The sequence below is a fragment of the Castanea sativa genome, chromosome 8, assembly GCF_040712315.1.
Source record: "Castanea sativa cultivar Marrone di Chiusa Pesio chromosome 8, ASM4071231v1".
NCBI classification, from domain to species: Eukaryota; Viridiplantae; Streptophyta; class Magnoliopsida; order Fagales; family Fagaceae; genus Castanea; species Castanea sativa.
The window spans coordinates 51,040,613-51,184,791 of NC_134020.1; the positions used below are offsets into that span (position 1 = coordinate 51,040,613).

Here is a 144,179-nt window from a genome sequence, read left to right on the forward strand (position 1 = left end):
CTATTAACACAGTACCTGAGTCCGTGAAACTCGAGTATCAATCTGTGTTGGCCTGAATTTGTTGAGTTATCATGCAGATTAATACTCGAGTTTCATGGACTCGAGTATCAATCTATGTTGGCCTCAATTTCTGGAGTGTTTGAATCATGCACCTCGAATCTTTACGTCCATTTGCATGAAGTTCTAGCTTATTACACACTCTTAAAATCCATTTGATTTTTAGTGAACATTTTTTAGTGCTCTTTATTTAGGAAAGAGTTAATGAGGTGTTGCCATCTCCAGGCTCCCAAGTTTGTATGGGAAGACATCACATAATGGAGAGTGGAGAAGTGTAGGGGAAAATCTCTCCAAGCTGTGGTGTGTAAGCTAGCTTTAGGATCAATCTACGATATTTGGCATCAGAGAAATGCAATTATCCTTGGAAAGGGCATTTTGAAATATGAAGGCTCTCTCTCGAACAGAGTCATTGCAATACTTGGAGTTTTAACTGGAAGATTTTGCAGTGCATTTCTTAAATGGGGTTTGTTTAGATTTTGGTTGCTAGTAGGGTGGTTTTACAAAGGCTACCTCTTCCTTATGTGTGTTTTTTGTCCTTTACTGTGACATGCAATTGTATAGCTACTCTTTACTAGGACTAGGAGTTCTTTTGGTCTGTGAGTTGAGATAGTAACTGTACATTGCTTTTTAGTTTTTAGTAGTTTATAAAAATATTTCTCATTCATCTTAAAAAAAAAAAAAAGCATTGAAAGGAACATCTAGAATGCAAAAAGCGATTTCAAAGATAAAACTAACATATGCATGGCTGATCCACATCAAGATTATCACATGTCTTGCAATCTTCTTTGCCACACAATTCCTTTTGCCTAAAATGATGTGAATATAAAAATCCATGTAAGAAAAATCACCTGTCATGGAAGATAATTGAAATAAGAAGTGAAATGATTCTGTTGTTTTTTAATGACCAAAACAAGGAGAATGAATAAAAATTGGTTCTTGTACAAGTCAGCTATCTTCTTGGTATGCTGAACAAAAGATTATACAAATATTACTAGAATACATTTTGGATACTCTATTTTGTGATAATAATATGGTTCTTATACAAGTCAACTATCTTCTTGGTCTGTAGAGAAGTTAGGCTCTTCTGGCTTAAACAATTTGGGCATTTGCAAGGTGGTGGCATCAGCTTTTTGTTGAATCCCTCTTCTGGTGTTTGCTGCAAACTTTGAGGCCAATATTTTAGCTCCCATTTGCTGTGCTTTGTCCACTAATAATCTGCCAGCACCTTCATCCTTATAATTAGCGTTTGATCCATCCCAATAGTTGAATTCTTGGTCCCAAACGTGTCCATGGTAGTTGTCCTCTTGTCTAGCCAACTCCATTTGCTTCTTTCTTCTCATGTACCGTCTCCGTGTAACTTGTAGAAAGCAAGCTCCCCAACTTCTCCACTAGTGGGAGTAGTACCTGAAAGCATGATGGAGTTTCTTGCTGTGGAGGCGCTTAAATTGACTAGCAACAAACTTGAGGTCTTATGGTCTTCAGCTCTGAGTGCAAATGCCTCAACTTCAGTTAGGGACTTGACTGTTCAAGTTGAGGATGGAAGGTTGAGGCTAGAGGTGGGCATTAGAGCCCATGTCAGTAACTCTTCACCACAAAAGTCACCAGGCCTGGGGGTAATCAAGTTGAAGAATCCTGACCTTCCACCATTGGTTGTGGAGCTCTCTAGTTGGCCTCTAATGATGAATAGCATCTCATTCACTGGATCACCCTCCTAAACTATGTATGTTTCTTTAGTATTCAAGGATGAGATAAGGCGTTCACATATGGCATCAAGATCAAAGACACAAAATTTCCATTTTTTAAGTTAATTACTATTGGGAGGGAAAATATCTTTCCTTTGGATAAAGCAGGCTCCCAATTGGACCCACAGTCAACAACAATCTACAAGAAACTACCCAAAATTAAAATTAGAGGTTTTCAATTCATCCAAAATGAATCTGCATGTCTATATCTCAAAGAACTTTAATAAAAGAAGATAGACATAGTAAATAATTGGAAACTTCTCAATCTACCTGTAAGGAAGAATTGTAATCTTCTGATCCATTTGCCATCTTAACAGGCATTTTGTATTCTTCCTCAATATGAAATTGCTTGCGAAGTGAAACATTGCCAGGAACAGAATTTGGATCAACAATTGACTCTGACAAAGATTTTCTTCCAGAACCATGTTGTTCAATGGCCGATGCTAGATTTTGTCGAGCAACAAAATCAACAAAACGTTGGGAAGAATCATTACTAAGGTGAGCAACCAACCCTGTGGACGATAAGTATTTCTCAAATAGCAAAGCTCTTGTGCTTTTCCGGTGGTAGATCTTTGTCCCTTGGATGATTCACTCTTTTCCATTAGCAGGACCTCAACCTAAAACAAAACAACAAATGGTTAGAAAATAAAGGAAGTCAATGATCGAATGCAAGTCAACGAATGTACAAATACATGATTTCTATATCCAACCTGATTTGACGGCTCCTTTTTGGATCCCCCAAAGGCAACAAGAAAATCATTTTCCTTGTGTTGTACAAGAACTAGGCTGAAACCCTGAGAATACAACAATCTTTAGCCAAAAAATTTCATCTTGCCAAGAAGAATGCTACTAACACTACACACATCATCTAAAAATGATATCAGATAACAAATATCATAGCAATTATGGACTAATTACATCGGCTCAGGCAACCCATAAGCTCAAATGTCATCTTTATGCAGTATTCCCATAAGCTCAATAGCGAAAGTGAAAGCCATACAAAGGCTATGCACAATTTGAGATGGCATCAATATGGACTTCCCAACGTAAAGCTTAACAGCTAAAATGGATGATAAGTTTTGACTAATTTGAGAAAGTAATCAAAGAACTAACAGATAAATCCAAGCCTTCTAGGATAAAATAGAAAGCTCATGGATTTACGGCCATTAAAAAGTGTATTACTTTTATAGAGATATCAAAAAATTAAATTGATGCATAATTTTGGCACATCATATGGCATGAGGCTAGCATTAAAAAGATTGCGATACTTGATAATGGAAAGAACAGAATCTATATGACTCACCTTATTGGTGGTGATGGAAGATGGCAGTGATGCAACAGCCACAGACCACTCAACCTTTAAAACATCAAAGACCAAAGTCTCAAAATGTCCTGGAATAATTAGGAATAAAAAGTTCATAAATGAATGTTTAAAAAATATTAGTGAAACTAGAGAAAAATTTCTCAAAGCTGCACTGCATTTGATCCACATCAAAACTCAACTCCCAGGCTAGTGAGATATTGAAGATCTTAACATGAGGATAGAGCACTTAGTTATGAAGGTGAAAAAAACATCAATAGTAGCTAGACAGGGTCTGAATGTACCCAAATTTTACAAATATAAACTTCTTCAAATCATGGGAATCAAAGGAGTTGAAAGCCAGCCCTTTTTTTTTTTTTTTTTCAATCTTCCTCTCTTCTCTTTCTTTTCTCCTAAGTCATCGAATGCTTTCTCAGAACCAAAATTAGGTTGATTTGGATAGCCTTCCTACATTATAGTATAGGTGGCAACTTATATGGTTGAAATCATCACCATGCTCCAGAGTTTAGAACCATTGCGACTCTGTGTGTATTAAACAAGCCAAGAAAAGAATAAGAAACACTGAAACATATGGCAGGAACATCCTAAAGTAGATAGGTCTGGATTGTCTATCCAAGATTGAATGATGTGAAAGTAAGAATATCAGAGGCATGAAGACCCTTGAAGATCTATTAGGGGGAAACAAAAGGAGGAGCAAAAGCTACTTCTTGCATCAAACCTAACATAATACTGTAATGAGCAGCAAGTTCAATCAATTCGTGGTTGCAACATGAGAGAAAGGTCCACATGCTTTTTAAGTGACCGAATGAGAGAAAAGGGTCAAAATATTCTAACAATGCTTCTAAGCTCGTAAGGCATACGTTTTTTCCTGCTTCCACCCCCCGCTATATACCATTTAGTTCCACACAAGACTCCACAGGAACCAGCTCTTGGCGATGGATGGAAACCACGTACCTTTATTCTTGACCATACCATCTGAGAAAGAAGATCTAATTATCAAAATGTCAAATCTAAAGAATTTTTAGCTTGCTTCTATGAGAGATGAAATTACTCGCTCACATAATCCATTAAAAAAAAAAAATAGATGAGAAGATGTTCCACATACCATTTCAAAGTCAAAAGAGTACATGTCATTCAAAGTCTTGGACTTCGATGCTCCTCCAAATAAAAAAAGAGTTTTATCATCATAAAGAGTTGCCACATGGTTAGATCTTGGAGATGGCCCTGTTCCTCTGTACGTACAATTGAAAAGAATAAGAAAGACCCTTCGCTCCTAAATCAAGGGATATGACAACAAGAAGTTCAACCAGAATTCTCCATGACAAAGGTGACAAGTACTAAACTTTAAGTATAAGGAACAAAATAGTATCAACAAATTTCACAAAGTACACTAGAACCTACTCACGTGTAATGAAGAGGAAGCCATGTCAAAGATTTCTCAAAAGTAAGCCATTTTAGATAAAAGATGCATGTACATTTACAGTAGTCAATAAATGTTTGTACTCTCCACATTCAAGAATTAGAAGGATGCCACGGTTCAAACTTAGCATACCAAATCCGCGAGACCACCACTCGTCGGGGCCTCGTTCCGCTTAGGGCATGTTCTTCTGTTATGCCCCTCTTGGTCACACAACCCGCATTGCACCTTCCTCCCCCCCTCCTTCCATGGTGTGGTCCTAGGCCGTTTCCCGTCCTCGTCCATCTCATTCCTAATTCGTGTTAAGACAGGGCGACCTTTCTCTCAGATCAATCGGGGGTTAGGGAGGACCCTTCGAGTTTCTTTAGGGAGGACCCTTCAAATTTCATAGTACATTTGCAGATCATGATTGATAAAAGTAATTTGAAGAACTTTTACTATTTCTATTGAAACATATAAGGAAATGGGAATCAGGTAACTATACAACATAAGGGCAGTCAAGAAGTGCAAAATTGCTGCTGCTGCTGCTCTCTCTGGATCATAGTATACTGTAGTGTCATCTGGTCTAAGGTACCATCTTGTCATACTTCCATCTTCCAGGTCCTCACTAGTTGAAATCCCAAAAAAAATTGACCCAATAAAATACATCAACACTAGGATAAAAAACAAAAAGTAGACAATCTTATCCATCCTTTTCTCAATTTTGCTTCTCTTGGACCGAGGAGCAGTAGAATTTTGCATAACCTTTGTATCATGACCAGTAAAGATTACTGCCCCATAAATAAAACCCATAGGTTCGAAGTTTTGAACCCCTAAGCAGTAGCTGCTGAGGTGAAAGAGGGTACTGCTGTTCCTCAAGCTCTAAACCACCTACAAAAGAGTACAAATTTGCATTGGGGTCTTCACATTTTATTATAGCCTTGAAATTTTGGGAGCTTGAGTCTTCATGCAAGTTTGAAGTAGCATCCAATGCTTGTTTCAGTTTCAAATTGGTTTCTCCATCTAGGTTCATGATCTCAACGTAGCAAATTGCTTCCTCATAACTTGAAGAAGGTAAGATGAGATCAGCAGGAAAAAATTCATCCTTTTCCACCTTCACTATATCTCCAACTTTCAAATCCGTCCAATTAGCATTATCGAATACACCATCACTATGATGCACTTTAACCTGTCTGTTGTTCACCTCAATATCCTGACAACATTATTGTAGACCAGATTATGAACCATGTAAGGAAATATCATAAAATAGCGTAGAAAAATCAGAATATCAGAAATTAAAAGAAGCAAAAGAATGAAACGGATTTCTAACACCAACTTCTATTTTTGAAATGAAAACAAAATACTAATCTTATAATTTATTGGAAAAAGAAAATTTAATAAAGATCTGATTTGGCACTGCAGGTATCAATTTTCCATAGCAAGTAGAGACAAACAAGAATAAATCCACTGGTTCCAAAAACCCATTTTGTTGAAGTAAAGTTACCAAAATAAACAGTCACAAAGCAATGAATTTTCCATCAAGAAAAAAGTTGTACAGCCAAATAATCCAAATCCCGAGTCTGACTATGGATCTTCTTTCAAGATATATCCTTTAAAAGAACAAATATAACATTCCCAACAACTTCTTTTCAACTTTTCAGGACCAAATATTTAAAACTTTTCCAAAAATAAGTTAATGAATCAGGTTGTGAGATAGTAAATTAAACCAATGAGGTCTGTCACCTCATTGGTTTAATTTACACCTCTCCGACCAATGAGGTCTGCCATCTTTCCACTTATTAATCCACCCATTACTCCTCCAATAGTCAATATTGAACCAAAAACTGAATACTGCACGAGTCAGAAACAATTTAAATAGATAAAGAATTGATTGGCAATGAAAAAATCTCTACGCAAACAGATAAATGTAACAATGAAGTGGAATAACCAGGGTTGCGTTCAAAATTTTAGCAACAGCAACTGCATCACATATCTTCAAAGAAACAAGGTAAACACTGAAGTTAAATAGAATATACTATACACGCAAACTGTTAGCTACTATATAAATTGTGTCCTATTCTCTCCCTAATGCATTTTCAACCTTCCATATTCTTGGTCACTTACCCCCATCTTATGCTGTTCTGCTGTTGAACTGACTGAAACAACAACAACAACAACAAGAGAAATCTTAGAGGGAACAATAAATTTAAAAATAAAATAAATAAAAAAAGTTTAGACACAATTTTTCATAACCACAGTCCACCATTGAGATAATAATGTAACAGTATGGCTCACGGATTATGAAATAGAAGATTCAAGCAGATCATAAACAACAATATTCAAGGTTAGATTCTAAGACCTTTGACTGGTCTCACCTTTTGGTTTCACCAATGCGAATTGACCATCGAAAATCATCCCCGTTTTCTTCTCCTCACTGGTTCCTTCACGGGTCTCACCTTGCCTGAAAAGAACAGAAGAAAATACTAATATTCAAATCGTTTAACCATAAAGAGATGCATATGTAATCGGTATAAGAGGGGGAGTACCATGTCCAGTCCCACAATCAGGAGAATGTGTCCGTGTCCGTTGCGGCCTTCGCAGCCGATCCTCACTGTGTGACGCCTCTGGTGGGGGGGTGGGTATCTCTACCTGGATGGCACCAGGGGTAGGCATGAATCTCATCTCATCTCTACCACACACATCTGTGGGAATAGTGCCGAAAGTCGGTGGGGGAGAGGATGTGGGTGGGCAGGTATCATCGGGAACCATGGATGGGAACCGACATGTCTCACCATGGGCAAACGTATGGGATGGACCCGCATCATCATGTGCCATAGAGCCCATGTCATAACCAGTGTCCAAACACATCTCATCTGATTTCTGACTTACCTCCTCCATGGTGTGGTCATGCACGGGTGTGTGACGCCCACCCGATGTGTGACGACGACCAGTTGTGGGACGCTGACTAGATTGACGACCTCCATGCCCTTGACGTCCACCTGCTTGCCAACCACACCCTACAGCTGGTTCACTTGTGTTGCCCACAGTGCATGCATCGTCCAAGGTCAATCAACTGATCTCGTCAACAGATTGAAAGGCATTAATACAATCGATGCAAATCTCAGACCCTGGTTCAAACTTCGCCATGATCCTCAACTGTGATTCAACCTGTCATAAGTATACAAGAATAGTGTTAGGATTTGGAACTAAACTATGCAAAGTGAGGTACATTTATAACATAACAATCTTTGTAAACTTACCAAAGTGTCCCAGTATGAGGTCTCTTTTGTAATATGCCGAACAGTGATGGGACAATACCACACCATATACTCGTCATTGTAGCTCATTACCCCATGAAAGGGCGGTGCTTCAGCAATTGTGGCGTGCACAACCCATCTAGCAATATGAGTGGCATGTTCATCAACCCAGTTTTTTTCGTGCTTGCCCTAGAGTGTTATCTTGTGAAGTTCAATTGAAGTATCAACATTGTCCAGTACGCCTTGCTTCATCCCAAACTGTCAGAGAATACGGTCGGGGTGATGGCCTTCAACCACCCAAAAATGTATGAGCGGCACAATGGACCTCCATATGTGTTGGCCTACTGCACAATATGCGGGCAGGGAACTCAAATAATCTCTATATGGCTCCTAGACAATCTACAATGATCCAACAAATGCAAACAACCATATTACCAATATAATTAGAAAAAAATGTGTAACGAATGTGACCAATACATGCCAAAGTGGTTCCCACTTGTAAGGCACGATACCTGATTTGGCCGGAGCGAAGCAAGCGACACACAATAGGCGCGTAGGACGTGCATTGGATGGTCAGTTGTTATCTTAGCCCCTTTCCATCTACCAAAAAACACTGACAAAACCTTCATATTAGTTACTTACATGATTCCCGTGCGAAAAAAATTAATGCAGAAATGTAAAACGATAACTAAAATGAAGATCCTACATATCTGATAGCAAGTGGACCTGGGGGCAGTGCCTGGTATAGATGCCTCATCACAGGACATATGTGTGGAAACCTCGCCCACGCCCACGCCCACGCCCACAACTGCACTAATAGCAGTGCACCGCCAATTTGCTTGGCTGTCTTCTCTGATGCCTTACAAATGTGTCTATATAGCCAACTTAGTGCTGCACTACCCCAACTATAATTCTTTCTATTACTGATTGGATTGAAAAATTGTAGATACATGATTGAGAGCCGTTCGCCAGACTTGTCCATAAACAGTATACTACCCAACATTTGGAGTATGTAAAACCGAGCATACTGCTGCACACACACCTCAGTGGCGTCAGTAGGGAGAGGGTTGCGAAACTACTCCTCCAGCCATTTGGCTTTTATCCTCGACCCTTCCAACACTGCAGTGTTCTTTTTCGTACCAACTGGTCTGTCCGGTGGAGGGGGGTACCTCACAATTCGATGCAAAAGTCACGCCACTTGTCTATATGGGTAAATCCCACCACCGGCAAGCCATGTACAGGTAACCCCATTATGACCTCTATGTCTTGTAGAGTGATGGTCATCTCACCGTGGGGCAAGTGGAATGAGTGCGTCTCTGGCCGCCATCTCTCCACTAAGGCCGTGATTAGTGCATGGTTAAGGTCCATATGTGGGACCCAAAGTAGCCCATCTAACCCCGCGTCTGTGATATAAGTGGCAATCCATGGATCTAACCCACCTTCAAATAGACCTTTCTCTCGGTGACGACAAGTCAGTACACCTGGCACTTCCTGCAAACAGAGCAGCTTAATACTAATAATAGCATTCACTAACCACGTAATAATTACACTTCAAACTTAAATGCCAAAAATCTTTCTACTACATATATTGACTACGATTTTGGACTTGTGCATACCTCGCCTGCCAAAGGAGCATCCCAAAGCAAACTTGAACGATGCATAGGTTGCCTCATCAAGACAGTCCCTATAGAGGATCCCGCTCGATGTGGGTCCATATCTGGCATAAACTAAAGGTGATTAATGGCCCATTAGCATATTCATAAAATACCCATAAGCATTCAGTTTAATACATACACACACATATATATATATATATACACACAAAGAAAGGAGACACATTTTATGGCCTCAGAAGAAAATCAAATATTTACTCATTCCTAAGCCACTTGCATTAGATATTAAAATGAACGAATACAAATATATTTTCTTTTCTCAAGTAATTAGTCCCTCAAAACCAGTAAAGCCAATATAAGTAGAGCTAACCTCCCTTGATCAATCCCAATTCGCAATATATATATGGAAAGAGTATTTACTGAAGATTTATGCGTTTAACTCAAGACTGCAGCTTACTTGTGTCAAAGTTAGTGAAATTACTAAGATATAATGGCATCTAAATTACAAAGATAATTAATTTTATTGCAATTTTTTTTTTTTTTTTTTGGTTGGAGGTGGTTCAAAACAAAATCAAATTTTTGTAACAAAATATCAATAAATGAACAAATATTAGATTACCCATGGAAAGGAGTGTTTTCTTGCATAAGTGACAGCATTCACACAATGCACGGTACCAATTACTTAAGGCATATACATAATCCCAAGCAATTATAGCCTACCGACCATAAGAACAATTTAACATGGTACGCAGAAAATTTGAATAACCAAGATTAGGGATCTACAACAACAATATTAACAACCAAGTCTTGGTCCCAAAATTTTTTAGGTCTGTTATGAATTTTCAATGGACTAACCAAGATCAACCACATTTACACCATTCCATCCAATATGAAGTCATCCTATGCAGCATTGCTAGTAGGGGATGCCCCAACATGTATCTTTAGTGGATTTAATCACAATAAAGTGATTAAATTTTACACTAGCAAAATCAAAATCAAGGTGCAATAAAGAAAATTTACCCCTCTTATTTCAACTCAAAATGTGAGAAACCACAACATGCAAGCCTCTTGCTACTAGAAAGAACACAACAATTAGTACCTAAAATTAACCATTCACCCACTTTCAAGGTGTGGAATGAAAATAAATGACCTTACAATATAGACCATGTATAGTTAATTAGCCATACGGCATCACAAAACTTTAAAATTCATACTACCCAAACAGTGGAAGAGCAGCCCATTGCAACTAAATTATTAAACAGTGGCTAGTCAATGAGTGACAGTGTATAGCTAGCAATAGTTATAGCATCATAAAAGCTATGACGCACAGACACGGACACGGACACGGATACGGTAATACGGCAATTTTTGAAAAACTCGGGCACGACACAACATGGACACGGCAATCAAATAATTAATTAAATTTTATATTTATGCATATTTTTAAATATTTTTAGACATAAAATACGTTTATATCTTGAATTTAAATTATGTACAAACTACAAATAAGTAAACTAAGACCCAAAGTAGTACAATAATACACATAAAATGTTTAGAGTACAAACCAAAAGTTTAAATAGGCTAAATTCAATATCAAACAAAAAACATAAAAGGAAATAAGCAGGACACACAAAAACAAGCTTTAGTAAAATCACCTACAATATTTAACTTTAATAAATAAATAAAACTATAACAAAACACACACAAAAAAATCACTAAATTCATAATTAACATTATAATTTATAAGGCAAGGTTGAGTAAAGAAGAAAAAAAATAAAAATATATATACACAGTAAAGTATAACACAGTGAGTGGGATTAAAAAAATAAAATAAAAAGCTTTGGGTGTTATAAATATAACACGCCACAATACACCAAACCAAAAGTCCTAAGCAATCAGCAAATAAAAGAAAGAAAAAAGAAAAAAAAAGAAATCACGAAACAAAAAGAGAGAAGAGAAGAAGCTCGGACCTGTCCACGCCGAGAGAGAGAGAGATCGGAAGGAACAGAGGGACAGAGGGAGCTCGCCGACTCACCGATCGGCTCGATGTAGCTCCGGCGAGGGACAAGGGGCAGCAGGCAGAGGGAAATCAAAGGTTGGGCTGTGTGGGTTTCTGATATTTCACTTCTCACTTATGGGCTGTGTGGGTTTCTGTTTTGTTTTGTTTTTTTTCCATTGCTAGCGTGTCCACCGCATTGGCGCCATGTCGGCGCCGCGTCGGTGCCGTGTCGAAGAAGCAAAAAAAAAAAGACACCGCTCGGACACCGGTGTTCGGCGAGTCTTACCGGTACTGGTGTCTGACACGTGTCGGACACCAGTACGTTGGCAAAAATGCTGTGTCGGTGCAACCTAGCATAAAAGTTCCCAACATATAGAGAAAGCACAGGCATCAAACGTTACAATCTTTGACCACCCAAAAAATGAGCAAAATTTTTTCTGTATTTCTATTAGGGGTAATCGGAGTGGATGATTTTGGCGAACGAAAATCCCAATTCCGGGACACCGAAAGCTTGAATTTTTTAATGTTGTTTAGATAATCGGTGCGGTGGGCAAACAAAGAATGAAAAGACAGAGAGTAGTACAAGTACAAGTATAAATGAGTGTAAGTTTGGAAAACAAAGAAACAAAGGTTTGGGTTGAATGTAAGATTTAGTAGTCTTGAAGAAGTGTAATTTAAAAAATCATGGAAGTGTAAACCAAAAAGGGAAAAAAAATTACCAAAATGTTAATCTTTGAGTGTGAGGTCACCGACGAGAGGAGAGTTCTTGTTTTCTGCCGCCGATGAGATGCGCTTGTCTCCAGTGGAGTGAGTGCAACGTCGTCGATGAGAGGAGACTCCTTGATTTCTGCCGATGATGAGATGGGCTTGTATCCGGTGGAGTGAGGGTTTGGGGTTTGTAATTTTGGATGTGAAGGAGAGTAAGAGTGTGTGTTCAAGATGTGAGTGGTGAGGTTGAGAGTGAAATAAAATTTGAATATTTTGTGGTTTTAGTGAGTGATACTCGAGTTTAAGGGACTCGGGTACAGCTAAGACAGTACTCGAGTCCACTACACACGAGTATTAATCTGTCAAATTTGGTCGTCATACCCGAGACATACTCGAGTTTAGGGAACTCGGGTACTTCACTAACACAGTACTCAAGCATCTTAAACTCGAGTATCAAATGGCATGATACACTGAACAAATCGCGGCCAACCTAGATTGGTACCCGAGTTTAGTGGACTCAGGTACCATGGTACTCGAGCCCAGGAAACTCGAGTACTATGCACATTTTTTAAATTCGAAATGCCACACTGGCATGCCACGCTGGAACTATGAAATCTAGTACTCAAGCTCACCAAGCTCGAGTACTGGAAAAAGTGGTAGATCCCCATTTATTTCTGAAACAGTGTTTTTTGGCTAAAATTTTTGAAAAAATGTGGTATTCGACCATTTTGGCCCTATTTCTTTGTCTTTTGAAATATCTCTTTTTCTCTGCTCTGACGTAGACTTAGGCTTTCCTCTAGTTCTCTTTTGGCTAAATTGGCTTTTTGTGTAAGTGTATATATGTAAATATGTAATTGTGTATTTGTGTTAACTATTGATTCGCCATTGTCTCTTGAGTGGGGGAATGGGGGTGGGGTCGTGGCATTGGATTGAGGTAGTGGTCCTGGTCCACTTAAAAGCAACACCCAAAACAACACATTCTTAAAAAACAAAAAAAAAAACTGTGATAGGCAATCGGTTGAGTCAGGTAGATGATGCAATGTATTTGTATTCTTTACCTTGTGCAAAACAAACTAAACAGTGGGGTGTGTGCTAGATTGCTAAAGAAAAATAATGAAACAACTGAAAAAAAATAATTAATAATTTTATTAGTATTTCAAATGAATTTATAATTTATTATTTATTCTTTTGCTTGTTATTATTGACAAATATTTCATAAGGAAACCACGTACCTAAAATTCATTTCCTGTGCAAGATTCATCTTCATTTTCTAAACGAATTCATGTAAACTTTAACTTAGAAAATCTTCATTTAGATATGAATTTGCGTGTTTTTTGGTTGTTGTTGGCGTAAATATATGAATTTCTCTTTTTATTAGACTGTGTAATTTATTCTTCTTAAGGATCACCTTGGAAAAAATTACTGGAGCTACCGCTGCTTACTTGTATGGGTCGATTGTGTGATGCACTTACTATATTTGATACATACAAACAAATCTAATGGGACATCCCATAACCACGTAAAAAGGTTATGCCCTATATCCACAACTAATATGTATCAGATTAGTTCTTATCTGCATAATTGGGGTCAGAACCAAGTTTTATTTTCTCTCCAATTTTTTCCCATGCTTTTCTTTTTAATTCCAGACCATCTAGTTTAATTTTACAGCCTAGGTTTCAAAACCCTGCACTCTTGGGCCATAGCACAGAAAACTCGCAGACAAAAGAAGAATACACATTCCTCAGATTCTCACTAAAGAATGAAAACTGCTATCAGCATGCATACCCTCCACCCCTATCTTTCAGCTCCAACAAACTCTTATGGAAAACAACCGAAACTGAAGAATTGGATACCTCCAAAAATACAGAAGAAAAAACAAAGAAATACATTGAATTGAAATTAGAACTAACCTTTCCCTGGAGTACTGATTCCTACAGTGAAATTTTGATCAAATTCACATTCAGATTTTGCTTAGGCTTGTATTCAGATGTTGTAAACTATAACAAAATCTAGCTTTATTGTTTGGCAAAACATTAAGTAGTATGTAGAGAGAAGAAATTATTTTAAACAAATATAAGTATATACTCAATTGTATCAAGCAGTAACTAGATGAGTACAGTACTTATCAATAATATCAAGCCTATGCAAAAGCTCCACACTAGGCTAATTCTATTGTTCTAAAATTGAACAGGTACACTACCACAGCTTCCAAAGATGACCAACATGATAAGAACAAAGGAACGGAAACTGATTTAGAAAAGAAAAAGAATGAAACAATCCACTGTTCTATTTTCTTCTATACAGCTATCTTGTAATACCCCAAGTTGTACAAGCTACTACATGGGTAAAATAGAAGACAGATTAGCTTAAACTAAAAGTTACTATCTTTCAAGCTTCAACATCTGAGGTATTAGACAGTTACCAAAGAATTCTATGAGGATTAATCACTCGAAGCCACCTTTAAAAATGGTCCTGGCAGGTTTTGCACGTGCAACCTTCAAACATGTGACAATGCTGGAACATGATGTTGCTTCAAGAACGAATGCTGCTTTCATTTTCAATTTCTAAAGGCAGCATATATTTGTATGTAGGTTTCTAGCATTTACAAATTTTCACGGAAGGAAAAGAGCATTCACAGTGAAGTCACCGTATAAACAATTAAACATGCGCATTTACCACATGAGAAACAAAACGAAAAATCACGCATCTTACTGTAATAACCACTTACCCAATATTGCATATCATAACCACTAAGAACGTTGAAGATGAAATATTATTTTCTTTTTTCTACATTAAAAGACAAATATCAAATCAAGTGAATATTGCCAGTCTATCATCTGAGCCACCACATGTAAAATCAATGTATTGTAAATACTCTAATGTACACACTAGTTATATATTTTGTACGTGCATGCCTATCTATTAGTGTTAGATTGCATAGGATTTTACTCTAAGATCAAGTGTGCTCCAATCATGTTAAATAATTCAGAACAAATCTGTCCATAGCCTAAATAAACCTCCATTTTCCTTAGTCAAAACTCAAAACAGATACTTGCCAAGTGAGAGAAACAGTAAAGCAAGTTGCAGTGCAGGAACGGACTTGGTAATGATTCATTACTCTAGCAATAAAGAGCTATAAAATCATGTGTTGTTAAACACCCAGATTTTGTCACTGATACCAAATATATCCCCTTCAATAAAGTGAATAAGAGATAAAAAGGTGAAATCCCCAAGCTGAAAACTAGTTAATGAAAGTAAAAATAATTTTTTTTTTTTGATAAGTAATGATCTTTTAATTAATGCAAAAACTTCCAAGTGTACAGATAAAGCACCAACATCAGCCTCTCAAAATACAATGCTCTAACAAATCTGAAAAAGAATCTCAAGAGAAAAAAATGTATAGCTCTAGCCCAATCCGGCATGGAATGAAAAAGACTTTAAGCTCAATGCTACACTGCTCACAACAACCCTCAAAACTAAGAATGCAAGACTCAGCCATTGTCTAGAAGAGAATGGTGATTAGAAGGTGCTTCACTGAGTCAGCCTATTCACAAGCTCCTTGAGAGAGAGAGAGAGAGAGAGAAGAACCCTAAATTCCACTACACTACCAACCCAACTTCAATCAGCCATAACATACTCATTTTAAATCCAAATTATACAAAAATTTATGTTAAAGTTGAAGGTCAGGACGTACACTTTCCAACGATATAAAACGTCACTAAATATTATTTGTGTGTCAAAAGTTATTGTAGAGAGGGAAAATTCCCGACCTATCACAAGCTGACACATCATACTACCAAAGTCCACAAAATACAACCAATTACAAAGCGCCACGTACTGCTGCTAGGTTTTGCCATCGCTATTCAGAAACCAATAGAAATTTGCCAAGTGTCATTGAAATAAAGGCATGAAACTGCATCAGCAGGTGTAAGCAATGACACAAGCAGCTCCGCACATGTAAGCGATGACACAGGCAGCCTCGCACGTGTAAGCAGTGACACAAGCACTCAGCACATGTAAGCGATGACACAGGCAGCCTCGCACGTGTAAGCAGTGACACAAGCACTCAGCACGTGTAAGCGATGACATAAGCGGACCAATCAAACTCCGCCACGTGTCGCTCACCTACCCCTAAACTCCTATAAATAGAAGCCTTCCTAAAACATTTAGGAGGAGACAGGACTGAGACAGAAGGAAGAAGATATCTTGAGTTCAGAAATCCAGAAGCTCTGCCGGAATCAAACCCCGAAGCCTCCAAGAACTTCAAGAACTTCAACCTCGAATGCAAACAACATTCGAAGCAAAATCATCCAAACTACTCGTCCAGATCTCAAAGTCCACCGGAATCAAGCTCAAAAGCCTCCTGAAACCTCAACAAACTACAAATTGGTGAAGCTCTACGGATCCAAGCCTTCAAAGCCCCGAAGAACTTCCACCACAAACCTTCAAATACGAAGAACAATCAAAGAGGAATCATCCAAATCATATTCCTAAATCTCAAAGTTCACTGGAATCAAGCTCAAAAGCCTCTAGAAACCTCAACAAACCATAAATCAACGAAGCTCTACGGAATCAAGCCTCTAAAGCACCGAAGAATTTCCACCACAAACCTTCACACACGAAGAACACACGAAGAACACGAAGAACATACGAAGAACACGAAGAACACGAAGAACAAAGGATTTCTAACAAGCTCATAGCCAGAGATTCATTGTAATCCCGTTTCAAAGATCTTCGATCCATTCCTCAGCCAAATTGAAGAATATCTTATGTTCAAATCAAAATCTCATTACCACAATTACAATCAATAAATCTTTCAAGGAGATCGAATCAGAGGATCACTCTTTTGTAATTACAGAGAATTGTACCACACATTTATCAATACAAATTCGTATTTGCGAAACTATTTTACTTGTTTGATTTATTTCGAACTAAGAAATTTAGTCGTCTACAAATTCTGGCACGCCCGGTGGGACCTCTCTGCCTCTCATCTCTTTCTCCTTCAAAAGAAAAGAAATTCGATCTGCTACTAGCTTCGATGGCTTCTAACAAGAATGCTCAAAAATCGGTGATGGATGCTTCCATTGCGGATGATTATATCGGCCCAATCACTCGTAGTCGATCCAAAGCTCTTGATCAACCGCAACCCCAATCAACCAAAGAAAGCAAGCTTCATAACATCATCTCTCTGGACTTTCTTGCAAAAAGGAAAGCCACGGCTAAGGATTCATCTGTCTCGAAGGATCTTGAGATCAATGATGAATCATCCTCGACAGACCTTTTCTATCAACTCTTCACCCGTGATGAGAAGCCTAAGGAACAAAATGCCTTTGACTCATCCCGTCTCATCGTTTTCTCCATCATATCTAGAGGTCATGCCAGTAATGATGACCAACACCTCTACTGTGGAAGAAAAGATGGCTGAAATGGAACAAAGGGTCACCCTTCTCACAAAAGCACTTGAAGATAAGGACGTCCAAATTGCAACTCTGATGAACAAACTAGAAGTCCAAAATTCGGGTGAAACAAATCCGGACCTTGAGCACCCTCCCCGGCTTTACCTTGAAGGGAGAAAACGCTAAGGGTGATAAGGGAAAAGGAGGTGAAGGCACTTCTCAACAAGGACATTCCACCTCAATGGCCTCGATATCTGTCCAACAACTGCAGGACATGATAACAAACACCATACGAGCACAATATGGAGGTTCTTCCACACATTCTCTCATGTATTCAAAACCATATACGAAGCGCATTGACAATATGAGAATGCCAAATGGGTATCAACCCCCCAAGTTCTTGCAATTCGATGGCAAGGGAAACCCTAAGCAACACATTGCTCACTTTGTAGAAACATGTGAGAACGCAGGAACTCAAGGAGGCCTCTTTGTAAAGCAGCTTTGTTCGTTCACCGAAAGGGAATGCCTTTGATTGGTATACGGACTTGGAACTCCGAGTCAATTGATAGTTGGGATCAGTTGGAAAGGGAGTTCCTTAACCGGTTTTACAGCACGCGCCGCACGGTAAGCATGATGGAGCTTACCAATACTAAGCAAAGTGGAAAGACGAACCCGTTGTTGACTACATCGGTCGGTGGCGTTCTTTGAGTTTAGATTGTAAGGATAGACCGTCCGAAATATCTGTCGTAGAAATGTGCATCCAAGGCATGCATTGGGGACTTCGTACATCCTACAAGGGGTAAAACCCCGAACATTCGAAGAATTGGCAACTCGTGCGCACGACATGGAATTGAGTATCTCTTGCCATGAAAATGTGAAACCTCCCGTACCTGAAGAAAAGAAAGAAAGGCGAGAAATAAGGAGGAATGACAGGAATACAAAAAGTAATGTCAAACACTCTATGAATGTTAACCCTGCCCCAGTCAAAATTTCGACAGGAAATGAAAAGGCTAACGAGAAGAGACCCGAGGGGGGTCAACGGCGTGAGACGCGTCGCTCATCACTCAAGGAATGGGAACAAAAGGTGTATCCTTTCCTTGACGCTGATATACCCGAAATGCTAGAACAACTGCTCAACTTGAAATTAATTGAATTGCCAGAATGCAAACGACCGGAAGAAGCAGGAAAGGTTGATGACCCGAACTATTGTAAGTATCATCGCATCATAAGTCATCCGATCCAAAAATGCTTTGTTCTTAAAGAACTCATCATGAAGCTAGCCAAGGAAAGGAAAATCGACTTAGATGTTGGTGATGTTGCTCACCAAACCTTGTAACATTTGCTTGCGAGTCGCCTAGTTGCATGTCTCTAACTACTAAGCGAGAGGGTGAATACCACGTTCATCCGATTTGGTTCTTTGGAACCCGTTCAAGTTCAACTCTCACAAAAAGCCTCGGATTATAATTCAAATGATGACAAAAAGTCAACAATGGATGAGGAAGAGGGTTGGACGTTGGTTACTCGTAAGAGATGGAAGAAGAGACGAGTATTCCCTCTTCATTTGATCACCCAAGAGTCCAGAAAAACACAAAACCAAATTCAGCCGCAGTCAAGAAGAAAGAATGATAAAAGGAAAGAAAGACTAAGAACGGAAATGTGCGATGATTCGGCCCAAACCCAAAAATTTCGAAGTCTTGTCACATTGGAAGAATTTTTCCCCATAAAATTCTTTCAAAACAAGTCAGCGGAGGCTGTTCACACGGTCTCTCGTTGTGAGATTGATGAAAAACAGGAAGGTGTTGACCATGGTAGTTCAAATGAGACTTTGTCGCCTTTAGAACAACTCAAAACTCAGGTTGATAAAGTGGAACCCTCACAATCCTCCACCTCACCGAAAGAAGGGATCACCCAAGCTCTTGAAAAGCCAAAGATTTACACTCCTTGTGCCAATACACTTCAACAAACACAGGAATGTTTCGCGTGCTCCCCAGACTTGACTTTCACTGACGAAGATCTATTGTTAGGCCCTAAGCCTCACAATCGTCCACTTTATGTCTCTGGTTATGTTCGTGAACAAAAAATTGATCGCATTCTCATTGATGGAGGCTCAGCTATTAATATACTGCCGAAAATGACAATGAGACGACTTGGTCTTGCTATGGAGGAATTATCACACAGTCGCTTGGTCATACAAGGTTTTAACCAAGGAGGACAACGCGCCATCGGCATGATACACTTGGAGTTAATCATTGGAGAATTGACAAGTAATATTTTGTTCCATGTCATTGATGCCAAGACAACCTACAACATGTTGTTAGGACGTCCATGGATTCATGGGAACGGAATAGTGCCGTCAACTTTGCATCAATGTTTCAAGTATCTTCAAGGTGGAATAAAGAAAGTAGATGCCGACTTGAAGCCTTTTTCTGAAACTGAAGCTCACTTTGCTGACGCGAAGTTTTATGTAGAAGATGATATCCCTAAAGAAGTTCTCCCAGTTGAAGTCCCGTCCATGAAAAGCAAGCAGGGTGAAAAGAAGCATGTTAAATTCATCACTAGAAAGGATGTTCCTTCCTCAAAGGAAGATCCACGACATGGGAATAACCAGTCTAGTGAGTCTACCAGCAATTCAGAGAAAGCAGATGAAAGCTCTACGCCTTCCAATAACCCTCCATTCCTCCGTTATGTACCACTGTCACGCCGCAAAAACGGACAATCACCATTCACGGAATGCCTTCAATCTACAATAGATATGCGAAGACCTCCTACAAAGCTCACGATGAAGGATGTAGCCATGTTGAAAGAAAATCATGTAATGCCTTTAACCTCATCCACAAATCCTTTGCCCTCAAGGCCACTAAATGGATTCGTGAAGTCTTCACAAAGTCCGACAGAGCATGGTATTCTACCAAGTGAGCGGACGAAAGAATGGTTTGACCCAAAGGCATATAGGCTATTAGCCAAAGCAGGCTATGATTTCTCAAAACAAAGCGGCCTAGGGAAACTAATTCCAGAAGCCACTGGAGAAAAGATGCACGGCCTTAGTAAAACGCAAGGAAAAATGCGACTTGAAGGGCATGAAATTCCTATCCCAAAGACCGGAATAGGTTATACTCCAGAACCACCAGCTCAAATATGGATCAATAAAAGAAACAATGCTTCAAGTTCCCAATACATAACAGCAGAGGTTGATGAAAGTCCGAATCAGAGAAAAGATCACTCTTCATCACGCATCTCAGTATTCGATCGCATTAAGGCTTCATCGTCACGAGTTACAGTGTTCGACAGGTTGAATACGGCTTGTTTAACGCAAAGTCGGGACACTTTTGCGTGTGGATCAGTCTTTAATCGATTGGGGGCAACAAAAAGGCCCATTGATACTTGCTCTGAAAGTTTAATAAACTTTGAGGACCAAAAGGAGGAGAAAACTAATGATGAGATACGTAGTAGTATTCCTTCACGCATGAAGCGTAACTTTATCTTGGATATCAGCACTGAAGGAGCTCTCAAAATCAAAAGGCGAACGATTGTACACACAAGTCAGTCATTCGTCCACAATGAGCAAAATGAAGAAGTATCATCCTCGTTTCACATTACAGTAGAAGAAGATATACTGTCAGATGATGAAGCCGCAAAGAATGAGGTCGATGAAGCTCCCCTAGCCTTGGAAGATGGAGTACAGGCTACGCTGATGAACTTAAAGAGATCAATTTAGGAACTACCGAAGAACCTCGACCAACTTTCATCGAGTGCCCTTCTCACGCCCAGAGAAGAAGAAAGATACCTCCAGCTCCCGGTAGAATATAAAGATGTGTTTGCTTGGACTTACAAAGAAATGCCCGGGCTCAATCCAAGTATTGCTTTACACCATTTGGCGTAAAGAAAGGCGTGCACCCAAGAAACAAGCTCAAAGACGCTTTCGGCCGGAGCTTATCCCTCAAATAGAAACCGAGGTCAATAAGCTAATTGAGGCAGGCTTCATCCGTGAAGTACAAGATCCGAGTGGATCGCTAATATCGTCCCCGTCAAAAAGAAGAATGGACAAATCCGGGTGTGCGTTGACTTCCGTGATCTGAACAATGCATGTCCCAAGGATGATTTTCCGTTGCCTATCACTGAGATCATGGTTGACGCCACTACCGGTCATAAAGCCTTATCTTTCATGGATGGCTCTTCTGGTTACAACCAAATTCGAATGAATCCTACGGATGAAGAGTTCACAGCTTTTCGTACCCCTAAAGGTATTTACTGTTACAAAGTGATGCCTTTTGGATTAAAGAACGCTGGTGCTACTTATCAACGAGCCATGCAAAAGATCTTTGATAATGTACTTCATAAGTACGTGGAGTGTTATGTCGATGATCTGGTGGTTAAATCAAAAAGGAGGGAAGACCATCTGGTAGATTTGCGATCCGTGTTCAACCGCTTAAGAAAGTATCAGCTTAAAATGAACCCTCGCAAATGCGCTTTCGGTGTAACATCCGGGAAATTTCTTGGTTTCGTTGTTAGGCACCGCGGTATTGAAATTGACCAGTCCAAAATTGAAGCCATCCAGAAAATGCCAGAGCCTAAGAACCTGCGAGAACTTAGAGGCTTGCAAGGAAAACTAGCTTACATACGACGATTCATTTCAAACTTGGCAGGTCGATGTCAACCTTTCAATAGATTAATGAAAAAGGATGCACACTTTCAATGGGATGAGGCTTGCAGCAATGCTTTTGCGCGCATCAAAAGATACTTGCTTAATCCTCCAGCTTTTAGGTGCTCCTATCCCGGAAAGCCTTTGGTGTTGTACATCGCGGCACAAGAAAGGTCTCTAGGTGCTCTTATGGCACAAGAAAATAAAGAAGGGAAAGAAAGAGCCCTTTATTATTTGAGTCGGACTCTCAATGGAGCTGAATTAAATTATTCTCCTATTGAAAAGATGTGCCTCGCTCTTTTCTTTGCCGTAGACAAACTGGAACATTACATGCAAGCACATACGGTCCGTTTGATAGCAAAAGTGGATCCGGTTAAATATGTCCTCTCCAGTGCCGGTGGTTTCGGGTCGCATAGCTCGATGGGCAGTCCCCGCCGCAACAATACGACCTTACATATGTTCCGCAAAAAGCCATCAAAGGACAAGTATTGGCGCATTTCTTAGCTGATCACCCAGTTCCATCTGATTGGGAGTTCTCTGATGATTTTCCAGACGAGGATGTGTTTTACATTGAAGTAATGCCACCATGGATGATGTTTTTCGATGGGGCTGCACGTCAAGAAGGAGCGGGGGCAGGTGTAGTGTTTGTTTCTCCACAACGACAAATACTTCTATATTCGTTCTCATTAAGTGAACTTTGCTCCAACAATGTAGCCGAATATCAAGCATTGATCATTGGTCTACAAATGGCCATTGAAATTGGCATATCGCATCTCGAAGTCTTTGGGGATTCCAAATTAATTATCAACCAAACCTTGGAGCAGTATGATGTCAAGAAAGAGAACCTTGTCCCTTATTGCAAATATGCGAAGAAGTTGCTCGCAAATTTTGAGGCAATTACATTGGAGCATATACCGAGGAAGGAGAATAGACAGGCCGATGCTTTAGCCAATTTGGCTACCACCTTAGCATTATCTCAAGAAGAGACAGCCAAAGTTGCTGTTTCCCAAAGGTGGGTGGTGCCTTCCGTGATTGAAGAAGAAAAAGAAGAAAAGCAAGCCAACGTCATCTCTCGTATGCCTCGTCGAAAATGAAGATTGGCGACAAACAATCATTGAGTACCTTCAACATGGAAGACTCCCGCATGATGTACGCCACAAGACCGAAGTTCGGCGAAGGCTGCTCGATTTATTTACTATAAAGAAACTCTCTTCCGCCGTTCATTCGATGGTTTGTTTCTCCGTTGCTTAGGAGAGGAAGAGGCTAAACAAGCCTTAGAAGAAGCTCATTCTGGAATATGTGGTGCACACCAATCAGGTCCTAAGTTACACTACAGGATCAAGCGAATGGGTTACTATTGGCCTACGATGGTGCAAGATTCCATGGAGTATGCTAAGAAGTGCGAAGCTTGTCAATATCATGCAAACTTCATCCATCAACCACCAGAACCTCTACACCCAACCGTAGCTTCTTGGCCTTTTGATGCATGGGGACTTGACGCAATAGGACCATTACCAAAATCATCCGGCGGCCATTTGTACATCTTGGCCGCAACCGATTACTTCTCGAAATGGGCGTAAGCCGTGCCTCTTAGGGAAGTAAAGAAAGAGACGGTGGTCAATTTTATCCGAACTCACTTGATCTATCGGTATGGTGTCCCTCGATATATCATAACCGATAATGGCAAACCGTTTCGAATAGGTTGATGACAGAGTTGTGCGAGAAATTTGCATTCAAACAAGACAATTCTTCTATGTACAATGCCCCAAAGCAAATGGATTAGCCGAAGCCTTTAACAAAACTCTTGGCAGTTTGTTAAAGAAAGTGGTATCCAAAACTAAGCGAGACCGGCATGAAAGAATTGGAGAAGCATTATGGGCATATCGAACAACATTTCGAACGCCTACTCAAGCAACCCCGTATTCTCTCGTTTATGGAGTAGAAGCTATCCTTCCCTTAGAACGCCGCATCCCATCACTACGGATCGCCATTCAAGAAGGATTAACCGAAGAGGAAAATGCCAAGCTTAGGTTGCAAGAGTTGGAGGCACCGGATGAGAAAAGGCTCGAGGCCCAACAACACCTTAAGTGCTATCAAGCTCGTTTGTCAAGTGCATTCAATAAAAGAGTTAAACCACGATCATTCCAAGTTGGTGACTTAGTCCTCGCCGTTCGAAGACCTATCATCATGACTCATCGTACAGGCGGTAAGTTCACATTAAAATGGGATGGACCTTATCTTGTACAAGAAGTCTACACTAATGGAGCTTACAAGTTGATTGATCAGGAGGGTGTAAGGATCGGCCCCATCAATGGGAAGTTCCTCAAACGCTTCTATGCTTGAAAATCAAGAATTGCTCCTCGGTAAGAGCTTAAACTACCCACTGCAGCACTACAAGAGTACATGATGTTTTTCCATTACCTTTGAAAGTGCACCAATAAGGAGAAATTAATCCCACTTTATGTCACCATTTGTGAGTGTGGCGTAGTGGTTGGATGTCCATGTCACCCTTGAGGCCAAGGTCTCGGGTTCGATTAGAGATGATACCCACTATTGCACAATTGGTACCCATGAAATGCCGTGGGGTGTAGGGCAAGGATTACACACGTGAGCCCTCCCTTTTTGTAAAAAAAAAACAAAAAAAGAAACAAAAAAAAAAAAAAAAAAAAAAAAAAAAAAAAAAAAACAAAAGAAAAAAAAAAAAGCAAAAGAAAAAAAAAAAAAAAAAAAAAAAAAAAAAGTGAAAATTTTAATAATAATAACAAATAAATAAATGAATTAAAAAAAAAATAATAATAATAATAATAAAATAAAATCTCTACACTTTTATTCAGAAGATTACACTTTGAATAAATGTATGCATGCCCGTAGGGCTTTATATAGAAAATTTCTGGGATAAACAGACAAGAAAAAAAGGAGGAGAAGTAACAAAGTTCAACAATCAAAGCTTCCCTTCCAGAATTTTCAAATCTCCTGTCAGAGCAGCCACCATAATGTCTTCATCCTGTCAGGGCAGCCACCATAATGTCCTCATCCTGTCAGGGAGGCCACCAGAATTCCTGCATCCTGTCAGGGCGGCCACCACAAAATAAGACCAGAGAAGAAGAAAGCTGTAAGTCCAACAAAGACCCACGACTTTCTCGTCCAAGTTGGTGAAAATCCAGACCTTATTTCACAAATCTGACACCACAGGAGTCTTCTACAGCCTTCGATCCGCCAAACCTGAAAGTTACAGACCCAGATACCCGGCCACGCACCACCACGCGCCGCCACAAATTCTCAGTGACCCGCGGGTTTCTCATTCAAAACTGAGCAAATCTATGCACAATTTCACAAAACTGACCATATAGCAGTCTTCTACGGCCTTGTAACTGCAACATTTGAAAATTTCAAGCCCAAACGATGAGCCACGCGCCTCCACGCGCCGCCAGAAGGTCCGGCAAGCCCAGCGTCAGTTGCACGCGCTCCCACGCGCCGCTAGATGAGTCCACGCGATCCCACGCGCCGGCAGACTCTCACGCGCTTGCACGCGCCACGCGTGACACGCGCCCCAGGTCGCTGACGTCATGGATGACATCATCATACCGACCCGGTTCAAGCCGGACCGACGAAACCCGAACCGGACCGGACCGCCTGAAAAAAAAAAAAAAAAAAAAAAAAAAAAAAAAAAACAAAAAAAAAAAATTTGACAAATTAAGACTTTAACCCAAAAAAAAAAAAAGTCAAAATTTTCAAAATGGACCTGTCCCACTCAATTTTTCACGTACTTTCCAATTTTGGGGTCCGTTTCTTCAACCGAGACTCGAAAATTGCACAACAGTCCAGTTTCTAAAAAATTGACTTTTGCATAAATTTTGACCAAAAGTCAAAATTTTTAAGATTGACCTGTCTTGTTCAATTTTTCATGTACTTTCCAATTTTTGGGTCTATTTATTCATTTGAGAATCCAAAATTGCTCAAATACTGTGATTCTACAGCTATTGGCTTTGATGTAAACTTTGACCAAAGATCAAGATGTTCAAGCAAAACTTGTCCTATCAGGTTTTCGCAAAGATTTTGATTTTGAAATCTAGGTATTTGTTTTGGACTCAAAAACTACATCCGCTTCTCCAAAGTACTAGCGGTGTCCAAAATTTAAGCTCTCAAGATCATAATTTGAGACCCATCCATTTGGTCTGGATTCCCTCAAAATTATCCTCCAGACTTGATCAAGGCTCCCCTTTCAAAAGCAGACGAACTCTCACAAGTATGTCTCAAAATTGAAATTACATTGGGTCACTACTTCAGCCTATTATTTTCGTCGGTGCCTACCGGTCTTCAACCTAACGTTCCCATTCGGCGTCTACCATTCTCATCCACCGTTCCCACCGAAAAGTCTCATCCGCCACCCAGCTACCATTCTTCATCTCTTCACTATAAATAGGAGGGCTGGATCCGTTAAATCCATCAAGGAAAAAAAAAAAAAAAAACAACACATACACTGAGTCATGAAATGAAGATTTGCTTCTTTCAAATTTTCAAATCCTCCTTCTCACAGCCAGTTCTCACTATGGTCTCGTCATTCTCAATACCGAGCAACCAAGATCACTTCATGATCAGTTTGAAATCAACCCCTTCATGGTTCAGTAGTAACCCTTCTCACAACATCATCACTGTTTTAGGATTCAAACAAATTTTGTTTCCTCACATAATGACCACGTTTGTTCATAGAGTTACTCATAACAAGGTCGGCATCGTTGTTCCATGCTTTCCTGGATTTGGTTCACCAGGAAATCCAAGTCCAGCAGAGACACCCGTTCCTAAGACCAGGGCTTCCGTAGTCTCTCTTCAACTGTTTGGTCTCCCATCAGAAGCAGTGGTTCGGAACAAACAGCAACTTGGCTGGTTTCTAAAACCAGGATCACAAGTTAGCTCCATCTTTCATTTGTTATGCTTTCCCAATAAAGTTGCATCAAGTGAAGATGGTAAGAAGTGTTGGGGTATCCTACAAATTGTCTCCCATCCAACACTTGTGATGACCTCCAAGGTACCAGCTCATCAGAAATTAGCCTTTGGTGTCGGTGAAGGGTCCCCAAAGCCTCATTCCATGTTTCCACCAGCATGGGGTCCAAAGGTCATCATTGCTGGTACCACAAAACACACTTTCTGGAATTACTCCAACTTAAGATCAGCTTGAAGAATTTCAGAAAATATACTTCTGAAATTACTTCAAGTTAATGTCCGTCAGTATGGTCCAGTTACACAGGCACTTTCAACGACTTGCTGACGGACCTCATTCTGCATGCAGCCTGTCCCACATCGGTTGGTGTACTTCCCGCAGGCATCTACGCCGCAGAGTCCCCAACATGCAGTGGTCGTGGCCATGGTGTCGTATGTCTCACCCATCCACTTTGCTTCATCACTATCTTCTTCACCATCAACATCAACAAACCCAAAACACTTTTCTGAAATTACCTCAACTTAACCTGAGTGATGCGATAACGCAAGCACATTCAACCACACTCCCACATGTTCTCTCTGTGACCCGAAGTATACCCTTCAGATATAACTTCTCGCGAAGTCCTTAAAAATAAGAGGCTAGCTCCAGAGCTCTGCATGCTGTATGCCAACATTCTCACCTCTTCTCCATCTTCAACACCCTGTGATCGCCACCAACAATCCAAAATACTCTTCCGAAATTACCTCAGCTTAACATCTACCGAAATGTTTCAATCTTGCAAGTACATCCAACTTCTTGCAAATAACTTTCAGCCCCACCAACCCACTCCAAGTACCATTGAATACTCTTCTGAAATTACTTTGACTTAATCTTTGCTCGTAAAGCTCGGTCACACGAGTACATTCAAATACGGGCGACCCCTTCTCGCCTCATCAAAACCTTTCATATGGGTGGGTCTACTCTTCTGCAATTACTTCATCCTGCTAAAAGCTCCACCACCTTCAGCTATTTCACTAGAAGAGTCAAGTATAAAAAGGAGTCCACTTTCTTTCAAGACTCATTCATTCACCACACTCTAAAAACTGTGTGCATGAACGAGTCTCGAGGGGGCATTTGTAGAGAGGGAAAATTCCCGACCTATCACAAGCTGACACATCATACTACCAAAGTCCACAAAATACAACCAATTACAAAGCGCCACGTACTGCTGCTAGGTTTTGCCATCGCTATTCAGAAACCAATAGAAATTTGCCAAGTGTCATTGAAATAAAGGCATGAAACTGCATCAGCAGGTGTAAGCAATGACACAAGCAGCTCCGCACATGTAAGCGATGACACAGGCAGCCTCGCACGTGTAAGCAGTGACACAAGCACTCAGCACATGTAAGCGATGACACAGGCAGCCTCGCACGTGTAAGCGGTGACACAAGCACTCAGCACGTGTAAGCGATGACATAAGCGGACCAATCAAACTCCGCCACGTGTCGCTCACCTACCCCTAAACTCCTATAAATAGAAGCCTTCCTAAAACATTTAGGAGGACACAGGACGGAGACAGAAGGAAGAAGATATCTTGAGTTCAGAAATCCAGAAGCTCTGCCGGAATCAAACCCCGAAGCCTCCAAGAACTTCAAGAACTTCAACCTCGAATGCAAACAACATTCGAAGCAAAATCATCCAAACTATTCGTCCAGATCTCAAAGTCCACCGGAATCAAGCTCAAAAGCCTCCTGAAACCTCAACAAACTACAAATTGGTGAAGCTCTACGGATCCAAGCCTTCAAAGCCCCGAAGAACTTCCACCACAAACCTTCAAATACGAAGAACAATCAAAGAGGAATCATCCAAATCATATTCCTAAATCTCAAAGTTCACTGGAATCAAGCTCAAAAGCCTCTAGAAACCTCAACAAACCATAAATCAACGAAGCTCTACGGAATCAAGCCTCTAAAGCACCGAAGAACTTCCACCACAAACCTTCACACACGAAGAACACACGAAGAACACGAAGAACATACGAAGAACACGAAGAACACGAAGAACAAAGGATTTCTAACAAGCTCATAGCCAGAGATTCATTGTAATCCCGTTTCAAAGATCTTCGATCCATTCCTCAGCCAAATTGAAGAATATCTTATGTTCAAATCAAAATCTCATTACCACAATTACAATCAATAAATCTTTCAAGGAGATCGAATCGAGGATCACTCTTTTGTAATTACAGAGAATTGTACCACACATTTATCAATACAAATTCGTATTTGCGAAACTATTTTACTTGTTTGATTTATTTCGAACTAAGAAATTTAGTCGTCTACAAATTCTCGGCACGCAGGTGGGACCTCTCTCGCCTCTCATCTCTTTCTCCTTCAAAAGAAAAGAAATTCGATTCTGCTACTAGCTTCGATGGCTTCTAACAAGAATGCTCAAAAATCGGTGATGGATGCTTCCATTGCGGATGATTATATCGGCCCAATCACTCGTAGTCGATCCAAAGCTCTTGATCAACCGCAACCCCAATCAACCAAAGAAAGCAAGCTTCATAACATCATCTCTCTGGACTTTCTTGCAAAAAGGAAAGCCACGGCTAAGGATTCATCTGTCTCGAAGGATCTTGAGATCAATGATGAATCATCCTCGACAGAGACCTTTTCTATCAACTCTTCACCTGTGATGAGAAGCCTAAGGAACAAAATGCCTTTGACTCATCCTGTCTCATCGTTTTCTCCATCATATCTAGAGGTCATGCCAGTAATGATGACCAACACCTCTACTGTGGAAGAAAAGATGGCTGAAATGGAACAAAGGGTCACCCTTCTCACAAAAGCACTTGAAGATAAGGACGTCCAAATTGCAACTCTGATGAACAAACTAGAAGTCCAAAATTCGGGTGAATCAAATCCAGACCTTGAGCACCCTCCTGGCTTTACCTTGAAGGGAGAAAACGCTAAGGGTGATAAGGGAAAAGGAGGTGAAGGCACTTCTCAACAAGGACATTCCACCTCAATGGCCTCGATATCTGTCCAACAACTGCAGGACATGATAACAAACACCATACGAGCACAATATGGAGGTTCTTCCACACATTCTCTCATGTATTCAAAACCATATACGAAGCGCATTGACAATATGAGAATGCCAAATGGGTATCAACCCCCCAAGTTCTTGCAATTCGATGGCAAGGGAAACCCTAAGCAACACATTGCTCACTTTGTAGAAACATGTGAGAACGCAGGAACTCAAGGAGGCCTCTTTGTAAAGCAGTTTGTTCGTTCACTGAAAGGGAATGCCTTTGATTGGTATACAGACTTGGAACCTGAGTCAATTGATAGTCGGGATCAGTTGGAAAGGGAGTTCCTTAACCGGTTTTACAAAGCACGCGCCGCACGGTAAGCATGATGGAGCTTACCAATACTAAGCGTGGAAAGACGAACCCGTTGTTGACTACATCGGTCGGTGGCGTTCTTTGAGTTTAGATTGTAAGGATAGACCGTCCGAAATATCTGCCGTAGAAATGTGCATCCAAGGCATGCATTGGGGACTTCGTACATCCTACAAGGGGTAAAACCCCGAACATTCGAAGAATTGGCAACTCGTGCGCACGACATGGAATTGAGTATCTCTTGCCATGAAAATGTGAAACCTCCCGTACCTGAAGAAAAGAAAGAAAGGCGAGAAATAAGGAGGAATGACAGGAATACAAAAAGTAATGTCAAACACTCTATGAATGTTAACCCCCGCCCTACCAAAATTTCGACAGGGAAATGAAAAGGCTAACGAGAAGAGACCCGAGGGGGTCAACGGCGTGAGACGCGTCGCTCATCACTCAAGGAATGGGAACAAAAGGTGTATCCTTTCCTTGACGCTGATATACCCGAAATGCTAGAACAACTGCTCAACTTGAAATTAATTGAATTGCCAGAATGCAAACGACCGGAAGAAGCAGGAAAGGTTGATGACCCGAACTATTGTAAGTATCATCGCATCATAAGTCATCCGATCCAAAAATGCTTTGTTCTTAAAGAACTCATCATGAAGCTAGCCAAGGAAAGGAAAATCGACTTAGATGTTGGTGATGTTGCTCAGTCAAACCTTGTAACATTTGCTTGCGAGTCGCCTAGTTGCATGTCTCTAACTACTAAGCAGAGGGTGAATACCACGTTCATCCGATTTGGTTCTTTGGAACCTGTTCAAGTTCAACTCTCACAAAAAGCATCTGATTATAATTCAAATGATGACAAAAAGTCAACAATGGATGAGGAAGAGGGTTGGACGTTGGTTACTCGTAAGAGATGGAAGAAGAGACGAGTATTCCCTCTTCATTTGATCACCCAAGAGTCCAGAAAAACACAAAACCAAATTCAGCCGCAGTCAAGAAGAAAGAATGATAAAAGGAAAGAAAGACTAAGAACGGAAATGTGCGATGATTCGGCCCAAACCCAAAAATTTCGAAGTCTTGTCACATTGGAAGAATTTTTCCCCATAAAATTCTTTCAAAACAAGTCAGCGGAGGCTGTTCACACGGTCTCTCGTTGTGAGATTGATGAAAAACAGGAAGGTGTTGACCATGGTAGTTCAAATGAGACTTTGTCGCCTTTAGAACAACTCAAAACTCAGGTTGATAAAGTGGAACCCTCACAATCCTCCACCTCACCGAAAGAAGGGATCACCCAAGCTCTTGAAAAGCCAAAGATTTACACTCCTTGTGCCAATACACTTCAACAAACACAGGAATGTTTCGCGTGCTCCCCAGACTTGACTTTCACTGACGAAGATCTATTGTTAGGCCCTAAGCCTCACAATCGTCCACTTTATGTCTCTGGTTATGTTCGTGAACAAAAAATTGATCGCATTCTCATTGATGGAGGCTCAGCTATTAATATACTGCCGAAAATGACAATGAGACGACTTGGTCTTGCTATGGAGGAATTATCACACAGTCGCTTGGTCATACAAGGTTTTAACCAAGGAGGACAACGCGCCATCGGCATGATACACTTGGAGTTAATCATTGGAGAATTGACAAGTAATATTTTGTTCCATGTCATTGATGCCAAGACAACCTACAACATGTTGTTAGGACGTCCATGGATTCATGGGAACGGAATAGTGCCGTCAACTTTGCATCAATGTTTCAAGTATCTTCAAGGTGGAATAAAGAAAGTAGATGCCGACTTGAAGCCTTTTTCTGAAACTGAAGCTCACTTTGCTGACGCGAAGTTTTATGTAGAAGATGATATCCCTAAAGAAGTTCTCCCAGTTGAAGTCCCGTCCATGAAAAGCAAGCAGGGTGAAAAGAAGCATGTTAAATTCATCACTAGAAAGGATGTTCCTTCCTCAAAGGAAGATCCACGACATGGGAATAACCAGTCTAGTGAGTCTACCAGCAATTCAGAGAAAGCAGATGAAAGCTCTACGCCTTCCAATAACCCTCCATTCCTCCGTTATGTACCACTGTCACGCCGCAAAAACGGACAATCACCATTCACGGAATGCCTTCAATCTACAATAGATATGCGAAGACCTCCTACAAAGCTCACGATGAAGGATGTAGCCATGTTGAAAGAAAATCATGTAATGCCTTTAACCTCATCCACAAATCCTTTGCCCTCAAGGCCACTAAATGGATTCGTGAAGTCTTCACAAAGTCCGACAGAGCATGGTATTCTACCAAGTGAGCGGACGAAAGAATGGTTTGACCCAAAGGCATATAGGCTATTAGCCAAAGCAGGCTATGATTTCTCAAAACAAAGCGGCCTAGGGAAACTAATTCCAGAAGCCACTGGAGAAAATATGCACGGCCTTAGTAAAACGCAAGGAAAAATGCGACTTGAAGGGCATGAAATTCCTATCCCAAAGACCGGAATAGGTTATACTCCAGAACCACCAGCTCAAATATGGATCAATAAAAGAAACAATGCTTCAAGTTCCCAATACATAACGAGAGGTTGATGAAAGTCCGAATTGGAGAAAAGATCACTCTTCATCACGCATCTCAGTATTCGATCGCATTAAGGCTTCATCGTCACGAGTTACAGTGTTCGACAGGTTGAATACGGCTTGTTTAACGCAAAGTCGGGACACTTTTGCGTGTGGATCAGTCTTTAATCGATTGGGGGCAACAAAAAGGCCCATTGATACTTGCTCTGAACGTTTAATAAACTTTGAGGACCAAAAGGAGGAGAAAACTAATGATGAGATACGTAGTAGTATTCCTTCACGCATGAAGCGTAACTTTATCTTGGATATCAGCACTGAAGGAGCTCTCAAAATCAAAAGGCGAACGATTGTACACACAAGTCAGTCATTCGTCCACAATGAGCAAAATGAAGAAGTATCATCCTCGTTTCACATTACAGTAGAAGAAGATATACTGTCAGATGATGAAGCCGCAAAGAATGAGGTCGATGAAGCTCCCCTAGCCTTGGAAGATGGAGTACAGGCTACAGTTGATGAACTTAAAGAGATCAATTTAGGAACTACTGAAGAACCTCGACCAACTTTCATCAGTGCCCTTCTCACGCCTGCAGAAGAAGAAAGATACCTCCAGCTCCTGGTAGAATATAAAGATGTGTTTGCTTGGACTTACAAAGAAATGCCTGGGCTCAATCCAAGTATTGCTTTACACCATTTGGCAGTAAAGAAAGGCGTGCACCCAGTAAAACAAGCTCAAAGACGCTTTCGGCCGGAGCTTATCCCTCAAATAGAAACTGAGGTCAATAAGCTAATTGAGGCAGGCTTCATCCGTGAAGTACAGTATCCAGAGTGGATCGCTAATATCGTCCCTGTCAAAAAGAAGAATGGACAAATCCGGGTGTGCGTTGACTTCCGTGATCTGAACAATGCATGTCCCAAGGATGATTTTCCGTTGCCTATCACTGAGATCATGGTTGACGCCACTACTGGTCATGAAGCCTTATCTTTCATGGATGGCTCTTCTGGTTACAACCAAATTCGAATGAATCCTAAGGATGAAGAGTTCACAGCTTTTCGTACCCCTAAAGGTATTTACTGTTACAAAGTGATGCCTTTTGGATTAAAGAACGCTGGTGCTACTTATCAACGAGCCATGCAAAAGATCTTTGATAATGTACTTCATAAGTACGTGGAGTGTTATGTCGATGATCTGGTGGTTAAATCAAAAAGGAGGGAAGACCATCTGGTAGATTTGCGATCCGTGTTCAACCGCTTAAGAAAGTATCAGCTTAAAATGAACCCTCGCAAATGCGCTTTCGGTGTAACATCCGGGAAATTTCTTGGTTTCGTTGTTAGGCACCGCGGTATTGAAATTGACCAGTCCAAAATTGAAGCCATCCAGAAAATGCCAGAGCCTAAGAACCTGCGAGAACTTAGAGGCTTGCAAGGAAAACTAGCTTACATACGACGATTCATTTCAAACTTGGCAGGTCGATGTCAACCTTTCAATAGATTAATGAAAAAGGATGCACACTTTCAATGGGATGAGGCTTGCAGCAATGCTTTTGCGCGCATCAAAAGATACTTGCTTAATCCTCCAGTTTTAGGTGCTCCTATCCAGGGAAAGCCTTTGGTGTTGTACATCGCGGCACAAGAAAGGTCTCTAGGTGCTCTTATGGCACAAGAAAATAAAGAAGGGAAAGAAAGAGCCCTTTATTATTTGAGTCGGACTCTCAATGGAGCTGAATTAAATTATTCTCCTATTGAAAAGATGTGCCTCGCTCTTTTCTTTGCCGTAGACAAACTGGAACATTACATGCAAGCACATACGGTCCGTTTGATAGCAAAAGTGGATCCGGTTAAATATGTCCTCTCTAGGCCAGTGGTTTCGGGTCGCATAGCTCGATGGGCGGTCCCGTCGCAACAATACGACCTTACATATGTTCCGCAAAAAGCCATCAAAGGACAAGTATTGGCAGATTTCTTAGCTGATCACCCAGTTCCATCTGATTGGGAGTTCTCTGATGATTTTCCAGACGAGGATGTGTTTTACATTGAAGTAATGCCACCATGGATGATGTTTTTCGATGGGGCTGCACGTCAAGAAGGAGCGGGGGCAGGTGTAGTGTTTGTTTCTCCACAACGACAAATACTTCTATATTCGTTCTCATTAAGTGAACTTTGCTCCAACAATGTAGCCGAATATCAAGCATTGATCATTGGTCTACAAATGGCCATTGAAATTGGCATATCGCATCTCGAAGTCTTTGGGGATTCCAAATTAATTATCAACCAAACCTTGGAGCAGTATGATGTCAAGAAAGAGAACCTTGTCCCTTATTGCAAATATGCGAAGAAGTTGCTCGCAAATTTTGAGGCAATTACATTGGAGCATATACCGAGGAAGGAGAATAGACAGGCCGATGCTTTAGCCAATTTGGCTACCACCTTAGCATTATCTCAAGAAGAGACAGCCAAAGTTGCTGTTTCCCAAAGGTGGGTGGTGCCTTCCGTGATTGAAGAAGAAAAAGAAGAAAAGCAAGCCAACGTCATCTCTGTATGCCTCGTCGAAAATGAAGATTGGCGACAAACAATCATTGAGTACCTTCAACATGGAAGACTCCCAGATGATGTACGCCACAAGACTGAAGTTCGGCGAAGGGCTGCTCGATTTATTTACTATAAAGAAACTCTCTTCCGCCGTTCATTCGATGGTTTGTTTCTCCGTTGCTTAGGAGAGGAAGAGGCTAAACAAGCCTTAGAAGAAGCTCATTCTGGAATATGTGGTGCACACCAATCAGGTCCTAAGTTACACTACAGGATCAAGCGAATGGGTTACTATTGGCCTACGATGGTGCAAGATTCCATGGAGTATGCTAAGAAGTGCGAAGCTTGTCAATATCATGCAAACTTCATCCATCAACCACCAGAACCTCTACACCCAACTGTAGCTTCTTGGCCTTTTGATGCATGGGGACTTGACGCAATAGGACCATTACCAAAATCATCTGGCGGCCATTTGTACATCTTGGCTGCAACTGATTACTTCTCGAAATGGGCAGAAGCTGTGCCTCTTAGGGAAGTAAAGAAAGAGACGGTGGTCAATTTTATCCGAACTCACTTGATCTATCGGTATGGTGTCCCTCGATATATCATAACCGATAATGGCAAACCGTTTCAGAATAGGTTGATGACAGAGTTGTGCGAGAAATTTGCATTCAAACAGTACAATTCTTCTATGTACAATGCCCCAGCAAATGGATTAGCCGAAGCCTTTAACAAAACTCTTGGCAGTTTGTTAAAGAAAGTGGTATCCAAAACTAAGCGAGACTGGCATGAAAGAATTGGAGAAGCATTATGGGCATATCGAACAACATTTCGAACGCCTACTCAAGCAACCCCGTATTCTCTCGTTTATGGAGTAGAAGCTATCCTTCCCTTAGAACGCCAGATCCCATCACTACGGATCGCCATTCAAGAAGGATTAACTGAAGAGGAAAATGCCAAGCTTAGGTTGCAAGAGTTGGAGGCACTGGATGAGAAAAGGCTCGAGGCCCAACAACGCCTTGAGTGCTATCAAGCTCGTTTGTCAAGCGCATTCAATAAAAAAGTTAAACCACGATCATTCCAAGTTGGTGACTTAGTCCTCGCTGTTCGAAGACCTATCATCATGACTCATCGTACAGGCGGTAAGTTCACCTCGAAATGGGATGGACCTTATGTTGTACAAGAAGTCTACACTAATGGAGCTTACAAGTTGATTGACCAAGAGGGTGTAAGGATCGGCCCCATCAATGGGAAGTTCCTCAAACGCTTCTATGCTTGAAAATCAAGAATTGCTCCTCGGTAAGAGCTTAAACTACCCACTGCAGCACTACAAGAGTACATGATGTTTTTCCATTACCTTTGAAAGTGCACCAATAAGGAGAAATTAATCCCACTTTATGTCACCATTTGTGAGTGTGGCGTAGTGGTTGGATGTCCATGTCACCCTTGAGGCCAAGGTCTCGGGTTCGATTAGAGATGATACCCACTATTGCACAATTGGTACCCATGAAATGCCGTGGGGTGTAGGGCAAGGATTACACACGTGAGCCCTCCCTTTTTGTAAAAAAAAAACAAAAAAAGAAACAAAAAAAAAAAAAAAAAAAAAAAAAAAACAAAGCAAAACAAAAAAAACAAACCAAAAGAAAAAAAAACAAAACAAAAAAAAAAAAAAGTGAAAATTTTAATAATAATAACAAATAAATAAATGAATTAAAAAAAAAATAATAATAATAATAATAAAATAAAATCTCTACACTTTTATTCAGAAGATTACACTTTGAATAAATGTATGCATGCCCGTAGGGCTTTATATAGAAAATTTCTGGGATAAACAGACAAGAAAAAAAGGAGGAGAAGTAACAAAGTTCAACAATCAAAGCTTCCCTTCCAGAATTTTCAAATCTCCTGTCAGAGCAGCCACCATAATGTCTTCATCCTGTCAGGGCAGCCACCATAATGTCCTCATCCTGTCAGGGAGGCCACCAGAATTCCTGCATCCTGTCAGGGCGGCCACCACAAAATAAGACCAGAGAAGAAGAAAGCTGTAAGTCCAACAAAGACCCACGACTTTCTCGTCCAAGTTGGTGAAAATCCAGACCTTATTTCACAAATCTGACACCACAGGAGTCTTCTACAGCCTTCGATCCGCCAAACCTGAAAGTTACAGACCCAGATACCCGGCCACGCACCACCACGCGCCGCCACAAATTCTCAGTGACCCGCGGGTTTCTCATTCAAAACTGAGCAAATCTATGCACAATTTCACAAAACTGACCATATAGCAGTCTTCTACGGCCTTGTAACTGCAACATTTGAAAATTTCAAGCCCAAACGATGAGCCACGCGCCTCCACGCGCCGCCAGAAGGTCCGGCAAGCCCAGCGTCAGTTGCACGCGCTCCCACGCGCCGCTAGATGAGTCCACGCGATCCCACGCGCCGGCAGACTCTCACGCGCTTGCACGCGCCACGCGTGACACGCGCCCCAGGTCGCTGACGTCATGGATGACATCATCATACCGACCCGGTTCAAGCCGGACCGACGAAACCCGAACCGGACCGGACCGCCTGAAAAAAAAAAAAAAAAAAAAAAAAAAAAAAAAAAAAAAAAACTTTGACAAATTAAGACTTTAACCATAAAAAAAAAGTCAAAATTTTCAAAATGGACCTGTCCCACTCAATTTTTCACGTACTTTCCAATTTTGGGGTCCGTTTCTTCAACCGAGACTCGAAAATTGCACAACAGTCCAGTTTCTAAAAAATTGACTTTTGCATAAATTTTGACCAAAAGTCAAAATTTTTAAGATTGGCCTGTCTTGTTCAATTTTTCATGTACTTTCCAATTTTTGGGTCTATTTATTCATTTGAGAATCCAAAATTGCTCAAATACTGTGATTCTACAGCTATTGGCTTTGATGTAAACTTTGACCAAAGATCAAGATGTTCAAGCAAAACTTGTCCTATCAGGTTTTCGCAAAGATTTTGATTTTGAAATCTAGGTATTTGTTTTGGACTCAAAAACTACATCCGCTTCTCCAAAGTACTAGCGGTGTCCAAAATTTAAGCTCTCAAGATCATAATTTGAGACCCATCCATTTGGTCTGGATTCCCTCAAAATTATCCTCCAGACTTGATCAAGGCTCCCCTTTCAAAAGCAGACGAACTCTCACAAGTATGTCTCAAAATTGAAATTACATTGGGTCACTACTTCAGCCTATTATTTTCGTCGGTGCCTACCGGTCTTCAACCTAACGTTCCCATTCGGCGTCTACCATTCTCATCCACCGTTCCCACCGAAAAGTCTCATCCGCCACCCAGCTACCATTCTTCATCTCTTCACTATAAATAGGAGGGCCGGATCCGTTAAATCCATCAAGGAAAAAAAAAAAAAAAAAACACATACACTGAGTCATGAAATGAAGATTTGCTTCTTTCAAATTTTCAAATCCTCCTTCTCACAGCCAGTTCTCACTATGGTCTCGTCATTCTCAATACCGAGCAACCAAGATCACTTCATGATCAGTTTGAAATCAACCCCTTCATGGTTCAGTAGTAACCCTTCTCACAACATCATCACTGTTTTAGGATTCAAACAAATTTTGTTTCCTCACATAATGACCACGTTTGTTCATAGAGTTACTCATAACAAGGTCGGCATCGTTGTTCCATGCTTTCCTGGATTTGGTTCACCAGGAAATCCAAGTCCAGCAGAGACACCCGTTCCTAAGACCAGGGCTTCCGTAGTCTCTCTTCAACCTGTTTGGTCTCCCATCGAAGAAGCGGTGGTTCGGAACAAACAAGAACTTGGCTGGTTTCTAAAACCAGGATCACAAGTTAGCTCCATCTTTCATTTGTTATGCTTTCCCAATAAAGTTGCATCAAGTGAAGATGGTAAGAAGTGTTGGGGTATCCTACAAATTGTCTCCCATCCAACACTTGTGATGACCTCCAAGGTACCGGCTCATCGTAAATTAGCCTTTGGTGTCGGTGAAGGGTCCCCAAAGCCTCATTCCATGTTTCCACCAGCATGGGGTCCAAAGGTCATCATTGCTGGTACCACAAAACACACTTTCTGGAATTACTCCAACTTAAGATCAGCTTGAAGAATTTCAGAAAATATACTTCTGAAATTACTTCAACTTAATGTCCGTCAGTATGGTCCAGTTACACAGGCACATTCAACGACTTGCTGACGGACCTCATTCAGCATGCAGCCAGTCCCACATCCGAAGGTGTACTTCCCAGAGGCATCTACGCCAGAGAGTCCCCAACATGCAGGGTCAGGGCCATGGTGTCGTATGTCTCACCCATCCACTTTGCTTCATCACTATCTTCTTCACCATCAACATCAACAAACCCAAAACACTTTTCTGAAATTACCTCAACTTAACCTGAGTGATGCGATAACGCAAGCACATTCAACCACACTCCCACATGTTCTCTCTGTGACCCGAAGTATACCCTTCAGATATAACTTCACCAGAAGTCCTTAAAAATAAGAGGCTAGCTCCAGAGCTCTACATGCTGTATGCCAACATTCTCACCTCTTCTCCATCTTCAACACCCTGTGATCGCCACCAACAATCCAAAATACTCTTCCGAAATTACCTCAGCTTAACATCTACCGAAATGTTTCAATCTTGCAAGTACATCCAACTTCTTGCAAATAACTTTCAGCCCCACCAACCCACTCCAAGTACCATTGAATACTCTTCTGAAATTACTTTGACTTAATCTTTGCTCAGAAAGCTCGGTCACACGAGTACATTCAAATACGGGCAGACCCCTTCTCAGTCTCATCAAAACCTTTCATATGGGTGGGTCTACTCTTCTGCAATTACTTCATCCTGCTAAAAGCTCCACCACCTTCAGCTATTTCACTAGAAGAGTCAAGTATAAAAAGGAGTCCACTTTCTTTCAAGACTCATTCATTCACCACACTCTAAAAACTGTGTGCATGAACGAGTCTCGAGGGGGCATTTGTAGAGAGGGAAAATTCCCGACCTATCACAAGCTGACACATCATACTACCAAAGTCCACAAAATACAACCAATTACAAAGCGCCACGTACTGCTGCTAGGTTTTGCCATCACTATTCAGAAACCAATAGAAATTTGCCAAGTGTCATTGAAATAAAGGCATGAAACTGCATCAGCAGGTGTAAGCAATGACACAAGCAGCTCCGCACATGTAAGCGATGACACAGGCAGCCTCGCACGTGTAAGCAGTGACACAAGCACTCAGCACATGTAAGCGATGACACAGGCAGCCTCGCACGTGTAAGCAGTGACACAAGCACTCAGCACGTGTAAGCGATGACATAAGCGGACCAATCAAACTCCGCCACGTGTCGCTCACCTACCCCTAAACTCCTATAAATAGAAGCCTTCCTAAAACATTTAGGAGGAGACAGGACTGAGACAGAAGGAAGAAGATATCTTGAGTTCAGAAATCCAGAAGCTCTGCCGGAATCAAACCCCGAAGCCTCCAAGAACTTCAAGAACTTCAACCTCGAATGCAAACAACATTCGAAGCAAAATCATCCAAACTACTCGTCCAGATCTCAAAGTCCACTGGAATCAAGCTCAAAAGCCTCCTGAAACCTCAACAAACTACAAATTGGTGAAGCTCTACGGATCCAAGCCTTCAAAGCCCCGAAGAACTTCCACCACAAACCTTCAAATACGAAGAACAATCAAAGAGGAATCATCCAAATCATATTCCTAAATCTCAAAGTTCACTGGAATCAAGCTCAAAAGCCTCTAGAAACCTCAACAAACCATAAATCAACGAAGCTCTACGGAATCAAGCCTCTAAAGCACCGAAGAACTTCCACCACAAACCTTCACACACGAAGAACACACGAAGAACACGAAGAACATACGAAGAACACGAAGAACACGAAGAACAAAGGATTTCTAACAAGCTCATAGCCAGAGATTCATTGTAATCCCGTTTCAAAGATCTTCGATCCATTCCTCAGCCAAATTGAAGAATATCTTATGTTCAAATCAAAATCTCATTACCACAATTACAATCAATAAATCTTTCAAGGAGATCGAATCAGAGGATCACTCTTTTGTAATTACAGAGAATTGTACCACACATTTATCAATACAAATTCGTATTTGCGAAACTATTTTACTTGTTTGATTTATTTCGAACTAAGAAATTTAGTCGTCTACAGTTATAACCAAAATAATGAGTAAATGTCATCTTTCAACATCGTTTTCAAAGCGATTTGAGCACTTTTGAGTTGTGATTACCTCCAAACTAATATGAACTCTTTAATTACCATTGGTTAAAGTATATCAAGCTCATCATTGGAGCTGGAGACCAAATATTATTAATAGGTACAAAATAAGGTGTCTACATGCAAGAATCCAAAAATTATAAAAAGTGACCATTGAAAATGGAACTTCACCATTATAAAGCATAATATGGTTCAACATCTAGACTTCTAAAAATTTGTTAAATATTTGTTAATTATGTTAATTTCTAGTAAAGAGTAAGGACTATAAAACCAATGACCTACTATTTTGGTTATAAAGTAGTTGTACTTGGATTGTATTTACTCTTCCAGTTACTACTGCAATTATTTCAAACAAGCATTTTCAATCACAAATATTATACAACTAAATTTCAAAACAAAATGGAAGCTGCGATTCTAGTCTTTCTAGAGGGAATTTTGATTTATCCATTAAAGGAAATTGTTGTGAAATTTACTACAAAATTAATCATAGATGATTTCAGCATTCAAAAGAGTATCCAGTTCTATTTTGATATATCATAAATGATTGAGTTGAAATGTATTAAGAAAATTTTATATGTACTTTTTTTGTTTATATTTTATTAATACTGAATAAGTGAACTACTTATTTTACTTTCAATGTTATTATATTCCTTATTTTTTTAATGATAAAAATTGTTGTTCATGTTATGGCCTTCCAAATTCAAATTCATGAATTTTTCCATGAATAAATTGTAATATCAAGTCGTCATTTGCAACAACCATAAGATCATTATTTCATACATACAATACAATTAATATAAATTTTTTAGAACTTGGATTACAAACTCACATCGCTTAAAATAGTTTGCCACATTGAGTGCTTCATACACAGATTCACCAAAGATCTATACTAGAGACCTTCATTATTCAATAAGGATGCATATTTAAAAATACAAAGATAAGAAATTTGCCACACTTGACTTCCAAAGAGAAGCATTATTCTTATAAAATATTTAAACTGAGACAATGGTAGACCTTAAGCATAATAACCATTTAGAGGTAGCAGTACATAGGTGAAGCACAACGTGATCGTGGTGGCGGGTATTAGTAGTCGCGAGAAGATCACAGTGGTGGTCAAGATCTTCGTGGTGGTCAAGATCTTCGTGGAGGTGGAGATTTTGGTGGTGGTGGAGATTTTGGAGGTGGAGGAGATGCCGAGGGTGGCGGTGGAGGGGATGGTGAGCGTGGTGGTGGTGGAGATTTTGGAGGTGGAGGTGATGTCGAGGGTGGCGGTGGAGGGGGTGAAGATTTTGGCGGTGGAGGGGGAGAAGATTTTGGTGGTGGAAGGGATGGTGAGCGTGGTAGTGGTGGAGATTTTGGAGGTGGAGGTGATATCGAGGGTGGCGGTGGAGGGGGTGAAGATTTTGGCGGTGAAGGGGATGGAGAGGGTGGCGGTGGAGGGGGAGAAGATTTTGGTGGTGGAGGGGATGGTGAGCGTGGTGGAGGTGGAGATTTTGGAGGTGGAGGTGATGCCGAGCGTGGCAGTGGAGGGGGTGAAGATTTTGGCCTTGGGAATGGAAATTTTGGCCTTGGGAATGGTATAAAGGGAAATGTCTTTTGATCACTTGAGGGGTAGGGTTTTTGGTCGTGAGGTAGTGTTGACAAATGTTTTGGGGGTTGATGGTCTTCATCATGTGTTTGTGATTGCAAACCAAAGAAGTAAAGCTTATCAGCTACCACATTAGTGGCAATGAGGCAAAATGCTATAGCATAAATCATGTGAGGCCAATGCCTTGAGTTTCCAAGGGCACCCATTTCTAGCAATCCAACTTTAATCACTAGAAAGTTAGGCCTTAAGCTTGCATGGTAATAATGGGAGCTGATCCTTTATATACAAATTCATTGACAATGATATCTTTATTTTAATCCTTTAAAATAGACAATACTAATGCTTTAAATTTCATTAATTTGTTTTTAAATTTCCTATGTATCATAGTTAGGTATTCAAATCAATACAAAAGGTTATAGAGCATGCCCCTTTTATAAGGTTATGAGATGTCCCATTAGTTGTGCTTGTATCACATAAAGCAAGGGCATCATACAATCGACCCATACATGCAAAGGTATTATATTTTATCTTAAAAGCTCTGTAATGCCACATTTATAGGTCAAAAGGATGATCCACAAGTTATGATTGCATCACATACATTGCATGACATCATGCAATTTATCCATATATGCAAGGGTATAGTATCCTAGCTTGCAAGCCCCAACGTTCCCTTTTTACAAGGTTGTTTGGTTTACCTCTTTTACAAGTTGATGGAGGGTATAATATTAAGTTGTACCTTTTACGGGTCACGAGGCTTGTCGCCTTTTACAAGGTCAAGGGTGTTCCATTAATTATGACTTCATCACATACAATTCATCACACAATCTACCAATATGTACAAAGGTACAATATTTTGTCTTACAAACTACATTGTGCCCCTTTTACAAGGTCATGGCTCATGGGGCATTCTATAGTTAGTTATGATTGTATCACAATATATTACCCAATCTATTTTGGTTATAGTGCAAACACGCCCCTAAAATTTGGGGGTCTTTAAATTTTTCCTCCTAATGTTACAGAATTTGGATTTGCGTCTCCAACGTTATATGCCATTTTGATTGGTAGCCCCTCTATCTATTTCTTGCTGACATGTCTATGAAATGCCATATGACTATCACACGTGGCAATTGGTCCAATAAAAACATAGTATATGGGTTTATCTATTATTTGTAATTAAATAACTTAAAAAATCTTTTAAAAACTTAAAACAAATCCCTAAAATTATTATTATCTATATATATATATATATATATATATATATATATATATAAACCGATACCTTTGACTTTTTGTTGACCTCTTCAGAGCTTACTACATATTTTTTTTTTAAACAAAATTATTTAACTTTTTTACACCTCATTATAATATATTTTATTTTTTTTAATTTCTTCAATTATATTGAAAAAAAAAAACTTAAAAATACAAACCCAAATTGTATCAATCCAAAGTAGAGTTCTAAAGAACATAAAATTTCATCCAAAAAAAAAAAAAATACACCAACTAACCATGTGTGTGTATGTGTGTGTGTGTGTGTGTATATATATATATATACACATTCTCAACTTAAAAGGAGTCCAAGTAAAAATCAAATGCTTTAATATATTAGCTCGCAGTTCTAAGCTTATCATACTCCTTCGTAATATATTATGTATATAATTTGATCTTAAGTCTCAACAACAAGCTATTATCCTAGGGTAAACTTGGCGCTAGATTCAACCCACCAATAGATTGATTCATCTAAATAATTCCATTGTATTTTAACTGCTAACTTTTTGGTTAATGTTTTATTACATTTGAAATTTTCTTGCAAATTTCAACAATTGTAGCAATGGATTATTCTTTTGAGGGTAGAACATCTTTCTTTTATATTTCTCTATGTGTAGTTACATATTCTTTTTGTTTATATATTGTTTCAATAATTTGTAGGCACCCAATTTTCTAATTCTTTAGTTTCATCTAAATTTTTGGGTTTATTTTTTGCATTATCTAAAACTGTCTAGCATATTTCAATGGCATCATTCTCATATATTTCTCTTTTGTCATATTTTTTCTATTGTTTCAATAACTCTAGGTTTAGAATCTTCTAAGTTTTTAAAATTATTTTTTGGCATTATGGAAGTCTAAACATCTAACTTTTTGCATTAGTTTTAGCAATATCTGAACATGTTTGGCAAATTTCAACAACTATATCAAGGGTTATTCTTAATTTTGAAGATAACTAATTTTTCTCTTATATTTCTCTGTTTTTGTAGCCATATATATTTTGTTTTGTTTTAACAATTCCTATGCAATGAATCTTCCCATTCGCTGATATTTTAAGTTTTGACTTCTTCATCAAATTGTAACAAAAATTCAAGTCAGATATGAGCAATTTATGCAATGGTATAGTTTCATTATCAATTTAATATTTCATACAATTATTTTTAGTCTACCATACAAAAAAGTAAGTTCTTGTGCATTGCACGGGTTAGCGGCTAGTTATTATTATTTTGTTTCTACATGTTATCATGTAATAGCATGAATCGGTTGATTGTTTTGCCCACAAAATGAAATTCTTCTTCGGAAACCAACACAAATAAAAGAGGCAGATCAACAACGTAGTCTACTTCAACGAGAAACTTGAAAATGATTCAATTAGTATTAAAGATTGTGGATTTAGTTACTAAACCCAATAGGCTTTAACAAATTAGGACTTGACTTTGGACACCATACATAGCTAGTGGAAAATGAGGTAAAGGTACATCAGTGTGAAACAAACACAAATAAAAGAGTCAGATCGACAACAACAAAAATTCCATATCAACCCCTTCATCAGCAGGAAACCCACCCAAAAGCTAAAAGAATAGCCGCAAGAGTGAAATGAACAGCCACAACCCACAAGAATAAATCCCCCACGGTGCCGATCTATGGAGAGAGAGAGAGAGAGAGAACGCTTTAGTATAAAGAGCTTAGTACATGGTTTCAATAATAGACAATAAAGCACACCGAAGAACAGGGCAGAAACATGCCTTAGAGTAAAGTCCTACCAAACCAGATCTTATGGCATAACAAAAATCGTTTACTGTATTCTAACAAGTGATTCTGCACTAATATGTATTTGCATTGAAAATTAGTTAATCATAAAAAAGTAAAACTTCTCTGTACACTTTATTCACAAAAGCAGTCTTCAGATATCATAGGATCTATGTAACTATGTTTTGAACTTAAAGACCGAATCACATGATAAAAAAATAGACCATTATCCATCTGATTTATAAATTCCCTGCTCTAATTCTAACAGGAGAGTTAAAATCTACGTAAACATTAAGATCGAAAGAGACATATGTTGAGTTGCATGTTTGGACCTCATGATTAGAAATATTCCCCAATAAATTTGCTGTAAGTTTGAAGTCCATCATCCAGGTGTAGCAAGAAAACTGTCTTCTCTTAAGTTCCCCTCTTTTACCAACCTTGAATCATCAATTGAAGTAAAAGCTATATCAGATAGACCTTTATGACTGTCAGACCCATGAACAGTGACAGTTTGCCTTGTTCTTATTACCTGTATCAACAAAGAACAATGAATTAACATTTTCATCTTAAACATTGAAAATTAAGGTGTTCTATAATGAAACTCAAGTAAAGAAGGAAGAAAGGTGACATCAAATTTTTTTTTTTTTTTTTTAATGGAGCCATCAAATACTTGCAAAGAACCAGACTACCAAAGGTTCACACCAACTAAAATTGCAAGTCGAATTGAGTCCCTTATGTTACCTTCTAACAAAAAAAAGGTTGGATAATTTACACACCATAAGTAATCAGCATATTAAGTAATCTACAATGGAGAAGGTTTCAATGATAGTGCAATGGGAAAATAGAGACCACAAGAAATTAAATGTCTATTGAAGTTAGTTAGAATATATGCTTCTTGTCGCGCCCCAAACCCAAAAGGGTCCAAAGCATAAAAAACCGAGCCTTCAACAAAACCTGTATGGGATTTTTTTTTTTCTTTTCTTTTCCATTTGATAAGGTAAATAAATATATTGATCTCTCCACAATACAAGTCAAAGCTCTATGACACATTTACAAACTACAAATCATGTGCCTTCAAACTTTACCCGAATATTCCAAACACCAAATAAACGATTTGACAATGAACTCCAATGTTCTAAAATCTGCAACCTTAACTATGATGCCCCAATTTGATTGATTGTGTGATGTATATGGGTGTGTGATGAGTCCCACATCGGGTATATATTGAGTTGAACTGGGCTTTATTAACAACTTCAAGGAGCTTCAATTGTGACTAATCCTTTTGAGGTATAGCGCAGATGTGGCTAGCGCTTTTCCTTAGGTCGTTACATATGATATTAGAGCCGGCCCGGTAACCCCGTGGGGGCTCAGAGACACTACCCCACAAAGTGGGCCCTAATGAGAACGTTAGGGATTTAAGTGGGGGAGATTGTGATGCCCCAATTTGATTGATTATGTGATGTGTGTGGGTGTGTGATGAGTCTCACATCGAGTATTTACTGGGTTGAACTAGGCTTTATCAACAACTTCAAGGAGCTTCAATTGTGACTAGTCCTTTTGAGGTATAGCGCAGATATGGCTAGCGCTTTTCCTTGAGTCATTACATCAACAAAATTCTTTTGCTAACAAACTTCAAGAAAGCCCAACCTCTAATAGATTTAACTACTACTTCCTTAGAACAACTAGACCGAATCACCAACCAATAATAATGCGAGTCTCCCAATTCAGCATATAACTCCAATCTCCACCAAGAAGACAAGCTCCATTCCCAAAGTGTAGCTAATTTATCTGTAAAACTGTTGGAGAGTGGAATAAGCTAAAGCCCAGTAAGTAGCATAATTAATGGGGGTGGGGGAAATGCAAGTTCATGATAATAAGTATTTTACAAACATGCTATAATTTTGGGGATTTCCAATTGAATTCTGCAATTTAAATTTCCTTAATACCATGACAAGAATGATAGATATATGGTAGCACTAAGCTTCCCAGAGTAACTGTAACACCCCAAATATTTTTTTTAAAGCAATTTTCCCAATAAGAATAATATCTAAATTGAACTTTTTTTAATCAGTGTGGTTAACTATTTTATGGGGGAGTTTTGAATATTTGGGCATGTGATAGTATTTAGTTAATTTTGGAATGGGCCCATTTAAATATGGGAGAAACTTTAAGGGTAAAGTTGTAAATTTGCTCCCAAGATCTTTTGGAAGAAGTGGTCCACAATGCTACCATCAACACACTCCCTCTCTCTTGTCACCATACATATGCTTCTCTCTGTTTCTCTATCTTTCTATCTCACCCACCCACCGAAGCCCACACACATACAGACTCTAGCTCCCTCTATTTCTCTCACTCCCTCACTAGTAAACCAGCCGTCCATCACCACTTTCGGCGGATTTCACCAGAGAATCCCATTAGAAACCCTATACGCGCCATTCTCTCAAACGTTAAAGGTAAAACTCTTAATTGTTTTGTAGCTTTTCAAGTTTTTGTAAGATGTCTTTCTAATCTAAGCTACATGAGTGGTATACATGTGATTGAGTAAATGGGTTTTTGATTTGGAGGATTTATTTGTTAAATGGTTAAGGGCTTTTACAAATGATGATCATTTGGGGTTTCTTCATGGTTAAAAACTGGGGTTCCTTGAGCAAATTGTGAGCTGATTTTGTGGAAGTTTGGGGTTGATTTTTGGAAGTGTGTTTCTTTGCATTTAAATGACTTTGGCAAATGTGGGTGTAAGTGAAGTGATAACTACATATTTATGCAAGTGAAGTGTGAGCATGTGCTTTTGCATATCTATTGTTTGATGAGTTGTTTATATGAGATTTTGGGTTTGATTCCTTGTTTTTAATATGCTTTAAATCTGGTGGTTTTAATGTGAGTAAATTCTCAAATAATTTGGGCTAGTCTTACAACTATAACAATTTTCTAAAGCTGTCATGACAGATTTGAGTCAGCCGCAATGCATGATTTTTAATAAATTCCAGAAAAATATTTTTGGGCTGAATTTTCTGTGGTACATTGTATACATATAGGGGAATGTTCCCTTAAAGTTTTGAATTAATCGGATAACTTTTCATTGACCAAAAAATTTTTACAAAATGACTGCCCTGCTATGTACTGAATCTGAAAGTAAGACTAAAATGCTGAGAAATTGTGGAATTAATCCCAAACCTTGGTTGATCTTATCTTAGCTTAAATATATTATTTAGTACCCAAAGAGATTCATGAGTATGCTATATTATCTTATGATGCACATTATTGCGGTAATGAATTTAAAATGTTTTGGTTGTCTACTTTACTAATGGGTATTTGAGGTTTGGTTTCCTAGAGCAGCTATATGGGTTTTGTTGTTGCATGAGTTGATTCCAAAGTGTTTCCTATGCACTTGAATGGCTTTGACATATGCGAATGTGGGCATGTGCTTGTTGCATGTCAAGTGTTTGGCAAATTGCCTATATGAGTTAGATGATTGAATTTCTTGACTCGCATTGTGATGACTATTATGTGAGGTTATTGGTTGCATTCATAGTTGTTATCATGTGCTAAAACATGTAGCTTTCAGATTAATCAAGTCTGAAAGTTTTTGATATAGTATTAAGATTATAGTAATTTTATTTTGAAATTGTAAATCTGTCCCCGACAGATTTGAGTAAGCTGCATTACATGATTTTTAATAAATTATAGAAAAATCATTTTGAGCCAAATTTTTGGTGGTACATACTACACATATAAGATCTTATTCCTATTTAATTTCAAGTTAATTGGATAACTTTTCATGGACCAAACAGTTTTTACAAAAGGGCTGACCTGCTGTGTAGTGAATCTGAAAGTATGACAAGTATGTTGGGATTTTGTGGAATTTGCTTGAAACCTTTGTTGAGTGGGTTGGCTTGTAAATTCTTACATTTTCTACGACGTGTGTTTTACTTAGCTAACTTTAATAATGGTTTGGTTTAATCTCTTGCAATAGTGTATTATAAGGTTTTGGTTGTGTTGTAGTCCTATGAGTTTCTTGTATACTTGTTTGGTTCCCTTTTGGGTAAAGGTACTTGCCTTGGGCTGGTCAAGTTAGGCTTTAGGGCCTTAGGTTTGATTTTTGAGGGAATCCATTCTGATTTATGGAGACATATTTGATAGCGTAACTTTGTAGTAGGCCCTGTTATTAATAGTTTTGATACTTGTGTTTCTAGGTTCCCAGGTACTTGATGATGGAACTAGTAACCTGATTGGTTGAATGTGATGCCCGGTTGAGGTAAATTTGGAATGAACTACTGAGGTAAGTAACTTTTCAATGGAATTTTTGAAAAATAACCATGTTACATAAATGTTGTTTTTGGGTTATACACGCTTTTGGAAACTACCTATGGAAACTATATTTTCCTAAAAACTATTGTGTCGTAACTTTAATATATTTATGATTATATATGAAAATGCATTATATTTGGTATCGCATTTGGGGTAATGCATGAATTGTTGATATGGAAAAATGAGCATCTTTTATTTAATCTTTTATAAGGAAATCATAGATTTGATGGTATATTAGAAAATTAAAGATGTTTATCTTGTCTTGTTATCTGGGAAATTGATAGAAAATCTTTTTGACAAAAATGAAGTTGAAAACCTTACAAACTTTATGGAAGTTAGATTACTTAAGGTTTTTCTGAAACTACCTGGATATAAACTAGGATATGTAACCTGTAAGTTTTATGTGGTTGTTACACCATGCCATGTGTGATTTTCCTGTAATCACCCGATTTGGTTTTCGTAGTCTTTGTGACAACGGAAGCAAATCCAGGTCAGTGCCCTTTCACTTTGGATGATGCGTTCTTCCCTGCTGCCCATGGGGGGAAGAGGTTCCTTGATTGTGTGTGAGTAAGGCTGCTGCCCATGGGGCCAAGAGACCACATGCAATAAAGGTCCTATTTGGTGAGCTCTCTCTGTTGCCCATGGGTAGAGAGAAAAATCTTAAGGGGGTATGGGTGAGGCTGCTGTCCATGGGGCCAAGAGTCTGCATACCAAAGAGGACAATATCATGCCAGTTGTGAATGGGTGGATCCCCTGACTGGTCTATGTGGTAGTATGGTATATTTATGATAAAATTGTCATTATATTAGATTTTAAGGCTTTGAAAATTATATTGTTAGTGCTCACAGATTATAATATATAGTTTCATGGTATTAGTTTGAGAAACTTTGTATTTCATCATTGAATCATTCTTGTTACATTGTTATTGAAAAAGATCTTGCAGTATTTAGTTAGCAATTTCCCAAACTAAAACATGTTTTGCAAACTGTTTATAATCATGAAACTTGCATTTCCTCCACCCCATTAATTATGCTATTTACTGGGCTTTAGCTCATCCCACTCTCTAACAGTTTTTTAGATAAATTTGCTATACCTCAAGTATGGAGCTAGTTTAATTGGTGGTGATTGGAGCATTATGCTAATTGAGAGAGTTATGCTATAATTGGCTGGTTACTCAACTTACTAAATTTATCAAGGCCATAGCTAATTCTATCGGAGGTTGGGCTCTTGAGGTTTGTTAGCCTTGGGCATGGTAGGCTTAGATTCTATCGTTGAGGTTATCTATCCTAGGAAGAATTGTGGTTTTATGTCGATCCATTTGGAGCTTCGAAATTTTATGTATATTTGGAGACATGATTCTAATTTGTATTTTTTGTAAATGTCTTGTAGAGCTCTGACTTATATTGTGGAGAGATCCATATGCTAATTTATCTTATCTTTTGGAAAAAAAAAACTCCTACATTCTCACTCTTAATGGTTCTTCTCTCACACTTTGGACCCTTTTGAGTCTGGGGCGTGACAGTAACTATGAAACTACATATTATTAATTGTGAGCCATAAAATATTTAATACCATTTCAGATCCAGAAACCTCACCTAAGGCCACATGACAAGGTCGTCACACAGACGGGGTAATCACCAATATCTTGACACAATGACAAATCCACATCAAAAGCTCAAAAGTTAATGCATTTGAAATATACAGTTCACTTCCAAGTAGTTTAATAAAATATTTCAATAACCAAATATCCATAATATTCTCAAGATCCTCAAAACCATTTCTTGTCATAAGTATTTTGCATAAATTTTCCAAAGAATACAAGCTAAGATAAAGCATCTTTAGAATTTGCAAATAATGCAATAAATTCAGAAAATCCATTCCCAAGAATTTTATAAAAGATGCTTATCTTTTTCGAGCTAACAAATCATGCATTTTCCCATTTGCATTACCAAATATGATGCACTTTTCACAAATAATCACATACATTAAAATTACAACATAAAGCTTTCTAAGAAAACATAGTTTCCATAAACAATTTCCCAAAATGTGTTTAACCCAAAAGCAATGCTTTATGCAACATGGTTATTTTCCAAAATTCCCATTAAAAAGCTACTTACCTTGAAAGGCCAACCAATTTTACCTCAATTGGGCATCACAAAATCAACTGATCCAGTCACTAGGTCCATCACCAAGAATATCGGAACTTAGAAACACAATGATCAAACCTATCAATAACAAGGCCTTTCACGTAGTACCATCACACTTATCTCCATAAATCGTAATGATACCCTAAAATCAAACCAAAGGCCCTAAAGTCTAGCTTGCCCGTCTTAAGACAAGTACCCTTCCAAAGCAGGAACCAAACAAGCATCCAAGAAACTCATAGTGCTAACACAACCAAAACATTTTAAATTCATTACCGCAATAATGTGCATCGTAAGATAATATAGCATAATCATGAATCTCTTTGGGTACTAAATAATTTATTTAAGCTAAGAGAAGATCAACCAAGGTTTGGGATTAATTCCACAATTTCTTAGCATTTTAGTCTTGCTTTCAAATTTAGTACATAGCAGGGTAGCCATTTTGTAAAAATTGTTTGGTCAATGAAAAGTTATCCGATTAATTCAAAACTTTAAGGAAAATTCCCCTAAATGTATACAATGTACCATAGAAAATTTAGCCCAAAACGATTTTTCTGTACTTTATTAAACTCATGCATTGCGGCTGACTCAAAACTGTCATGACAGCTTTAGAAAGTTGCTATAGTTGTAAGACTAGCCCAAATTATTTGAGAATTTACTCACATTAAAACCACCAGATTTAAAGCATATTAAAAACAAGGAATCAAACCCAAAATCTCATAGAGGTAATATACCAAACACTTGGCATGCACAAGCACATTCTCAAATCACTACGGCAAGTAATAGTTAACATTTCATCAACTTCTTACATATGTCATTACAACAACTCAACTCAAAACAGAAAAATCATCATAAAACACATAAAAATCAGCCCCTCCTTCCTTCAATAAACCAAGTGCCCAAAACCACCATGGTTGAATACCCTAATACCAACTATCACATACCCACACCCCAAAAATCGTAGTTAACCCTACCAAAGTGTTATCCCCATCCATTGGATCAACCCCACATGAGCATTGAGTTATAAACGAAATAATCAAGGAAGTGGGTCAATGGAAAACTCACCTTAAAATCATTGTTTGGGCAGCCAAAACTCATGGAAGATCATAATTGTTGGATTCAAGCTATTGAGGAGGTTATTTGAAGTGGTGGTAAGGATATAGGACCTTCAATGGATCAGCCACGAAGGGCAGTGCGAGCAAGAAGAGAGAAAATACAAAAGAGAAGACAAGGAGGAGAGAGAGAATGTGTAGGCTTTGGGGGGGGGGGGGGTGGCTGACTTATGGGAGGGGCTTAATTACAAGTTTGTCCCAAAAATATCTTGTGTTTAATTACCACTCCAACCTTAAGGTTCCTCTCAAATTTCATCTAGCCCCATAAATCACTTTTATTTTTATTTTTTTGAGAGGGCCCATAAATCACTTAAGTATTCATAAGTCCTCCATAAAATAATTACACACAAATAAAAAAATAAACTCCAATAGATATTATTCCCTTTCAAAAGAAAATTGCTTTAAAAATATTTGGTGTGTTACACTTCTGGAGAGAGTTTTGTGGTAAAAACACATAAGATAAATTAAAGATAATAACAGAAGACTTGCTTCAACTGGTTCAGAAGAGACATATCCAATGTCAAAATAATAACTTCATTACGTTTCATGGATGTGCGTGCAACCTAAAGAAGTGAACAAATTAGATATATATATATATATATATATATATATATATATATATATATTAAGGTTAAAATTCCATGAGAAAATTACCACATACAAACAATTACAAGACAGTTAATCAACCCAAACAGCAGATGCATTTTTCAAAATGATTGATATTTTCGAACTATAAGCATCATAGAGAGCATATATTCCTTTCAATTAAAAATAAGAAATATAATTCATAGCACTAAGGAAATGATAAGCCAAACACTCATATCTACCTATTAATACAAACAGCACATAATACTTGTTGGCTAAGCATGAAAGTAGAAGTTTAGATTCTATTTTCATTTCTCAAAATATTGAACTTAAAATGGTCTTTATTGCACAAAATAATTCAAGGATAACGCCTTTGAGCGTTGATGAATGACAAGGGAACTAAGAATAAGAAAGGAAGAGAATAACCTAAATTGATGATGAAGATTTGAGTCATTTGACCATTATAAAACTAAAATTGGTACAGTAGAAGCGTAACCACGACACGACAATGTTGCAAACCTGATCCTTACGAGATAGAAATGTAAAGAAATTTTAGCATCTTGGGTTCTAACTATAGAATTAAAATCAGATGGCAGATTGAAATTTCGTAACACTAGATAGAGGAAGACAGGTCATAGCCCAAAAGTTTGATGTACTAAGCAATGCAACTCCTACGAGTTTTAAAATAATATCCAGTTGTATCGTCCAATTACAAAATAGGATACATAAGAATCTGGACACCAGAGTGAGAGTATTAGCTGAATTGGAAAAAATACACGCACCATTTTAGAAATTATCATCTAAGAAGATTAATTACAGACTCACCCAAGCTTAAGTCAACTACCAGTTGATCAAAGATTACTAGCTATCCTACACAAAGTTTTATTGTGACTTTTAATTGGGGAAAAAAAATGACTTTACAGAAAGGATAGCTAGCAATATTTCGTGGATATGACATTTGGCACACATAAAAACATTGGTAGAAAAATTGATTTAATGTTGATCTCAGAGAAAATCAAGCATTGTTAAGAAACCCAATTTTGAGTTCTTATAATGGATATGCTAATTGCTGACATTGATGATAAAGAAGAAGATTTCATTCTAAGTTTGAAGTGAAAATCAAGCAATATGTCATTGAAGTTTAAGCAACCAAACTTAACAGGATTTCCATTCAAGACTTCAAGTTCATCTCATATCTCAGAAGGAAAAAAACTTGGCAACAGAGGAAGCTTTTAGATGCTAACTGACAAACATGGTCAATACACAAAACACAATCTTTTAAACATTTCGTCAAACACACAAAACACAATATAAAACACGAAACTTCAAAAAAAATTTGTACTAGTTCAAACATTAAAAAACCATTACATTGTTTTTCCCAAAATAGATTCACATCATCACAAACTACACAAACACCTAATCAAAAAAAACAAGTAGTTTTTTTTCAAAATATAACCCGTCTATCTAATCTTAAGCCCTCTCACCTTTGATCCTCTGAGCGAGCTGGATATCCTTGGGCATGATGGTGACTCTCTTGGCATGAATGACGCACAGATTGGTGTCCTCGAAGAGCCCAACCAAGTAAGCCTCGGCGGCTTCATGTAGAGCCGCAACGGCGCTGCTCTGGCCTCCATTATATATTGTTAGGCCATATTTAATTAAAGAAGTTATTAAAAAAGCAATTATTTTTAACCCTAAATTTACATCATGCACTTAATTAAAGGGGCACACACAACATGTTAAAGATCACACAATATCAAGAAAGGAAACACATTAAAACCAAATTAAACAAGTATCATTAAACAACAAATTAAATCTAACATGGCAAGATTGACCAAATAAAATATGTGAAAACATGTGAAAAAATGACCTAAAACAATGAATTCGAAGTCATACATATCAGGAAAACATGTGAAAAAAATTAATGGGTAAATTTCATTAACCTCCCCTGAGGTTTGGGTTAATACCACCCAGGTCTAATACATTTCAAAATTGACCAACTTGGTCCCTAATGACAACTTAGTCCCTAAACAAACCAAACAATTCGTTAGTGATATTCTCTTCTTTCTCCCACCTTCGTCTTTGTCTCTCTAACCGAAAATACCCAACCCAAATCTCTGAATCCATAAGAACACTACCAAAATCCCACTAAAGATTTCTTGAAAATGTTACAAAAAAGCACATAAAAATCACTCTTTCAAAACCCATCAATTCGCGTGTAAACCCCATTGAAATCTCCTAATAACCCCAACAAAAATCCCCAAAAACCAGAAAAAAAAAATCCTGACCAAACAACACATAGAAAATCAATACAAAATGTCACGCCCCAAACCCCAAAGGGTCCAAAGCATGAGAAAGACGTTTCAAGTACCTGTAAATTTTTTCCTTTTTTGACAATTCAATCCACATAAATCCCATCAAGTACCAATATCAAGAATTACCATAATAATTCCATTGAATATACTCTCATGTAAGTCAAAGCTCTAAGCATTAATTACAAGGACCATTGGCCACAAAAGAATAGAGGTCTGAATAAACGATTAGATATTAACAGCTTGTCCCATCAGTGGGAATAAAGTCACAAACACCATAATATACAAAAGAATGAGTCAAGTCTATTCTAAGATGTATATCATCAAATAACTCCATTACAAAAGTTTAGTCTCCATCAGTAGTTAGTCTAACTACTGTTAGCCACCAAAAAAAGCTTTCTCAAAAAATTGTTGCCTACTCTGAAAAGTTTATAAAAATAATAGAATGAGATAGAGTCTAATAAGTAGCATAATTAATGGGGTTGGGGGAAATGCAAGTTTCATCTTCAATAATAATAATATGACAAGAATGATTAAGTGATGAAACACATAGTTTCTCAAAGTAAATACCTTGAAACTATATACCATAATCTACAATCTGTGAGCACTAACAATATAATTTTCAAAACCATAAAATCTAACATACAATAAATTATCACAAATATACTGCACTACCACATAGACCAGTCAGGGGATCCACCCATTCACAACTGGCATGATATTGTCCTTTCTGGTATGCAGACTCTTGACTCCATGGACAGCAACCTCACCCATACCCTCAAGGTTTTTCTCTCTCTCCATGGGCAGCAGAGAGAGCGCGTCAAATAGGATCTTTCTTGCATGTGGTCTCTTGGCCCCATGGACAGCAGCCTCACCCACATACAATTAAGGAACCTCTTCCCCCCATGGACAGTAGGGAAAATTGCGTCATCCAAAGTGAAAGGGCACTGGCCTGGATTTGATTCCGTTATCACAAAGACTACGAAAACAAAATCGGGTGATCACCGGAAAACCACACTTACAAGCACATAAAGCTCACAGGTTACATTACTTTCAAATACATAGTTTATATCTAGGTAATTTCAAGAAAACCTTAAATAATCTAACTTCCACAAGGTTTGTAAGGTTTTCAACTTCATTCTTGTCAAAAAGATTTTATATTTATTTCCTACTAACAAGACAAGATAAGCATCTTTAGATTTTCTAATAAACCATAAAATCCATAATTTCCTTATCAAAGATTAAATAAAAGATGTTCATTTCTCCATGTCAACAATTTATGCATTTCCCCAAATGCAATGCCAAATATGATGCATTTTCATATATAATCATAAATATATTAAGGTTACAACACAATAGTTATTAGGAAAATATAGTTTCCATAGGTAGTTTCCAAAAGCGTGTCTAACCCAAAAACAACATTTATGCAACATGGTTATTTTTCAAAAATCCCATTAAAAAGCTACTTACCTCGCAACCACAAAAGCCTAACTCTCCAAGCTCCAAGGAGATTAGCTAGAACCTAAACAATATCAAGTATATCTATTACAATAAGCATAGAGCTCGAAATTGTATCTAGCTACAATTTAGGATTTGCCAAATAAACACTTAATTAGATAAGCCTAGTATTTAACCTCATCAATAATAATTTATACCACTTCCAAATTTTCTCAAAATTTCATTACAAGGCATAGACTCCAACTTATCATCATGTCATTGCAAGCTTCACCTTTACCATAAGAGATCCTAACACTTTATGAATTTCTTCCTCAATATACATGTCATTTCAAGAGACTCACAAAACAACAACATATATAACAATATCCACCATTACAAACCCATACATAAAAACACATAAATATCACTTCCAATACTCATAAATCTCATGGGTATCATTATTAAAGCTTAGATAAAAAATAATCTCAAGCAAAGGTGTAAAACCCACCAAAAAGATTATAAATTTTTACCTCAAATAAAAGATGTGAAGGTGCTTATGGGTTCACAAGAATTTTCCGATGATCTTGCCGGAAAATGACAGTGGAAGTAGTGATATGGAGGTACCGGCAGAAGAGTTTGAGGGAGTGAAGACTAGTGTTCTACTGAAAATGAAAAAGAAGAAAAGAGAAGGAGAAGTGAGGAGCCGGTCAAAGAAAGTAAGAGATAAGTGAAAAATGAGTGGTGGGGAGTGGGGTTAGGTGGGGGCACGTGTGGGCTAAAAAATCTGACTTTTTCTCTTTTCTTTTCTTTTTTTGGACTGACTAGGACATGACACAAAACCACCCAAGACCCCACTTTAAACATCAGAATAGAAACGAGAAAAAAAAAAAACAAAAACAAAAAAACACACCATGAGATTGGGGTCATCATCCCCTGAAGAACACTGCCCAAATTTGAAATCTAAAGCCCATGCCCAGATCCATGCTGCCACTACAAAAGACAATGGAGTGATCTAGATCGAAGCAACATCAACACTACCGCGTGGGTTTTGGTAAGAGAGAGAGAGAAAGGGACGAGAGTCCGTTGATGGCATCAAACTTGGTGGGAGTCGAGAAGACCCTTACATGGTGGTGTTGCTGACACCGATGACTAAGCTTATAGGTTTCACCAGTGACACATGGTTCTATTAGATAGAGATATTTGAGAGAGTAGTTTGAGAGCAGAAGAGAGAGTTTGAGAGAGAGGGATCTGGGACCAAATGGAAGAGAGAGAGAGAGAGAAAGAATAGAAACTAACGGTGTTTGAGCTTATTAGGGACCAATTTGTCTTTAGGGACTAGATTGGTCAACTTTGAGATGTATTGGACTTGGCTGGTATTAACCCAAACCTCAGGAGAGGTTAATGAAATTTATCCAAAATTAATTAAATAAAGAAAAAAATTCTACCGAAATTTGAGTTCGAGATGCATACGCATAATTAATCATGCATATGCATGTTCAAAAACATGCTCGTGCATACTCAAGTATGCGTATGAATCCTCAACACATAATATGTAAAAATCACATTTTGCAAGTTTAATTAAACAAATATATTAACAAAAAAAAATAAAGGAGCATGTTAGAAACCCTAAACACTAAACTAACATAAAGAAAATAAAATAAAACATTATCATAAGCAAATAACTATGAAACAAATCAAATAAGTATACTAAACTAACATCAGATAAACAATCATGTCAAACTTATATAAAACTAAAATAATAAAACAAAAAGAACCAAAACAGACTATGATCAACCCCAAATCATATTAACACATATCAAAAGATTTAAAATCAAAAAACAAATTAAATATAACAAGTTAAAGAAACTATATTAAGAACTCATGTAAATCATGTTAAGCATAGGAGGAGTTCACGAGAAGAACACTCACCTTACTTGGGATCACGAGTTTGAGGTTTTTAACCGGCCCCTTAGTGCCTACAACACAAAGATTAAATTAAGAGAACAAAGATAATAAACGCAATAGTTTTAGGTAATCACAAGTCAAGAACAAGATTAGTTTTGAAAAAAAATTAGAAAACAAACTTTCTGCTTTAGAACTAACTAAAAAGTGGTTTTTTGATGATTAAGAAACATGCTAAGGTCCATGTGAGTGTTTTAGAAAATATGATTAGAGTTTAGAAAAGATAGTTTGGAGGCAAAAAAATAACTCTCTCTAGCTAAGATTTAGATTGGAGAAATAAGGTGAGTATTTATACATATAAAATAGGGTTTTAGGGCCTTTTTGGAGGGTCTGAGACGTTACAAAGAATAAAGCTTTGATCTCTTAAAATTCAGTTTTTGAGGTTCTGGAATTGAGCATACGCGCACAGAACCCTAAATTCCACTACATTGCCAACCCAACTTCAATCAGCCATAACATACTCATTTTAAATCCAAATTATACAAAATTTATGCCAAAATTGAAGCTCAAGATGTATAATTTCCAATGAAATGAAAATTCACTGAATATTATTTGTGCGTCAAAAGTTATAACCAAAATAATGAGCAATGTCATTTTTGAGCTGTGATTACCTCCGAACTATTAAGAACTCTTTAATTAACATTGGTTGAAGTATGTCAAGCTCATCATTGGGGTCGGAAACCAAATATTATTAACAAGTACAAAATGAGATGTCTAGGTGCAAGAATCCAAAAATAATAAAAAGTGACAATTGAAAATGGAACTTCACCACTATAAGCATAATGTAGTTCAACATCTAGACTTCTAAAAATTTGTTAAATATTTTTTAATTATGTTAATGGCTAGTAAAGAGTAAGGACTATAAAATCAATGACCTACTATTTTGTTTATAAAGTAGTTGTACTTGGATTGTATTTACTCTTCCACTTACTACTGCAATTATTTCAAACAAGCATTTTCAATCATAAATATTATCCAACTAAATTTCATAACAAAATGTAAGGTGCTATTCTAGTCTTTCAAGAGGGCATTTAGATTTATGCATTAAAGGAAATTGTTGTGAAATTTAGTACAAAATTAATTGTAAGGACACAATTCGAGCCCGAACCCACAGTCAGAAGGGGATGGGCCTGAAAGGCCTTTTTACGATTAAATTTGTAGAGAGTGGGCTTGAAATCTAGCTTCTAATGATGTTTAGATAACAAAAAATGATGAGCTTTGATCACAATGGTACACATAAGGAACTGTTTGTATGGATATGAAAGAAATCCTCTCCTCGAACACAAACCGAGGATGACTTATATTACTGCTTCCCAAGATAGATTACAATTATGGATAGTGAGGTCTACAGTGTTTTTTCTCTCCTTTTTCGATCCTCTTTGTTGAAGGTCCCTTCTTTCCTTTATACTCCCTCCTTCTTCTCCTCTTCATCCTCCATGTCAGGGTTAGATTGCTGGTTTAGATACTTGTCCCATCCACCTCCCCTCAAATCTTTGGAGATGGGAACAAGGTTAAACTCTGATGTTCATGTCTCACTTCCCCATTAATGTGGCCAGAATAGCAATTACAGAACATTCAATGCAAGGGCGGTGGTAACAGCTTTATTTCAGATCCACCACCCTTCTTCTTATCCTCCACGTTTACCGTGTCTACCCTTACCTGTAAGATTTTCAAGAACATAGCCTGTGGATGTTAACCGACCCTTCTCCTACCTCGGCTTCACATAGCTGAGGACATAATCTTCCTCGGACTAACTTCTTGGACATACTTGTCCAGACACTATCTCTTTTTTTATTTAGTATTGCCTTATGAGTTAACATTCATACACCCTCGGACCATTCAGTGTCCTTGGACTGGGCCCTTAGCCCGAAGAATACTCTTGGGCCACCCCATACATATTCCTGGGCCTAATGACCCTACATTAATCATAGATGATTTCAACATTCAAAAGAGTATGAAGTTCCATTTTAATATATCAAAAATGATTGAGTTGAAATGTATTAAGAAAATTTTATATGTACTTTTTTTTTTGTTTATATTTTATTAATGCTGAATAAGTGAACTACTTATTTTACTTTCAATGTTATTATATTCCTTATTTTTTTAATGATAAAAAATTTTGTTCATGTTATGGCCTTCCAAAGTCAAATTCATGAATTTTTCCATGAATAAACAGGAATATCAAGTCGGTCATTTGCAACAACCATAAGATCATTATTTCATACGTACAATACAATTAATATAAATTTTTTATAACTTGGATTACAAACTCACATCGCTTAAAATAGTTTGATACATTGAGTGCTTCATACACAGATTCACCAAAGATCTATTCTAGAGACCTTCATTCAATAAGGATGCCTGTGGCAGAGTCAGGAATTTATTTTTGGGGGGCCATATGTAATTTTTTTTTTTTTTTTTGGTGCAAAATGTAAAATAGTAATGTGCAATTTTTTTTTTGGACTGTTTCTTTTTGCTTGAAAGGCCTAATAAATTGTTAAGCAGACCAAATTATGGACCAAAGTTTAATTTAATGGGCATAAAAAAAAACTTAGGGTGGTCACAAATCTTTTTTTAAGGGTAGACAATGTTTATTATCAGGTATGGAGGCAAAATAATGAGGTTATTTAAAAATTTCAAATTATTTAAGATATTTCCACACAAAAAAAAATTAATTTTTTTAGAAATTTTGGGGGGGCCCAGGCGCCCCTCGGCCCTTTAATAGCTATGCCACTTATGCATATTTAAAAATACAAAGATAACAAACTTCCAAAGAGAAGCATTTATTCTTATAAAATATTTAAACTAAGACAGCGGTAGACCTTAAGCATTGTGGTGGGCCTTTTTGAGATGGTGGGCTGGGCTTCCTCCTACCACGCTAAGGCCCAAAGGTTCTGGGTTGGAGAGTCGGGACCGGTCCAATTGCAACTCACCTCAAACCGGCTTGTGCACAAACTAAGGCCCCTTTGTTGAGGACTTCGGTCACATGCCCATGGCAAATGAAACTATTACAAAAGAGTTACGATAGATAAATATAATATAACAACAATAAAGAAAATGCGCTTACTGTTAGCCAAAATAAACTAAAGATACTTAATTGAGATAAAGGAAAGAACGGCACAACAACAAGAAACGCAATTTTAAAAAGTGAAATGGCTAAGATAAAAGAGAAATAATACTGATGCTTAAACAATAACATACTAAAAGAACGGCACAACAACAAGATGCGCTTTCTTTCTCTCTCTTTCCCATTCCACCCAATCGGATTACACCATACACACCAACCAAAAAAGAAAAAGATAAAAGAAGCATATACTAATAGTTTGATACTTTGATTACTAATTAATTACTATTTTATTTATTTATTAAAAAAAAAACTCTCATTTCCAACTATTTTTACTCATCAAATATATAAGATCTCGCCATTTCAATTTTCTCACTCTCTTTCCTCGCTGCATTTTCCTCAAACTTTCAAACTCTCAAGTCCTGCGTTGTTGAAATGGTGAATCGATGGCTGAGGCCTAAGGTACTCTCAGATCAATAGTTGTTGTTCCACAACACCTTTATAGTATTGACTAAAAAATATCTATCCATCAATCTTTGATTTGATTTTCTGTTTATGGCTTTTCTTTCTATAATTAGATAAGAGTTTTAGATCTATCTCAGTCCCAAATATTTAGTACTGTGTTTTTTGTTTTTATGGTAAGCGTAGGTTTATCCGTTGTTTGCGGCTATAGAAGTTGCAGTATGGATCAGCGGGTTCCAACTCATCCGCAATATCTGCATCAACCCTGAAGTCAGATTGTGTGATGTATTGTATGTGATGAAGTCATAATGAAACACCCCTTGACCCTATAAAAGGGGGAAGCCACATAACCCATAAAAGGGGCACAGCAAATATTACAAGACAAAATATCATCCCCTTTCATATATGAGTAGTTGTGATGCAATCTTATTTAATGTTGTACCCTCCATAAACTTGTAAAAGGGGTAAACTAAACAACCTTGTAAAAATGGAACAGCAAGGATTGTGAGCTAATATACTATACCCTTGCATATATGGATAGATTGCATGATGTCATGCAATGTATATGGTGCAATCATAATTTGTGGACTATCCTTTTGACCTTGTAAATGTGGTACAATAGAGCTTGCAAGATAAAATAACATACCCTTGCATGCAGGGGCAGGGGCGGCGGCACGTTGAGGCCAGGGTGGTCACAGGACCACCCTGACCTGGAAATTTATATATATATATATATATATATATATATATATATATATATAATTTGAAATTTTATATTTTTCTGTCCTTCAAAAAATTGTGACCACCCTCAATTTTTTTATGCCTAATAAAACTATACTTTGGTCCATAATTTGGTCCACTAAACAATATATTGGGCCTTTCAAGCAAAAAGAAACCCAAAAAGAAATTATTGAACTAAAATCTAAAAAAAAATTATAATAATAGCAAGACAAAAAAGAACTCTGGGAAAAAAAGCTCAAGATCAATCCGGACCTCACTCACTACTCAAGCAGATTTTTAAATCAACAAAAAATAATAATAATTAAATTTCTATGCACTAATTAACTAAACACCCAATCAAATTTTCAACCAAAAAAATTTCTAACCTAAAGGGATATAAGAACCTCAGGTCCTCTGCAAAAGCGACTCAGCAACGCTGCAACAGCCACACCCAGAGCAGTCGACGGTGAGATCGGAGATTGGTGACAGCGAGATCGGAAAATAAGAACCTAAGGCAACATCAAGGTATTTCAATTCTCTCTCTTTTTCTTTATCTCATCTCTGCACTGAGCCTCTGACTGAGAGCGGCGTTCTCTCTATCTCATTGTCTTCCTTGTGACTATTTTTTAATAATGCAGTGTATTGACTTAGACTTAGACTTATTGACTATTTCTTTGCCTTTTGAAATATCTCTTTTTCTCTGCTCTGACTTAGACTTAGGCTTTCCTCTAGTTCTCTTTTGGCTAAATTGGCTTTTTATGTAAGTGTATATATGTAAATATGTAATTGTGTATTTGTGTTGACTATTGATTAGCCATTGTCTCTTGAGTGGGGGAATGGGGGTGGGGCTGTGGCATTGGATTGAGGTAGTGGTCTTGGTCCACTTAAAAGCAACACCCAAAACAACACATTATTAAAAGACAAAAAAAAAAAAAAAAAAACTATGTTATGCAGTTGGTTGAGTCAGGTGGATGATGCAATGTATTTGTATTCTTTACATTGTGCAAAACAAACTAAACAGTGGGGTGTGTGCTAGATTGCTAAAGAAAAATAATGAAACAACTTAACAAAAATAATTAATAATTTTATTAGTATTTTAAATGAATTTATAATTTATTGTTTATTCTTTTGCTTGTTATTATTGACAAATATTTGATAAGGAACCCACGTACCTAAGATTCATTTCCTGTGCAAGATTTATCTTCATTTTTTAAGCGAATTCATGTAAACTTTAACTTAGAAAATCTTCATTCAGATATGAATTTACGTGTTTTTTGGTTGTTGTTGGCGTAAATATATGAATTTCTCTTTTTGTTAGACTGTGTAATTTATACTTTTTAAGGACCGCCCTGAAAAAAATTTCTGGAGCCGCCACTGCTTGCGTGTATGGGTCGATTGTGTGATGCACTTGCTATATTTGATACATACAAAAAAATCTAATGGGACATCCCATAACCACGTAAAAGGTTATGCCCTATAACCACAACTAATATGTATCTGATTAGTTCCCATCTGCATAATTGGGGTCAGAACCAAGTTCTATCCTCTCTCCATTTTTTCCCATGCTTTTCTTTTTAATTCCAGACCATCTAGTTTAATTTTATAGCCTAGGTTTCAAAACCCTGCACTCTTGGGCCATAGCACAGAAAACTCGCAGACAAGAGAAGAATACACATTCCTCAGATTCTCACTGGAGAATGAAAACTGCTATCAGCATGCATACCCTCCACCCCTATCTTTCAGCTCCAACAAACTCTTATGGAAAACAACCAAAACTGAAGAATTGGATACCTCCAAAAATACAGAAGAAAAAACAAAGAAATACATTGAATTGAAATTAGAACTAACCTTTCCCTGGAGTACTGATGCCTACAGTGAAATTTTGATCAAATTCACATTCAGATTTTGCTTAGGCTTGTATTCAGATGTTGTAAACTGTAACGAAATCTAGCTTTATTCGTTTGGCAAAACATTAAGTAGCTAGTATGTAGAGAGAAGAAATTTGTATTTTAAACAAATATAAGAATTTACTCAATTGTATCAAGCAGTAACTAGATGAGTACAGTACTTATCAATAATATCAAGCCTATACAAAAGCTCCACACTAGGCTAATTCTGTTGTTCTGAAATTAAACAGGTACACTACCACAGCTTCCAAAGATGACCAACATGATAAGAACAAAGGAACGGAAACTGATTTAGAAAAGAAAAAGAATGAAACAATCCACTGTTCTATTTTCTTCTATACAGCTATCTTGTAATACCCCAAGTTGTACAAGCTACTACATGGGTAAAAAAGAAGACAGATTAGCTTAAACTAAAAGTTACCATCTTTCAAGCTTCAACATCTGAGGTATTAGATAGTTACCAAAGAATTCTATGAGGATTAATCACTCGAAGCCACCTTCAAAAATGGTCCTGGCAGGTTTTGAACGTGCAACCTTCAAACATGTGGCAATGCTGGAACATGATGTTGCTTCAAGAACGAATGCTGCTTTCATTTTCAATTTCTAAAGGCAGCATATATTTGTATGTAGGTTTCTAGCATTTACAAGTTTTCACGGAAGGAAAAGAGCATTCACAGTGAAGTCACCGTATAAACAATTAAACATGCACATTTACCACATGAGAAACAAAACGAAGAATCACGCATCTTACTGTAATAACCACTTACCCAATATTGCATATCATAACCACCAAGAACGTTGAAGATGAAATACTATTTTCTTTTTTCTACATTAAAAGACAAATATCAAATCAAGTGAATATTGCCAGTCTCTCATCTGAGCCACCACATGTAAAATCTATGTATTGTAAATACCCTAATGTACACACTAGTTATATATTTTGTACGTGCATGCCTATCTATTAGTGTTAGATTGCATAGGATTTTAGTCTAAGAGCAAGTGTGCTCCAATCACGTTAAATAATTCACAACAAATCTGTCCATAGCCTAAATAAACCTCCATTTTCCTTAGTCAAAACTCAAAACAGATACTTGCCAACTGAGAGAAACAGTAAAGCAAGTTGCAGTGCAGGAACTGACTTGGTAATGATTCATTACTCTGGCAATAAAGAGCTATAAAATCATGTGCTGTTAAACCAAAATAATGAGTAAATGTCACCTTTCAGCATCGTTTTCAAAGCAATTTGAGCACTTTTGAATTATGATTACCTCCAAATTATTACGAACTCTTTAATTACCATTGGTTAAACTATGTCAAGCTCATCATTGGAGCTGGAGACCAAATATTATTAATAGGTACAAAATGAGGTGTCTACATGCAAGAATCCAAAAATTATAAAAATGACCATTGAAAATGGAACTTCACCATTATAAGGCATAATTTAGTTCAACATCTAGACTTCTAAAAATTTGTTACATATTTGTTAATCATGTTAATTTCTAGTAAAGAGTAAGGACTATAAAATCAATGACCTACTATTTTGTTTATAAAGTAGTTGTACTTGGATTGTATGAAAAATTTTGTATGCGCCAAGCGCATGAGCCTTCCCCCTCATAGACAGGTGGGCCCCACACCTGTGGGACCCACCTATCAATGAGAGAGATGTCTCATGCGCCTGGCGCATGAGATACTCTCTCGGATTGTATTTCTAGAGGGAATTTTGATTTATCCATTAAAGGAATTGTTGTGAAATTTAGTACAAAATTAATCATAGATGATTACAGCATTCAAAAGATTATCAAGTTCTATTTTGATATATCATAAATGATTGAGTTGAAATGTATTAAGAAAATTTTATATGTACTTTTTTTGCTTATATTTTATTAATACTGAATAAGTGAACTACTTATTTTACTTTCAATGTTATTATATTCCTTATTTTTTTAATGATAAAAAATGTTGTTCATGTTATGGCCTTCCAAATTCAAATTCATGAATTTTTCCATGAATAAACTGTAATATCAAGTCGTCATTTGCAACAAACATAAGATCATTATTTCATACATACAATACAATTAATATAAATTTTTTAGAACTTGGATTATAAACTCACATCGCTTAAAATAGTTTGCCACATTGAGTGCTTCATACACAAATTCACCAAAGATCTATACTAGAGACCTTCATTATTCAATAAGGATGCATATTTAAAATTACAAAGATAACAAATTTGCCACACTTGACTTCCAAAGAGAAGCATTATTCTTATAAAATAGTTAAACTAAGACCTTAAGCATAATAACCATTTAGAGGTAGCAGTACATAGGTGAAGCACAAAGTGATCGTGGTGGTGGGTATTAGCAATCGCGAGAAGATCTCGGTGGTGGTCGAGGTCTTGGTGGTGGTCAAGATCTTCGTGGAGGTGGAGATTTTGGTGGTGGTGGAGATTTTGGAGGTGGAGGAGATGCCGAGGGTGGCGGTGGAGGGGGAGAAGATTTTGGCGGTGGAGGGGATGGTGAGCGTGGTGGTGGTGGAGATTTTGGAGGTGGAGGGGATGGAGAGGGTGGCGGTGGAGGGGGAGAAGATTTTGGTGGTGGTGGAGATTTTAGAGGTGGAGGTGGAGGGGGTGAAGATTTTGGCGGTGGAGGGGGAGAAGATTTCGGTGGTGGTGGAGATTTTGGAGGTGGAGGAGACGCCAAGGGTGGCGGTGGAGGGGGAGAAGATTTTGGTGGTGGAGGGGATGGTGAGCGTGGTGGTGGTGGAGATTTTGGAGGTGGAGGTGATGTCGAGGGTGGCGGTGGAGGGGGTGAAGATTTTGGCGGTGGAGGGGATGGAGAGGGTGATGGTGGAGGGGGAGAAGATTTTGGTGGTGGTGGAGATTTTGGAGGTGGAGGAGATGCCGAGGGTGGCGATGGAGGGGGAGAAGATTTTGGTGGTGGAGGGGATGGTGAGGGTGGTGGTGGTGGAGATTTTGGAGGTGGAGGTGATGTTGAGGGTGGCGGTGGAGGGGGTGAAGATTTTGGTGGTGGAGGGGGTGATGAGGATGGTGGCAGTGGAGGAGATGGTAAGGGTGGTGGTGGTGGAGATTTTGGAGGTGGAGGTGATGTTGAGGGTGGCGGTGGAGGGGGTGAAGATTTTGGTGGTGGAAGGGGTGATGAGGATGGTGGCAGTGGAGGAGATGGTGAGGGTGGTGGTGGTGGAGATTTTGGAGGTGGAGGTGATGTCGAGCGTGGCAGTGGAGGGGGTGAAGATTTTGGCCTCGGGAATGGAAATTTTGGCCTTGGGAATGGTATAAAGGGAAATGTTTTTTGATCACTTGAGGGGTAGGGTTCTTGGTCGTGAGGTAGTGTTGACAAATGTTTTGGGGGTTGATGGTCTTCATCATGTGATTGTGATTGCAAACCAAAGAAGTAAAGCTTATCAGCTACCACATTAGTGGCAATGAGGCAAAATGCTATAGCATAATACATGTGAGGCCAATGCCTCGAGTTTCCAAACGCACCCATTTCCAGCAATCCAACTTTAATCACTAGAAAGATAGTCCTTAAGCTTGCATGGTAACAATGGGAGCTGATCCTTTATATACAAATTCATTGACAATAATATCTTTATTTTAATCCTTTAAAATAGACAATACTAATGCTTTAAATTTCATTAATTCTTTTTTAAATTTCCTATGTATCATAGTTAGGTATTCAAATTAATACAAAAGGTTATAGAGCATGCCCCTTTTAGAAGGTTATGAGATGTCCCATTCGTTGTGTTTGTATCACATAAAGCAAGTGCATCATACAATCGACCCATACATGCAAAGGTATTATATTTTATCTTAAAAGCTCTGTTATGCCACATTTACAGGTCAAAAGGATGATCCACAAGTTATGATTGCATCAAATACATTGCATGACATCATGCAATTTATCCATATATGCAAGGGTATAGTATCCTAGCTTGCAAGCCCCGATGTTCCCTTTTTACAAGGTTGTTTGGTTTACCTCTTTTACAAGTTGATGGAGGGTATAATGTTAAGTTGTACCTTTTACGGGTCATGAGTCTTGTCGCCTTTTACAAGGTCAAGGGTGTTCCATTAATTATGACTTCATCACATACAATTCATCACCCAATCTACCAATATGTACAAAGGTACAGTATTTTGTCTTACAAGCTACATTGTGCCCCTTTTACAAGGTCATGGCTCATGGGGCATTCTATAGTTACTTATTATTGTATCACAATTTAGTACGCAATCTATTTAGGTTACAGTGCAAACACGCCCGGGGTCTTTAAATTTTTCCTCCTAATGTTACAGAATTTGGATTTGCGTCTCCAACGTTATATGCCATTTTGATTGGTAGCCCCTCTATCTATTTCTTGCTGACGTGTCTATGAAATGTCTCATATGACTATCACACGTGGCAATTGGTCCAATAAAAACATAGCATATGGATTTGTCTATTATTTGTAATTAAATAACTTAAAAAAATTTTAAAAAACTTAAAATAAATCCCTAAAATTATTATAATATATATATATATATATATATATATATATATATATATATATATAAAACCGATACCTTTAACTTTTTGTTGACCTCTTCAGAGCTTACTACATAATTTTTTTTTTTTAAACAAAATTATTTAACTTTTTTAAACCTCATTATAATATATTTTATTTTTTTAATTTCTTCAATTATATTGAAAAAAAAAAACTTAAAAATGCAAACCCAAATTGTATCAATCCAAAGTAGAGTTCTAAAGACATAAAATTTCGTCAAAAAAAAAAAAAAAATACACCAACTAACCATGTGTGTGTATGTGTGTGTGTGTGTGTATATATATACACATTCTCAACTTAAAAGGAGTCCAAGTAAAATCAAATACTTTAATATATTAGCTCACAATTCTAAGTTTATCATACTCCTTCGTAATAGATTATGTATATAATTTGATGTAAAGTCTCAACAACAAGCTATTATCTTAGGGTAAACTTGGCGCTAGGTTCAACCCACCAATAGATTGATTCATCTAAATAATTCCATTGTGTTTTAACTGCTAACTTTTTGGTTAATTTTTTATTACATTTGAAATTTTCTTGCACATTTCAACAAGTATAGCAATGGATTATTCTTTTGAGGGTAGAACATCTTTCTTTTATATTTCTCTATGTGTAGTTACATATTCTTTTTGTTTATATTTTGTTTCAATAATTTGTAGGTACTGAATTTTCTAATTCTTTAGTTTCATCTAAATTTTTGGGTTTATTTTTTGCATTATCTAAAACTGTCTAGCATATTTCAATGGCATCTTTCTCATATATTTCTCTTTTGTCATATTTTTTCTATTGTTTCAATAACTCTAGGTTTAGAATCTTCTAAGTTCTTAAAATTATTTTTTGGCATTATGGAAGTTTTAACATCTGACTTTTTGCATTAGTTTTAGCAATATCTGAACATGTTTGGCAGATTTCAACAACTATACCAAGGGTTATTCTTAATTTTGAAGATATATAACTAATTTTTCTCTTATATTTCTCTATTTTTGTAGCCATATATATTTTGTTTTGTTTCAACAATTCCTAGGCAATGAATCTTCCCATTCGCTGATATTTTAAGCTTCGACTTCTTCATCAAATTGTAACACAAATTCAAGTCAGATAGGAGCAATTTATGCAATGATATAGTTTCATTGTCAATTTAATATTTCATAAAATTATTTTAGTCTACCATACAAACAAGTAAGTTCCCATGCATTGCACGGATTAGCGGCTCATTATTATTATTTTGTTTCTACATGTTATCATGTAATGGCATGAACCGGTTGATTGTTTTGCCCACAAAACGAAATTTTTCTTCAGAAACAAACACAAATAAAAGAGTCAGATCAACAAAGTAGTCTACTTTAACAAGAAACTTGAAAATGATTCAATTAGTATTAAAGATTGTGGATTTAGTTACTAAACCCAATAGGCTTTAACTAATTAGGACTTGTCTTTGGACACCATATATAACTAGTGGAAAATGAGGTAAAGGTACATCAGTGTGAAACAAACACAAATAAAAGAGTCAGATCAACAACAGAAAATTCCATATCAACCCCTTCATCAGCAGGAAACCCACCCAAAAGCTAAAAGAATAGCCGCAAGAGTGAAATGAACAGCCACAACTCACAAGAATAAATCCCCCACGGTGCCGATCTATGGAGAGAGAGAGAGAGAGAGAGAGAGAGAGAACGCTTTAGTATAAAGAGCTTAGTACATGGTTTCAATAATAGACAATAAAGCACACCGAAGAACAGGGCAGAAACATGCCTTAGAGTAAAGTCCTGCCAAACCAGATCTTATGGCATAACAAAAACCGTTTACTGTATCCTAAAAAGTGATTCTGCACTAATATGTATTTGCATTGAAAATTAGTTAATCATAAAAAAGTAAAATTTCTCTGTACACTTTATTCACAAAAGCAGTCTTCAGATATCATAGGATCTATGTAACTCGTTTCGAACTTAGAGACCGAATCACATGATAAGAAAACACGGACCATTATCCATCTGACTTATAAATTCCCTGCTCTAACTCTAACAGGAGAGTTAAAATCTACGTAAACATTAAGATCAAAAGAGACATATGTTGAGTTGCATGTTTGGACCTCATGATTAGAAATATTCCCCAACAAATTTGTTGTAAGTTTGAAGTCCATCATCCAGGTGTTGCAAGAAAACTGTCTTCTCTTAAGTTCCCCTCTTTTACCGACCTTGAATCATCAATGGAAGTAAAAGCTATATCAGATAGACCTTTATGACTGTCAGACCCATGAACACTGACAGTTTGTCTTGTTTTTTGTTAATACCTGTATCAACAAAGAACAATGAATAAACATTTTCATCATATACATTGAAAATTAAGGTGTTCTATAATGAAACTCAAATAAAGAAGGAAGAAAGGTGACATCAATTTTTTTTTTTTTAATGGAGCCATCAAATACTTGCAAAGAACCAGACTACCAAAGGTTCACACCAACTAAAATTGCAAGTCGAATTGAGTCCCTTATGTTACCTTCTAACAAAAAAAAGGTTGGATAATTTACACACCATAAGTAATCAGCATATTAAGTAATCTACAATGGAGAAGGTTTCAATGATAGTGCAATGGGAAAATAGAGACCACAAGAAATTAAATGTCTATTGAAGTTAGTTAGAATATATGCTTCTTGTCGTGCCCCAAACCCAAAAGAGTCCAAAGCATAAAAAATCAAGCCTTCAACAAAACCTGTATGGGATTTTTTTTTTTCTTTTCTTTTCTTTTCCATTTGATAAGGTAAATAAATATATTGATCTCTCCACAATACAAGTCAAAGCTCTATGACACATTTACAAACTACAAATCATGTGCCTTCAAACTTTACCCGAATATTCCAAACACCAAATAAGTGATTTAACAATGAACTCCAATGTTCTAAAATCTGCAACCTCAACTGTGATGCCCCAATTTGATTGATTGTGTGATGTGTATGTGTGTGTGATGAGTCTCATATCGGGTATTTACTAAGTTGAACTGGGCTTTATTAACAACTTCAAGAAGCTTCAATTGTGACTAATCCTTTTGAGGTATAGCGCAGATGTGGCTAGCGCTTTTCTTTGAGTCGTTACATATGGTATCAGAGTCGGCCCGGTAATCCCATGGGGGCTCAAAGACACTACCCCACAAAGTGGGCCCTAACGAGGACATTAGAGATTTAAGTGGGGGAGATTGTGATGCCCCAATTTGATTGATTGTGTGATGTGTGTGGGTGTGTGATGAGTCCCACATCGGGTATTTACTGGGTTAAACTAGGCTTTATCAACAACTTCAAGGAGCTTCAATTGTGACTAGTCCTTTTGAGGTATAGCGCAGATATGGCTAGCGCTTTTTCTTGGGTCATTACATCAACAAAATTCTTTGGCTAACAAACTTCAAGAAAGCCCAACCTCTAATAGATTTAACTACTACTTCCTTAGAACAACTAGACCGAATCACCAACCAATAATAATGCGAGTCTCCCAATTCAGCATATAACTCCAATCTCCACCAAGAAGACAAGCACCATTCCCAAAGTGTAGCTAATTTATCTGTAAAACTATTGGTGAGTGGAATAAGCTAAAGCCCAGTAAGTAGCATAATTAATGGGGGTGGGGGAAATGCAAGTTCATGATAATAAGTATTTTACAAACATGCTATAATTTTGGGGATTTCCATTTGAATTCTGCAATTTAAATTTCCTTAATACCACAACAAGAATGATAGATATATGGTAGCACCAAGCTTCCCAGAGTAACTGTAACACCCCAAATATTTTTTTTAAAACAATTTTCCCAATGAGAATAATATCTAAATTGAACTTTTTTTAATCAGTGTGGTTAACTATTTTATGGGGGAGTTTTGAATATTTGGGCATGTGATAGTATTTAGTTAATTTTGGAATGGGCCCATTTAAATATGGGAGAAACTTTAAGGGTAAAGTTGTAAATTTGCTCCCAAGATATTTTGGAAGAAGTGGTCCACAATGTTGCCATCAACACACTCCCTCTCTCTTATCACCATACATATGCTTCTCTCTGTTTCTCTATCTTTCTATCTCACCCACCCACCGAAGCCCACACACATACACACTCTAGCTCCCTCTATTTCTCTCACTCCCTCACCGGTAAACCAGCCGTCCATCACCACTTTCGGTGGATTTCACCGGAGAATCCCATTAGAAACCCCATACACGCCATTCTCTCAAACGTTAAAGGTAAAACTCTTAATTGTTTTGTAGCTTTTCAAGTTTTTGTAAGATGTCTTTCTAATCTAAGCTACTTGAGTGGTATACATGTGATTGAGTACATGACTAGCTTCCATAAATTTACACTACATCATTAAGAGACCCATGAAAGCAAAAATCAACATATCCTCCAAGACAAGAAATTTAGAATTTCACTAACTCCAAATAAACCCAATGACAGTGGCAAAATTAAACTTACCAACCATCATACATTATATCTTAAAACCCCTAAATTTTTCCACCATACATAAACCTTAAATAGCCATTTTTAGCACAAAATATATATACCCACTCACCAAAAATTCCACCAATACAAAACCCATACATAAAAACACATAAATATCAGTTCTAATGCTCATAAATCACATGAGTATCATTATTCAAGCTTAGATAAAATAACCTCAAGCAAAAGTGTAAAACCCACAAAAAAAATTAGAAATTTTTACATCAAATAAAATGATGAAGATGCTTGGGGGTTCCTAAGTATTTTTCCGGTAATCTTGCCGGAAAAATGATGGTGAGATGGTGTGTTTTGGAGAGGAGGCCGGCGGGTGGGTTGAGAAATGAGTGTGTTTAAGTGAAGAGAAAAGAAAGAAAAATGATAGAGAGAAAGAAAAGTGAGAGCCGGCCAAAAGAGAGAAGAATTAAGAGAAAAAGGAGCGGTAGAGAATGATGGGTAGTGGGGTTAGGTGGGGGGCACGTGTGGGCTAAAAAAAATCTCACCTTAACATTTTTTTTTTTTTTTGACTGATAGTGACGTTACACATATAGGGGAATGTTCCCTTAAAGTTTGGAATTAATCGGATAACTTTTCATTAACCAAAAAAATTTTACAAAATGACTGCCCTACTATGTACTGAATCTGAAAGTAAGACTAAAATGCTGAGAAATTGTGGAATTAATCCCAAACCTTGGTTGATCTTATCTTAGCTTAAATATATTATTTAGTACCCAAAGAGATTCATGATTATGCTATATTATCTTACGATGCACATTATTGCGGTAATGAATTTAAAATGTTTTAATATAATTATAGCGCAAATATGGCTAGCGTTTTTCCTTAAGTCGTTACACACACAATCAATCAAATTGGGGCATCACAATCTCCCCCACTTAAATTCCTAACGTCCTCGTTAGGGTCCACTTTGTGGGGTAGTGTATCCGAGCTCAAGCGGGATTACCGGGCCGGCTCTGATATCATATGTAACGACCCAAGGAAAAACGCTAGCCACATCTGCGCTATACCTCAAAAGGACTAGTCACAATTGAGACTCCTTGTAGTTGTTAATAAAGCCCAGTTCAACCCAATAAATACCCGATATGGAACTCATCACACACCCACACACATCACACAATCAATCAAATTGGGTTATCACAAAAACAAAAAGAACCAAAACAAACTATGATCAACTCCAAATCATATTAACACATATTAAAAGATTTAAAATCAAAAAACAAATTAAATATAACAAGTTAAAGAAACTATATTAAGAACTCATGTAAATCTTGTCAAGCATAGGAGGAGTTCATGAGAAGAACACTCACCTTACTTGGGATCACGAGTTTGAGGTTTTTAACCGGCCCCTTAGTGCCTACAACACAAAGATTAAATTAAGAGAACAAAGATAATAAATGCAATAGTTTTGGGTAATCACAAGTCAAGAACAAGATTAGTTTTGAAAAAAAAATTAGAAAACAAAATGTCTGCTTGAGAACTAACTAAAAAGAGGTTTTTTGATGATTAAGAAACATGCTAAGGTCCATGTGAAATATGATTAGAGTTTAGAAAAGATAGTTTGGAGCCAAAAAAATAACTCTCTCTAGCTAAGGTTTAGATTAGAGACATAAGGTGAGTATTTATACATAAAAAATAGGGGTTTAGGGCCTTTTGGAGGGTCTTAGATGTTACAAAGAATAAAGTTTTGATCTCTTAAAATTCAGTTTTTGAGGTTCTGGAATTGAGCATACACGCACACTAAATTCCATTGCACTGCCAACCCAACTTCAATCAGCCATAACATACTCATTTTAAATCCAAATTATACAAAATTTATGTTAAAATTAAAGCTCAAGATGTATAATTTCCAATGAAATAAAAATTCACTGAATATTATTTGTGCGTCAAAAGTTTTAACCAAAATAATGAACAAATGTCATTTTTAAACATCGTTTTCAAAGTGATTTAAGCTTTTTTTTTAGTTGTGATTACCTCCGAACTATTAAGAACTCTTTAATTAACATTGGTCAAAGTATGTCAAGCTCATCATTGGGGTCGGGAACCAAATATTATTAACAAGTACAAATTGAGATGTCTACATGCAAGAATCCAAAAATAATAAAAAGGGACTATTGAAAATGGAACTTCACCATTATAAGCATAATGAGGTTCAACATCTAGACTTCTAAAAATTTATTAAATATTTTTTAATTATGTTAATGGCTAGTAAAGAGTAAGGACAAATTATGGACTAATTACATCGGCTCAGGCAACCCATAAGCTCAAATGTCATCTTTATGCAGTATTCCCATAAGCTCAATAGCGAAAGTGAAAGCCATACAAAGGCTATGCACAATTTGAGATGGCATCAGCTTACCACGAGGGTGTGGCATCAATATGGACTTCCCAACGTAAAGCTTAAAGCCAGACTATTAGCTTTTAGTTCCAAGGTTAAACTAACAGCTAAAATGGATGATAAGTTTTGACTAATTTGAGAAAGTAATCAAAGAACTAACAGATAATTCCAAGCCTTGTAGGATAAAATAGAAAGCTCATGGATTTACGACCATTAAAAAGTGTATTACTTTTATAGAGATATCAAAAAATTAAATTGATGCATAATTTTGGCACATCATATGGCATGAGGCTAGCATTAAAAAGATTGTGATACTTGATAATGCAAAGAACAGAATCTATATGACTCACCTTGTTGGTGGTGATGGAAGATGGCAGTGATGCAACAGCCACAGACCACTCAACCTTTAAAACATCAAAGACCAAAGTCTCAACATGTCCTGGAATAATTAGGAATAAAAAGTTCATAAATGAATGTTTAAAAAAAAATTAGTGAAACTAGAGAAAAATTGCTCAAAGTCAAAGCTGCACTGCATTTGATCCACATCAGAACTCAACTCCCAGGCCAATGAGATATTGAAGATCTTAACACGAGGATAGAGGACTTAGTTATGAAGGTGAAAACAACATCAATAGTAGCTAGACAGGGTCTGAATGTACCCAAATTTTACAAATATAAACTTCTTCAAATCATGGGAATCAAAGGAGTTGAAAGCCAGCCCTTTTTTTTTTCAATCTTCCTCTCTTCTCTTTCTTTTTTCCTAAGTCATCAAATGCTTTCTCAGAACCAAAATCAGGTTGATTTTGATAGCCTTCCTACATTATAGTATACGTGGAAACTTATATGGTTGAAATCATCACCATGCTCCAGAGTTTAGAACCATTGCGACTCTGTGTGTATTAAACAAGCCAAGAAAAGAATAAGAAACACTGAAACATATGGCAGGAACATCCTAAAGTAGATAGGTCTGGATTGTCTATCCAAGAGTGAATGATGTGAAAGCAAGGATATCAGAGGCACGAAGACCCTTGAAGATCTATTAGGGGGGAACAAAAGGAGGAGCAAAAGCTACTTCTTGCATCAAACCTAACATAATACTGTAATGAGCAACAAGTTCAATAATTCGTGGTTGCAACATGAGAGAAAGGTCCACATGCTTTTTAAGCGACCAAATGAGAGAAAAGGGTCAAAATATTCTAACAATGCTTCTAAGCTCATAAGGCATACGTTTTTTCCTGCTTCCACCCCACGCTATATACCATTTAGTTCCACACAAGACTCCACAGGAACCAGCTCTAGGCGATGGATGGAAACCATGTATATTTATTATTGACCATACCATCTGAGAAAGAAGATCTAATTATCAAAATGTCAAATCTAAAGAATTTTTAGCTTGCTTCTATGAGAGATGAAATTACTCACTCACACAATCCATTAAAAAAAAACAGATGAGAAGATGTTCCACATACCGTTTCAAAGTCAAAAGAGTACAAGTCATTCAAAGTCTTGGACTTCGATGCTCCTCCAAATAAAAAAAGAGTTTTATCATCATAAAGAGTTGCCACATGGTTAGATCTTGGAGATGGCCCTGTTCCTCTGTACGTACAATTGAAAAGAACAAGAAAAACCCTTCGCTCCTAAATCAAGGGATATGACAACAAGAAGTTCAACCAGAATTCTCCATGACAAAGGTGACAAGTACTAAACTTGAAGTATAAGGAACAAAATAGTATCAACAAATTTCACAAAGTACACTAGAACCTACTCACGTGTAATGAAGAGGAAGCCATGTCAAAGATTTCTCAGAAGTAAGCCATTTTAGATAAAAAGATGCATGTACATTTACAGTAGTCAATAAATGTTTGTACTCTGCACATTCAAGAATTAGAAGGATGCCACGGTTCAAGCTTAGCGTACTTAGTCCGCGAGACCACCACTCGTTAGGGCCTCGTTCCGCTCAGGGCATGTTCTTCAGTTATGCCCCTCTTGGTCACACAACCCGCATTGCACCTTCCTCCCCCCCTCCTTCCATGGTGTGGTTCTAGGCCCTTTCCCGCCCTCATCCATCTCATTCCTAATTCGTGTTGAGACAAGGTGACCTTTCTCTCGGATCAATCGGGGGTTAGGGAGGACCCTTCGAGTTTCTTTAGGGAGGACCCTTCAAATTTCATAGTACATTTGCAGATCATGATTGATAAAAGTACTTTGAAGAACTTTGACTATTTCTATTGAAGCATATAAGGAAATGGGAATCAGGTAACTATACAACATAAGGGCAGTCAAGAAGTGCAAAATTGCTGCTGCTGGTGCTCTCTCTGGATCATAGTATACTGTAGTGTCATCTGGTCTAAGGTACCATCTTGTCATCCTTCCATCTTCCAGGTCCTCACTAGTTGAAATCCCAAAAAAAATTGACCCAATAAAAGACATCAACACTAGGATAAAAAACAAAAAGTAGACAATCTTATCCATCCTTTTCTCAATTTTGCTTCTCTTGGACCGAGGAGCAGTAGAATTTTGCATAACCTTTGTATCATGACCAGTAAAGATTACTGCCCCATAAATAAAACCCATAGGTTCGAAGTTTTGAACCCCTAAGCAGTAGCTGCTGAGGTGAAAGAGGGTACTGTTGTTCCTCAAGCTCTAAACCACCTACAAAAGAGTACAAATTTGCATTGGGGTCTTCACATTTTATTGTAGCCTTGAAATTTTGGGAGCTTGAGTCTTCATGCAAGTTTGAAGTAGCATCCAATGCTTGTTTCAGTTTCAAATTGGTTTCTCCATCTAGGTTCATGATCTCAACGTAGCAAATTGCTTCCTCATAACTTGAAGAAGGTAAGATGAGATCAGCAGGAAAAAATTCATCCTTTTCCACCTTCACTATATCTCCAACTTTCAAATCCGTCCAATTAGCATTATCGAATACACCATCACCATGATGCACTTTAACCTTTCTGTTGTTCACCTCAATATCCTGACAACATTATTGTAGACCAGATTATGAACCATGGAAGGAAATATCATAAAATAGCATAGAAAAATCAGAATATCAGAAATTAAAAGAAGCAAAAGAATGAAACGGATTTCTAACACCAACTTCTATTTTTGAAATGAAAACAAAATACTAATCTTATAATTTATTGGAAAAAGAAAATTTAATAAAGATCTGATTTGGCACTGCAGGTATCAGTTTTCCATAGCAAGTAGAGACAAACAAGAATAAATCCACTGATTCCAAAAACCCATTTTGTTGAAGTAAAGTTGCCAAAATAAACAGTCACAAAGCAATGAATTTTCCATCAAGAAAAAAGTTGTACAGCCAAATAATCCAAATCCCGAGTCTGACTATGGATCTTCTTTCAAGATATATCCTTTAAAAGAACAAATATAACATTCCCAACAACTTCTTTTCAACTTTTCAGGACCAAATATTTAAAACTTTTTCAAAAATAAGTCAATGAATCAGGTTGTGAGATAGTAAATTAAACCAATGAGGTCTGTCACCTCATTGGTTTAATTTACACCTCTCCGACCAATGAGGTCTGCCATCTTTCCACTTATTAATCCACCCATTACTCCTCCAATAGTCAATATTGAACCAAAAACTGAATACTGCACAAGTCAGAAACAATTTAAATAGATAAAGAATTGATTGGCAATGAAAAAATCTCTACGCAAACAGATAAATGTAACAATGAAGTGGAATAACCAGGGTTGCGTTCAAAATTTTAGCAACAGCAACTGCATCACATATCTTCAAAGAAACAAGGTAAACACTGAAGTTAAATAGAAGTATACTATACACGCAAACTGTTAGCTATAGTTGCTACAACAAGTAACATTTACTGTATAAATTTTGTGTCCTATTCTCTCCCAAATGCATTTTCAACCTTCCATATTCTTGGTCACTTACCCCCATCTTATGCTGTTCTGCTGTTGAACTGACTGAAACAACAACAACAACAACAACAACAACAAGAGAAATCTTAGAGGGAACAATAAATTTAAAAATATAAAAATATAAAAAGTTTAGACACACAATTTTTCATAACCACAGTCCACCATTGAGATAATAATGTAACAGTATGGCTCACGGATTATGAAATAGAAGATTCAAGCAGATCATAAACAACAATATTCAAGGTTGGATTCTAAGACCTTTGACTGGTCTCACCTTTTGGTTCCGCCAATGCGAATTGACCATCGAAAATCATCCCCGTTTTCTTCTCCTCACTGGTTCCTTGACTGGTCTCACCTTGCCTGAAAAGAACACAAGCAAATGCTAATATTCAAATCATTTAACCATAAAAAGATGCATATGTAATCGGTATAAGAGGGGGAGTACCATGTCCAGTCCCACAGTCAGGAGGATGTGTCCGTGTCCATTGCAGCCTTTGCGGCCGATCCTCACTATGTGAAGCCTCTGGTGGGGGGGTGGGTATCTCTGTCTGGATGGCACCAGGGGTGGGCATGAATCTCATCTCATCTCTACCACATACATCTGTGGGGATAGTGCCGGTAGTCGATGGGGGAGAGGATGTGGGTGGGCAGGTATCATCGCGAACCATGGATGGGGACCGACATGTCTCACCAAGGGCAAACGTATGGGATGAACCCGCATCATCATGTGCCATGGAGCCCATGTCATAACTAGTGTCCTCCATGGTGTGGTCATGCACGGGTGTGTGACGCCCACCCGATGTGTGACAGCGACTAGTTGTGGGATGCTGACTAGATGTATGACGCTGACTAGATTGACGATCTCCATGCCCTTAACGTCCACCTGCTTGCCAACCACGCCCTACAACCAGTTCACTTGTGTTGCCCACAGTGCGTGCATCGTCCAAGGTCAATCAACTGATCTCTTCAACAGATTGCAAGGCATTAATACAGTCGATGTAGATCTCAGACCCTGGTTCGAACTTCACCATAATCCTCAACTGTGATTCAACCTGTCACAAGTATACAAGAGTAGTGTTAGGATTTGGAACTAAACTATGCGAAGCGAGGTACATTTATAACAGAACAGTCTTTGTAAACTTACCAAAGTGTCCCAGTACGAGGTCTCTTTTGTAATATGCCGAACAGTGATGGGACGATACCACACCATATACACGTCATTGTAGCTCATTACCCCATGAAAGGGCAGTGCTTCGAAAATTGTGGCGTGCGCAGCCTATCTAGCAATATGAGTGGCATGTTCATCAACCCAATTTTTTTCGTGCTTGCCCTGGAGTATTATCTTGTGAAGTTCAATTGAAGTATCAACATTGTCCAGTACGCCTTGCTTCATCCCAAACTGTCGGAGAACACATTCGGGGTGATGGCCTTCAACCACCCAAAAATGTATGAGTGGCACGATGGACCTCCATATGTGTTGGCCTGCTGCACAATATGCGGGCAGGGAACTCAAATAATCTCTATATGGCTCCTAGACAATCTACAATGATCCAACAAATGCAAACAACCATATTAACAATATAATTAGAAAAAAATGTGTAACAAATGTGACCAATACATGCCAAAGTGGTTCCCACTTGTAAGGCACGATACCTGATTTGGCCAAAGCGAAGCAAGCGACACACAATAGGCACATAGGACGTGCATTGGACGGTCAGTTGTTATCTTAGCCCCTTTCCATCTACCAAACAACACAAACATAACCTTCATATTAGTTACTTACATGATTCCCATGCGAAAAAAATTAATGCGAAAATGTAAAACGATAACTAAGATGAAGATCCTACATACCTGATAGCAAGTGGACCTAGGGGCAGTGCCTGGTGTGGATGCCTCATCACAAGACATATGTGTGGAAACCTCGCCCACGCCCACAAATGCACTAATAGCAGTGCACCGCCAATTTGCTTGGCTATCTTCTCTGTTGCCTTACAGAGGTGTCTATATAGCCAACTTAGTGTTGCACTACCCCAACTATAATTCTTTCTATTGCTGATTGGATTGAAAAATTGTAGATACATGATTGAGAGCCATTCGCCAGATTTGTCCACAAATAGTATACTACCCAACATTTGGAGGATGTAAAACCGAGCATACTACTGCACACACACCTCAGTGGCGTCAGCAGGGAGAGGGTTGCGAAACTGCTCCTCCAACCATTTGGCTTTTATCCTCGGCCCTTCCAACACTGCAGTGTTCTTTTTCGTACCAACTGGTCTTTCCGGTGGAGGGGGGGTACCTAGAAATTCAATGCAAAAGTCACGCCACTTGTCCATATGGGTAAATCCCACCACCGGCAAGCCATGTACAGGTAACCCCATTATGACCTCTATGTCTTGTAGCGTGATGGTCATCTCACCGCGAGGCAAGTGGAATGAATGCATCTCTGGCCATCATCTCTCCACTAAGGCCATGATTAGTGCATGGTCAAGGTCCATATGTGGGACCTGAAGTAGCCCATCGAACCCCGCATCTGTGATATAAGTGGCAATCTGTGGATCTAAACCACCTTCAAACAGACCTTTCTCTCGGTGACGACAAGTCAGTACACCTGGCACTTCCTGCAAATAGAGCAACTTAATATTAATAATAGTATTCACTAACCACGTAATAATTACACTTCAAACTTAAATACCAAAAATCTTTCTACTACATATATTAACTACGATTTTGGACTTGTGCATACCTCGCCTGCCAAAGGAGCATCCCAAAGCAAACTTGAACGATGCATAGGTTGCCTCATCAAGACAGTCCCTATAGAGGGTCTCACTCGATGTGGGTCCATATCTAGCATAAATTAAAGGTGATTAATGGCCCATTAGCATATTCATCAAATACCCATAAGCATTCAGTTTAATACATACACATATATATATACACACACAAAGAAAGGAGACACATTTTATGGCCTCAGAAGAAAATCAAATATTTACTCATTCCTAAGCCACTTGCATTAGATATTAAAATGAACGAATACAAATATATTTTCTTTTCTCAAGTAATTAGTCCCTCAAAACCAGTAAAGCCAATATAAGTAGAGCTAACCTCCCTTGATCAATCCCAATTCGCAATATATATGGAAAGAGTATTTACTGAAGATTTATGCGTTTAACTCAAGACTGCAGCTTACTTGTGTCAAAGTTAGTGAAATTACTAAGATATAATGGCAACTAAATTACAAAGATAATTAATTTTATTGCAATGGTTTCTTTTTCTTTTTCTTTTTTTGGGTGGAGGTGGTTCAAAACAAAATCAAATTTTTGTAACAAAATATCAATAAATGAACAACTATTAGATTACCCATGGAAAGGAGTGTTTTCTTGCATAAGTGACAGCATTCACACAATGCAGGGTACCTATTACTTAAGACATATACATAATCTCAAGCAATTATAGCCTACCGACCATAAGAACAATTTAACATGGTACGCAGAAAATTTGAATAACCAAGATTAGGGATCTACAACAACAATATTAACAACCAAGTCTTGGTCCCAAAATTTTTTAGGTCTATTATGGATTTTCAATGGACTAACCGGGATCGACCGTATTTACACCATTCTATCCTATATGAAGTCATCCTATGCAGCATTGCTAGTAGGGGATGCCTCAACATGTATCTTTAGTGGATTCAATCACAATAAAGTGATTAAATTTTACACTAGCAAAATCAAAATCAAGGTGCAATAAAAAAAAAATTTACCCCTCTTATTTCAACTAAAAATGTGAGAAACCACAACGTGCAAGCCTCTTGCTACTAGAAAGAACACAACAATTAGTACCTAAAATTAACCATTCACCCACTTTCAAGGTGTGGAATGAAAATAAATGACCTTACAATATAGACCATGTATAGTTAATTAGCCATACAGCATCACAAAACTTTAAAATTCATACTACCCAAACAGTGGAAGAGCAGCCCATTGCAACTAAATTATTAAACAGTGGCTAGTCAATGAGTGACAGTGTATAGCTAGCAATAGTTATAGCATCATAAAAGCTATGATGCACAAACACGGACACGACACAGACACGGATACGGCGATACAGCAATTTTTGAAAAACTAGGACACGACACGGCATGGACACGGCAATTAAATAAATAATTAAATTTTATATTTAGGCATATTTTTAAATATTTTTAGACATAAAATACGTTTATATCTTGAATTTAAATTATGTACAAACTACAAATAAGTAAACTAAGACCCAAAGTAGTACAATAATACACATAAAATGTTTAGAGTACAAACCAAAAGTTTAAATAGGCTAAATTCAATATCAAACAAAAAACATAAAAGGAAATAAGCAGGACACACAAAAACAAGCTTTAGTAAAATCACCTACAATATTTAACTTTAATAAATAAATAAAACTATAACAGAACACACAAAAACAAAAAATCACTAAATTCATAATTAACATTATAATTTATAAGGCAAGGTTGAGTAAAGAAGAAAAAAAATAAAAATATATATACACAGTAAAGTATAACACAGTGAGTGGGATTAAAAAAAAAAGCTTTGGGTGTTATAAATATAACACGCCACAATACACCAAACCAAAGGTCCTAAGCAGTCAGCAGATAAAAGAAAGAAAAAAGAAAAAAAGAAATCGCAAAACAGAAAGAGAGAAGAGAAGAAGCTCGCACCTGTCCACGCCGAGAGAGAGAGATTGGAAGGAACAGAGGGACAGAGGGAGCTTGTCGACTCACCGATCGGCTCGATGTAGCTCCGGCGAGGGACAGGGGGCAACGGGCAGAGGGAAATCAAAGGTTGGGCTGTGTGGGTTTCTGATATTTCACTTCTCACTTATGGGCTGTGTGGGTTTTTGTTTTGTTTTTTTTCCATTGCTGGCGTGTCCACCGTGTTGGCGCCGTGTCGGCGCCACGTCGGTGCAATGTCGGAGAAGCGAAAAAAAAAAAACAAAAAAACAAAAAAAAAAATGACACCACTCAGACACCAGTGTCCGGTGAGTCTTACCTGTACCGGTGTCCGACACATGTCGGACACCGATACATTGGCAAAAATGCCGTGTCGATGCAGCCTAGCATAAAAGTTCACAATATATAGAGAAAGCACAGGCATCAGAAGTTACAATCTTTGACCACCCAAAAAATGAACAAAATTTTGTCTGTATTACTATTAGGGGTAATCGGAGTGGATGATTTTGGCGAATGAAAATCCCAATTCCAAGACACTGAAAGCTTGAATTTTTTTAATGTTGTTTAGATAATCAGTGTGGTGGGCAAACAAAGAATGAAAAGATAGAGTAGTACAAGTACAAGTATAAATGAGTGTAAGTTTGGAAAACAAAGAAACAAAGGTTTGGGTTGAATGTAAGATTTAGTAGTCTTGAAGAAGTGTAATTTAAAAAATCATGGAAGTGTAAACCAGAAAGAAAAAAAAATTTACCAAAATGTTAATCTTTGAGTGCGAGGTCGCCGACGAGAGGAGAATTCTTGTTTTCCGCCAACAATGATATGCGCTTGTCTCCGGTGGAGTGAGTGACGTCGCGAGAGAGGAGACTTCTTGATTTCTGCCGACGATGAGATGGGCTTGTCTCGGTGGAGTGAGGGTTTGGGGTTTGTACGTTTGGGTGTGAAGGAGAGTGAGAGTGTGTGTTCAAGTATGTGAGTGGTGAGGTTGAGAGTGAAATAAAATTTGAATATTTTGTGGTTTTAGTGAGTGATACTCGAGTTTAAGGGACTCGGGTACAACTAAGACAGTACTCGAGTCCACTACACTCGAGTATTAATCTGTCAGATTTGGCCGTCATACCCAAGACATACTCGAGTTTAGGGAACTCGGGTACTTCACTAACACAGTACTCGAGCTTCTTAAACTCGAATATCAAATGGCATGATACACTCAAGAAATTACAGCCAACCCAGATTGGTACTTGAGTTTAATGGACTCGGGTACCATGGTACTCGAGCCCAGGAAACTCGAGTACTATGCGCATTTTTTAAATTCGAAATGCCACGTTGGCATGCCACGGTGGAACTAGGAAATCTGGTACTCGAGCTCACCAAGCTTGAGTACTGGAAAAAGTGGTAGATCCCCATTTATTTCTGAAACAGTGTTTTTTGGCTAAAATTTTTGAAAAAAGGTGGTATTTGGCCATTTTGGCCCTATTTCTTTGTCTTTTGAAATATCTCTTTTGCTCTGCTCTAACGTAGACTTAGGCTTTCCTCTAGTTCTCTTTTGGCTAAATTGGCTTTTTGTGTAAGTGTATATATGTAAATATGTAATTGTGTATTTGTGTTAACTGTTGATTCGCCATTGTCTCTTGAGTGGGGGAATGGGGGTGGGGCCGTGGCATTGGATTGAGGTAGTGGTCCTGGTCCACTTAAAAGCAACACCCAGAACAACACATTATTAAAAAACACAAAAAAAAAAAAAAAAAAAAACTATGTTAGGCAGTCGGTTGAGTCAGGTAGATGATGCAATGTATTTGTATTCTTTACCTTGTGCAAAACAAACTAAACAGTGGGGTGTGTACTAGATTGCTAGATTGCTAAAGAAAAATAATGAAACAACTGAAAAAGAATAATTAATAATTTTATTAGTATTTCAAATGAATTAATAATTTATTATTTATTCTTTTGCTAGTTATTATTGACAAATATTTGATAAGGAAACCACGTACCTAAGATTCATTTCTTGTGCAAGATTCATCTTCATTTTCTAAGCAAATTCATGTAAACTTTAACTTAGAAAATCTTCATTCAGATATGAATTTGCGTGTTTTTTGGTTGTTGTTGGCGTAAATATATGAATTTCTCTTTTTATTAGACTGTGTAATTTATTCTTCTTAAGGATCATCTTGGAAAAAATTACTGGAGCTACCGCTGCTTACTTGTATGGGTCGATTGTGTGATGCACTTACTATATTTGATACATACAAACAAATCTAATGGGACATCCCATAACCACGTAAAAAGGTTATGCCCTATATCCACAACTAATATGTATCAGATTAGTTCTTATCTGCATAATTGGGGTCAGAACCAAGTTTTATTTTCTCTCCAATTTTTTCCCATGCTTTTCTTTTTAATTCCAGACCATCTAGTTTAATTTTACAGCCTAGGTTTCAAAACCCTGCACTCTTGGGCCATAGCACAGAAAACTCGCAGACAAAAGAAGAATACACATTCCTCAGATTCTCACTAAAGAATGAAAACTGCTATCAGCATGCATACCCTCCACCCCTATCTTTCAGCTCCAACAAACTCTTATGGAAAACAACCGAAACTGAAGAATTGGATACCTCCAAAAATACAGAAGAAAAAACAAAGAAATACATTGAATTGAAATTAGAACTAACCTTTCCCTGGAGTACTGATGCCTACAGTGAAATTTTGATCAAATTCACATTCAGATTTTGCTTAGGCTTGTATTTAGATGTTGTAAACTATAACAAAATCTAGCTTTATTGTTTGGCAAAACATTAAGTCGTATGTAGAGAGAAGAATTTTGTATTTTAAACAAATATAAGAATTTACTCAATTGTATCAAGTAGTAACTAGATGAGTACAGTACTTATCAATAATATCAAGCCTATACAAAAGCTCCACACTAGGCTAATTCTAGTGTTCTAAAATTGAACAGGTACACTACCACAGCTTCCAAAGATGACCAACATGATAAGAACAAAGGAACGGAAACTGATTTAGAAAAGAAAAAGAATGAAACAATCCACTGTTCTGTTTTCTTCTATACAGCTATCTTGTAATACCCCAAGTTGTACAAGCTACTACATGGGTAAAAAAGAAGACAGATTAGCTTCAACTAAAAGTTACCATCTTTCAAGCTTCAACATCTGAGGTATTAGACAGTTACCAAAGAATTCTATGAGGATTAATCACTCGAACCCACCTTTAAAAATGGTCCTGGCAGGTTTTGCACGTGCAACCTTCAAACAAGTGACAATGCTGGAACATGATGTTGCTTCAAGAACGAATGCTGCTTTCATTTTCAATTTCTAAAGGCAGCATATATTTGTATGTAGGTTTCTAGCATTTACAAGTTTTCAAGGAAGGAAAAGAGCATTCACAGTGAAGTCACCGTATAAACAATTAAACATGCACATTTACCACATGAGAAACTAAACGGAGAATCACGCATCTTACTGTAATAATCACTTACCCAATATTGCATATCATAACCATAAACACTAAGAACATTGAAGATGAAATATTATTTTCTTTTTTCTACATTAAAAGGCAAATATCAAATCTAGTAAATATTGCCAGTCTATAATCTGAGCCACCACATGTAAAATCAATGTATTGTAAATACTCTACTGTACACACTAGTTATATATTTTGTACGTGCATGCCTATCTATTAGTGTTAGATTGCATAGGATTTTAGTCTAAGATCAAGTGTGCTCCAATCATGTTAAATAATTCACAACAAATCTGTCCATAGCCTAAATAAACCTCCATTTTCCTCGGTCAAAACTCAAAACAGATACTTGCCAAGTGAGAGAAACAGTAAAGCAAGTTGCAGTGCAGGAACGGACTTGGTAATGATTCATTACTCTAGCAATAAAGAGCTATAAAATCATGTGTTGTTAAACACCCAGATTTTGTCACTGATACCAAATATATCCCCTTCAATAAAGTGAATAAGAGATAAAAAGTTGAAATCCCCAAGCTGAAAGCTAGTAAATGAAAATAAAAATAAAAGTTTTTTTTTTTTGATAAGTAATGATCTTTAATTAATTCAAAAACTTCCAAGTATACAGATAAAGCACCAACATCAGCCTCTCAAAATACAATGCTCTAACAAATCTGAAAAAGAATCTCAGAAGAAAAAAATGTATAGCTCTAGCCCAATCCAGCATGGAATGAAAAAGACTTTAAGCTCAATGCTACACTGCTCACAACAACCCTCAAAACTAAGAATGCAAGACTCAGCCATTGTCTAGAAGAGAATGGTGATTAGAAGGTGCTTCACTTAGTCAGCCTATTCACAAGCTCCTTGAGAGAGAGAGAGAGAGAGAGAGCGAGCAGAACCCAAAATTCCACTACACTACCAACCCAACTTCAATCAGCCATAACATACTCATTTTAAATCCAAATTATACAAAAATTTATGTTAAAATTGAAGGTCAAGACGGAGACTTTCCAACGATATAAAACGTCACTAAATATTATTTGTGTGTCAAAAGTTATAACCAAAATAATGAGTAAATGTCATCTTTCAGCATCGTTTTCAAAGCGATTTGAGCACTTTTGAGTTGTAATTACCTCCAAACTATTACGAACTCTTTAATTACCATTGATAAAGTATATCAAGCACATCATTGGAGCTGGAGACCAAATATTATTAATAGGTACAAAATGAGGTGTCTACATGCAAGAATCCAAAAATTATAAAAAGTGACCATTGAAAATGGAACTTCACCATTATAAAGCATAATATGGTTCAACATCTAGACTTCTAAAAATTTGTTAAATATTTGTTAATTATGTTAATTTCTAGTAAAGAGTAAGGACTATAAAACCAATGACCTACTATTTTGGTTATAAAGTAGTTGTACTTGGATTGTATTTACTCTTCCACTTACTACTGCAATTATTTCAAACAAGCATTTTCAATCAGAAATATTATACAACTAAATTTCAAAACAAAATGGAAGGTGCGATTCTAGTCTTTCTAGTGGGAATTTTGATTTATCCATTAAAGGAAATTGTTGTGAAATTTACTACAAAATTAATCATAGATGATTTCAGCATTCAAAAGAGTATCAAGTTCTATTTTGATATATCATAAATGATTGAGTTGAAATGTATTAAGAAAATTTTATATGTACTTTTTTTGTTTATATTTTATTAATACTGAATTAGTGAACTACTTATTTTACTTTCAATGTTATTACATTCCTTATTTTTTTAATGATAAAAATTGTTGTTCATGTTATGGCCTTCCAAATTCAAATTCATGAATTTTTCCATGAATAAATTGTAATATCAAGTCGTCATTTGCAACAACCATAAGATCATTATTTCATACATACAATACAATTAATATAAATTTTTTAGAACTTGGATTACAAACTCACATCGCTTAAAATAGTTTGCCACATTGAGTGCTTCATACACAAATTCACCAAAGATCTATACTAGAGACCTTCATTATTCAATAAGGATGCATATTTAAAAATACAAAGATAAGAAATTTGCCACACTTGACTTCCAAAGAGAAGCATTATTCTTATAAAATATTTAAACTAAGACAATGGTGGACCTTAAGCATAATAACCATTTAGAGGTAGCAGTACATAGGTGAAGCACAAAGTGATCGTGGTGGCGGGTATTATTAGTCGCGAGAAGATCTTGGTGGTGATCAAGATCTTCGTGGTGGTCAAGATCTTCGTGGAGGTGGAGATTTTGGTGGTGGTGGAGATTTTGGAGGTGGAGGAGATGCCGAGGGTGGCGGTGGAGGGGGAGAAGATTTTGGTGGTGGAGGGGATGGTGAGCGTGGTGGTGGTGGAGATTTTGGAGGTGGAGGTGATGTCGAGGGTGGCGGTGGAGGGGGTGAAGATTTTGGCGGTGGAGGGGGAGAAGATTTTGGTGGTGGAGGGGATGGTGAGCGTGGTGGTGGTGGAGATTTTGGAGGTGGAGGTGATATCGAGGGTGGCGGTGGAGGGGGTGAAGATTTTGGCAGTGGAGGGGGAGAAGATTTTGGTGGTGGTGGAGATTTTAGAGGTGGAGGAGATGCCGAGGGTGGCGGTGGAGGGGGAGAAGATTTTGGTGGTGGAGGGGATGGTGAGCGTGGTGGTGGTGGAGATTTTGGAGATGGAGGTGATGTCGAGGGTGGCGGTGGAGGGGGTGAAGACTTTGGCGATGGAGGGGATGGAGAGGGTGGCGGTGGAGGGGGAGAATATTTTGGTGGTGGAGGGGATGGTGAGCGTGGTGGTGGTGGAGATTTTGGAGGTGGAGGTGATGTCGAGGGTGGCGGTGGAGGGGGTGAAGATTTTGGCGGTGGAGGGGGAGAAGATTTTGGTGGTGGTGGAGATTTTGGAGGTGGAGGAGATGCCGAGGGAGGCGGTGGAGGGGGAGAAGATTTTGGAGGTGGAGGTGATGTCGAGGGTGGCGGTGGTGGTGGTGGAGATTTTGGAGGTGGAGGCGATGTCAAGGATGGAGGTGGAGGGGGTGAAGATTTTGGCGGTGGAGGGGATGGAGAGGGTGGCGGTGGAGGGGGAGAAGATTTTGGTGGTGGAGGGGATGGTGAGCGTGGTGGTGGTGGAGATTTTGGAGGTGGAGGGGGTGAAGATTTTGGCCTTGGGAATGGAAATGTTGGCCTTGGGAATGGTATAAAGGGAAATGTCTTTTGATCACTTGAGGGGTAGGGTTCTTGGTCGTGAGGTAGTGTTGACAAATGTTTTGGGGGTTGATGGTCTTCATCATGTGTTTGTGATTGCAAACCAAAGAAGTAAAGCTTATCAGCTACCACATTAGTGGCAATGAGGCAAAATGCTATAGCATAAATCGTGTGAGGCCAATGCCTCGAGTTTGCAAGGGCACCCATTTCCAGCAATCCAACTTTAATCACTAGAAAGTTAGTCCTTAAGCTTGCATGGTAATAATGGGAGCTGATCCTTTATATACAAATTCATTGACAATGATATCTTTATTTTAATCCTTTAAAATAGACAATACTAATGCTTTAAATTTCATTAATTCTTTTTTAAATTTCCTATGTATCATAGTTAGGTATTCAAATTAATACAAAAGGTTATAGAGCATGCCCCTTTTAGAACGTTATGAGATGTCCCATTAGTTGTGTTTGTATCACATAAAGCAAGTGCATCATACAATCGACCCATACATGCAAATGTATTATATTTTATCTTAAAAGCTCTGTTATGCCATATTTACAGGTCAAAAGGATGATCCACAGTTATGATTGCATCACATACATTGCATGACATCATGCAATTTATCCATATATGCAAGGGTATAGTATCCTAGCTTGCAAGCCCCAACGTTCCCTTTTTACAAGGTTGTTTGGTTTACCACTTTTACAAGTTGATGGAGGGTATAGTATTAAGTTGTACCTTTTACGGGTCGTAAGGCTTGTGGCCTTTTACAAGGTCAAGGGTGTTCCATTAATTATGACTTCATCACATACAATTCATCACACAATCTACCAATATGTACAAAGGTACAGTATTTTGTCTTACAAGCTACATTGTGCCCCCTTTACAAGGTCATGGCTCATGGGGCATTCTATAGTTAGTTATGATTGTATCACAATATATTACGCAATCTATTTTGGTTATAGTGCAAACATGCCCCTAAAATTTGGGGGTCTTTAAATTTTTCCCCCTAATGTTACAGAATTTGGATTTGCATCTCCAACGTTATATGCCATTTTGATTGGTAGCCCCTCTATCTATTTCTTGCTAACATGTCTATGAAATGCCATATGACTATCACACGTGGCAATTGGTCCAATAAAAACATAGCATATGGATTTTTCTATTATTTGTAATTAAATAATTTAAAAAATCTTTAAAAAACATAAAATAAATCCCTAAAATTATTATTATCTATATATATAACCGATACCTTTGACTTTTTGTTGACCTCTTCAGAGCTTATTACATTTTTTTTTTTTTAAACAAAATTATTTAACTTTTTTACACCTCATTATAATATATTTTATTTTTTTAATTTCTTCAATTATATTGAAAAAAAAAACTTAAAAATACAAACCCAAATTGTATCAATCCAAAGTAGAGTTCTAAAGAACATAAAATTTCATCAAAAAAAAATACACCAACTAACCATGTGTGTGTATGTGTGTGTGTGTGTGTGTATATATATACAAATTCTCAACTTAAAAGGAGTCCAAGTAAAAATCAAATGTTTTAATATATTAGCTCGCAGTTCTAAGCTTATCATACTCCTTCGTAATATATTATGTATATAATTTGATCTTAAGTCTCAACAACAAGCTATCATCCTAGGGTAAACTTGGCGCTAGATTCAACCCACCAATAGATTGATTCATCTAAATAATTTCATTGTGTTTTAACTGCTAACTTTTTGGTTAATGTTTTATTACATTTGAAATTTTCTTGCAGATTTTAACAATTGTAGCAATGGATTATTCTTTTGAGGGTAGAACATCTTTCTTTTATATTTCTCTATGTGTAGTTACATATTCTTTTTGTTTATATATTGTTTCAATAATTTGTAGGCACCCAATTTTCTAATTCTTTAGTTTCATCTAAATTTTTGGGTTTATTTTTTGCATTATCTAAAACTGTCTAGCATATTTCAATGGCATCATTTTCATATATTTCTCTTTTGTCATATTTTTTCTATTGTTTCAATAACTCTAGGTTTAGAATCTTCTAAGTTTTTACAATTATTTTTTGGCATTATGGAAGTCTAAACATCTAACTTTTTGCATTAGTTTTAGCAATATCTGAACATGTTTGGCAGATTTCAACAACTATACCAAGGGTTATTCCTAATTTTGAAGATAACTAATTTTTCTCTTATATTTCTCTGTTTTTGTAGTCATATATATTTTGTTTTGTTTCAACAATTCCTTGGTAATGAATCTTTCCATTCGCTGATATTTTAAGTTTTGACTTCTTCATCAAATTGTAACAAAAATTCAAGTCAGATATGAGCAATTTATGCAATGGTATAGTTTCATTATCAATTTAATATTTCATAAAATTATTTTTAGTCTACCATACAAAAAAGTAAGTTCTTGTGCATTGCACGGGTTAGCGGCTAGTTATTATTATTTTGTTTCTACATGTTATCAAGTAATGGCATGAACCGGTTGATTGTTTTGCCCACAAAATGAAATTCTTCTTCGGAAACCAACACAAATAAAAGAGGCAGATCAACAACGTAGTCTACTTCAACGAGAAACTTGAAAATGATTCAATTAGTATTAAAGATTGTGGATTTAGTTACTAAACCCAATAGGCTTTAACAAATTAGGACTTGACTTTGGACACCATATATAACTAGTGGAAAATGAGGTAAAGGTACATCAGTGTGAAACAAACACAAATAAAAGAGTCAGATCAACAACAACAAAAATTCCATATCAACCCCTTCATCAGCAGGAAACCCACCCAAAAGCTAAAAGAATAGCCGCAAGAGTGAAATGAACAGCCACAACCCACAAGAATAAATCCCCCACGGTGCCGATCTATGGAGAGAGAGAGAGAGAGAGAGAGAGAGAGAGAGAGAGAACGCTTTAGTATAAAGAGCTTAGTACATGGTTTCAATAATAGACAATAAAGCACACCGAAGAACAGGGCAGAAACATGCCTTAGAGTAAAGTCCTACCAAACCAGATCTTATGGCATAACAAAAATCGTTTACTGTATTCTAACAAGTGATTCTGCACTAATATGTATTTGCATTGAAAATTACTTAATCATAAAAAAGTAAAACTTCTCTATACACTTCATTCACAAAAGCAGTCTTCAGATATCATAGGATTTATGTAACTATGTTTTGAACTTAAAGACCGAATCACATGATAAAAAAACAGACCATTATCCATCTGACCTATAAATTCCCTGCTCTAATTCTAACAGGAGAGTAAAAATCTACGTAAACATTAAGATCGAAAGAGACATATGTAGAGTTGCATGTTTGGATCTCATGATTAGAAATATTCCCCAATAAATTTACTGTAAGTTTGAAGTCCATCATCCAGGCGTAGCAAGAAAACTGTCTTCTCTTAAGTCCCCCTCTTTTACCAACCTTGAATCATCAATTGAAGTAAAAGCTATATCAGATAGACCTTTATGACTGTCAGACCCATGAACAGTGACAGTTTGCCTTGTTCTTATTACCTGTATCAACAAAGAACAATGAATTAACATTTTCATCTTAAACATTGAAAATTAAGGTGTTCTATAATGAAACTCAAGTAAAGAAGGAAGAAAGGTGACATCAAATTTTTTTTTTTTTTTAATGGAGCCATCAAATACTTGCTAAGAACCAGACTACCAAAGGTTTACACCAACTAAAATTGCAAGTCGAATTGAGTCCCTTATGTTGTCTTCAAAAAAAAAAATTTACAATTATGCATGTAGTGTGGAGTGTGGGGAATATGTTACCTTCTAACAAAAAAAAAGGTTGGATAATTTACACACCATAAGTAATCAGCATATTATGTAATCTACAATGGAGAAAGTTTCAATGATAGTGCAATGGGAAAATAGAGACCACAAGAAATTAAATGTCTATTGAAGTTAGTTAGAATATATGCTTCTGGAGAGAGTTTTGTGGTAAAAACACATAAGATAAAAGATAATAAGAGAAGACTTACTTCGACTGGTTCAGAAGAGACATATCCAATGTCAAAATAATAACTTCATTACGTTTCATGGATGTGCATGCAACCTAAAGAAGTGAACAAATTAGGTATATATTAAGGTTAAAATTCCATGAGAAAATTACCACATACAAACAATTACAAGACAGTAAATCAACCCAGACAGCAGATGCATTTTACAAAATGATTCATATTTTCAAACTATAAGCATCATAGAGAGCATATATATTCCTTTCAATTCCAAATAAGAAATATCGTTCATATCACTAAGGAAATGATAAGCCCAACGCTCATAAGTACTTATTCAATACAAACAGCACATAATACTTGTTGGCTAAGCATGAAAGTAGAAGTTTAGATTCTATTTTCATTTCTCAAAATATTGAACATAAAAAAATGGCCTTCATTGTACAAAATAATTCAAGGATAACGCCTTTGAGCGTTGATGAATGACAAGGGAACTAAGAATAAGAAAGGAAGAGAATAACCTAAATTGATGGTGCTGATTTGAATCATTTGACCACTAGAAAACTAAAATTGATACAGTAGAAGCGTAACCACAACACTACAGTGTTACAAACCTGATCCTTAGAAGATAGAATATATAAAGAAATTTTAGCATCTTGGGAAAATGGAAACGGCAATTACAAAATTAGTAATAGCCTCTGAAATTCCCATCATCTTAATGTTAAATGCATGCTGGCCTAAAACTTTTTTAAGGTAGTGGAAACTAAAAAAAAGTTCAAAGACAAGGAGGACAAATGTGATAAGTGTGTGCTTATGAAGCCAAACTTAATGCATCAACTAGGACACAGACACCAACTCACAGACACACATAAAAAGAGGTGGTGGGAGGATATTAAACAAATGACAGAAAAAGATACAAATGGCAGTCTCCAATTAATTGGAAAAAGGATCCATAGATATAACCCCCAAATTAGTAGTGACTGAGGTGCAGTTGAGTTGAGCTGAAGTGTCATGTACAGTTGAAGGTTAGAAATATAATAATCTAAGAAAAAGAAGGAAGAGAAAAAGTTACGAAGTCCTCATTTGGTCTCTTCTCAATAAGGTAACTAATTAGTCTACTTCACAGAGAGTAAAAGCGATCAACATTGCATTTATACAGGGGCGTAGCCAGGAATAATTACTTGGGTGGCCCGGGTTGTAAACTCCGGCGATGATTTTCCGGTCCTTTGTATGGATAATTTATGTCTTTAGGTTAATATGGACCGGCTATGAAATAAGCACGTCGAATTTCATCTTGTTCATTGACATGGAATTCATATATTTGTTTACGTGATCCTAGATTACAGTCTATCTCTTTAGATTCGATTCTTGAACATTTGGAGGGACGCTCATTAGGCATTGAAGTATCAATATTTGTTTCTACAGAAGTCTTAAGTTTTGAATGACTAATATCTTTTTTCTTAAAGAACGTATCAATTGTTTGTCGTTTGCTCATTATTTGACACCTAATTTTAATCCCAAAAAAAAAAATCAATTCAACAAATAATAAACTAACTTAGGGAGAGACAAATAATAAAACAAATCAATCAAAAGTATAGACAATAAAACAAACAACATAAACCAATTAACCAAATACCTAGCTCTGTGACAGACTCACGGCCCACTACTTCAATTTCCTTCCATAAATTTTTTTTTTTTTATAATTTACTTTGTGTTACACAATACAAGCCAGTCTTAGCCAGCAAGCCGCACCCGGCCCCCACTCAAGGGACAAGACAAACAGCACGCACAAAAGCCAAAAGGGAAAAGAAAAGGTTGGTCTAAGTCTCAAAGTCAATGGATGATGGATCAAATAATAAAAAATACAACAAACACAAAAAAACAAAAGACTTGGACAAAGTAATAAGTATAAATATCTTTGCTGGGAAAGGGAAATCACAAACATTGAAACATATCCTTGACCTCTTGATATTTCATTATTTTCATATTTCTATTAAAGTATCACAGGTGCTGAACTAAATACTGATACAGTATCAGTATTTAGTTCAGCACCTGCACTTCAGTTGTAGTCTTGTAGAGAAAAAGAGAGAGATCAAAGAAGTCAAGTAAAGAATGAATGAGATACCTTGAGGCAGGGCAGTAGCGTCACGGTGAGCTGGTGGAGGCAGCGGCGTTTCTGAGGCAGTCAGGCAGCAGAGGCGTGAGCCGGTGAGCGTGACACTATTGAGTTGGAGGCGTGAACTGAGAAGGTAAAAAACTAAGGTCAAGCAGAGGCGTAAGGTGAGATTGAGGCGTGAAGATTGATTGTTCATTTGTTTGTTCTCTCTTTTAATTGTTTAGACGGTGAGGATTGATTTCTTTCAGACGGTGAGGATTGAATGTTTTTGCTTGTGTTTAATTAGGTATTTTAGACATTGAATTTGGGCTGGGCTGGAAGTGCAATGGTTAGAAAATGATAATTTTGTTTGGTTTGGCAATTGGGGCTGGCTCTGGCTGATGGGGCTGGATGTGGGCCATTTATAGACTTAAAATATAAAATTATTCAAAACATAGAGATAACAAGCATCCATTAAAAGATTAGCGACTCATTGAAAAGAAATTCCTAAATGATATTTTTTTATGATATACAATTTCAAAAGTCATCAGGTTGATAGCAGGGAAGCATTGTGAAAATTTCAATCATTGGTACAAACATGTGATGTATTCGTATACTTCACTGAAATTTCCATCAACAAGCATATCACTAGCGCAAAGGTTGAAATGTGAACTCCAATGCCACGAGCTTTCAGCGTTAATGCAAGCACAGAGACATTCTAGAGCAAGATATCTGGCTCTGGAATGTAGCATCCATAATATATATATATATATATATATATAACTTCTAAATGTATATCAGTGAAAAGAAGCACAGTTGAATCCATACCTCACCTTGGTTAGCACAATTCCAGCGGACAACATCAAGTTGTTTATGTAAATAGAGGTGCATTAAATGTTTAGGTTCATCTTCCTTAAGCCTACCAGGGTTTTTTATTAAAAAGTAAAAAAGAAATAATTAATATAACGTAAGATTATGTTTGTTTTTAAAGTACACCACAAAGAGATAGTAACCAAAATTTATGAGTTATGATATGTCAAATTACATAATTAATACCTTAGGGGATAGAAAGACAGCAGTTGCTATAAGAAACTCAAGACATGAAGAAAAGACTTTCCAAAATTTTGTGGACGCATGGACTATGTCAAAATTATTGGGTTATAACTATAGAATTTAAATCAGATGGCAGATTAAAATTTCGTAACACTAGAGAGAGGAACGACAGGTCATAGTGCAAAAGTTTGATGTACTAAGCAATTCTACTCCTACAAGTTTCAAAATAATATCCAGTTGTATCGTCCAATTACAAAACAGGATACATAAGAATCTGGACAAACCAGAGTGAGAGTATTAGCTGAATTGGAAAAAAATACGCGCACCATTTTAAAAACTAACATCTAAGAAGATTAATTACTGACTCTCCCAAGCTCAAGTCAACTACCAGTTGATCAAAGATTACTAGCTATCCTACACATAAGGTTTTACTATGACTTTTTATTGGGGAAAAAATGACTTTACAAAAAGGATAGCTAGCTGTATTCCGTGGATATGATATTTGGCACACATAAAAACATTGGTAGGAAGATTGATCTAATGGTGATCTCAGAGAAAATCAAGCATTGTTAAGAAGCCCAATTTTGAGTTTTTATAATGGTTATGCTAATTTCTGATAATGATGATAAAGAAGAAGATTTCATTCTAAGTTTGAAGAGAAAATCAAGCAATATTTCATTGAAGTTTAAGCAACCAAACTTAACAGGATTTCCATTCAAGTTCATCTTATATTTCAGGAAAAAAAAAAACTTGGCAACAGAGGAAGTTTTTAGATGCTAACTGACAAACATGTTCAATACGCAAAGAAAAACTATGAACATAATTGTTGCCTTTTTTTTGTTGAATAAATGATAAAATGGTCCTGGCGGGGCTTGAACATGCAACCTTCAAACATGTAACGATACTGGAATATGATATTGCTTCCAGAACAAATGGTGCTTTCATTTTCAATTTCTAAAGGCAGCATATATCATGTGTATGTAAGTTTCTAGCTTTTACAAATTTTCACAGATAGAAAAGAGCATTCACATTGAAGTCAGTGAATAGACAATTAAACATGCACATTTAGCACACGAGAAGCAAAACAAAGAATCATGACTCTTACTGTAAACAGTGACCCAATATTGCATATCATAGACATAAACACTAATAATATTAAAGATTAAATATTATTTACTTTTTCCTATATTAAACGATAAAAATCAAATCAAGTCATGTAAAACCGAAGTATTGTAAATACTTCCTAATGTACACACTAGTTATATATTGTGTACGTGCATCAGTGCATGCCTATTTATTAGTGTTATGTGACCATTGGATTTTAGTTAACAAGTGTGCTTCAATCATGTTGAATAAGCCTAAATAAGCCTCCATTTGCCTTAGTCAAAACTCAAACAAGATACTTGCCAAGTGAGAGAAACAGTATAGCAAGTTATATATAAGTAAAAGTAAAAATGCAAGACTCAGCCTATATCTAGAAGAGAGAGAATAATGATTAGAAGGGGCTTCACTGACTATGACCTCAAGTATCATTTACATAAGTATTCTTAAGTTCCTTAAATGAGAGAGAGAGAGAGAGAGAGAGAGAGAGAGAGAGAGAGAGGGATATATTAAAACAAACAAACAAAAAACTGCTCCTTTTAATAGTAGTTTAGCTATATTCTCATGACATGAGCTGACACATAGCACAACTAAGAGCGCATAAAACTTTTGGAGGTTTGTTTTGTTAGAGCAGTATTAAAGTTTCTTGATAATAAAAAAGGCATGCATGAAACTTGATGACAATCATCCAACAGAATTTAGAATATGAATTTATTTGTGCACAAAATTAAAGCCCTAGAGTGCGTGAATTGGAAGTCACAAGTTTTGTTCAATCTAACAAGTTATTCACTTGAATGGTTTGAGAGCCTCATAAACTATGGGGGGAAAAAAATATTTAATCGAATCATTCAATTCTTCAAGTCTACATTGAGTAACAAAGTTTTGACCCATTCACAAGGGCAACCTCATACCAAGAATCATGTCCTTGATTGAGGGTTTAGACTTGATTTCAGCATAGTTTCCTTTTGTCGGAATCATGCAGTACTTTAAAGTCATTTCTCTGTCCGTTGCAAAAACTATTTGAAGGCAGTTCTGTGATCTTCTCCCAAGTGCGGTGTACATCTCTATCTCCCTCTCCGTTGTCAATGACCATTGTATGATTTGGGCATTGTGGTATAATGTTTCGTGCCCTTTGAAATCACTCAAAACTATGTTTACTAGTACTCTGCACTTTTTTTAATCCAAATCTGTTTTAATTGCTACGAAAGAATTCACAAATATGGATAGAGTTTGCATACAACCCAGCTTGGAGGAATTCCTCCAATTGGGTTATATGGCATCTTATGAAATTGACATGTGTCCTACTCCAAAATTATCTAACACACTAAACCATGATTGGCACATTAAAAAACCAACTTATTTATGATTCAACTTATTTTTACTATTATTCATGAGCTCACTGTACCTTTTAATATTATTATGAGTCTCACTATACTATTACAGCTAACTTTTACCTTTATCGACAATACTTTCAACAAAATGTTTTCAATTTTAAAAAAATAAACAAATCTCAAACAAACTCTTATGTAAGCTAAGTAATGTTGAGTCAAGACACATGTCAATTTTTTATGATGCAACCTAATCCAATTTAGCAAAATTCCTCTAAACTTGGTTGCATATAAACTTCTTGCTTTGTGTTTAGACTTGATACCTTAGTTACTATAAGAAACATTTTCCTTCAAACTAATGACCTCTGCTTCATAAAGCACCGTTGTCAATCGATTATGCAATCCCTGGGGATTATGAATGTTAGTATCCCACATCAAGCACCGAGCCAATTTTCTTTGAATCAATTTAGCATCAAAGCAACATTTGGTTAGAACAATCACAATCCAACTAGGGCCAATTTAAGATAAGGTGTATGTATTTTGCAACGTAAAAATAAAATTAAAAAAAAAAAAGAGGAGCAATGCAACATTTAATTTAGGTTCACAAAGACAATGTAAACCAGTTTGCCAGCACCTTCTGGATTCCCATGTGTCAAAAGATTGTATAGGCTTTTGACACAGATTTTTCACTATTAACTCATTGACCTTTGCAAATTTTTATCTATTTATAAATTTCCTTCTATTTTTTCTCTATGCAACAAATAATCAATGGAGCATTGTATCAATAGCCATGTCCCATTTTTTAGTCTCTAATTATTAGACCATTTGCTCTCTAGTATAACATCCTAAATCTAATCAAAAATCCTATGCTTTAACTAAAAAAAGACCTCCCATCAACCCAACATAAATGGCCTCTAAGTAAACATTCACGGTAAAAACAATCTCTCAAACATTTCGTCAAACACACAAAACACAATATAAAACACGAAACTTCAATCTTTTAAAAAACCATTACATTGTTTTTCCCAAAATAGATTCATATCATCACAAACTACACAAACACCTAATCAAAAAAACAACAAGTAGTAGTTTTTTTTTTTTTTTTTTTCAAAATCTAACCCGTCTATCTACTCTTAAGCCCTCTCGCCTCTGATCCTCCGAGCGAGCTGGATATCCTTGGGCATGATGGTGACTCTCTTGGCGTGAATGGCGCACAGGTTAGTGTCCTCGAAGAGCCCAACCAAGTAAGCCTCGGCGGCTTCTTGCAGAGCCGAGACGGCGCTGCTCTGGAATCGGAGGTCGGTCTTGAAGTCCTGAGCGATCTCTCTCACCAGCCTCTGGAATGGGAGCTTTCGGATCAGGAGCTCCGTGCTCTTCTGGTACTTCCTGATCTCTCTCAGAGCCACCGTTCCTGGCCTGAACCTGTGTGGCTTCTTCACTCCTCCGGTCGCCGGAGCTGACTTACGAGCGGCCTTTGTTGCGAGTTGCTTCCTTGGCGCCTTGCCTCCGGTGGACTTACGAGCTGTCTGCTTGGTACGGGCCATTTGGAGAAGGGTAAAGATCTGTTTGGTTGGTGGGAAAATGAGGGAAAAGTGAAGAGAAAGTGTGTTTGTTTGCTGTGATGTGAAGAGAAAGGGTTTGGAGTATTTGTAGTGTGGTTTTTGGGGGAATAGAGAGGCGGGAGATTGTGAAATTTTTGGGGAGTTTTGAAAGTTTGAGGGAGAGTGAATTTGGAGCGTTGATTTGGGGGAGTAATGTACGGTGAGGATTGGTTTGGACGTGAGTGACGCGGATTGTAATCCGTGGCACTGTGAATTGACCAATAAGATTTGTTTGTGAAATCTATTCGCGGGATCTATTATTAGGCTGAAAATTTTTAACCTTTTGAACTGGCGGTGAAATTCTATGAATCTTTTGGTTTTGGTTTTTTATTTTGGGAACACATGGGCGGTAACAATTTCAATTCGGGTTTTGGGCCTATGACGAATTTTGGATTTCTTCGGCCCATCTAAGTTTGGACCCTTCAAGAAGTCTCCAAAATAGTTAGAGCCTTAAGCCCAATTTCTTTCCTTTTTTTTTTTGTCCCGTCAATCGATAGTGATGAAAAATGGGGATTTAAAATTTTGAATTCTAGTTCTCTTTTTAATTTAGAAAATCAGCTTTTGCTACTAAACTACAACGATCTTGACAAAGGCCTCAGAGTTTAACATTGATAAATTAATTAAAGAGGAAATAACAATAAAAATCACTTTTAGAGCACCAATGTTAAACTTGCAAAATTACAAATAAATTTTTCAGATCAATTATACTATCTTCAGTTAAGGTTTTACAAAATTAGACTCCCTAACATTCCAAGAAATAACATTTTCACCCTTAAGATTTATATATAAATGCTATAAATAGTCAATGCAATTTCACACTGATACTTTTCTAACAAAATATTTCATTTTTGAAAAAATATTTGTACTCAAACTATGAAAGTATCAGTCCAAGAAATGTTTGGGAGTGGGGAAAGTGCCATTTCATGAAACAATTTGGAAAAATATGAGTCATTTATATATATATATATATATGAGAAAAAAAAAAGTTAGTGCAGATTACGTTTCTTAGTAGATTACACAGAATCATTTGTAGATACGAAATCTTGTGTTGGAGAAGTAATGATGTGAGAGGACATGTACTTATATGTTTCATTTATACAAATCTCAACTACAAGTGTCAGTCCAAGAAATGTTTGGGAGTGGGGAAAGTGCCATTTCATGAAACAATTTGGAAAAATATGAGTCATTTATATATATTTATGAAAAAAAAAAAAAGTTAGTGCAGATTACTTTTCTTTACTTTTTCAATCAATCTAATAAACACACTCAAAGAATGAAATCTGTTAGTCTCACCGCTAGCACAGTAAATTTTCAAAATTATGGTATTATTTGAGAGCCGAGTTTTGCGCGTCGAAACTGCGTTTGCATTTTTTAGCTAGTCTCATGGCACTGTTCGTGTACCAGCCAAAGCACAAAAACGCATTTAATAGTGTTTTGCCTTCTAAAAAATATTTTGCTACAATGTTTTCATCAATAAATTTTTAATTTTCAGCTAATATGTGGTATTTAAACAAACTTCAAATAAGAGAATTTACCATATCTCTCACTTAAAAATCAATTTCACCGCATGCAAATCACAGCCCAAATAATCACATTGTCAACACTTAGTCAAAGTGCTACGGCTAAAATTTATCATTACAATAGTTTTATTAGAATAATAATTTCAACACTTAAAGATGAAAGGATCAAATACTTTGCAATAAATCTCCACACACTCATGTAGAAATTAGAATACACCAATGAGTTATCAATAAAAAAAGAAGTTTTCTTGTACTGATAATATCACACACTACACAAACTCTTCCCTATTTCACCCTTTCTTCCTTATCTTCTTATACTGGATGCAAGCCACTAACTCCCATCACCTAAAAGAGAAAACTCACACTGCTTAGTACCTACACATTCAAATTGAAACCAAATCACTGTCCAATTTAAGTAGGTGATGAAACTTATGATTGCCGGAATGATTGTGGCCTAAGCATTTGAAACCAAGCACTATCTCCTTCCAATCCAAACATCAGTAATTGCCACTCCAAACGATCAATTAGCAATCACTGAACCACAATCAACTAAACGTGAAATTGATATTGATATTGATATTGATATTCAAGACAGCTAAAGCAATCTAATTAGATATTAGATTTCCACAATTCTACACAAACATAACAAAAACATAAAAACAGAGATTCCAGATCTAAACAACGAAAACCTAAACACAGATCTAAATTCAACTACACCAACTTTCTCTCTCTCTCTCTCTAAGCTCTCTCGCCTCTGATCCTCCTAGCGAGCTGGATATCCTTAGGCATGATGGTGACTCTCTTGGCGTGAATGGCGCACAGGTTGGTGTCCTCGAAGAGTCCGACCAAGTAAGCCTCGGCGGCTTCTTGAAGAGCCGCGACGGCGCTGCTTTGGAATCGGAGGTCGGTCTTGAAGTCCTGAGCGATCTCTCTCACCAGCCTCTGGAATGGGAGCTTTCGGATCAGGAGCTCTGTGCTCTTCTGGTACTTCCTGATCTCCCTCAGAGCCACGGTTCCGGGCCTGAACCTGTGTGGCTTTTTCACTCCTCCGGTCGCCGGAGCTGACTTCCTGGCGGCCTTTGTTGCCAGCTGCTTCCTTGGCGCCTTGCCTCCGGTGGACTTACGAGCTGTCTGCTTGGTACGAGCCATTTGGAGAAGGGTAAGATCTGTTTGGCTGGTGGGAAAATGAGAGAAAAGTGAAGAGAAAGTGAGTTTTAATCGTTGTGATGTGAAGAGAAAGGGTTTGGATTGGGGTATTTGTAGTGTGGTTTTGGAGAGGCGGGAGTTTGTGAAATTTTGGGGGAGTTTTTGAAAGTTTGAGAGAGAGTGAATTTGGAGCGTTGATTTGGTTGAGTAATCTACGGTGTAGATTTGTTTGGAGGACAGTGACACGGATTGTAATCCGTGGCACTTTAAATTGACCAATAGGATTTGTTTGTGAAATCTATTCGCGGGATTTATTATTAGGCTGAAATTTTTAACCTTTTGGACTAGCGGTGAAATTCTATAAATCTTTTGTTGGGCTTGGGCATAGTTAGTTTAGACCGTCCATAAAATAGTTAGAGCCTCAAGCCCAATTTCATTCTTTTTCTTTCTTTTAATTCGAGAGTGATAGAAAATGGTTCTCTTAATTATGGAAAGCAGCTTAGGTTATTAAATAAGGATCTTGACCAAGGCCTCAAAGAGTTTAACACTGATAAATAATAAATTAGTTAAAGAGTAAATAACAGTAAAAATAAAAATAGCATTTGGACTTTAGAGCACCCATGTTAGACTTGCAAATTTGCAAATAATTTTTAGATTAAATTATACCATCCTCCGTTAAGGTTTCACAAAATTAGACTTCATCAAACATTTCAAGAAATAACACTCCTTCCATTCAGATTTATATATAAATGCAATAAATAATTCAATGCATTTTCACATTGTAACTTCTCTAACAAAATATTTCATTTTGGTTTTTCACCAAAGGAAGAAAAAAATTCCCTTTCATTTTAAAATATATTTTTACCCAAACTATAAAAAAAAAAAAAAAAAAAAAAAAAAAGGAAATGATACTCCCCCTTTAGGTTTGTGAACATATGATGATACTCCCCTTTGAGATTTATAAATGATTTCTAGCTATGGAATATTGTATTGGGGAAGTAATGATGTGAGAGGGCATATATTTATATGTTTCATCTATAAAAATGTCAACAAGATGTGTCATTTCATGAAATATTTGAGTGTGTGTATATATATATATGTGTGTGTGTGTGTGTGTGTGTTTGTGTGTGTGTGTGTGGAAAAAAGAAAAGAGGTTGGTGCAAATTACTTTTATTTATTTTTTTCAGTCAATTTAATAAACCCACTCAAATGGCAAATTCCGTTAGCCTCGAATTAGGATTGGGTTAGTATTGCACCCAGTGGCGGAGCCACACACAAGGGTGGGGGGGCCTTGGCCCCCCCAAAATTTTAAAAAATTAATTTATAGTATGTATATAATTTACATTTTAAAAAATATACCATGTAAAAATTGAAGTTGCCCCCCCCAATTTTGAGTCATTTCAATTGTACTCTTAAAAGAAAGAGAAATTATATTAAAATCATATAATTTAAGAGGTTTAACAAATTAAACTATGTAGAAAATGATAAATTTTTGTACATGTCTAATAGAAGAAATACATGACTTTTATATACTCATTAAAATTTAGAAGATAATAAATTCTCTTAGAAAGTTAATTTATATATATGTGTGTGTATAGAGGTTTGTCTTAACTATGTCTTAACTAATATATTAACATCACAACTTGGCCCCCCCAAACCAAAATTTCTGGCTCCGCCCCTGATTGCACCCAATGCAATTACCCCCATTCCCCTCAACAAAAAAAAAAAAAAGTAACTACTCTTACTTTTTAACTTTTCTTCCTTTTTTTTTTTTTATTCAATGGTTGAGATTAAAGTTGTTTTTTTCAACTTTAAATCTCAGTTATTTAGAACTATTGTGTTATGTGCAATACCTCAATCTGCTAGCCTCACCACAAGCATGCTTTTCAATCCAATCAAGTCAAGCAATTTACCATCGCTATCTTTTGCAAAGTCAAAATGTTGCAACGGAAGTTTGATTAAAATAATAAATTTAACACTCAAGACTAAAGTATCAAATGCTTTACAATAAATCTCACCAAACTCATGTAAAATACACAAAGGAGTTATAATATTACAAAATCATTACTAGTTTACTCTTTACATTCTTATTTTCTTATAGGATTACACCTATCTCACTTATTGGATGCCACAATTTTAGATGCCTTGATACATTAGTAAAAAGTAGTTGTGAGGGTCCGTTTTTTGACATACTGTCCAGACCCAAAATAGAAGAAAGGACCCCGGGCCTTGCAATTATTGTGTTAAGGAAACTGAGCTTGGTTCACCACAGCTAAAAGGGTTGTTTACGAATCAAGTGATGCACAGAGCGGAAATCCTACAATTCATATATACTAACTAACATGGCTGTACATATATATTGAACAACAAACAAACAGTAAAGGAACAATTCTTAGAGAAGAAATGCAGAAAATTAAGGATCCTTAAATCAATAAGGAATATATCATTGCCTTTGTCTGAGGAATTACAAAACATTCACTAAGACATGTTACAAGGTCCAAATGAATTCAAAAATTACAGACTTAGAGAGTCCTCTTAGCCTCCAAGACTTGCAAAGTTTAAGCCCCTATGGATCCGAGTATGTTCTATAGTGGCTGCCCTGTTACACCAAACAATATTTCTTCCCTCCTCACTACTTTCTTTGAATGTTTTAACTGAATTTTCTCAATGATTCTACTCTAATCCACTGTTGCTAAATAATGCCTTTCACTGTTGTTGCTTCCTCCTTTTATAGCGTCACCTTAGGGCTTCGGAATACCATTGGTTCTCTTTCTTTACTCTCCTGGACAACAAAGCCCATAGCGTGCCATCAGCTTTGGACCCATTCTTTGTTTCTCATAGTTCTCTTCTTTTGGTGCCTTTTCTCCAAAAGTCCCTTGCTGACCTTCCATTCTAAGGTGTCTTCGGGGGAGCTGACATTCAATTTCTCTTCCTTCAAGGCTTCTCTATCTTCCTTTTTCCAAACTTAGCTTTTTGGCCAGCCCTCCTTTTTGTCATTTTTTCCCAGTAAGCCAAATCCTTCCCTGCTAGGTCGAAGGTTTTCCTAGCTACTTCCCCTTATGGATTTTCTTTCTGGGTTCCCCGAGGTACCGGCCTTTTGCTCCTGAGTTGTTTTCTTTTTAATCATATTGCAATCTCATCCAAATTGCATACAAACTTTGAAATTTGGATAAGTATCAAACAGGGTTACTCTACTATTAACCAAAAAATATGAACGTATTAATTATATTGCAATCTTAACTAATGAAAAAATAATATTAAACTTGACAAACTGTGCAACTTGGATAAGATTGCAATATAATTTGGGTAGGTATGAAATAATTAAAAAAAAAAGTGAAAAATATTATTTAAATGAATGAGGGTGTATAATAGATAATCTGATATAAATGTTTTTGCAAAGTGGTTTTTTAAAATAGAAAAAGTTAGCTTTTTTTTTAGGGGGGGAAAAGTTAGTTGTTACGGTAAAATAGAAGGAAAGTTTTAGACGGACTGATACGAATGCTCTAAGCTTTTGGCCTTTGGCTAAAAAAAGCAAGCTCTCAAAATTTAGTTGACTTTTGGTCTGTTGGACTGCTCAAATAGTGCAAGGGTTGCAGACTATTGGAGCAAGTTTAAGAAGCAAGAAAAATACATTAAAATGTCAATTAAACTTACAAGAGGGAGGAAGGAGACCAATTTTCCTAAATAGCAGTTGGGTGATCAAGGACATTAACTAATGAAGATTCTGTAATGAATTAGCCCAATTAGAAGCCCACACAACCATTGGTGACATGCCACGCTTCATGCACATGACATTCTGTAATGCACAAGCCCCTTCAAAGTACAAGTCTCGAGTTTTTGTAATGAAAGCTCATGGGCTTGACCACACGTCAAATTTCTAAATGCATTTTCCTTCTTGACAGGCAATGGGTGGTTTGAATTCACGAGAGACCTTGAAAAGGCCTTTTCGAAGTTATTAAGGATGGCACCACATTACATTGTTTGGATGGAGAGGAAGGAAATGGGAGTAGAGGGAAGAAGGAGGGGAAGAGTTTAATGAACCTTTTAGATTTTTTTAAAGGCTCAAGAAGAGGCGTTTCAGGGGATTTTGAGGGTTATCTTACCCTTTCAAACCCCTCGTTTTTAATTTTCTCATATTGGAGGAATTTGAAGGATAGAGATTCCACTTATATTTAAGATATTTAAATTGTTAATTTTGTGCCTTATAGTATAAGTTTTTATCTATTTCTCTAATATTAACAAAATAGGATCATAATTGTCAATTTAAATAATCATTCATCTTCTCTATCTAATCCCTACTTAATTTTTTAAATATTCAAATAAAGGAGAAGGATATTTACTCCTCTTTTCACTACTTACTTTTTACATCCAAACTAAGAGAAGGGATAACCATTCCTCTCCTCTCCTTCGTCTCTTTAATCTCAACTCTCATTTCCCTCCAAACTACCAAATACACTATACAAGGGGGAATAAAAAACTAAACACAAATTTCTTTCTCACTTGAAGAGGTTTAGTATGTTTGAATTATGATGAACAAGGTCTTTAGACAGTCAGAATGCCTTTCGGATCCCCAAGGAGATTTGCCAGCTATGTACAACCAATTATTTAACTCATACGAAAAGGAGAACAAGCAAAAGAAAATAAAAATTTCCACTTACTATACTCACATAGTTATTCTCACATACACGCACCCACATAAGGCCATGACTTACAATTGCATATTCTGATTTTGTAGTTTTGTCGTGTTGTTTCTGATTCTATACTTTCTATTCTGGATTTTCTAAGCCAAAGCAATTTCTACCACATTACATGCCTAGTTTTGAAACTTCTCTATTTACAACCATTAACAAAAGAAAGCACCTTAACTGAAAAACCAGAATCATACCCAATTGCTTGCAAGTGCAAAATCATGGAATCTAAAGGAGGATTCCCCAGCTGTGTCTCGCTCAAGCCTTATTTCTGGTCCATGATCACTAACAACTCTACTACTACCACTGGGAACTTCAGGTGGCAGAAGCTGTATTTGATTCTCATCAGGAAGGCGTGACAATTGAACTTCAGGTGGTAATGGCATAACAGAAGGGGTAGCAGCTCTAGACCTGTTGGCACCACTTGGTACAGCCAATGCTCTATCCCACAACAACACATGAATGGTAATTGGAACCTTGGCATGCCGGTGCAATGAGAGCTTCTGGCTGAGTGAAACAGTGTCAAAGCATCGAATTGCTCCCGTTGATGAAACTATCCATGGTAGGACCTTCTGATTGGCAACTCTTGAGACCACCAGCAGCCTAGATGAGTTTGTAGCTTCTTTATACAAATTGTGTAGCCCTGACCGAGTCGATGGTGCATTTTCATCATCATCAATAACTGATGAGATGAAAATAAATCCCTGTCAGTTAACAAACAAAATATAAGCAAATTGCCTTGAGAAGTTATAAATCCAACTAACTATAGCATCAGCATATCCTCAGGGCCTGGAGAGTAAGTTAGCAAACCTCTTCTGTACGGCTAATAGCAAATCCAAGCTTTGTGTCGTCTTCTCTTAGCTTGATTTCAATTGCAAACTCTCCTCCAAGAGAAGCATACCAGAGACGAACTGCTCTAACAACACCAATGTCTACCCCGTGGTAATCCTCAAAACCATACAGGCTTGCATTTGCGAGATTAGACAAATCAGATAAGGACCCTGCATTCACTGTGGAAGAAGCTGTTTTTCCAGAGATCTGTGACAAGAGAAATATAGTTATAACTGTCATATGATACTAGTGGATCAACAAGATTACATAGTCTGTCTAATAAGAATCAAAGATAATACTCTCCTATTGAAGAGATATCCTATTGTATGTATTATACCAAGAACTATTCCAAAATATCATAAGAAATTTGTAGCTTTAAAATGTTTTTGGACATGGCAGCATCAGAATCTATCAAGCTATGCATGGATAAAGGATGGCAATTGCCAAGGAAGGTGGAGGAGGAAGACAGTGCTTAACCATGATGTGGCTACCTTTGGACCTCAAAAATGGTCATTGTCAGTTTCAATTGAGAAACAATGATATTTGTTCCCTCCTTTTTAGTAATCTATTTTAGAATTAGCCTTGACATCATGGATTGCTGCTTAGAAACTTACTAGGAAATTTTCAAAAACATTCTGTGACTTATCCTTCACTATTTTTTTCAAAGTATAAACATGAAGCTGTAATACATTACACATCATACTTTCCACAATGCAAAGTATAAAGGCATGCCATTAATAATACCATCAAAGGTTAATTACTGCAGAATGCTTATATATCTCATTACAGGACCAAAACCAATCCAAAAGATTCAGTCATATTGCTTTGTTGAGATGAGAAGTTTACCTTTGTAAGCAGTGACTCAGTCTGCACGTTCATGAAGACTATTGGAACCCCAGAGGCCTGAGATGCATTGAGCCATGCATTTGCCCTAGCAAGCGTGTCTTCCAAGCCATTGTAGTGAGAAGCGCCTTGATCTGAAGCTTTGGGAAGGAGAAGTATGGAAAGAAAGCAGCTGGAAAAGGGAACTGATAGAAACTCCTGCATCTTCCTCTCCCACTGATATGAAACATATCCATCTTGAAGCCGAGTCCTGGATAGTTCATTTACCATCCTGTCACTCCTTGAAGCTGTATGGTGGAGCTTATTATTTCGAGTTTCAAGTAGAATATTGAGATAGGTAATATATAAATAAATAGATAAAGGTAAATTTTGATTTCAAGGACTTAATTAGTTCTCATGCAGATACCGTCATCAGCTTCTTGTTTGATGGAACGGCAGAAATAATAGTCCATAGTGAAGAAACAATTAGAGGCAGTTCTATGGTTCAAGCAACAATTATTTCCACCCGGACAGCAATATGGAATAAACTGGCTCTTGTACTGCAGCACCAACTGCTAGTTGGATTCTGTCAAATTTTTTTATTTTAAATTTTATAAATCTGTCAAAGATTATTACCAATACACATAGAGAGAGTGTGCCATTCTGAAACGTATTATATGGATTTGGGTTGTAACACACGCACAAAGAAAGAGAGAGAGAGAGAGAACTGTATTAATTATATAAAAAGAAGAAATTCTGTTCTAATAATACTTGATCACACTTCTAAAGACATTATTTTAACTTTTTTTTTAAATGTGAATAATAAGAAATTGGCGACATCAAGGTTCATGCTAAGATAACTGTAATACAGAAGAATCCCTGATAACAAATAAAATTGCACACAACTTGTTGCTACCTTTACCGTGTTGTGGCACAAGGCATGCCTATTTAAGATGTTGAAACTTGACACAATGTTTATTTAATTTTGAAAGAGAAGATCCATCTATGTGCAATTTCAACACACACGCACGCACGCACAGAGAGAGAGAGAGAGAGAGAAAGCGAGAGAGAGAGAGAGAGAACTGTATTAATTATATAAAAAGAAGAAATTCTATTCTAATAATACTTGATCACAACTCTAAAGACATCAGTTTAACTTTTTTAAAAATGTGAATAATAAGAAATTAGCAATGTCAAGGTTCATGCTAAGATAACTATAATACAGAGGAATCCCTGACAACAAGTAAATAAATTTTGCACACAACTGATTGCTACCTTTACTGCGATGTGGCACAAGGCATGCCTATTTAAGATGTTGACACAATGTTTATTTAGAAAGAGAGATCCATCTATGGTTGGAGTGTGGGGGAATTTATAAGTGAGACAGTGAATTCTTGATTAAGAGAGGCCTTTATATTCAATGGAAACAAATTCCATTATGTTTTGCATGCCACCCAAAGGGAACTCAAAAATCAAGTCAGCATAGAAAAGGAGCCAACACCACAGTTGAACTAGGATTGAAATAATATATTACAAAAACACAAAAATAGAGCATACACTACCATAAGTGAGTAGCAAAAATGACTAGAAGTAAAAGATGTTGCACCCACAATTAATTCATAAAGGATTAGCTGACATCTTAAGACAGGATAGGAAAAAATAAAGGTTGTGATCATTAATATAGTTCTACATATCAAAGTGAGAAGGAAAATATATTTCTATGAGTCTATGAGAGTTGAAAATGTCTTGAAACAAATTCCAACCCTATATGTATTATTTTAGACCAAATATTTAGTTTATCATCTTCAATCTCCAATCAAATGTTGTGTCAAAGGATACAATCCTCAATATTTATAGTACACTAACCCTAGATTAATTCCAGATTTATCTTACACTACCCCTAAATCTTTTACGGAAAATATTAGCATCTTACATTTGTGATTGTACACTTCGTACATAAAACGTCTATTGTGCACATTTTTTAATTAATATCCATACTTAAAAGTTAAAACGTGAAATAGCTGGTGTTAAAATTTTTTTTTTTTTTTTTAAAAAAAGCTGCGCATTTTTAGAATAGTTTATATTTAAAGAGCTACAAAAATAAACTATAAGACTTTTTTTTTTTTTTTTTTTTTCTGTTAGTTTTGAATTTTTTTTTTTTGGGATGAAGATTTATGTAGTCTAAACTCTAGAGTCCATATATCATGCTCATTAATTGCAAAAAGTAAAAGCTCTAGTCTTGAGTGGGATTGTGATTTGCAAGAAATTGACAAAGTAGGTGAAGTGGAAAATGGTCCCATACAAGTTACAACCAAACAAAAAATTAATGTCAATTGTGACAAAGATAATCATGTGTATCACGCAGTTGTGGTTGTGGGCGAGAAAGATATGTTGCTTTCATATTTCAATCCAATTTTCGTAAATGATTTTACCTTTGAATAAATAAAAAGACTCCTAAGCCATTCATTTTTCACTTTTATTTTTTCCCTGGGAGCTAAGCCTTTTAAATAAGAAAACAAATATATATATATATATATATATATATATATATATATATATATATATATATATATATATATATAATGGAGCTAGGCTTCAAGAAAATGCAAGTGGGGTTAAATGAAAAGCATTCCCAAATTCAACCTCTCTTTATATAAACTTTTTTTTAAGTAGCTTTCTATGACCCTGACAAAGAAATGATGATCTTTCACGGGAAAAACCCACAAAAAAAAAAGTTTTAAAAATTAACATGTGAACCGCAAATTGACCGATTCACATTTAAATAAAAAAAAATACAATAACAACTGAATCTACTTTAATTTTATAATATATGATCTTTGTCATTGAGTTAAAATTCTATAATAATCATCCACCAATTGTTTGATCATATACACTTATTATATGTAAAATGGTAAATTATTTATAATAAAAAAACTATATTTCATTTAGATTAAGAAAATGCAATATTATTAAATATTGAAGGAAAAAATAGTAAAAAATTGAAAAAAAAAATTCAATAACAACTGAATCTACTTTAATTTTATGATATATGCTCTTTGTCATCGAGTTACGATTCTATAATAATCAACTACTAATTGTTTGATCATATACACTTACTATATGTAAAATAGTACATTAAAAAAAACCCATATTTCATTTAGATTCAGAAAATGCAATATTATTAAATATTGAAGGAAAAAACGTTAAAAAATTGTAAAAAAAAAAAAATTCTAGAAAAGATATTAAAAAAGAAAAAGTTGAACGATTTTTTTTTTTTTTTGGGAAAAGTTGAATGATTTGATAAATTGGACAAGTACTTATCAAATCATGCAGCAAAACTAAGAATTGAGATAAGGTGCAATATCCTGATCAATGTAGCAAAACTAATAATTGCACCTTTTTTTGAAATTAATAATTACACCTGATGCAATTATTATCAATGATTAAGATTAATAGTGGCAAAAAATAACTTTTAATCTTATTCATAAAGTAAAAATAATAATAATAATAAAAAAAGTAAAAAATAAAAAAGAGTTGTCAAATCAGTCATTTCAATTGAGTTTTCCAAGACCGGTGATAATCATCAAAAAGTTGTTTAATAACTCCATGGAATATATACAAGCCCCTTGGTACTCGAACCACACATTATCAGGGAAGGTTTAACTATTTTTTTTATTATTTTTTTTTGTATCTAAAAGATTTTCTGGAATTAATTTATGAAGGGTGTGTGTGCACGTTGTGGGTGTTGGTCTTATCTACAGGCTATCGATCGAGTAGTGTAATTGAGCAGCCAATCCTAAGTCCAAACTACAGTTTTACCAACTTGAGATTATAATAAAATGTAGAGAAAATTCAGAACCCGTGAGGAAATTCATCTTCTGGGTACGTACTTCAATGGCATCAACTTCAAATGGGTTAATGGGGGCTACATGCAATTACTTGGACAAAGTCTTTGCTTAAGTTTTGGAATTTGATCATGAATAAGAAAAACCGAAATTTAAAATAATAATAATAATAATCACAAGAAAAAGTCAAAATGTATGTATTTAAGCTTATGTTGCGTTGCATGCAAAAGAATCAAATCTTAATTATAAACGTACTGTTAAATATTATTATAAACTATAAGCTTTATTCATAATTGGCATATTCTCTTTTCATATAAATTCAATATGTTTGTGGTTTTATAAATAATTGTTGCACAATTTAACTTTTTAAACATATGCAAATATCAATTAATGCTTAAATGATGTAGTTTAGATATTTGTACATAGCCATTAAAAAAATATTATTAATTTGTACATAGCCATTAAAAAACAGAAAAACAAGAAGATATTTGTGCATGAAAATTCATGGTTAAAATGAATGGTGCAAGTTTTTTTTCCATATAATCGACGTATTAAATATAATAATAAAAAAATACTAATTAAATGCAATGACAACGTGGCAAAATCCAAACCATTTATTTATTAATTGTAGGGTTAGGATTCGAATAACTATAATTCGCGGGACTCACTGAAAACCTATATATATATTATTATTATTATCATGAACAGTGTGTGAAAACGATAACTGAGTTAATGGAAAAGTCAAGCCAGCGAGTCACACACACTCACTCACCTTGGAGCTGAAGGCAATCGGACTCGGACCGATCCAAGAACCCGACAGCGTAATTCGGGTCAGCGATGGACCTAAGCATGTACTGCTTCTTCTGAGAGACCGAGTCGTTAGGCACAATACAAGCCTGCAACTCGGCGAACTCGTCCACGCCTCTCCGAACTCGGACCAGAATCGAAGTCTCTTTCTTCTTGAACGACTCGTGCAGAACCTTCTGGACCCCGCTCTTTCCGTTCTTGAACGGCGACTTGAACCGACCCGAGTTCCCGATTCGGAGCTCCTCGACTATGTCGCCGGTCTGGAGAAAATCGCCGGTCCACTCGTCGGCAGTTGAAGTGCCTTTTAGGCACTCGATGGAGAGGACCGTTGGAGATTTCTGGTCTGGACTCGTGCTGGGTTGGACTCGGTCCATGGGCATTTTCGGAATTTTCTTACCACACTCTTTTGTGTAGAAACAATGTTTGATCAAAGCGAAGTTTGTTTGAGAGGCTTCGAGGGTATTTAATAAGAGAGAGGGGGTTTGGGGTGTTGGTGACGTGGCAGTGGGTACTTGGTCGGTTTCTGGGAATTTTCTTTCTTTGAAAGATAAGGAAAGTTTGTAATAATAATTCAATTGGGTAAATGATGGAGATTTGGACTTTTTTGTTGTTAAGCGTGGTGTTTGTTTGTGGAACTTTGATGATATTTTTTCTAGGTAAGAAGTAAGAACTAATAACAACTTTTCAATTGTTTTATTCTAGTTATATAGTAATGATGTTAGGTAAAAAGAGAGATTCTTGTTGCTGATATTTTAATTTAGTGAGGTATGACATATTATAGATTTATAGCAGAACACAAAGATTCAATTTTTAGTTTCTCAAAAAAAATTCAATTATTGGATGTATCTTTTCTTTTTCTTTTTTAAGAAGAATTAAATTTAATGCAACAATGTGTAAGATTTAAAAAGGATTGGACTTGAATCGTGTCTAGTGTTTCAATACACTAAATTCGTCAAGATGACGATACATGTCTATTTTTGGCCGTGTGTAATCATGTTGATGAGTGTAATATAATGGAGCATTGGATACAAATTTTGTCCTTATTTAATAAGAGAATCTAATGTCTATATCTAATTCAAGGGATTGCATATAAATTTTACCTAATTTTTAATCATAAAACAAAGTGATAACTAAATAATTTTGTTATTATATTGTTGATATGGTACCTATTATATTTACCAACTTAATTTATAATCTTGATGAGAGCACTAGACACAAGTTTGGGTTTAGTTTACCTCTAGTATATTTTTAATTGAACATGTCTTTTTATTTTAAATATACAAATGCAGTTTTAATCACCACCTTTTATTTAGTTTATGGATGACGTAAAAGGTTTCTCGTTAAAAAAAAAAAAAATTAGAAGTAAGCCACACCCCACAAGTTTTGTCTTGTATTTAGTGGAGGAACCTAATATATTGCATCTAAAGATTTTTACATAAGTTTGGCCTAATTGTTAATCATAAAACAAAAAGATAATTAAATAATTTTGTTATTATATTGTTGATAGGGGTACCCATTATATTTATTACCACCTCAATTTATAATTTTTTTTTAAAGTTAAAATTGGTAATACTAGTTTTAGCATTTTTATTTCAATTTGGAATATATCTATATATTAATAGATAAAACTGAGAGAAAATTTAATTGAAATTCAATTAAAGTTTAATTTTGTACTACGTGTCCCATCTAATCTAAGTTTTTTTTTTAAAAAAAATTTGTGCTAAATGAGTTAATTTAGTGTAGAAAATGAGGAGTCCAATATAAATAAACCATAAAACTCCTAATCATATAATTAAAAACAATTCAAATTTATAAGTCATTTATGTAATATACCAAAATTATGTACGGCTCATTACTAATTAGATTATATATATAAATACTAAACCATAGTTTATAGAAAATTCAATTAGAATCAAAATTGGATTTTGCTTTTGTTAGCTTTTCATACAAATTAAATTGTTTAGAATTTTGTTATTATTTTTTCTAGGTCTGAACTAATGAATATATTTTTTATACAGTTTCTATTCAAATATTTGTATATGAACATATTAAACATAATAAATTGTAATTGAGCTGAACGATCTTATACACCTATCTCCATTTAATTTAAGAGATATTATTTGACCAATTTATTATTTTATTTTGTGTTGTATTTAGTAGACTTACACAGATAATAATTGTAAATTAATATTGTATATGTAGATCCGATAGTGATTTTCAAAATTATATACGTAATAGCAACGTAATGAGAAACTCAGCGTAACCAATATCATAAAAATTGCAAGAAAAACTATTTTAGTACCTCCAAATGTACTGGTAAAACTATGTCATTTATGTTTAATAACTCAAGCTAATATTAATAGCACCATTATGATTCTTCATTCCTATGCGTAAGCATGAGTTACATACTAGTTTTATCATAAAGCAAGGGAAAAATGATGTGAATCAAATCATGTTGGTTGGCTTAGCCATAAATAAAACAAAAAGGATCATGTTGATCGTGTTTGACAGAAGTGCAAGTGGACAAGAGGCTTATTTATACAAGATGATTCCTTGACATTAACGAATCAAATCCCATATTTGTTATAATGTTCTTTTCAAGCATAGTGGAAATCAAGATTCCTTATGTGTATTATTAATTAAGCTTAGGATTTAGCCCAGGATCAACCCAATTAAAAAAAATTGTGGTTCTCATAATTTTATTTTATTTAGTCTGTATTGCAACTTAATAGTGGTCCAATTTAGGATTGAGCAGCCTATTACCTTGCTTGACTCCGCTCTGCACTCAAGTCAATATAGTTTTGGTCGTGCTCAACATATCAACAACACCTTTGCAAATTGCTTGCAAGGCACACAAATTGACATAAGTTATTTAATTATTAGTCTCCTCTATATTTTAAAATATATTTTCGCTCCTTAAAACAAGCCCACCTCCCCATCAAAGCAAATTAAATTAATAAGATAAATTAAAGTCCCAATATTGTTAACAACATACTTCATAATTATTTTATTCATGTGATAAGATATTAATAGTAGTCCAGAAAGTCATGTTAGTGTCTTGATGATGACTCCGAAAATCAATAACAATTTACAAACTCAATAATTGTAAAAAATGTTTATTGTGCAACATTGCTCTAATTAAATGAGAAAATTTCAATGATTCTTTCCTTTTTGGTGCCATAAAAGAAGAAAAATGAGTGAATACTCTAAAAATACTGTTTAAAAACGTACTTTTCTTTCTCATATAAATTATTAGTCCCATCATGAATTTAATAAATGTAATCTACTATTATGTGAGATGATAAAATATGCATTTATAGTATTTCGAGAATATTCTATAATTTTAAAAAATGATTCAATTCAATCATACTTATCTAGGATCTCTTAAGTCCTAGCCATTCAAAGATAAAGGTGCTAATCACTTTATCAAAACTTAATCCAAGTCATTCCAGCCAATTTTCCAAGCATTAACCTCACAAAAAGTGGGACCCATAAGAAGCATGACTGATAAATCTATTGAAAAAAATGATAGTGCCTTGAGAGTTGGAGGGCCCGTATGAATAGAAAGCTTGGAATAAAACTCTTGTGTGCCAATAGATGCTTCTAAAGCGCTGACAAAAAAATTTTAAAAAACCAAGAAGCATTTCCAATTTTCATATCAAGAGCGTGAGAAACACTCTCAATTCATCCTGCAAATATTTGGCCTATACTGCTACACAGCAATCCGTGTGGACCCGTGCATTGAACTGATTGGAGTGTGAGAGTCACGCTCAAGATGAAGCGTGGAGATTTTTAATTTTATTTAGCAGACTGACTGAGATTTAAAAATATGTGACATTTGGTAGACAGATTAGACGACGACTGACTGACGAGGCTGTTAACAACAGCTGGGTTGACTTGAGGTGTTCTTCTGGAGGCAAAGGACTTTTCTCACGAATATTTCAACAGCATTTTGGACAAATAATTGAAAATTTGAAATGACGGCCGCCTCAAAATATCTTACCATTTTCATATTCTAATCACTTTTAGTATCTGATTTTTTTTTATTTAAATTATTTGAAGTACTTCGGTTTTATATATACCAGATTATTATAGGAATGAATTATTTAAAGATGACCCTAAGATATTGACAAAAAATTTCGAATACAAAATTTCATAAATGTCATAATATCTTAAAAATCATTAAATCAGCCCAAAATCTCAAATATTACTAAACTAAGCAAAATGGTTCATTAAAAATCATATCTTATTCAATAAGTTATAATTTTAGTTAAAATTTTGCTCCACAGTTTTGCATGACAATTGCCAAAAACATTACAAGAAAGGGGTGTGTCATTACTCCTTAGGTATCATTTGATTCCCAAACACAAATAAAGGGGGAATCTCCTATCTAACTTCAAAAGAGAGGGGCTGCATCACCCAAAATATGAAACAAAAAAAATGTGTATATATATATATATATACACATATACACAAAAAAATGTATATATATACATTTATTAGTTTTCAAAGAAAGGGCTGTGCAATTCAATTGGTCAATTTCAAGTACCTTTACTTGACGTACTTATAAATTTCATGAAACTCATTTGTCCTTCCCTTTGTACCATTTGTACCTTAAGAAGAAAAACAATAATAATGACAAAAGAGAAGGGGGGGGGGGGGGGAGTGGGGTCTTGACAAAGAGAAGGTATTTGGTATTAAATAATATCATGTCAGTAATATCAAAATTCAATAAGTGTGAAATATGTCAGTAAAAAGTAATTAATCTACTAACAAATAAAAAATATGTGTTAGTGAATAATTATTTTTACACACATACTCTTTGTTTATTGCATTTTGATGTAGATAACATGATATAATTTGATATAAAATATTTTTTAGTTGTTAGGAGTTAGAAGGAAGAGTCGGTGACTTACACAAGTTACAAGTCAAAAACCAGCAATCTAAACCAGCAGTATGTTTCATTCACATAGTTTAAATTATGTACAAGAAAAGGCTAATTGGAAGGACAAATCAAACTACATGTGAACTTGCAGTTTAAGCTACTCCTTCCTAGAAACATACCTTTCATTTGCCCATTTTTCTACTATTTTTTTCTCCTTTTATCAAAAAGTTAATAATGATTAGCTCAAAAGTCAATTATGATTAGGTCTCATAATTTTAAGACCAATAGCTAGAAAATCTGGTGGGCTGTGTGGCTGCAACATTTTCCCGATTATCCACTAGAGCTCAATCTTGAATCAAAAGCATCATCCCAGTAGGCTACCGGCCATCACAATTCACAAATGCTTAGTTCCCAAACTCAAACAAAGAGAAGATGAACTTGCAAAAGCTTCTCCAGTGTGTGTCCATTTGCCACAGTAACAGTGATTGCTCGAATTTTGACTGGATGCAACTTTGATGTAAGGAAATAATTTGTACCAGTTTCATCAGTTATTAGAACAATTGAGGAAGGATAGCCAAACGAACGTGGCAACAAAACTTCTGCTTTGCAGGCAGAGAATGGTCATCCCCAATCTTGGAAACATGGACATGGATACGGTTACAAATACAAGTAAATTTTAAAAAATTAGTACACGATTCAGTGGAGATACATATATTAATTAATTATTAAATATATTTTTAAATTTTATTAAGTATTTATTTGTTCATATAATGTTAAACACATATCAATTTAAGAATAATAATAGATATATAAAAAAGTGAATTCATGACTAATAAATTATGTTTAGTAATTAAAATACAACTAAAATTTATATAAAAAAAGAATACAAACTAAAAATAAGATTCAAAAAAATTAATAAAAGATAACTAGATAAGCGTTCAATATGATACTAAAAAGAGAAATAAAATATAAATTTCCTTGTGTGTCTTGGTAGTATCCCACAATGTTTCACAAAAAAGAAAAAAGAAAAGAAAAAAAGAACACAACTAACACACGCATGCATGACTTCGAGTCTCCAAACAAATTACCAAGTTTGAAAGCAAGTTTTGAGTCATTTTAAACCAGAGAAAGACAACAACCATGACTTCGAAATTTCAAAGGAAGAAAAAAAAACCAAATTAAATATAAAGCAAGGAAAGAATGTTGAATGCAGATACTCACAAAGTTTCCCATTGTTTGAAATAAAACTTTGTACACACTCCTATTGTCGTCGGGTACCTCATGATTTACAAGAATTCCATTTTGAATACCTTTATCCCACAGTTCCAAAAAAGTGAACACCTTTATCCCAATTTTCAGGTCCACCGTCCAGCAAGAAGCATGATATCTAAATATGTTCCAGGAAATAGCCACCAATGACCAAACTGGCTTCCATCCACTGACTGACAAAAATAAGCTGTAGGTATGCTAGCATGAAAGATGCCTTTTAAGACAATAAGTCCATTTTGAGATGCATCATTACTACTAATTATATTGAACATTATATTTTTGTGTTTAAGTTCCGCTAATATCTCATTTTTCAATTGGAAATATATATACTCAAATTATTTTGTGATATAGTCGATCTTAAATAGGATTTTATCAAGTTTAATTTTGGATAACTTTCTGTAAATGCAAATGTTAAATGTATTGTTAGTTAATATTTTATAAGCAATATATGCATTAGAAAAAGATTCTAGCCTTTATATATATATAATTAATTAATTGATTTGTTTTCATTTATTCATAAAACGTATTTTTAAATCTTTTAGTTCTTAAAAAAAATTCAAAACTATCAATATTATAATAAATATCATGTTTGAGTACTGGTTACGGTCTCTTTTAGCAATGATGGACCTTAGGTAATGAACAATAGATTTCAATAATTAATTTTTATAAAAACTATTAATTTTAATTTTTATAGAGAGGGAAAGGAAGAGTAAAATTTTTGGGAGAGTGAAATTTTTTACACTATAGTAAAACGTATTAATAGATTAATACACAACATTTGAAAAGAGTATAATATTTTTAAAAATAATTTTTGTTCATTAAATTGTTTGGTCTTAATTAAAATTTTTATTTTCATATTTGTAATACAAATTGGCCAATAAATTTTTTTTTTTCCCCCGATGGGGAGACCTTACTTTTTTCTCTCTCTTTGCAATACTAGCTAGAAAACAAATATATTATATATTATATATATATATATATATATATTATATTTTAGGGTCCTTTTTATTTGGGGGATAAATAATGGTTGAGCCACCCTAATGGATGCAAACTTTTTACACATTAAACTTAAGACGTTGAAGTTTGGCACCTGGCCGGAAAGTTTTAAAAGACGTTGAAGTTGTTGATAATGACGACCATGACCAAGAAAAGGAACGTGGCTTCAACGAAAAAGAAAAAGAAACATTTTTATTTCAAAGTACGATTTAGTTCATATGGTGGTACGTGTACAGTGATGAGCAACGACGGAGTCGGATTTAGGGGGCGATTTTACCACTGACTGCGTGTTGCAGTTTTGGCCTCTGGACCTGTTGTTTAGCTGCAGTTTTTTTATTTTTTTTATTTAGTGTCTTTGATGTGCACTGTTGGGTAAGGAAAAAATTAGTTTGTTTAAAAATTTTTAAAGTGCCGAGTTGTTTGTTTCGAGTAAAATTAGTTTATTGGGCTTAATTTTATTTTTTTAAATTTTTTTATTTTAGCTATTGTTAATTTTTATTGCTAGCTAATTTTCTAAGCTTGTATATTTTGTTTTAGATTTTAGATCTATACATTTTTATAGCCTTTAGCATGATGAACATGCTGGAGTTACAAAAGTTTTTATAAATTGATGATGTAGTTAGTGGTTATTGTTATGTAAAAAAGTTATGTAAATGGGAGTTCCAGATCCGAACCAATAAGAATTTGCTACCTTAACTGTTTGTAAAAATATTTTAGAAAAGTTTGTTACTATAGCATTACTCTCAAAATAATTATTGATTTTATTAAAGAATACAAAGTGTAATTTTATAAAACAAAATTATTAAAATTAATACCTACATATATACTAATAATTTTTTAAAAAAAATTTAGGGGGGCCATAGCCCCCATGGTCCAAGAGTGGCTCCATCATTGGTGATGTGTATATAATAAAAAAATGTGTGACTATCATTATTCATTATTTAAACTTACAATAACCATCACTGATTTGATTATATATGATCAAAGTCGACGATTAAACCCTACAAAAATCTTAATTCACTTTGTATAACAGATTTTCTAATTGAACTATTAACTACATAACCATTTACCTCTAACTCCCAAAAAAAAAACTACTATATAACCTAACTTATCCCAATCAAGTGAACTATTTAGGGTATTGCACCTAATGCAATAACTTAAAATTGAGAATTGAAAAAAATAATTTTCAATATTAACTATTAAATAAAAAAAGAGTGAGAAAAAGTATAAAAAAGTAAGTTAAAAAATAATAGTAAAAAATGTGTGACTATCATTAATCATTATTTAAACTCACAATAACCACCTCTAATATAATTATATATGATCAAAGTCAACTATTAAACCCTATATAAATTAATCTTAATTCACTTTGTCAACTAGTTACCTAATTGAACTATTAATTAACTTAACTTGTCTAGATCAAGCAAACTCCTTAGGGTATTACACCTAATGCAATAGCTTGAAATTGAGAATTGAAAAAAAAAAATCTACCTTAACTATTAAATAAAAAAGAGTGAAAAAAGTATTAAAAAAAAAGTTAAAGTTTAAAAATAAAAGTAGTAAAAAATGTGTGACTATTATTAATCATTATTTAAATTCACAATAACCACCTATGATATAATTATACATGATCGAAGTCAACTATTAAACCCTACAAAAATTAATCTTAATTCATTTTGTCAACTAGCTACCTAATTGAACTATTAATTAACTACATAACTTAATTTGTCCGAATCAAGCGAACTCTTTAGGGTATTGTGCCTGATGCAATAGCTTAAAATTGAGAGTCGAAACAAAAAATTCCAATCTTAACAATTGTATAAAAAAGGAGTGAGAAAAAAAAATGTTCAAAAATAAAAAAGTAGTAAAAATATTTTGTGATGAGTAAAGAGGGGTAAATAGTAAATACCACTGCCGCCGACTTCAGAAAGAATTTCCAATTCCGAGCTGGAGACGTACGTAGTATATGCATGTATATATAATAATATGAGCAAATTAAACCCTACCATTCTAACACTATATTCATTACTATACTTTCACAGTTTCTACTTCTTCTTCTTCTATTCTTTGAGTGAATCATTACTCTCTGCAATCAAACCCCACCCCTTTATTTACATCCTTTTTATTCATACTTGAGAAAAATTCATTACCATTGAATATATATATATGGAGAATAAATTTACGTGTACAAGTTCTGAATTTATGGATGAACCATATATCAGATTTCGTCCTCATAAAAGAGAACTGATCAAATTTTATCTTCTCTACAAGATCATCGGCAAACCCATTGGTTACACTAATCCAGTGATTGATTGTGATGTGTATGGTGACCCAAAGATTTGGAGAAGACACTTTGAAAGAACTGGAATGCAAACTCTTTATTTTTACACTAAACTTAAGGGTAGAAACAAAGGGAAAAGAGTGGAGAGAGCCACGGAGTTTGGCACCTGGAAAGCTCAAAGCGATGTCAAAGTTTATGATCTTGATGATGATGAAGAACGAGAACGTGTTGTTTACAACAAAAGACAATGTCCACATATTGGGTCTAAGAGAAGCTTCAGCTTTGTTGCAAGAAAAGGGTTTGATGCCAATGGTAGATGGACCATGCACGAGTACAGACTCGATGGAATCTTCAAAATCATACGCAATGATGTAAGTTTTTTTTTTTTTTTTTTAAATTGTTTTGATTTTCTTTATACTGTTTCTTGATTCTTTTTTCTTCCCTTTTATTGTTATAAGTAGTTTTTTTAAAAAAAAATTGTTTTTGTCTTTCAACATGTTATATATTAATTTTCTTTATAGAATTATAGCACTGTTTCTTTATTTTTTTGTTTCTTCTTCTTATTATTATTGGTAAGTTTTATTTTTTTTATTTTTTTAACGCGTTCTGTTTATAGTTGATATTTGAATGTTTTCTGATTTTTTTCTTTTATTTTTTATTATTATTAATCGGAGATTATATATAGGGTTCTATTATTATAATTAGTATATCATTTTTTTCCTGTTTCCAACTTTACTTGCTAGGAAATAGCATCATGATAAAATCTTTTATATTGAAGTATAAAATATATCTTGTTGTTTCTGTATTATTTGTTTGAAAATTAGTTCTTCAAAATAAAAAATTGTTTGGAAATTAAATTGAAGTATACATACATACATACATATATATATATACATATATATATATATATAGAACAATTTGGTTAATTCTCATCCACAGTCAATATTTTGTCGTTTATTATATTAACTGTTTGTTTCTAAATGCTTTTTTTTTTTCATTGAATTGCAGGAAGAGTATGTCCTCTGCCAGATTAATAAAGTGGAAAAACAAGGAAGGAATACTAGAGAAAATTCACTCAAGAAAGAAGAAACTTCTCAGACAGGGTCTACCTCTGAGAATTTCGAGTGTCCTCAACCTGTCAATATTTACAATCCATCTCAAAGTTCTCAAGATGAAGGGGCACAATACTCGGACAGAAGTCCACTCTGGTCTGAAATTAGGTGGTGAATGCATTTGAAGAGATCATTTGGATATTAATTCATTCTTAAGACAGTAGTTTAAAAGCTGTTCTTGAATATGTGTAATCCTTTGGTGTAATTCATTGTTTGGTTTTGTATTTTTGGGATAAAGTAACTGGGCAAACTTTAATCACAGAGATATATAATATCTTTATATTTTTAGATGTATGCAAGCCGTACATCACTCTTATTTCATTCACTCCCTTGATCTTTTTGTTTAGCTCTCTTGTTTTTATAATGTTAAAACAATATTATTAATAATCGCCAATCGGTGGTGATTGAAGTTTCCATCCCCTCATCAATGGCTATGCTTCATAGCTACCCTGTATCCAAACTTGCTTTTGTTGTTGCTGGTTATGTCTTTGTTAAGGGTAATTTGTCAACTGCAGGTGCAAATTTTTATAGATGTGATGCATTTAACTCCTTCATTAAGTATAAATCTGAATGGTCCTCCATGCTCATGGACCTATGCAGCTATACTCATGCTTATGGTCCTGGTTGAGCCATGTTGCATGCCACTCTATATAAAGATTATCTCCATGCTCATAACTCTTTACATGGACCTATATTATTATATATTGTCTTAACAGCACCTTCACCTTTTTTTTTTAAAAGCATCTTCACATGCATCCAAAACAGAAGTTTGGTCCCAAAAGATTATTTTTCCAATTATCCCTCTAAACTATTATATCCAGAAGGTACTGTATTTCTACAAATATATAGAGCCAACAGCAATATGATCACTAAAAAAAAGACAGAAATGCTCCTATATATACTAGCAAATTCCATATCTCCCAAGCTTTAGGTTTAAAATGCGAAGCATCTTCTCACCAAATTGCAGATATATTTGAACGACTAACTCACATATCCTGCATTCAACCTACAAGAAGCAGCAAAAAACAAAGACATGAGATATAATACATTCCCACTCCACCAAACAAAAAAAAAAAAAAGGCTGTATGAAATCAACTAAAACAATGATATACGAGGAAAAGAATAACTAAAATAAATAGAAGCGAATTTACAATATTAAATCATTGCAGAGGGAATTGAAATGTCCAACTACGCAGAAATGAGAAGGGACAAGTTCACATGTTCAGACCAAATCCGATCACATTTCTGCAATAAGAATTCGGTTCAACTTCAATCCAAATTGAAAGATTTGTCATTTCAAACACTAAGGTCTACTTATTGTTAGAAATTTTGAGAACGAAAAAGCAATAGTGTAACAAATTAAATGATGGAATCAAAATGTGAAAACTTAACGGTGATCAAGAATTAGTCAATTTAAAACTGCATGGCACTCACTATGTCCATCTCTTTTGAGGAGTTGCATCCTTAGATCCAGCTAGGTGTCGCCTCTTACTCTTTCTTGAGTCCCCACCAGCTAACTGCTTTTGCCTTGAAGAAGACATTGCATCAGATTTCCAATTTGTAGATATTTCTTTAAGCGGACTCACTGATCGAGATTTTGAGCGCCAATCAGTTGGTCTCACAATGGAACCCGAAGGTTTTGCTGGCACTGACATCTGATTTCTTGTAGAAGCACAGTTGCTATTCTTAACAGAAATTTCTTCAGTTTTAGCAACACGAGCATGTGACCGGTTTGCAGAGGAGCAATCTGAATCAGAAGATGAAGGGCTAGTAGTACTATCCATATCATAAAGGAGATTATCTGTCATGCATGGAAGTTTCTCACTGGTTGAGTCTGAGGCAGAGAACGAAGATCTCCGAAGCCTTGTGAAGTGAACCACCTGTATTTAATATATTTTAGTTATAAAATTCAAAACATCATGATCAAATTCTTTTTTTGATAGGTAATACATCATGATCAAATTCTTTTAGACACAATATCAATTACATTGTAACCCAACAAGTAAACATTGGAAAAAAGTTTTTGTAAATAGATCATTTATTGCCTACATTTCCAACTAACACCATATTCTTCTTTTTCAAATATGCAAAGCTTTTCCTCATTGAATTTCACACGGTAGTACCATTGGTATGGATATCCTTTTTAAATTATAAAAGGTGATAATTCCATCATTTAACATAGAAGGGCAGTGCATAATGTGACTATATCATTACAAACAACAAAAAGCAAGGAAGTCCAATAATAAGAAAAGGAATGGGGAAGAGAGGAGGGGGCACGGTTGGGGGGTGGGGTGGTTGCAAAGATTACTTGCACTCTATGTACTCTATTTACTGTAATTATGCCATCTCTAAACTGTACAGCCACCAGATTGTGACCACTTTCTTCTTACCTTTTGTTCTAGGACCACCATGTCCTTCTTCAGTCTTGTGATTATCATGTTCTTCCTACGTATAATTTCTTCTAACTCTGAAATCCTCTGTTATGAAGGAAATAGATTGATCAAATAAAAAGCTTTGTTGAGAACAAAATGCCAAAAGGATTATAAATAGATCATTACCTTTGAACCAGCAACATCAGATGATTGGAGCAAAGTGGATAGCTTCTTTATGGTGGCATCCTTCTCTTCACAGTCCCTCTTGAGGTTGTAAATGTCTTGTTCTACTGCCAATGTGTTCATCTAATATAAATGCACCATAAGGCATTAGAAATACACACAACATATCTCTATAGAACTTAATTATCTTTTTAAACATTTCTTGTTCATTTACCATTTCTCTGATTCTTTGTTAAAAAAATGAAATTGAGTATTTACTTAATCCATTGCCAGTCTATTCTGTGTATGACAGTAAAAATTAGGATTCACTTTTTAATCAAAGACCTATATGAAGGTATTTTGAGACAGTATTGGTAGAAAATTTACACAACCAAAAGGATCATCCGATAGCAATATCCCAATCATCAACTAAAATCAAATCAATGTGTAATGTTGCAAGCACAAGATGATCGAAAGGCAACTATTTGAAAGAAAAAAAAAAAAACACTTTTAGAAATAGTGCAGAATACAAATAAATAGCTAAGGTAATCTCCAATCATCCTCAACAATTAATAACAGAAAAAAAAAAAAAAAAATCCTGTCCAGCTCAGAAAAATTAATTCCCTGCATTTTATATTATCGCCTCAACTTATAGATTGATTTCATAACTATGTCCTGGTCCATGGTGATTTTCTGCCAAATAGGTTATGCTAATGCATACTATTCCTAAGAGAGTAAAGCCCATAAGTTCTTTTTAAGATTGCATCAACAAGATATGTGCTGCAGGGGTGTTAAATAAGGAGCACCAAGGAACATGTTATTTAAAATGGAGTACACACCAACATCTCAAGAATATTGAACAGAGCTAAAGAGGGTGATTTAATTGAACAGACAAGTAAACAGGGTTTATATATTTACCAAGAAGAAAAAAAAAAACCAATGTTCTTCAACTTCACCACCCTCCCCAACCATAATCATATAAAGTGCTAAGGTCAATTCCTGTTATAAAGGAATTAAAAATTTCCTATTGAAATATACTTGTCTCACTGTCTCTCTCTTCATAAAATTCAAAAGGAAGTGCATGAACAAGAAAAACAATGCACATTCAGTACCCTAACTCAAGAACCTCTTCTATTAAAAAAAAAAAATCTAAATCACAAGAACTAACTTATGTGATCATTAATTGCAAAATCAGATGTCTATTGAACTTTTTTTTTTGGATAAGTCAATGTCTATTGAACATTAAATATGAGATTGTTTCTATATTTACAAATCACTATAATCAATAATGCTTCTCACCCTCCACATTACCTGAATGTCAGCAGCAGATGTGACACTTGAAGCCCAATCTGACAAATCAGACATCCGACGCTCTTCTGGTTCAGCGTCATTTGAGAATGACATTTTATATCGAATTATCTCATCCCCAGTTGAAGATTTCCTTAGAGAGTTACCCTGAAACCGAACTTAAGAAAATAACTAAGGGAATTGAAGACATTTAACAGGGACACTGCAAAACTGTTAAAAAATGAACTCTTACCTCCAAGTCACGATGTTGATCACAAAGCCAACAGCCGCAATCAACGAATTTAACTGCATCAGAGCCAAATGCTTCTTTACATGGTGATCCTGCCCTCTTGATGAATGTAGTTTCAACCCCACCATCTGAGTGGTCCCTAACAATATCAACCTGCTCACACATTTTGTCAAGCTTCTGTTGCACGCTTGAAAGCCCATGATTCTGAAGAATAATTCAGAACAAAACAATTATTAAAAAAAAAAAAAGAAGCTTAAATCAAATTAGTCATTACAACTTTCTAAGTGGTTTTCCTTAACAATATTAACCTGCTCTCCCTGATTGCCAATCTTGCACAGATTGTCAAGCTTTTGTTGCATGCTTGAAAGCACCTGATCCTGAAGAATAATTTGAAGAAAAAAAAAATCACTTTTTATTGATTTTGATTCTAGAAGAATATTCAAAATTCAAAGTATCAAACTACTGAAACTATTCTGAAAACTTGCTATTCTATACCCCCAAATAAATAAAACAAAATTTTCTAAATGTTATATTCAAAAGCAGAATTAGACCCAATTATTCAATGAAAATCACAGAATCAAACCAACCCCAGAAGGAAATCAGTAAACCAAAAGGCCCTAATGAAGAAACTCAAGCATAAACTACAAATTACACTAAAATTAAACATTACCAGAATCTAAACCCTATTATTTATGCAACCAAAGCATAAACCCAACATTAAAATATGATTAGTAAACAAACCCAGTTATTAATTACAAGCAGAACAACGAAAATGAGCTTAAAAAATTAGGCCTTTAAAGCAAAAGCAAAACGCTTTTAAATAAAAAAACAAACACAAACTAATAATTACAATATAAAAGTAAAATTAAACAAACCCTAAAATTAAGTCATGCATTAAATTGAAGAGAGAGAGAGAGAGAAACCCTGAGTTCGACAGCTTCTGTGAGCTGCCAAATGAGCCGGTTCTTCTTCGACTCGGCGACGGCGACGCCGATCACGGCAACGATGAGGAACCTCTGGAGAGGAGTGAAGAGTTCCCAAGCCACGGCTTCGGCTCGGCTCAAGCCGACAGTCTTAGCCGAGCTGGCTTCCTCGGCGTTGACGAGCCGCCCCTGGAGTGACACCCATGCGAGCCGCTTAGCCGAGATGATCGGACGGCTCGGCTGAGAGAAGTTACTCGACAGCCGACGCGCAGAAGGAGTCGAAGAAAACTGCGCCAGAGAAACAAGAGCCGCGCCGCCGGTTTCGAAGCCGAGTTCGGTATCGGCTTCTTGTTCTTCTTCTTTATTCATCGCTGGTTTTTAAATGTGAATGTGAGTGAGAGAGAGAGAGAGAGAGAGAGAGAGAGATTTTGGGAGCGTGATTGAAGCTATTATATATCGTTTTATTGAATTTGAAAGGTCGTTTTGGTTTTGGGTTTTTTTTGGGTGATAGTAATAAATTTTTGAAGTTGTACTTACTATTTTTATGTATTTGTTTGTGTGTGTATCTGTGTTTTTAGTATTTTGAAAATTTTTTTGAACTTTGGATTTTGAGAGGGAAAGGTTTAAAAGCACAACGACAAAATATGGAAGATGAACGTTATATGGACTTTTGACATGTTGTAAACCTTTGAACGTTAGGTTTTGTTTGTCTCTAGTTCTTTACACTTTTTTTTTCTTGCTTAATTCATGTAAAGTTTTGACCAGTTGATTAACAAATTTGGAGTTAAATTCCCCGATTGGTGTTTTAGTCTGATCGTAAAAAGTTATTATCAAGAGCGAATACCATTAATTAAAACTATTTCAAATAAAAAATCTTGTATTTGTGAGAATTTAGATTATATTGAAAGAGAGAAAGATGATTTGAAAGTGTGCTAAAAAAATCGAAGAAATAATATTTTAATGAAATGTAGTGTAAAATAGACAATTTGTCGTGGGTGTTTTTGAAAATTAGTCGTGCAAAATTGAAAAATTAGACCTAAATTTTTGCATGAACTTATTATGTAAATGCTTTATTCTTTTATAGGGTGTTAAATTTTGGGGTATATTTGTTGGTTTCCTGAGATTTTGGTGATAATATTTGGTCAAATGGCATATGGTGGTAATTAAATTAGTATTTTTCCAAATTAATGTGTGTATCTGAATGGATTACTAGTATCTCTTATTATTTGGCATGTCTATTAGTGGCATAGATAGTATGATTGGATTCCAATATGAATGGGAATGGCAAGCTATTAATGCCAATATGCCATAAAAGTTGGTTTTAACTTTTAACTGCAACAATTTTCCCCCTGAAAAAAAAAAAAAAAAAAAAAAAAAAAAAAAAATCTGCAACAATTTTCTTATTTTTGTATTTTTAATAGTTAAAAATGAGGGATTTGATTCTTATATGCTTTTCATTAAACACCAGCGAATACCACAATTTTTTAATTACAAGATTTTAGCCAACAACACTTTTTAGAAACTCAAAAAGCATCGATATCAATCAATATATAAACCAAATTTTTGTTGTATTTTGTTTCATAAGAAATCATATTAATAACTGTAAGGACACAATTTGCACTCAGACCCAACCGTGTGAAGGGTGCAGGCCCAAAAAGCCTTATACAATGAAATTTGTAGAGCGTGGGCTTGAAACCTAGGTTTTATGGATGTTGGATAACAAGTATAGTGGGCTAGATTGTCACTACATGCGCAATGAAATGATTATATGACAAAAACTCCTCTCGAATGTAAGTCGAGGATAACTTGTATTCATTTTTCTTCTTTCAACCATAGATTATATTTGAAGGTGATGCGTATAGTCTTTTTCTCTTTATTTTTCCTGATCCCCCTGTTGAATGTCTTTCTTTTCCTTTTATATCATCTTCCTTCTTCCTACCATCTTCCACGTATGAATTAGATCACCAATCTATATACTTGTCTCATCTACCGCCTTCTTGAAGTCTTCAAACAATAGCTATAACAATGCTCTCCACTGTTCAAAGGTCATTTCCTCATTAATGCGGTCAGAGAGGTAGGTGCAGAGTCTTTAATGCGGTGGTAACAGCTTTTTCTAAGATATTTCTTATTCACTCCTTCTCCCTGTGCTCATGTGGAACATATCCTCCCTCATCAGACCTTCTAGAATTACCTTATATACATCAAGGTGTATGGTACAACCTTTACTTCATAGAGCCGATTAGATCTCCCTTCTCGGATCATTTCCACTAACTTCTTTTATAATAATTTGCTTGTAGGCTTTTATATCAAGTATAGTTATTATCACTAAGACCTTCTCAGACGAGTTAATATCCTCGGACCAAGCCCAAGGCCCACAAACATATTCTGACTCTTCTGTCCCCACAATAACTATTATAATTTTCAGCTTTTATATTAAACAAATAAAGATAGAGGAAATATAGTATTTTGTGGAGTCTCATAACTATGCTTCAAATCCAGTACTTGGCATCTTTTATTGTGTTGTGTTTGGATGAGGAATTTTGAAGTGTGATTTTTCATTCAAAATTGAATTCTTCTTGTTTGGATTGACAAAATCGTTTATTAAAAATTCCTTTATTTACTATATTTTTCTCTTGACATAAAAATGTCTAGATTTAAGTTGTTATTACCAATTCGGAATATAATTTGGTACAATCCTTAAAGTTCAAACTTTGTCATATTTTGTTAATTTTCATATAAAGTAAGGAATTTTTTTTTAAAATTCTTAGATCGACAAATAACCTTATTAAATTAACAAATTCATTGATTTTAAGTGCTAGTTTCCGAAAGTTTTTTTTTTTTTTTTTTTAAATGCTAGTTTTTGGGCAAACATTTTTCATAATAACTCATCTAAAAGGCACTTTTTGCCCAATAATGCATTTTTTATCAATTTATTTTGTCAAACAGGATTGTTTCAAACTTATATCAACAAACATAACCTTATTAAAACACCGCATCAGCAAATGTGGTGAGCAGTCGAGTTTTAAACGAGGCTATATTTTTTACATAAGTTTGAAACGGCCCTGTTTGGAAAAGTATTAGGCCGAACAGTATTATTTGGCGAAAAGCGCCCACCCAAAACATGTTTTGGGGGTCCATTTTATACTTTAAAACAAATTGTCCTTTAAACACAGGAACTCAACCCAGGAAACCTGGCCCAAGCTGAAGTTCAATATCTTTGTATAGGAAACACTTTCCTTCGGCCTCGTCCGGCCCAAATCCAATCTAGATTTAGTTGAGAACCACGAATTATAACTTGCCCAGTTTGAATTGAACCCCTCATAGAGATATAGGGAAAATCTCTAAATTTTGGTTATAGTTACTTAGGTATTGTAATTTAAATTTTCTAATTAAAATCAACTATATGATTGTATTGACCAATAATATATCAAATATATCATTATCCTTTTTAAGGATAGTTAGATTCAACCATATAGTTTCATTGGTTTATGCAACCGCAAGGGGTGTGCGTTGATTGGATTGGGTGGGTAAAAGACAATATTTTTAACCAATCCACCAATGACGAGTTGGGAAAATTTCCAATTCGCTGCAACCTATCAATCTATGAATTTGGTTGATCGATTAAAATTTTTAATGGTTTCAACTCGGCAAGTTGAGTAGGTTGGGCAAGTTAACAAATGCAATTAGCTAAATAAAATTATTTCAATTAAATTGGATAATAGTTTCCTCCCTCAAATAAAAAAAGGAAAGAAAAAATTTCAATTTTTATTAAAAATAATCACAAATTCTACATTATTTTAATTGACTTTACTAAATTTCCACTTTGTACCTTATTTTAGTGATGTAAAAATAAATGAAAGAAATTCAAAATATTAATATTTGCTATATTTATAAAATGTCTACTGCGTTTATGAACTATATTTTGAGACATTTTAAAAGGAAATGTCTTTCATCTTTTTTGTTTCTTACCCTTTTTAATTGATAATTGTAGTAAGGTCAGCTTTCGGTAATACTAATGGCAAAGATAATTAGAGTCTATGGGAAGAACAGGCAATACCATATAACTACAAGACTCTTGATATATTACATATTTTATTTTATAAATTCTACACATATTACATATTTATATATATATATATATATATATATACACATTAATAAATACACTACAACAAACTAGACCTATGGTGACGAACACTTTTCATCACTAAATACCCTTATTTCGTCACCTACGACATATGGTAACGAAACATAATTCGTCTCATAATCTCGGTCATAGAAAGTCGTGGTGACGAAAATTTTTGTTCCTAAATTGTTTTAATTTTTTTATAAAAAAAATTATAGGTGACGTAAAAAATTTCATCACCTAATATTTTCCTCACTAAACATTATGTTTAGAGACGAAATAAATTTGTCACAAATTATTTTTAATTATTAATTATTTTTATTTCACCATATTCTGTGACGAAATATTTCGTCACTAATTGTATTTTTGTATTTTTAATTTTCCAATTTTAATGGATTCGGTGATGAATTATTTCATCACCGATTTTTGTGTACACTTAGGCTTGGTTTGGATAGCTGAACGCATCTAGCATTCAGCGTTTCCAGCCTCTTTTCTTCTTATTTTTTCTTTTTTTTTTTTCTTTCTTCCTGCACAGGTTTTAACCAGCGACAAGAGCACTGTTCATTACTGTGTTGTACTGTTCATGCACTGTTCATGAACAGTACCAGCACTTTTCAATTTTTTTATGTTTAAAATGGGACCCATAGTACTATTCACACATTTAAAAATTATTTTGCTACAGTATTTTCAGTTTTCAGTTTTCAGCTTTCAGCTGTATCCAAACGGACCCTTAGAGTTCAACCTGTTAGTGACAAAACATTTTTTCACCAATTACATTATCCTGTTCTTTCCATTAAATTGCCATTACATTACACATTAAACCTGTTTATTTCCAATCACATTCATAAATAACTCATTCATACATTCTTTTCCAACCACATTAAAAAACAAATCATCTATACAATCTAAAAAGTAAATAAAAAAGTGTTATAATATTAAACCCATTAAAGTAAGTTGTTTACAAAATAATTACAACAATATATATAAATGAGATATGTCTCTCATACATTACAAAAACAAAAATGGGTTCAAGTAGCACCACAAAAAAATGTATTCTTGTCACCAATCTTATATCTGCACAAATATAAAAAAAATAAAAATCAATACCGTCAAGCACAAACATTAATTAAGTAAATAATATAAGATACATTTTTAGCAATGCATTAAAAGTAATAACACCCTTGCATATAAGTCACAACAACTTATAAAGCAAAGATATATTTTCAAGTATTGTGTAATGCACACTTACACCTAGTTCTCTAACTGTGAGTCCTATTGGTGGGTCTAAGTTTGTACATTTTTATATTGGGCCAACAAGTTTCTCATCAAAAGCCACGTTGTAAGATCTATATCCGCTGCTTAAAAAAACAATGGACCCAATATGTTAAACATACCCAAGTTTTGAATTGGCTTAACTACCACATTGGTACCTTAAAAGATTTCAGTCGTGCCACTGCCCCAACGATTTGATACACTAAAATCATCCAAAAAATTAATGTCTAGGAAACATTCATACTTTGACAATATCATGCTAATCTATTTGAGAAATTTGCAGCATAAAAAAAAAAAAATTAAACTTTCATTCTTCTCATGTCTCTGTACTTGCATCACAACCCTTTTTACCAAATATTCGCCCTACAAGAACCCATGTTGGACCAATGTAGTAATTATAGATTGTGAAAGATCAAGAAAACTTATTAAAATAAAGCATATTGTTACAAATTCAAAACTGATCCACACTTGTTATAACCAAAGCAAAGTAAATTTTCATATTCATGTGACCCTACAGATTAGATTTCCTAATCAGATTTTACTACGGATAATATCAAGCACTAACTAGGCACTAATCAAGCTCTAACATGGATCCAGGTTAAGATCTGAATAAAGGTTAAAAACAAAGTTTGCTACAAGTACATCTTATGCCCTTTGATACTTTGATCATTAACATAACATATCAAAAATGTCAAGATTACAACATGATAAACTTGAACATAATCACCCCATGATTATTATGGGCAAGGGAATGATCAAGATAGTGGAACTGAATATCATCACCATATTATGTGATATTATGGGTCCGTTTGGATAGAATTTATTGCTAAAAACTGAAAACTAAAAATACTGTAGTAAAATAATTTTTAAATGTGTGAATAGTACTGCGGGACCCATTTTTAATAAAAAAACTGTTGAAAAAATATGTGAATAGTGCGCACACAGTACGCGCACTGCGCATTTTGTCCCCTGCAAAAAAGAAAAAAAAAAAAAAAAGAGCTGAAAATGCAAAAAACTCAAAACGCAAAACGCAACCTTTTAATCCAAACGGATACTATGTGCTGGTTTGGATCCAGCTTATTAGTGCTGCGTCTGCGTTTTGCTTTTTTTTTTATTTTACCCAGCCGCAAGATTGGACTTTTCAGCCATGAACAGTGCACAAATGCACTGTTCATGGGTCCCACAAATTTTACTTTTCAGCAACTTTTTCATTAAAAATGGATCCCACGGTACTATTCACACATTTAAAAATTATTTTGCTACAGTGTTTTCAGTTTTCAATTTCAGCAAAATAAGTTCTATCAAAACGGACCCTATATATCTCATTGACTTTAGTGAATGACATTGAAATATTAGATAAAAAAAAATTTATAAGCTGATTCAAAGAAAATAAACAATAATTGAAAAAGAAAAGAAATATATAAATACTAGTTATACCTCAGTAATAATTTGCCTAGTCAACTAGCAAAGACCGTTCACATTGTGCACCCGGTGACAAAAATTCAAAACCTTGACTATCTCTACTCTTTTTTTATAAAAAATAAAATTTATAAACTTCCACCAAAACGTCAGTCATATGAACCATGTGCTTCAATCCGTAGTAGATATGGACTAAGCATGGTGATGCTCTCTAGATTTTTGCAAAAATTGTTGATTCAACCACAGCATAATATTCAAGCAAAAAAAAAAAAAAAAATGCAGCATAATATTGGGATGAATATCTTGAAGAACAAATTTGTTTTATATCACAACCCAAGAAACATGGACAAGCAAGATATGAAATAGGTCGACATGATGATTCATGAAAAAAGTAAGATAGGACATGGTGGAATTATGACAATTACTTAATATTTTTTTGATATATTTTATTAATTATAAACATATTTTACTACAAGAACTTTGGGTAACATGTGTGCGTGTGTGTGGGTGTCCATGTTTATTTTTATTAATTACTACTCGTGTATATGAAAATAGCCTTGTAAATTCATAAGTGGACAATAAATAAAAATTAATTATAGTTTTTCAAATTACTTATTACAAGCTACTCAAAATTTCAAGGTCTATCTAGATTTTCCAAAGCATATGCATTTCTGGATATTCTCAACAATGCAACTTCTAACTTGCAACTGAAATATCTGCATTTACATGATATAACTATTAGAGCTTGAAAAAAAAAAAAATTAATGGTTTCAACTCGGCAAGTTGAGCGGGTTGAGCGAGTTGACAAATGCAATTAGCTAAATAAAATTATTTTAATTAAATTGGACCCTAAAAAAAAGGAAAGAATAAACGAAGAAAATTCAAAATATTAATACTAACTGTATTTATAAAATGTCTACTATATTTATGAACTATATTTTGAGACATTTTAACAAGAAATGTCTTTCTTCCCAAAAAAAAAAAACAAGAAATGTCTTTCATCTTTTCTGTTTCGTACCCCTTTTAATTGATAATTATAGTGAGTCAGCTTTTGGTAACACTAATGGCAAAGGGAATTAGAATCTATGGGAAAATCAGACAATACCATATAACCATATAACTACAAGACTCTTGACATATTACATATTTTATTTTATAAATTCTACGCATATTTATATATATACACGTTAATACATACAACTGTTATCTGTATAATATAATTATTAAATATTGTCATCCCCTTGTAAAAAACTATATTTCAATAAACAAGTATTTTGTTTTTTTACAAAGGAAAAGTATTATTATTAATTTTTTGCCTAAAAGTATTAGGCATGTGTCAAAAGATTTTTTTTTTTTGGTTGAAAAGAAAAATGAAAGGAAAATAAGAAATTGAATCAAAGATAATTGGTCAAAATAAAAAATTTGAAACATAAAGAAGCAAAATAAAAATAAACTCAAACCAAATTTTAGAGGCTAAAAGTGTACTTTAATTATGTGAAAACTATATTACTTTATTAGATTATTATGCCTAATTTTTAGTGAATTTCATGGTTCAAAGAATTAATCTAATAATATTTATAATTCACTAGCCTATGGCCACAACAAAAGTTACAATATTTATGCTAAATCATTAATTATAGGTCAAAAATAAAATAAATTGAGTAATGCTGCCGACACAAACTATTTTACAACATTTTTATAACTTGTTGATGTGACCAACTTTTTATTGGTTTGATTTAGGCTCACTATTAACATCACTTTTTTATTTACTAATAACTACTCACCACATCACTTGCTTGTAAATTTTTTTGTAAAAATATTTGTATCTTTAGCATTACTCAAAGAAATTATACTACGCCGTGACCTGCCACAACTCAAAACGAAGATGTTCTGAAAATGTTCTGAAATTTTTTTGTGTCCTTAGACTTCGTCAAGTTCTTGTAGAATTTAGGCAAATTTGTGATTAATTTTCTTTAGTGGTAGCCATCAAAAAGAGAATTCTTTAGTGGTTGGAAGGTCCATATCTTATAACAGAACTTTGCATCTCTATCCTGTAATATATCTTTTTTATAATAATTTTCTATATTCTAAAATCTAGTAGTTTCCTTAAAAAGAAATGAAAAATTCTAGTAGTTTCGTTATGTGCATGAAATTAAAAGTCTTTCGTTACTTGTTCAAGGGGTATGCTTGAGATGGTAAGAGTTTTAACATGAAAATTCAATGACAACTATAAATACAAAGGAACTTGGACATTTTTGAACAAAATTTCTAGGATAAAAAAGCCAACTAAGAATATAACTTTTAAATCTTAAGGGTTGGTTAAGTGGTTTCTAAGGTCTTATGATATTCATGAGATCTTGGGTTTGAAACCATTGCACACACCCGAGCAAATAGTCAGATACTCGAAGAAGTTTGAATATCTTTATTTGTAAAAAAGTAATAATAATATAGAATATAACTTTCAGAATTGTTTTTATTTTTTATTTTTTTTATTTTATTTTTTATATAAGATAGAATTTCTACTCTAGTCTAATCTAAGTGTATATGTGTGTGAAACTCCCTTTTGAAGACTTGAACCCCAACCCTTGCCCCCAACACCCCACAAGCATTTATACTTGTAGAATGACCACCGCACCAAGGGTGCGTGGTGTAACTTTCAAAATTGTTATATTTACCATATAATAGAAAGATATTTAATACAAAAATTAAATGTGAAAAATCATGTTTATGCCCTACTATTTTAGAATTCTATCTAGATAATGTGAATGCTAAAGCATGTGTACTCCCTACGTTTGCTTAGTATGGAAACAAAATATATCATTATGTATTGTTTGTGATAATATAAATTGTGACATTTGAAAGCTTGAACCATGAATATTACCACATATGTTGAAGCCTATATAAAATTATAAATCCAAAATATACAACCAATTATTTCTTGCATGTTCAAAAGCAAAAGAGAAAAAAGATGGTGTACAATGTTTCGTTCCTTGACCATGTGATCAGGATGGTAGGTGGTCTTCTAAGACTATATTGGAGGGTATTTGTGGACAAGGGTTTTTGTCTCAATGTTAATTTTCTTATGTAAATTAAATTATAGGACCACCTAAGCGTCTAATTCCATTGGGAAAATGAAAAACAATCATTTTGAATTTCCAACCTTATTAAGTTCCGAAAACACAAACTTTTCAGCTAACAATATAACCTGCACCTATGTTTAATTAATAGATTTATAGATCCTAAATTGTCATGTTAACAATTTCGAAACAAAAACTAATTCAACTTTAAATTAGCTCCAAATCAACCCCAAATAATAAAGATATCAGATTTGAGCCTACGAATAAAACCAAAAAAAAAAAAAAAAACAGTTTCACATATTAACCAACAACCAAATCTAGAATAGAAATTGCAACAAAGCACTCCAATATTTCAAGGCTTGGACTGCCGGTAATTGGTATTTCACTAAACTAAAATATACGGTCAAGATTAAAACCATTGAAACTGATGGTCAAGATTAATTTGCATGAGTAGCATACCCACCAATAGAACAGTTCAAAACTGTCAACCAAAAAATCATATTCAATATATCTCAGTCCATTTTTTTTTAATTCTGCTTTAAAACTGGTGTATGTTCAACATTGACTAAGGTAATCTCCAAGACTCCAACCATCGTCAATAATAAATAACAGAAAAAAGGTCCTGCCCAGCACAAAAAAGTTAATTCCCATGTCATATTTTATTAAATCAGCTCATAGATTGATTCATAAAAATTTCTTGGTGCATGGTCAAGAATATAAATTATTCTCCGCCAAATAGGTTGTGTCAAGGCATACTATTTGAAGGTCCTAAGCAAAGCCCATAAGGTCTTCTTAAGATTGCGACCACAAGATTCATGATGCAAGGGTGTCAATAAGGAGCACCGAGGAACATGTTATACACACACCACCATCTCAAGAA

General features: G+C 35.8%; 6 protein-coding genes and 3 long non-coding RNA genes across 9 annotated transcripts; 1 reads left to right on the forward strand and 8 right to left on the reverse strand.

Annotated features, from left to right (window-relative positions):
• Positions 1–2,352: 2,352 nt before the first annotated feature.
• LOC142608213 (uncharacterized) lies at positions 2,353–3,191 on the reverse strand. Its single transcript, XR_012839447.1, has 3 exons — positions 3,103–3,191; positions 2,510–2,593; positions 2,353–2,416 (listed from the first exon to the last, which is right to left on the reverse strand). It is a non-coding gene; the product is annotated as an uncharacterized LOC142608213 (long non-coding RNA).
• A 367-nt stretch (positions 3,192–3,558) lies between these two features.
• Positions 3,559–79,569, reverse strand: LOC142608212 (uncharacterized). Its single transcript, XR_012839446.1, has 3 exons — positions 79,537–79,569; positions 79,237–79,363; positions 3,559–4,095 (listed from the first exon to the last, which is right to left on the reverse strand). It is a non-coding gene; the product is annotated as an uncharacterized LOC142608212 (long non-coding RNA).
• LOC142607031 (uncharacterized) lies at positions 68,470–69,944 on the reverse strand. Its single transcript, XM_075778441.1, has one exon. It carries the CDS (start codon positions 69,898–69,900, stop codon positions 68,800–68,802), a length of 1,101 nt encoding a protein of 366 aa, XP_075634556.1. The 5' UTR covers positions 69,901–69,944; the 3' UTR covers positions 68,470–68,799.
• Positions 79,570–96,160: 16,591 nt separating the features above from the next.
• On the reverse strand, positions 96,161–99,278 carry LOC142605587 (uncharacterized). Its single transcript, XR_012839086.1, has 3 exons — positions 99,157–99,278; positions 97,059–97,132; positions 96,161–96,579 (listed from the first exon to the last, which is right to left on the reverse strand). It is a non-coding gene; the product is annotated as an uncharacterized LOC142605587 (long non-coding RNA).
• Positions 99,279–103,586: 4,308 nt separating this feature from the next.
• LOC142607247 (histone H3.2) lies at positions 103,587–104,260 on the reverse strand. The gene has a single exon (XM_075778669.1). It carries the CDS (start codon positions 104,150–104,152, stop codon positions 103,742–103,744), a length of 411 nt encoding a protein of 136 aa, XP_075634784.1. The 5' UTR covers positions 104,153–104,260; the 3' UTR covers positions 103,587–103,741.
• A 2,065-nt stretch (positions 104,261–106,325) lies between these two features.
• Positions 106,326–107,004, reverse strand: LOC142607248 (histone H3.2). The gene has a single exon (XM_075778670.1). The coding sequence runs from the start codon at positions 106,876–106,878 to the stop codon at positions 106,468–106,470; it is 411 nt and encodes a 136-aa protein (XP_075634785.1). The 5' UTR covers positions 106,879–107,004; the 3' UTR covers positions 106,326–106,467.
• A 4,496-nt stretch (positions 107,005–111,500) lies between these two features.
• Positions 111,501–118,318, reverse strand: LOC142605484 (uncharacterized). The gene is made up of 4 exons (XM_075776879.1): positions 117,834–118,318; positions 113,241–113,524; positions 112,374–112,601; positions 111,501–112,267 (listed from the first exon to the last, which is right to left on the reverse strand). The coding sequence occupies exons 1-4, from the start codon at positions 118,246–118,248 to the stop codon at positions 111,755–111,757; spliced, it is 1,440 nt and encodes a 479-aa protein (XP_075632994.1). The 5' UTR covers positions 118,249–118,318; the 3' UTR covers positions 111,501–111,754.
• An 8,902-nt stretch (positions 118,319–127,220) lies between these two features.
• On the forward strand, positions 127,221–129,039 carry LOC142606507 (NAC domain containing protein 52-like). Its single transcript, XM_075777844.1, has 3 exons — positions 127,221–127,670; positions 128,308–128,507; positions 128,856–129,039. The coding sequence occupies exons 1-3, from the start codon at positions 127,221–127,223 to the stop codon at positions 129,037–129,039; spliced, it is 834 nt and encodes a 277-aa protein (XP_075633959.1).
• Positions 129,040–129,179: 140 nt separating this feature from the next.
• LOC142606978 (uncharacterized) lies at positions 129,180–133,872 on the reverse strand. Its single transcript, XM_075778365.1, has 8 exons — positions 133,406–133,872; positions 132,791–132,859; positions 132,486–132,686; positions 132,257–132,400; positions 130,970–131,089; positions 130,802–130,888; positions 129,846–130,291; positions 129,180–129,417 (listed from the first exon to the last, which is right to left on the reverse strand). Coding segments are annotated over exons 1-8 (1,437 nt in total). The 5' UTR covers positions 133,775–133,872; the 3' UTR covers positions 129,180–129,416.
• Positions 133,873–144,179: the final 10,307 nt, after the last annotated feature.

What these genes read in the sequence shown, in the direction of transcription:
- LOC142607031 (XM_075778441.1), bottom strand. Translation starts at nt 69,900, where the DNA reads ATGGGTGCGTTTGGAAACTCGAGGCATTGGCCTCACATGTATTATGCT.
- LOC142607247 (XM_075778669.1), bottom strand. Translation starts at nt 104,152, where the DNA reads ATGGCCCGTACCAAGCAGACAGCTCGTAAGTCCACCGGAGGCAAGGCG.
- LOC142607248 (XM_075778670.1), bottom strand. Translation starts at nt 106,878, where the DNA reads ATGGCTCGTACCAAGCAGACAGCTCGTAAGTCCACCGGAGGCAAGGCG.
- LOC142605484 (XM_075776879.1), bottom strand. Translation starts at nt 118,248, where the DNA reads ATGCCCATGGACCGAGTCCAACCCAGCACGAGTCCAGACCAGAAATCT. An exon ending in CTGAGTCACTGCTTACAAAG is followed by an intron (nt 112,602 to 113,240) that starts GTAAACTTCTCA and finishes CTCTTGTCACAG; the next exon opens with ATCTCTGGAAAAACAGCTTC. An exon ending in CTATTAGCCGTACAGAAGAG is followed by an intron (nt 112,268 to 112,373) that starts GTTTGCTAACTT and finishes GTTAACTGACAG; the next exon opens with GGATTTATTTTCATCTCATC.
- LOC142606507 (XM_075777844.1), top strand. Translation starts at nt 127,221, where the DNA reads ATGGATGAACCATATATCAGATTTCGTCCTCATAAAAGAGAACTGATC. An exon ending in TCAAAATCATACGCAATGAT is followed by an intron (nt 127,671 to 128,307) that starts GTAAGTTTTTTT and finishes ATTGAATTGCAG; the next exon opens with GAAGAGTATGTCCTCTGCCA. An exon ending in TCGGACAGAAGTCCACTCTG is followed by an intron (nt 128,508 to 128,855) that starts GTCTGAAATTAG and finishes TATGCTTCATAG; the next exon opens with CTACCCTGTATCCAAACTTG.
- LOC142606978 (XM_075778365.1), bottom strand. Translation starts at nt 133,774, where the DNA reads ATGAATAAAGAAGAAGAACAAGAAGCCGATACCGAACTCGGCTTCGAA. An exon ending in TTGGCAATCAGGGAGAGCAG is followed by an intron (nt 132,687 to 132,790) that starts GTTAATATTGTT and finishes ATTATTCTTCAG; the next exon opens with AATCATGGGCTTTCAAGCGT. An exon ending in TGGTGGTCCTAGAACAAAAG is followed by an intron (nt 130,292 to 130,801) that starts GTAAGAAGAAAG and finishes TATTAAATACAG; the next exon opens with GTGGTTCACTTCACAAGGCT.